The sequence below is a fragment of the Erigeron canadensis genome, chromosome 6 (genome assembly GCF_010389155.1).
Source record: "Erigeron canadensis isolate Cc75 chromosome 6, C_canadensis_v1, whole genome shotgun sequence".
In the NCBI taxonomy this organism is placed as follows: domain Eukaryota; kingdom Viridiplantae; phylum Streptophyta; class Magnoliopsida; order Asterales; family Asteraceae; genus Erigeron; species Erigeron canadensis.
In genome coordinates this window covers 5,234,431-5,378,609 of record NC_057766.1, presented here as the reverse complement: position 1 = coordinate 5,378,609, position 144,179 = coordinate 5,234,431, and the positions used below count along the sequence as shown (strand labels likewise).

The window sequence follows — 144,179 nt, the reverse complement described above, 5'->3', positions numbered from 1 at the left end:
CACAAAACCCTAAATTTTCAGATTCAAGAAGAAGGAAGAAGAAATTGGTGCTTGTGTGTGTGTTTTTGTGTTTTAGAGAGAAAAAGAGAGAGTGAGTGTGTGTGTTTTGTGTGTGAAGAAATAAGAGAAATGAGAGGTGGGGAGGGGGTTTGGGGGGGGGGGGGTTGTTCCATCCAAAGCAATCTCGCAGCTAGTTCCAGTTTCACCCGACAATTGATTCGTTTAGTTAAAACTATTAACTCGAGTATTGTTCAAATATTTCATCGACACAATATTACATGTTTTTAAATTACGCTCCTAATGACTATTCACATGCCTACCTTTTCATTACAAGAGTTTATTTACTTAAATTTGACTAATTTCTATTTTATCAGTTTGCTAGCGTTGACCAGTCAAAATGGCGGGTGTTACACGCATAGCTATCAAGGAACAAAAGCTCCAAATATTTGGTCATACATCTCAATGCATGAATGTTTTAGCTTAATTTTTATCCATTCATCCAATCGTTGAGTTCCTCATGAGTTGGTGGTGATTTAGACCATACATGGTGATGTTCAAATATTGTGCAGGATAGAATCAACACAAATGGCCGGTTAGACTATTGAGTCCATGACTATCTTGAGTTAAGGATAAGTTGAATGACTCACCACCAAGATTTATAAGTCAAATATAGGCGGGAAAATAAAAGATAATAAGGCATGAAGACGTGTGACCTTGTACCAAAATGATACTTTGGTGTTTCCCTTTCATACCCGTTTTGGAAAACAAACAAGATGGAGAAAAAGACACTTATAGATCTCCCTTACACACCAATAGATGGTTGACAACCTTTCATGTGCATCTATTGGGTTGTCATGTGATGCCTTCTCTCACCCTAGATAAGACATCACTTGACCTAGCTGCACTGTTGGTATTTTTCACATTTACACTTTGTGTGTGCATCATTGTTAAAATTGTTAGGTTTTTAGCGTGTCAAAAACTTAACAGTATTTTCTCTGTTCTTTTTTATTTAAATTCACCATGTACACTGTTTAATCAATAATATATATGATTAAACTTATTTACTTTTATGTTATTTATTCTTAAGTAATTTACATTAGTTGTTAATTACATATCCTTACAAACTTGGGACTTTCATAGACCATACATGGTGATGTTCAAATATTTTAGTATAGTAGCTTGAATTATAGTTAAGCAATTATTCATCTAGAAAAAAAGCTAGATTTTTACATGGTATAAACTAAGAATGCATATGATAATCTATAATGAGTGGTGTTCAAATTATTGAATTATCTTTAAGATTTATGCCAAACATTTTATTAAATTATGTATAATTATAATTTTTTTTCATCATGAATCTTAACGGATTCCCAATTATCTGTGGAAAAACCCACTACCTGTTAGTATCCGGGTTTAGGAAGGGTATTTTTAATCGGGTATGGATTTAACATTCCATCCGACATCCATGACAACTATCTTAATTCTCATATGTATTAACCAAAAGAAAAGGATTAATTTGTTGTTAGAAAAAGAAGTAGGTTTGAGCCCTGCAGAGGGGCAATGTTTTATCTCAATTAAATGTCGTGTCTTCTAACGATTTAGCTGGGGGTTTCTCCTCCTACTAGCTATTGATGGTGAGGGGGTTCTCTAGCGCAGAGCCAGTTATGACAACGTATGTTAAATCCTGCAAGCAAATGATCTAGACCTTTAAAAAAACCAAACCAAAAGAAAAAAAACGTTTATTTAAGTTATTAGTCAAACGTAAGATATAAGTGGGCTTATATATCCTTATATAATATAAAAGTTAGGTTTTGAAACAGCTCTAAATCTTAAATAATCTCTCTTCATAGTTATTGGTACAAATCTAATAGCATAGTTTACAATTGTATTTAGCATGAGTATTTAGTTGTTGATTAGTTATGTGGGTTATTAGTAGGTTTATGTACCTTAATATGTTTGTTAATAGTAAATAGTGAATGAATATCAAAAGAGATTATTGGCCCATTGGATCGGTTTCCATCACCATGAATGCAAGAAAAAAGAACCGACTAACTTTGTGGCAAATGAAAAGTCTTATAGTTATAAAGATGGAGAGAGGCCTGGTTTCCAGCCCATTCTTTGCCATACACCTCTCTACCACCACTCCATTAGTCCACGTGCACCACTTCTGTTGGAATAGTGAATACATGGTCGGTTGGTTTTACAATAAGAACAAAGAAGAAGAGAAAAGATTGTTAAGTTTTTCGACACACCAAAAACTTAACAATGACAACCCTAGTTGATGTTGACACCTCGAATGTTGTCAACCATCTATTGGTGGAAAACTTAGATCTGCAGAGTTCTCTGTTTCTCTTTTGTTTGTTTCCATATCGGGTATGAAAGAGAAACACTAAGGTACCATTGTTGGTACAAGGTCACATGTCTTCATCCTTCTTGATCAACACGTGTCCTTGGGACCAACCTTCTTATCTTTATATTTCCGCCCATTTTTGACTTACAAAAACTGGACGGTGAGTCATTGAACTTATCCTTTAGACATGAAGATAATTGATGCTTTGCTGAATGCTTGCTGGTACAGAAGCTCGCTGAGAGCTCGCTGAAGAAGTCACTCGCTGAGTCTCTCAGCGAATACATGACTCAACAGCTTGAATGATAACTGGAGTGTTTTCTGGTTTGGTTGTGTGGGAATTGTTAATTATAGTTTCTTTTTATATATAGTTCTCTGAATTGATTGGGTTTTGTGTGGTTGGTTTGTAAGCAAATGATGTTTTGAAATGAAATATTGTTGATGATCGACGACCACACGAGTAAAGTTAAAATGCAGAATTCATCATATCTATATATAATATATATATATATATATATAGGGGCTTAATTTAAGAACCCTTAATTTTGTAGGAACTTTAAGAACCATTTTGAGCCACTAGATTTAATTAATCAAAGGTTTAAAATCATTAATGGCAAACATGTAATTAATCAGAAAGTTTTAATCAGATTAAATGGTTTGAAACGGGGTGAGGGCATGAATGACAATTCCCAAATAATTTTTTATAATAATAAAGATACAATATCAATTAATATCTACTAAATAATTATGTGATCCCCTAAAATTAGCTTCTATTGTTTTCAAAATAAATCATGCCGCCCTAAAACTCGTGAACACCCAAACTAATGAGCCTTCAAAACCCAATAATAAACATAAAATACATTTCACCCAACAATATTTTAGCATTCGAGAACACAAGTCAGATTCCATGATTGGGAGTGCACTTATGAACATGCATTCAGGTATGAATTTATCAATAATGTTTTCATCGTATCAGTTGTTTAAAAGACATATCTGAACAGAGGATTGGGTTTTATCATAACATTAGGTTTAAGAAAAAACAATCGCAATAAAATGGCGAGATCTTCCAGCCGCTCCAATGACGCGGGAACAATGATTGCTTTAAATCCGGAATCTTGCAAAGATTTGGTTCGAGTCAAGGTGGTATAACCAGGTAACAGATTATTATTTTTTTGTGTTATAACAAGGAATGTACGTTAGTTGTTCATAGATGACTATGGTGTTCACAAGTGAGACATCGAAATTAGTTACTTTGTTTACATGTGATTCACGTATAAATATGAACTTTCATGTTGTTACATATGTAGATGAGAATGTGGATTTCGTAGTAGCTGATTCTGAGGATGAAAGTGAATATTTGGTTCCAGGTATAGACTTATTGATCCATTTGTTTTGTGTTTCCGGCGTTTAGACGTATATTTTTCAGTATCATAGGTGAACGCAGAGTTCTACTAATAACAGGCACATATGAACACCGTGGGAAATTTGTTTTAGTATGAGAGCTTTGTTTGTATGTGAATATATTATTCAGACGTGAGAACTTTGTTTACATTGTTCATATGCGAGTATATTGTTTGAAAGTTGTGAATGTGGGATTAGCTTGTGCATAGGTGATCAGGTTGTATGTTTGGGCGTCTGTTGTTCATATGTGAGTACCTTTAAGGTATTATTAAAACCCTGTGTTCATCTGATCATGTAATGCTTTGATCATATGTGAACATCTTGTTCGCATATGAGCAACATTAGAATATGTGATTATGTCGTACATATGTCATTGGCATAATATATCAGGGTTTTTTTGCGTTTGTATAGTCGTTCTAAGTGAACGAGCAGAACTGAAAATTTAACATGTAATGATACAAGTAACATGTGTGCAGGCATACGAGGGGGCCAAAGTAACGTAAGGAAGAGAAAGCTTGTCAAGCGTGTTAAGGTTGCTGACAAAACGGGTCGTAAAAAGGTGAAAGACAAGGCTGAAAAGAAAAACATGCAAGAAAGAATAACATTACCTGATATTCGAATCCGGACATCTCCAAAACCATTGTATACTACAATTGATAAACTAAGCAGTAGTCAGAGGAAGTGTCTAATACAAATGGGGTTTGGAAGTTTGCTTGATTTCAAGATACAAGGTTTGACATCGAGGATAGTGTATTATGTTGTGAACACTTATGATGACAAAAAGCATGAGTTGAATATTGGTGTAGACACAATAAAGGTGACCCCAGAGTTAATACATGATATGTTAGGAGTGCCAATAGGAGGAAGTCAACTTGGAATTGTAGATGGAGAAGAAGGAGACGACAACCGAGTATTAGAATGGAAGAAACAGTATGAAAACCTAGAGATTAGCCCTCCAGAAATGGCAGATAAGCTTGTCCGTTCGCAAGAAGCAGATTGGAATTTTAAGATAAAATTTTTAATACTGTTTGTGAACACAATGGCAGGATGCAAAAAAAGGGGCAAGTGTGATCTAAGCATTCTAGACTATGTCCATGGTGATTTTGCTATTGAGAAAATAGATTGGTGTTACTATGTGTGGGCTGCAATGAAAGATTGTAAATGCCACTGGTCACAGGGGGTTAGTGGGCAATACTATGCTGGGCCGTGTACATTGCTAACGGTAAGTTAAAAATGCAAATAAAAGTTTATGACTACTGTTATTTACAATGTCTTAATTACCTTTATATTCATGTCGCTTGTAGTTGATTTACGTAGACGCCACCAAGGCAGGTTCATTCCATGTTAAGCGAAGAAGGTCGGCCATCCTAGGATGGAACACCGAGACTCTGAAATATAGAGAGGAGTCTGAAGTAGAAGCAGGAGGGTTCCAGAAAGTAGAGATGCTTGAACCATATGTAGCTATGGCAGATGATCCAGATAACATTGGACTCAATGTGGATGAAGATATAGAAACCAGTAGACTATTTACTTTCAAACCTGAAGGCGTAAAGGTAATTAGCTTGTTTAAGTGAACATAATTTGATGTGCATGTGTGAACACTACTACCTATAATCTTTTAACACATATAAATTTGAAAGATTTAACGCTGACATTGGATTATAATATTGACTATATAGGGATATATATTCAAAATAAGTAACATGTATAATATGTTAAGGTGCATCAAAGATCATTTGGAAGCGAATATAAAGGAGGCCACATAAATGTTTCCTGATAATATGGATTTAAAAGAGTGGGAGAAAAAGTGTGTAGTGAATCAACACACAAAAATCATGGATGAACAACTGTTTAAAACTCCAATATCCCAATGTGATAAAGATTGGGATAACAAAACAGAGAAACATAAATCTTTGACATTGACAATGCACACACCTGGCAGCATGCTGATTCAAGGAATGCCATTTATGAAGATGGCACGAGTGAACGGATGGAGGATGAAACATGGACTCAGTTCTGGGAGGACCCAAAGGTGATTGAGGAATGTGACCGAACTCTTAGCAGATTGGGGCTTAATCCAACGGGTACTGGTATTATGATAAATGAAGGTAGTGTTCGTCCAAAATCAAATGTCAATGTACTTGGTGATGAAGGCTTTAACCAAAAAGGGAAAGATCTTCTGATTGGGCAAGGTTCCGGGAAAATGAATGATGGTCTCATACAAGATATACCTAGTTTTAGCCTTGGATTGACCCAAGACTTTGATAACGCAGATGCACACAGAAAGCCGGTGGCATCTGAAATGTTAGTGGATGAACAAAATATTGAATTGAGTGTAATGACGGATGCAAAACCTGTTAGTGCTTGGAAAGCAAATGTTGCGGACACATTTGCTGCGAATTTGGAATATGAAAAACGCGTCTCTAAAATTTCTGGGTCCTCAAAATCTCCCTTTACTCAACAGGCAGTTGAGGTTGATCAACAATTGAAAGCTGAAGAGGCAAAAGTCATACGACACTTAGAATCTGGGCACGGGCTGCAAAAGTAAGTTTTAAATATGTGTTTTTTAGGATATATTGTTTACAAGAATGATGAACATATGTGAACATGACGTATCTTTGTTTTAGTCTTTGATAAACCTTAATAGTATCTTGAAAAAAAAAACAAGTTTAACCAACTATAATGTGTTACATGATGAATGGTTGACAGTGACATCGTGTTCGCAACCACAAAAGGGCATGTAGCATCAAGGTTTGCAATTGTGAGTTTAATACAAGATTTTTGTGTACTTGACCAAGTTGTCGATTGTTGGGCTGCACTATTGAATGCTGAAGAGGTAAAAAGGAGCAAAGACTCGCCACACAGGCTTTTTTGCCACACTAAAATGATGGTAAGTAACTATGTTTATTCTGACAATATTAATTAAATTCGCCTATAAGTTGAACCCAATTCTGTATATATGATGATGCAGACGAGTAACATGCTAGATAAAAAAATGGGCGATAACGTGCGTTTGAGGTTTTTCACCTCAAATCTCGGTGGAATATTGGATGCAAACACAGTGCATATGACATTATCAGATTATGATATGGTACATTGTTCACCAACGATAATCAGAATCCTAACATTAGTTATTCGCATATGAATTTGTGACGTATTTTGGCTGAGTAAACGTGCAAGTGTTTTTCCCTATCATACAGGGATTCCATAGCTACTTGGTAGTGTTTGACTTCAAAGGACGAAAATTTGCTATCCTTGATAATCATAAACATGACAACCGAAGTATCTTAGAGAAATACAAGGGTGTACCAGAGAAATTGGTAATATAACTTATCCGAATTTCTAATTAGTTAATTTATTAATACTAAACTAAGATGTTTTAGAACAACATGGTAATATAACATTATATGAATTTTTAAATGTAGCATAAGTTGTTCATACATTACCGGAAGATGGTTGGGCATGCAAAATTGGATCAGATAATAAATGCTACTCCAGAAAGGTTGGTGCTCAAGTGGCAGACAACAAAAAATGATGTGGACTCCGTCGTATTCGTGATGAGGCATATGGAGACATATATGGGGGAGGTGGCAGGAAAACGGAACTGTGGACTAGCAACGGAATCTAAGATCCAGAAGGTACAGTTGGGAAAGCTAAGGAAAAAGTATGCAGTCAAAATGATGTTGTCAGAGCATAACGTGCACAATAATGCAGTGCGGATGGAAGCCGAAGAACATGAGAAAAACAACCCAAAACTACCCAGCAAGAAGAATAAATGAATAACATGTGATATTCAACTTTTTGCCTTTGTTTACGCCAATATTATGGCTTATTATTGTGTGAAATAATGGCACACTTTCAGTTTGACTCTTAAGACTTTGCTATGATTTAACTTTTCAGTGTGAATGGCATTGTGTTTTATATATGTTGGTATTCACTTGTTGAGTGTTTGTTCATATGTGTGCTGGTCTAAAATTGGAATCATACGAACCAATTAGTAAGTTCTAATTTTAGTTGTTCCAATACTAGTTGGTTTTCATATCTGATCATGTATGAAACATCTTGATTTCTGCAAACCCGTTCTTTTTTTTTTTACCTGACAGTTATACGAGTGGTCACTCATGACCAATATTATTAAAAGCCGGTCTTTGTGATAATGTAATGGTTTTTATATGTCTGTGAATGCGTTATGCAATCAGGTGCTTTACACATAACTCAATATACTAAAAAGACTAAAGAGACTAAAAACAGACAAATATACTATAAAGATTTACCAAGGAAATGATATCAAACCACGATATTGTTTCAAATGATTACTAGAAAAGAAACATATAAAGGAATGCATTTATGAATAACGTGTCCAAAAATTTATTATCATGCGCGATCAATAATCAATCTGCTCTTTGGGGAGGTTGCTCCTGTAATGCTTCTTTTCTTGCTTGTGTTGCAGATTGATTGGCTGCTTTATCGACTGCCAACTTGGCTCTTTTGGACGCACTTTCGGCTTCTAACTTTGCAAGTCTGTCAGGGAAATTGCGCGAGTCATGTTTATCTTGCACTTCATGACACCATTTGCACTCACGCATTTGACGTTTGCGTTTTTTCACATGTTTCTCACCCGGATTAACCAATCTTTTACCAGTGTGAGTTCCTGATCCCTTGTTTTTAGCGGGCGTCGGCGGTAAAATTGTAAGCTCTTCTGGTTCTGTTACCCCGAGCAACTCCTGATAGACTACCTCTTTGTCTTCTTTCCCACTAATGTTAGGAAGATCTGCCAAAGTATCTTCAGTTAACTTATTCAGTTTGGAAACAAAATCAGATAACTTCTCAGGGTTGTTGCGTAGCTTACTGAAACACAACTCCAGGTTTTCAAAGGCTTCAGTCGCAATCTTGTCTGCCTCATCGTTCCTTCTACCATATCTGTGCTTGTCATGTAACAAATGACGAGGGAGCACATCTCTTCTCCAACGTTTGCTTATATATTCTTTTGGTATTTCTTGCACATTTTTATTCTTGAATACACAAAAAATGTGACGACATAAATATCCATGTCGTCCAAACTGGTTGCAACTGCACTTGATGCTTCCAGATTCTACATTTCGCACAACCTAACAAAAAAGAAAGAATATAGGACATATAATATATTCAATGCAATTCGAGTATCATACGCATGTTAATTAAGTGTGGTCTTAAAATAAGCATTAGAGACATAAAAGTGAATCAAACCGTAAACTGGAGATGGTCTTGACATGGCTTATCTGAATGCTTTATAAGGTAAACCTCATTCCCGCCATCCTTAGTGACTGACGTTTGTGAACAAGACCATGATCCTTTATAAATCTCCCTCTGAACCTTCAAAAACATTGTTCTTGTATAGATTTTGCTTGCATGGGTCTCAATTGCATGAGGAGTAATCAACGTCGGACATGTTGTGCTCGTATGATCATTGAGAACTCGTTGGGCATGTCTCTGCTTCTCCATTGCAGTCTCAAAACAAAGCATAAACTGGACAAGAGTGTGTAGTTTGTGTGAAAAAACCCGGAAGAAAGAATTTGAGCTCTCAGACCGGGATGTTGTCTTCATAACACAGCACATGGGCATATGTAGAAAATATGTCGGGATCCATTGTTTCCTTATCTTAAACATTTTGGTTAACCAACGGTTATCTTGTAAATGAAATTCTTCCATCAATGATACCCATCTTTCCTCAAATTCTTCAGGTCTTAAAAAAACATTCCAAACTAACTTATGCAAACGGATTCTGAAATCTGTGTTATCAAGTATATCTCCACAAACCTATAAAAAGAAGCATGTGCGAGTGAATGTTATGAGTTCATGGATAACATAGACAATAAAGGATGTATGAAAGTATATTAGGAAGCAAAAAACTCTCAAATTTGTTTATCTGTGAACATGTGATGATATCATAATTATAAAATAGATGGTAACTACATTGTACCTTTAGTGGTAACTTTTTCATAATGTGCCACATACATAGTCGATGTTGTGAGTTTGGCATCTCAGTTTTGACAACCTTTTTCATGGATGGGTCTTCTTCTGTTAAAACTAAACTTGGTTGCTTGTTGTGTGCCTTTAAGAAGACCTTTAGCAACCACGAATAAGATGGGATATCTTCATTTAACAATAGACCAGCCCCAATTGTGACACATCTATTATGATTGTCGACACTTGTGAATGGGACAAATACCATGTTGTACCTGCATAATGATAATATATAAACATCATCAAATTAAACAGAATATAATATAAGATTAAAAAATGCCCAAATTTGTTACTTGTTTGTGCTATATGTGGCATCAAGCGCAAGCACGTCACCAAACACCTTGTAGTTGCATTTCGCTGTCTCATCAGCCCAGAAAAGGCAAATTAACTCATTGTTTTCGGTTTTGTAATCAAAAGAGAACTCTGGTAGACATTTAGCCCTGTTTCTAAACTTGTCAACCAACATTTGTGCGTCCTGTTACCAATATACAGGTTTTTGTTCTTTTTGAAGTTCTGGTAATCCACAACTGTTCCACGGACCTTATCATACCCACCTTTCATCGCTGCACGCAGCTTATAAGCTTTGGTTGCACCAATGTTGTTTGTAGATACTGTTTGAATAAAAAGTTGATCCTGAAATGTCAACTGACGTCTTGAACGAGACAAATGCTTGTTGTACTCATCAATAAGAGGATGGTTATGCTTTTCCTCAAAGCCATATAGACGGAAGCAATATGATCCTTTAACCTTGGATAACTTAATTCGAGCTTTGCAGTCTGTTACTTTGTAATTTGAATTTCGACGAAGTCGGGAAGGTCCAGAACCATCATCAACTAACGTGTCAGCTTCATAATTCGTCTTAGGCTTACCTTTTTTATGGCATAAAAAATACTTGTGGGACATATCCTGGCCTTTTCTATACTTTGATGATGATTTGCGAACATAGAAACCTGCTTTCTCGGCATATCTTTCATACATCGCAAAAGCTTCTTCAATAGAACCCCACAAAGAACCTTCCACGGGTTTAAACTCTTCGGCTACGAATCAGGTATCCACCAAGAAGTCCCATTTGGTGACTCGTGATAATTCACTAATTCACTTTCACCGAGAGAATTGGACGCCCCCCCTATAATAATAAGTGATATAATGTGGGTAAATATGCTAACTAGGATATACATATAACATATATGAGAATTCGATAGTTGATTACAGTGTTGTTCATATATGAGAATATCATACAAGTTTATTTACATGTGAACGAGATTTAACAATCTACATAATTTAAGGTTGTTGCAAGTTCAGATGAAAATTGGATACATCTCCTACAATAATAAGTGATATATTGTGTAAAAATATGCTAACCATAATATACACAAAACTAGTTCCGATTAAAAAAACAAATTATCAAAACAAAATTAAAAATCCAATGATAAGATAAAGCCCATAAATTAATGCACCTAAATATTATAGGAAAAAGATGAAAAGTTAAAAACCTGGATAATCTTCAAATGGTACAACATCCATGTTTCCATCATTAACAATAGATTCATACACAACATCAACGTTGATATCATCATGTTGTTGGGTTTCTCCATCACTACCATTTACCATGATTACATCACAATCTCAATTATTTAATTGACTTTTCCCATTAGTGCCGTTCATCGTGTTTGGAGAATAGAATATAATTTTTTGTGTTTTTAGTTGTGAGCCCATGAGATTGGATAAATATATAGGAAGAACGTGCCTGAGGGAAATTTGGAGCTGTTTTTGTTTTTAATGACTTATATAAAGACGCTTAATTATCTATGTACAAAATTGCCCCTTTAAAAACTCAGTTAAAAAAAGGGTTCTTAGAGTTCCTACAAAATTAGAGGTTCTCATTTTAAGGTCTCTCTCTCTATATATATATATATATATATAATATTCATACAGATTCAAGCGAAGGTCATCTTTAAGCTCTTAACCTTATTGCCTTGGTTACAGTTTCTTGGGGACATTTTTGTGATCCGATAACAAGTCATATGTCATGCTAAAGAGTTTGACTAGTTTTTTTGGGTCACTGTTATAAATCCAGATGGAAGGTTATAAGGATTGTGTGAGTTTCGTTATTTGCTTTTAGCTGTACGACGGCAGTTGGTATTTCGTTTTTCTTTTCTTTCCATATTGCTGCTTTGCTGCTGGTGATTTTGCAAATCAGGGCAGATATATTTGTTATGTTACCCACTAATATACCTAAGTAGCTAGGTCCGGTACCTGTCCGAATGGCGTTGCTCCCAACTTCCCTTTCTTTTCTGTCAGTAAATCATCTGTCCATCCTGGTGCCGAGACGCCCATCCACCCATCCATCCTCTGACCTCGTTTTAGCTATCGATGTTTTTTCTTTTGAACAGTAATTTACATGATAGCATGACTATGTTTGATTCCTGGGTTCCTCATGAGTAGTAGTTGGTGACCTAGACCACATATGGTGCTGTTCAAATCTTAGATTATATCATCTAAACTTTCCATCGTGAACGAAAAAAGTTACCATTTTCACCCATATTCACTTTGCCTCCATACAAAAAAGACTTGGAAGATTAATTTTCAGGTAAAGACTTGAAATGGATTGTGTATTAGTCAACCTAATAGTCCGATACAGGATCACAATATCCATGGAAGATGGCAAATTGCTTTCCTTTCCTGCTCTTAACTTCTTAAATTCTTTTGTATGTGGATTTTTCACCCAAGGTAAGATCTAGTGAAGATTACATAAGGATTTGAGGAGGTTTTTATTAGATTAGTTTTTGCCTGATGTAAAGCACAAGATTAGAATCAGAATTTGTTAGTAGTTTTATTGAAATTAATGCAAGTGTACATTTTTGGACATCTTGAACATGCATCGGTCTATCGGAAAGAACACAAGGACATATTCCATGATGTTTTGCTGCACTTCTTTGATGATCAACCTGATCTTGACGACTTCACAAAGTTTTTGTCAGCTTCTTTAGGGCGAGATCTTATAACCGAAATGGAACTCACCTATGACACCAATCAAACAAGCTCAAATCTGCAAGCAAGGTTGAAGACTTTGGTGTTCAATCAGGCGTGGTTTTTGAAGTTAAGCGTATGTGGAGTTTATTTTATCGGTGAAGTTAAAGGCATTTTTACAATTTATTACCCATGTTAAATGATGCTTTTATGATTTTTATCAATATAAAATCTTGAGTTATTAACTTGGGTGACTTTTGTTTCTTGGAATAGTTAAGCTCGACTATAAGATATGAGACATAGAGGTTGTGTTTGGTTTCGGTGTAATTAAATATAGATATTTTTATTTAATCATGTCCATGTGGTCGTTGTTTAGCTAGTAATAACAAATTATGTTATTTTCCATCTATTAGGGTGGATGGAGTGGGTAGGGGAGGGGACCGGTATCGAATTGAACACCAATCCGTCGTATCGGTACCGGGAGGGTGAGGATGAAAGTTAGGGATGAAAGTTGCAAGTTAGGGATGAAAGTTGCAACTGTAATTTTTTGGACCAAAACTGTAATTTTTTGAAACTGTAATTTTTTGGACCAAAACTGTAATTTTATTTTGAATTTTGGACCAAAACTGTAATTTTTTGAAAGTTAGGGATGAAAGTTGCAAGTAACCGTCTACAACAGGGATGATTTCTGTAATTAACTCTGGGTATTATTAAGCCAATCTACGAGATTACCCATCACGTGTGAATCACGTGACTTGGTTTTAAACGGACGTTTATGGCTAGGACTAAAACTGTTGACGGAGCAAAGTTTTTTGGACTAAAACTGTAATTTTTGAAAGTTAGGGATGAAACCTGCAAGTTGGGTACCACGACAGGGACGATTTCTGTAATTAACTCTAATTTTAAAAAGACGTCTCCTATTAATCTATGTTAATAAAAAAAATCCTATATCTCAAATTTTATTTATATATAACATAAATTATATCAAACTATTTGTAATAATATATATATATATTTTGTATTTATCCTGACTTAATTGTGGTATCATATGCCTACTTTTAATCTATGATTTAGTGAGTTATATTTTTATGTTGACATCTTTGTATGTGTAGATATTGTTGGTTACGTGACGATTGTTGGTGCCCCATCGAAGAAATCCACGGGTAACAAGACCGTGGAGTTCAACCTGACTAATGAACGGTGTGTCCAGATTTGTGCACTATTTGATTTCTACCCACCATGTATGTTTCTGATGATATTGTGTACTTTATTTTATTCCTCAAGGGATATCAGCTGAGAGTTACACTTTGGGGTGATTTGGGCGATGAAATGGTTCAAAGGAAGAGCAAACATCCTGGTCCTTATACCATCCTTTTGACTGGCATGATTGCCAATGAATATTCAGGTAGTTAAGAAATATGGATGAGTTGGCTTATAGATAAGTATCTGGTTTTTGACAAGTAGTTGAAAAAAGTGAATGCAATAAAGACATTCAAAGCTGCAATAAGGTGTACATACTTATTATCTTACTATGCACTTGGAAAAACAACATAGAACATTTGAAACTGTACGTTGGTTCCTAAGGTTGAGTAGGGAAAAGAAATATGGATGGGTTGGCTTATAGATAAGTATTTGGTTTTTGCACCAGTAGTTGAAAAAAGTGAATGAATATGTCGAGTCTTGGATTCGCTGATAAGACTTTCTAGCTGACGTATGTCGTTAGCGAGTCCAGTGACTCTCTTCAGCGGGTTGTATGCTGCCCAAAATGTTTGTCATGGCGGGAAGAACTCAAACCAGATGAAGACAAAAGTCACATGGTGGTTCTTCCAGCTATAATTTGCCTTGTATGGCAAAGGTACAGTTGGGACCAATTCAAGGGTTCTCTCTTTCATACCCGATTTGGTACAAGGGCTCTTGCATGGAAGTACAAGGAGCCAATGGGACGACGACAACCACCATCTATCACCATCAAAGGAAGGCTGTGTTGCCCTAATTCCTCCCCTATATAAAGCAACACAGTCGTAACACATAAAGTGTGTTTGTCACCTCAAAAGTGTGTGTCACTTGTAATTGTATGAGTTTGTAGTGTGTCTAGACTTAGCAATTACTTTGTTCATTTGTATTCTTGTAAGTCAAGTTTGTAATATCGACCATGTATTCATCGTCTAATCAATGATACATATGATTATACTTGCATAGATTTATTACATTTGAACTTGTCATTGTTCTTGTTGATTACCTTTTTATTTACTTTCTTATCTAGCTTAATTATAACATAAGTTGTGCATTCGTGGACTGTCAAGTGGTATCAGAGCCACCGTTCCTAAATCATTGGAACAAGATCTGTTTGCCTTCTTGTGTTTACATTAATTTATGTTCTTTTCTTTTCTTGAAAACTTCTTTCCTTTAAAACAAGAACATGACTTCCGTACCCAGCCTTGTGAACACATGTGACTTTGGTTATGTGTCTGCTCCTCCTAAATTCGAGCCCAAGGATTTTGGGTCTTGGAAGGAGAGAATGCTTCTTCACATCGCTGGTGTGGAACCTTACTTAATGACTATATTAACTGAGGGTCCATATATACCCACTTATGTCCAAAGGACTCCAGGTGCTACACCTGATGCTCCTGAAATTGTGACTGACCTGGTAAAGCCAGAAGTCCAATGGACTGATGAGGAGCGTAAGCTTGTCAATCTTGACTCAAGGCTTAAAAACATGATCATCACCACCCTCCCTACTGAGGTGATGAAGCTCGTCATCAAATATCCCTCTTCTAAGGAAGTATGGGATAAACTGGTCAACACCTATGAAGGATCTGCTGACCTCATAAAGACCAAGAAAATAGACCTAAAGCGGGCCTATGAAAACTTCTTCTCTCCTCCTGATGAAAGTCTCGAGAGCACCTATACCCGTTTCAAAGGGTTGCTCAATGACATGACTAATGTTGGCATTACTCATGATAATTTTGAAGTATGTCACAAATTCATCGATTCTCTTCCTATTAAATGGCAGAACTTGAGACAAATCCTTCGTACCACCAAACAGATCCAAAATTTCGATCTTGAGGAACTGTTTGGCACTCTTCAGTTTGAAGAGAAGGCTTTAGCTCAAAACATTCGAGCATCTGCTGAAGCTCGAAGACATGCTGGTACTTCTAACTCCTCCAGCACGTCTACCTATCCTATTTCTGACCCTCTTGCTCTTATCTCTGCTGAGCCCATCAATCTCTATGATGGTGCCAGCACCTCAAATCTCCCTAATCCTATTCAAACTCTTGTTGACGAGCTTGATGCTGATGAAAAACAAGAGATGTTTAGTGACTTCATGGAATTTGCTCTTCTTGCTGGAAAGAAATATTCCAAAAAATGGAACAACCGTAAGTCGGTTGCTCCTTACAAGCCTCCTATTGATAAATCACAGGAAGAATGCTAGAGGTGTGGCAGAAAAGGCCATTACCAAAAGGAGTGCAGGGTCTCTATTCCTACCCCTGCTGCTCCTAAAGCTAACCCTTCTAAGGTTGCTGATGAATACAGGAACAAGTACTATCAGCTAAAGGCTAAGATGGCTGAAGCTGAGGAGGCCAGAGCACCAGCCAAAGGGTTGGTCGCTGAAGAACATGATTGGGCTGACTCCGATGAGTCAGATGATGAAGATTATGTGGACACTATGTGCCTGATGGCACTCGCTGATGGTGAGGCGCTGACAAAAGATCAAGTCTCCTCAAGTCAGTGGGTAAATGTCACTATCAAAAAGGTACATTCTCTTCTCTCCTCTTCAGAAGATGTTAAGACCAAAATTATTGAGTCTTTATCTTGTGATCTTCAGTATGTAGAAACTTTACGTGCTGAACCTTAATCTAAACTTAAATCTGCTGGTAATGAGTTAAGTGATAAAAATGAAAAACTCTTGAAATTAGAAAATGTTCATGTAGAACTTCAATCTCATGAGTTAATGACTCAAAAACTTCAACTTGAAAATGAAAAACTCAAGGCTGAAGTTTCTAATCTGAAGAAGATTGTGACCTCTTGGTCAAAAGCTTCCAGGTTTCATCATCAATGCCTAAGTGAACAAGTCCCTGCTCAGGTTTAAGCAGTGATTGGTGGCAACTTTGACGTTGCTGCTTCACTTGCTGACCTGTTTCATGATGATGTTAAACCTGAAATTTCTATTCCTCCTTCCTCTTCTATCTCTCATGAAGAGATGAAAAAGTGGTACTTTGTCAAAGGACAAAGTGATTACCACTCTGAAATGGATGCTGGTGCTACCCCTTCTTCTTCCACCAGTGAATCCTCTACCTCTACTGAGGTAAAAGGTGCTAATTCTTCCAACAGCACAAATGTGTTTACTTCTCAGCATCTACCCAACAAATCTGCTGAATCGTTTAAAAGAAGCACGGTTGTTGTGTCCTATGACTACAACACTCCCTTGAGAGTGAATTCAGTCAGTCAGCAACCCTTATGTGCTCCATCAACTTCTTCATCTCAACACGAACCTGCTCATGTTAGTCATAAGGATGACCAGCATGACCGTCTAATGAAAAGACGTGTCAGGTTCGCTGATGATAGACTTTAGCAAGTGCTTCCCTCAAGGGATTTACCTGCGGATGGACTATCTAATCATCAGATCCCTCCTCAAAACTTGTCTGTGTCAGCTAGGTCTACTCCTAGATGCAACACTCCTCAGAGAGGAAGGTTCCCTTCTCAAAATAGGTCTACTACTCAGCGAGGACACTTGCCACATCAGCAAGTGAGACCTGTTACACCTCAAAAGAGGACACTTGCCACATCAGCAAGTGAGACCCACAACCCCACAGAGAGGACAAATGCCAAATTAGCATGCTCAATCCTCTATGTCAAACAGGGAGTATCTGCCTCATAGGCAAATGAGGTCAAAACTCCCAATCATCAATCTAGGCCAATCACTCCTAGAAGAGTGCTTCAATCTCAGCAGGGTCCCTCCTCTTCTTCCTACCCTGCTGGAAGACAAGCATGGACAACCATTCAAGGATCACAAAATCCTTATGATCACAATGGTCAATCCATTCTTGGTCATGTTCCTCAGATGACTCCTCCTAGACTTAATCAAAGGAACAAATCAAAGTCTAAGCAAAAAGGCAAGGCATCTTCCTCCTCTAATCCTCAAATCAATGAGCTTACTCAGCGAGTCAATGATCTATCATCTCAGCGGAGAGACTTTCTCATTCTGAACCAAAAAGGCACTTTTTCTGATAAAAAAATGCTATCTATGTAGCAGCAGAGGACATGTTGCCTCTGAATGTGAAAGTGTAAGCTCAAGGAATGCTCCAAAGGTTGTTATACAACCAAATTTGTCTATGTCTGCTGGAGCATCTTCCTCGTCAACTAGGGTCAGTGAAAATCCTTCTTCTGAAACTAGATCCAGTGAACCCTCTTCTGTCACTGAACAAAATGTGGCTGAGTATATCTATTCCCAGCACATTGAAATTCCTCATTCCCAAAGGGTCATTTACAATGCATGGGGACATCCAGCTATGCTGATTGAATACAGTGCTCCTGACGTAGTCAGCAGCTATGTATATCTTCAAAGCAATGAGACTAACATCATGCTTTTTGAAGAAAATGATCCCACCTTTGTACATGTCAATGTGGGTAACTTTCCCACTCTTGAGGATGCTCTCTCAACAGAGCCAACAGCTTCCTCTGATGAACCTATCCTTAACCCTGCTGACAGGCCATTAATGAGTTCCAAAGTGAACTTTCCTAAATCCTTCTATTATATCCATGCAGGGCTCGCTAAGAAAAGGAGTGTGGTATTTGGACAGCGGCTGTTCAAAACACATGACTGACTCTAAGTCCCTGCTGGATAACTATACATAGGCACCTGGTCCTACTGTAGTGTTTGGTGATAACTCCACTGGACAAACTGAAGGGTATGGTCTTCTTTCTAATGGTCTTATAAAATTCTCCAAAGTTTCTTATGTAAATGGATTAAAACATAATCTCATAAGCATTAGTCAACTTTGTGATGCTGACTACAAAGTGATTCTTGATAAGCATCAAGGCACTGTTGTAAATATTAACAAGGAAGTTGTCTTGGTAGCACCAAGAAAAAGAGATGTATATCTTGCAGACTTCACTCCTATCAAAACAGATAGTGAGACTTGTTTCTTTGCAAAGTCAGCATCTGAATTAAATTGGTTATGGCACAAGTGTATGTCGCATGTGAATTTCAAAACCATTAACTCACTGGCAAAAAAGAACCTTGTTCGTGGCCTTCCTCCTCTCTCTTTTGAAAAAAATAGACTCTGTGGTGCTTGTGAAAAGGGTAAAAGCCATAGAGCTACTTTTAAAACAAAACAAGTCAACTCTGTTAAGGGCTGTTTTCATCTTCTTCACATGGACCTATTTGGTCCAGTTAACGTCCAAAGTCTAAAAGGTAGCAAATACACTTTAGTTATCGTGGATGAATATTCACGATATACTTGGACTATCTTTTTTCATTCCAAGAGTGATGCTGCTGATGAAATGGAAAATCTCAACAGCATAAGGGTTAAAGAACTCAGAAGTGACCATGACACTAAGTTTAGAAACCACACTCTTGAATCTTTTTGTGCAGATCAAGGGATCTCACAAAATTTCTCTTCTACTAGAACCCCTGAGCAAAATGATGTTGCTGAAAGGAGAAACATAACTCTCATTGAGGCAGCACGTACCATGCTCAGCGAGTCCTCTCTGCCCAGCAGGTTTTGGGCAGAAGCTGTCAGCACTGCTTGCCATACTGAAAATCGTTGTCTTATTGTTAAAAGATATGACAAGACAGCATATGAAATTTTAAGAGGCAAGAAACCTCAAATCAAATATTTCCATGTATTTCGTTGTCCTGTCTTCATATTTAATAATAAGGATCATCTTGGAAAATTTGATCCTAAAGCTAATGATGGTTATTTTGTTGGATATTCTGCCGTCAGCAAAACTTTCAGAGTATTTAATACACGTCTTAAAAAAGTGGATGAGTCCATTCATGTCACTTTTGATGAAAACTTATCAGCTCTTAAAGATATCCAATCCTCTTCTACTGAAGTTATATTCAATGAGCTCACTGATCCTCCTATGGAGGATACTGACTCATTTGTTGGTGCCTCTTGCTCGCTACCTCCTGTCAATCAGCAACCTACAAAGGAAAGCTCAGGTGAAGCTGAACTTGAGGAAGTTGTTGCTCATATCTACACGATTGAGCCAATTGAGCCTATTTTGAGGTCAATCCATGCCGCATCAGCCAAACCTAGATCTCTGGCTGATGATGTGCAGATTGATTACTCTGTTGAAGAAGAGTTTCATGATGCTTCAGCTAATGCTGAAGATTTGGAGTCTGCTGATGACCCCAACACAACTGATGACTCTCACCAGTCAGATAGCTCCACTGATCAAAGTCCTATCGAACCAACTCTAACAATTGACCTCTCTTCTTATAATTCTCCTGCTGAACCAATTCCCCAGTCTTCCACTGTCCCTCTACTTGGTTCATCAAGTGTTCCAGCACTTAAATGGACATCTAGTCATCCTGCTCATCAAGTAATTGGTGATCTTCAGCAGGGTATTATGACTCGATCAGCGACCAGAAATTCATGTCTCTATGTTAATTTCTTGTCAATGATCACTCCTAAAAATATTGGAGGGGCTATAGTTGACCCATCTTGGGTTGCTGCCATGCAAGAGGAACTAACTCAATTCCAAAGACAGCATGTCTGGTTTTTGGTCCCTCTACCTCCTGGCAAAGAACCCACAGGAACTAAATGGATTTATAGAAATAAAATGGACGAAGATAGTGTAGTTATTCATAACAAGGCTAGGTTGGTTGCACAAGGTTACCTTCAAGAAGAAGGTGTTGACTACGACGAAACCTTTGCTCCAGTGGCCCGACTAGAAGCTATACGCTTATTCTTGGCACATGCTGCTTATTGAAACTTCACAGTATATCAAATGGATGTAAAGAGTGCCTACCTAAATGGAAAACTCGAAGAAGAAGTTTATGTGGAGCAGCCACCTGGTTTTGAAGATCCAGCCAAGCTACACCATGTGTATCGTCTTTATAAGGCCTTATATGGTCTTAATCAAGCTCCCAGAGCTTGGTATGACACTCTTTCTGAATTCCATCTTTCAAATGAGTTTTAGCGAAGATCCATTGACAACACACTCTTTATATATAGAAAGGGTGTCCATGTCCTATATGTCCAAATCTATGTAGATGACATTATCTTTGGATCCTCCAGCAAGAAACTCTGTAAGAAGTTCAGCTCACTGATGTCCTCTCACTTTGAGATAAGCATGATGGGTGAGCTAACATTCTTCCTTAGTGTACAAATTCATCAACTCTCTGATGGAATTTTTTAAACCAAGAAAAATACATTAGGGACATGCTGGCTAAGTTTGATATGTCAAATATCACTCCTAAACCCACTATAATGTCTCCTCCAAATAATCTCCATGCTGACCCAGATGGAAAGCATGTGAACCCCACTCACTATCGTGGGATGATTGGCTCGCTGATGTATCTCACAGCGAGTCGTCCTGATATCATGTTTGCTACTTGCCTTTGTGCAAGATATCAAGCTTCCCCCAGGGAGTCTCACTTACTCGCTGTCAAGCGAATATTCAAATATCTCAAAGGGACTTCCTCCTTAGGTCTTTGGTATCCCAAAGATTCAAACTTCGACTTAACTGCATACTCTGACTCTGACTATGTTGGTTGCATGTTAGATAGGAAAAGTACCAGTGGTGGATGTCAACTGTTGGGGGGAAGGCTGACTAGTTGGTCTAGTAAGAAACAGCATACAGTTTCCATATCCACTGCTGAAGCAGAGTATGTATCAGCAGCGAGTTGTTGCGCTCAAGTCCTCTAGATGAAAAATCAACTCGCTGACTATGACTTAAGTTTCTCTAAGATCCCCATTATGTGTGAAAATACAAGCGCTATTGCCATTACACATAATCCTGTTCAGCATTCCAACACAAAACACATAGATATTAGGTATCACTTCATTCGTGACCATGTCATGAAGGGGGATGTTGAAATCTACTTCATCCCCACTGATGATCAACTTGCTGACATTTTCACTAAACCTTTAGATGAAAAAAGATTCAAGGATCTGGTCAGCAGGTTGGGAATGCTGAATGGTGACTCTGCTACTTAGCTTACATATCTCTTATAAGTTAACTCTTGACCCTTGTCAAGATTACCTCAGCGAGTTCAAGTGTGTCTTACTCGCTGAACAGAAAAGCAATAAAGAGCAAAAAGTCTCTATCGAGTCCACAAGCAAACGGCTGCTGGTAAAGACTTCTAAAATCCATTGATCCCTGATGCTTTGGGAAAAAGCACAATAAAAGTAATAAGGTGCTGAAAGTCCCTATCTAGTCCAGCAGCAAACGACTGCTGGTAAAGACTTCTAAAATCCGTTGATCCTTGATGCTTTGAGAAAAAGCATAATAAAAGTAATAGGGTGTTGAAAGTCCCTATCTAGTCCAGCAGCAAACGACTGCTGGTAAAGACTTATAAAATCCGTTGATCCCTGATGCTTTGGGAAAAAGCATAATAAAAGTAATAGGGTGCTGAAAGTCCCTATCTAGTCCAGCATCAAACGGCTGCTGGTAAAGACTTCTAAAATCCGTTGATGGCTGATAATTTGCCAAAAATTGTATAAAGTTAGTCAGCGACCTCCTCTTTCTTTCTTTTAGTTGCTGACTAAAAATTTGGTAACCAAATTTCTTTTATAATGACTCTTCAGTGGATACCTTTAGTTATCCTAGTGTATTCCACTACGTATTTTTTTTAGTATTTTATTATATATATCTCAAATGGTTACCTCGATTTTCTCCCAAATGAGCAACTTGTACATTGTACGCACCATATGTACTCAAGTACAGTTGAAATCGTGGTTCAAGTTGTCACATCATACAACTCACATACGTACATTTATACAGTTTTATTTATATAAAATAACATTTTTTTGCCACGTATGAAAGAGAGTACATGTGACGACTCACTTTTTGCAGTCATAGGACCCATATTCATGCCATATATATGCATATCTCTTCCACTTCTCCGTCTTTTATGTTCATTTTTCTCTCAAATCTTCCCAAATTCTCTCATATTTCCCAAATCTTTTCAATCTCTCCAAATTCTCATTCTCGTTCATATCATCCTCTTCATCTTTATTCCTATCTTCATCATTCAAATGGCTTCTTCATCCGAAAATGTTCCTGAACAACAACAACAACAAATCCCTGAAAATAATCTATCCTATCTCACATCTAAAGTGTATGATAATGAAGGCATTTGTCCTTCTAATCAAGTGTCCTTTCAAGCATCCACACTGGTCATCAAAGCCACTAAATATATTGGATCTGCTGAAATCCCTTCTAAAATCAAGGGATATTTTTCCATGCTCGACTTTATAATGGGATGCCCTGTAAGAAAGGCAATTTACAGTGATCCCAAAGAAATGGTTGTCCACCTCCTAAGGGAGTTTTGGTGGACATGTGACTACAATGTTGCTAGTAGCACCATTACAGGTACGGTCATGAAAGGGACACGTACCATATCTATCTTAGTGGATCTATTGAGACAAGTTCTTAGTCTTCCCAACCAAACTGAAGAACGATCATTTGTTGGGTTGGTGGAGACAAGTGTATGAAAGGAATGGCTGCTGACCATTGGGTACGGAACAAATACTTTTCCACCCACACCAGTCCACAGCAACCCTAAAAAGAAATTCTTGCCTGGAGTATGGAGGATGCTGTTCACACATGTCATTCAGTGCCTTGGAGGGAACAGTGGCTCATTTGATCAAGCCACTGCTGCCCAGGTGCAAATTATTTATGCACTGGCAAATGGTCGTTTCATAGACTTCGCCAGCGTCATCTTTGAAAATCTGAAGGGAAAGGTCACCATAAGAAACAGGTCGAGCTCAGTGCCATTTGCCGAATTTCTCTCGCTGATGTTCAGGCATGAGCTCAAGGGAGAATATCTTCCTGAAGGTGCTCACTATATTCTTTTCCCAAGGGTTGCAAGCTCTGTATATAAAATTCCTGCTTGTGACCCTAAGCAATTAGACTCCAAGTACGTTGTGCTCACTTCAGCGATGAAACAGGTACTGTTTACTACGTACCCTGACATATATAAGCAGAACCCTGCTGGAGCTGGTATGCTGATAATCCCCCCAGCAACCTCCAAAGCTCCCAAAAAGACCAAGAAAATCACTTCTTCCACTTCACCTCTTGCTGTTGTCCCAAAACAGCAGCAGTGAGTACCAAAGGGCCAACCCACCAAGGTTAAGAAGTCCTCACTGCCCAAGGACACTAGAAACCCAGCTAGCCCATCAGCAGTCTCAAAAAAGGCTGCTGACGAGAAAAAGGGTAACAGCAAGCAGCCACCTCAATCTTCTGTAGGCGAGGTTGGTGAAGATCAAGGGCCACCCCAACCCATTAGAGTTGAGTCAACCCCACAAATACTTTCCTCTTCTTCTTCTCAACCCTCTGAGTCGCTGTCAGCAGCCAAATCACAGGTAATGCTAGAGACAACACATTCTATGGCCGATGATGCTTCAGTGACACAACACACTGAAGCTGAGGCACCAGGTTCCCCTAACCCTTTAAAATTTTCACTTGAAGGAAGGCAGGTGGATGTTGTTGGTGATGAAAATGTGGTTGTGGGTTCTGGTGCTGTGGAAGTTGCACAATTGGCTGAAAATGTTACAAGTTTTGTTGCTAATGAGGAAAATGTTGAAGGTGCTGATGATGTTGCACACGAACACTTGGTAGAAAGTAGTGGTTTTGATGTTGATGAAGGGGTTATGTTTGATGCTGAGGAAAGTGATTTGGAGCTGGGAGATTTTATGGCTGATGAGTTCTAGCTAGATTCCTCTAACCAAGCTGATGAACTGGAAGCCTGTGATATGGAGGTTGACACTGAAGCAGAGGCTGCTGCTGATGAAAATGCACCAACCATTATTGATGAAACTGTTGAAGTAGCTGCTGCTAATGATGATGCAGTAGCAAATGTTGAAGAAACTGAGGTGCTGACTCTTTCTGCCAGACCTCAGACTCCACTTATGCAGCCAGTGAACACCATGCTATCTCTTGGCATGCCTTCATCTTTCTCAAGTGCTCTTGGCTGCTCATCTGCTGGCAAGCCTGTTACTGAACCACAAGATGCCAAAGAGTTGGGTATCTCCTACTCTACCAACTATTCTGACAGGCTGGCCAGGGTGGAGGACCAACTCAATGATCTCACCATGCTACCACACTCACAATTGAAATTAAAAATCTTGAAGATGACAGACTGGTGACGACATTGCAAAGCTGGTACAAAAAGCAAGAAGAGAACACTGCCAGCATTGAGAAAATAAAAGAAAAGTCAATTTCAATGGCTGCTGATCAGGAGAAGCTGTGCACATACTCAAATACTATAAAAAGAGATCAGCAAGCCATCAGAGGTTTCTCTCGATCATTGTGCAAGATTGGAAATGGTGCACGTTTATCAGCAAGGAAAGCTTCCAGCTGCTGAGGTAAAAAAGGTTGCTGACCTGGTCTCTCCTCTCATCACCAAGGTCGAGAGCAACACCAAGGCTATCAATGCCTTGGAAACTCAATTGGCCAGTCTTCCTCCTCATCATGCATCCTTCAGTGAGGAAGATCGTAAGCGCCAAGAGAAGTTAGAAAAAGAAGTTGGAGAGATCAAACAACTACACTCTCAACTTCTCAAACAGCAGACTGCTCTAGTGGCCACTGTGGAAGTGGTTATTGATAATAAAACTTTCAAGGGGGAGAAGGCAGTAAATGATGAAACGTTGGCCTTGATCACTGAAACAGTCCAAGGAGCATTTAATAACATTCTTGATTCCTCTGCTGAAGCTGTTTTGAATGAGGATGATTCTGCTACAGCCACTGAGAATAAAAATAATGAACTAGCAATAGTGGCTGTCAGTGAGAATGCAAGTGATGTTACCCCTGCTGATGTTGAGGGGGAGACAATAATGAGTGAAGTTGCTGATGTTCCCCCACCTCGTATTGAGGGGGAGACAACTGAAAAGGATGATGATAATGCTGGTGAGGGGGAGCGACAACTGATTGTGGCTGATGCTCTCCGTATTGAAAGGTTTGGTGAAGAGGAAGAGGAGATGAGTCCTCATGCAGTTAGAGCAGCATGGGAAGCTGGGCTGGCTCAAGAAATGGCCAGGGATAGATCCAAGGAAGTACTAAATATTTTCCATCCTCGCTTCCTTGGAAATGCTGAAGTCACTCAAATGACTGAAGCACAAAGAAAGCAACTGACTGATGCTGGCTTTTTCAAGAGACCTTCTTCGTCTCTCTTTGCTCAGAACATCTCCATCACTTCCCCAGCAGGCAATCAACACCAAGTTATTGATGTCCTTTCTCTAACTGCTGAGGGAAAAACACAAGAAGAGGCTCTGGAGGAGCTGGACAGAAGAAAAGCAAACCAGGAAAATGAAAGGAAAAACTTAGAGTTCATTAACCAGTTGGCTCTCTCAGAAAAGGACCAGATGGATGCTGAGCAGAGGATGTTGCTGACCACTGGTGGGCCTGAAGCTCTCTACAGGCAGAAGCAGGCTGATTTAGAGCAGCTACTGAAGGAAAAGAGAGAAAAATTTGAAAGTGAAAAGGCCAAGTGGTTGAAGATCATGAATGATAGGAAGAGACCTCAAAGAATAACTGCTGTGGAGGCTCACAGAGCAGCATTGGGAACAAAAACCAATCTGAAGTTCTTAAGGGAAGGGCATAGTGCTCCAACAAGAATTGAAGATATGAAACTCACCAACTTGGGAGCTTCAGAGTGGTTTGAAGTGTACATACTGATCAAAGATAAAAAGGCTGCCAGCTATGAACACCTTCAGAGGATGTTGAAAGACTACTTTGAAAGAGCACTGAAGTTTGAAACTAAGTTCAAGGCAGACCTACCCATGCTGAGGGCTATCTTTGGCTCCCCAACATCTGTCTCTTCTTCTTCAGCAGGCAAGAGAACACAAAAAAGAAAGCAATCTATGCAGCCATTGCTTGCTGACCTTCCTCCTATCCCAAGCAATACTGGCTTGAACCTTAGGCTTCCTCCCAGGTGTTTCTTTGAAGAAGGGAGAGTACTTGAAAATCCTGCTGCATATTCTTCCAAAATTTCCGAAATGATCAACTCTTCTTCAAGCTGGCGGAGATTGAACAAGCATCTACTGGCTTTCTGATCAGCATCAGAAAAAGATTCGCTAAATTGACAAGTGCTAGATCAGTCATCATCAAGATAGATGAAGAGCTGATGAAGCCAGCGAGAAGAGATGATCCAGTGCTGAGGATTGCCAAGCAGGAGGACGCTTGGGAGATTGAAGCTGCTAATCTTTAGATGTCTTACTTTGTAAAAGCTTTATGCTTCATCTTGTAATATTCTTTGATGATATAAAAGACATTTTTCTTCCATACTTCATTCTTTTCTAAGTCTTATCTACTCAGCAAGTCTCCTCAGCGAATAAGGGAGATTGTTGAGTCTTGGATTCACTGATAAGACTTGCTCACTGACGTGTGTCGTCAGTGAGTCTTCAGCGAGTCCAGTGACTCTCTTCAGCGGGTTGTATGCTGCCCAAAATGTTTGTCATGGCGGGAAGAACTCAAACCAGATGAAGACAAAAGTCACATGGTGGTTCTTCCAACTATAATTTGCCTTGTATGGCAAAGGTACAGTTGGGACCAATTCAAGGGTTCTCTCTTTCATACCCGATTTGGTACAAGGGCTCTTGCATGGAAGTACAAGGACCCAATGGGACGTCGACAACCACCATCTATCACCATCAAAGGAAGGCTATGTTGCCCTAATTCCTCCCCTATATAAAGCAACACAGTCGCAACACATAAAGTGTGTTTGTCACCTCAAAAGTGTGTGTCACTTGTAATTGTATGAGTTTGTAGTGTGTCTAGACTTAGCAATTACTTTGTTCATTTGTATTCTTGTAAGTCAAGTTTGTAATATCGACCATGTATTCATCGTTTAATCAATGATACATATGATTATACTTGCATAGATTTATTACATTTGAACTTGTCATCGTTCTTGTTGATTACCTTCTTATTTACTTTCTTGTTGATTATACTTGCATAGTAGAGAAGGAAAAGAAAGGATAAAAAGATGTAATTTATATTTATAACCTTATAGTAATTAAAACTCATATATAAGTTTGAGGAGTAAATTGGTAATTCTAGATAATAATGAAAACTTTCCATCGATTTCTAGCCATTTTGGGCAGAAAATATTAGAAAAAAAAAACCCTTGTCTTTTCTTCTCATTTGTTTTCTTTTCCTATTTAAAAAAAATTCAAGAATGGAAAAACTTAAACTTTCTCATCCTTTCTTATCTTATCCCACCAAAAATAAACTCAAAGAATGGAGTGTAACTCTTGGCTTATAGATACAAAACACATTATAACCTTATTTGATTGATTGTTTTTTCATTAATAAAATTGTTTTTTTTCCCCTCAATTTTTCAACTCATATTGATTATATTACATATAATAAAAATAATAAGTTATTGATACGAAGACTTATAAATTTGAGCTTACGATTTGAAATCACAAAGCTATTTGCTATCATCCATTATGTTTACAAGTTCTGATTTTGATGGGATTTTAAAATTTTAAGGTAAATCAAAATTTTAACTAAACATATATTATAAAAATCATTAATGTTTATTATAATTTAGCTTGGAGGATCGATTTACTTTATCACAATTTATTTATTACTCACGAATCATGTATATTTCATATTCAAAAATGTTTATGATATCTGCAATATAGCTACCATATCATACGTGTATTAAGACTGGTTATCATTATATTTTGTAAGAAGCATCTAAAAATAATATACTTTAAAACCACCTTTCGATCTTCACTTTTTGGATGGTTATTCTTTCAATTTTGTTTCAATTTAAATATTTTACTAGCTAATCAACTCGGGTTTTTGAAGTAAAATCGGTTCTAACCCGGACATTTTGCATTAATTTATTGAAAAAAATCGGATCAATATTAGAAAAAAAACTTGAAATCTTTAAAATTTTAACAAAAAAATAATAATTAATGTTGATGCCTATTCATTTATCATTGTATGGGTTTTGATTATTTGAAAACTAAATTTTTCGTGAAAACTAGAAAACTGTCAAAACACATTGTGTTCTGAATTTAACACAATGTGTTTTTAATATGTTTTTCGAAAACACATTGTGTTAAGTTCATATCACGGTGTGTTTGAACAATTTTCTGATTTACAACGCTATAAAAACACACCGTGATTTAAAACTTAACACAACGTATTTTAGACTATACAATAAAAACACATTGTGTTTTATAAAAACACAATTAAAACACATTGTGTTAAATTCAGATCACAATGTGTTTTAGCAGTTTTCTAGTTTTCACAGAAAATTTAGTTTTCAAATGAACATTTCACATCATTGTATATATATTTTAAAAATTATTTATATGAGGATAGAAAAAGAGATGAGAGTTTGAGATAACGAAAGAAAGTAAATATTGAGTTTAGAGTAAAAAAAAAAGCAATAAGAAAATAAAAATTAAAAAAATATGATGTTATATCTTTTTAAAAATTGTGCTAACAAAGAATAACGGCTTATGACTTCATTTTTTAAAAAAAAAATAACTTTTGAAAACAATTTTGTTTAATAGGCCCTTTAGGTTTTTCGTACAATATCAATATTTAAACCAAGAGTGATCACGCCTTCAGAAATTCATTCATTGTTTTCCCCAAAATCAGTATGAAGTCGTCGGAATATATCCCTGTAGATATTCAGGAGGAAATTTTGAAAAGGCTTCCTGTAAAGCCGTTACTCCGATTCCGATCAGTCTCAAAACCATGGAAGCGTTTAATTGACAGCCCCGATTTCATCCTTTCTTACGGTGGTGGTCATCATCAGCCCCATCGGGTCTTACATAAGAAAGAGAATAAATATTTCACCTCTTTTGAGGATCATAAAGAATTTGGAAGCAAAGATCCTTGTGTTGTTCCTGATCTCCTTTCGAGGCATGAAGGTAACTTTGTTGGCTGCTCTCGCGGTTTGCTGTGCTTTTACATAGTTTATCGAGGAGATTTGTATAAAGAATTCTCGACCGAATATAATAAAGAGGTGGTTCTTCTATGGAATCCTTCAATCCAACTTAGAGGGTCTCAGGTCGTTATCGATAGGTTCATCTATTGGCTTGCTTTTGATAGGATTGAACGTAGAGATGGTCGAGATCTATTACATTTTCTGATCATGTCTTTTGATTTGACTGCCAAAGAATTTAAAGAGATTATATCTATGCTACGGGAGTCTCTTGTTTTGCTTGCATACCACGGAGAGTTTAAGGGAGACCCATCAGTTTGTTCTTTATGGATGATGACGAAAGAGGAGGGTGGTAATACATCGTTTTCAAAGCTATACAACATCAACATACCAGATACCAAAGTAAAGACATTACTAGGATTTAGGAAGACCGGTGAACTTATACTGGAAACACAACAAATAGACAACAGCGTCACCAAACGTAAAATCTACGATCCCTACTCAGAAGCCATTGTTAATCTGGGAAGATATTATTCCTTCTTTATGTGTTCTTATATGGAATCACTGCTTTTGCTTGATGAGTTAGATGGTTTTGTGTATCCAATCCGTATTAATCACAAATAGCTTATCGCATTAATAGATGTGGGTGGATCAACCAAGGAGGTACAGCCTATCATTAGCTAAGGTGGAACAAATTAGTTTCTTCTTGTATAAGTGATATGTCATTATTCACTTTGAATTTCAGACTTGCTTTATTAGAAGTTCTCATGTTGCAAGTAATAGCTAGAGTGTTTTCTGTTTTGAAACAGTTAATTTAATTTCTTTGTGTTGTTGGTTTACTAGCAAATGAAGAGTGGGAATGAAATATTGCTTATCTTAAGTTTAACAGAATTTGAGATGCATGGCATAGATTGACTCTTATTTTAAATTGGCAGTTTAGTGGATCGAATTTCACGTTTTTGTTGCTAACATGTTACACATATTTTGGCACTTGCACTATTGATATCCAAAGTCATTGACATCTGAATGCATGTATGGTTTACCTTAAACTTTCTTCCAAAGTCATTGACATCTGAATGCATGAATGTAGGTGACTTAATTAGACCATATATAGTGCTAGTTTGAAATCAGGTTGCACCACCATTTGTGGCGAATGTGGTCAGGTTATTAGCCTGAGTGGCCTCACTAAATGAAAAAATTGGTAACACATAGCTATTCAGGAACAAAAGCCCCAAATTTTTGGTCATACATCGAAGTTAACATGGAAGTTAATCAGATGCTTTTGATGGAGATGAGCTTTTATATCATGTGGGATGAGTCCCTTTTTTACGGTGTCCCTATAGCCTTTTTTGACCAGTCTAGTTAGACTGTCAGCGTTTGTTGTCCCTTTTTAACCGAAGAACATTTGTTATTTTGACACTTGCGCTATTGATATTGCCATATTGGAAGTAATTTACATCCGAATGCATGAATGTTTTACCTTAACTTTGGTCCATTGTCGGGTTCCGTATTAGTAGTAGTTGGTAACTTATGCCACATATGGTGTTGTCTTATCATTTTGCAGGATGGAATCAACACAAATGGAATCTAGTTAAAACAATTTTTCAAACACCATTTTTGTTTACAAAAGTGTAAAAAAGAACACCATTTTGTTGGTGAAGTAATTTAAACGGACTTTTATCTGCATTACATCCTTTTAGTTATTTTGAATTAATTTTTCTCAAAATAATTAGTTACATACAATAGTGCAAATTCGTTTGTACATACTGTCATCTATCTATGTTTCTCAGGGAATTTGTATTTGTATAGCAATTAAAGTATAATCTGAACAAAAGTTGCCAAATATGTGAAGCAAAAATATAAATGCCGAATTTTTATTTGAAATCAAGAGTTGTCGACAACTTAGAATTTGTGGTGTAAACCAAAAGAAGTTTGGTGGCGAGTGGTAACACTCCTTACATGTTTAACGAAGAACATATCTATACGGTTGCTTGTCTTGACTGTGGTACATTTTTATGTATTTACATATGTTTGTTTTTTCTTTGATGTTTGTACCAGATTTATGTGTAAAAGAGACAAAGAAGCTTCTTGTTATCCATGTCATATCAGGGGAAAAGTTATCCTATCAAGAAGGATCTGCAGTATGAAACGGACAAGGTAACCCATTTCTATACATTCAATCTTAGGCCTGATGCAACTTATATCATTCTTATTGATGGCAGGGAAAGAGATTCTGGAAGCATGTATACAGATTGGCATATCTTTCCACTACTTAAGATCAAAGACGTGACTGTGAAAAAGGTCAGTTTGTGAACGAATTTGCAAAAAATAATTGTGGCTAAAAGGTTGACTCGGGCAGGTTGGATAATAGGTTAAATATGGATATTTTTTTTTTTTTTGGGTATACTACCAAATGAGATGGGTCGCCTTCGGTCATATTGAAAGACTTTCACTCCGTTTTTTATTATCAAAGCATGAATTTATAAATATCTTGTGATGCTTTTTCATTGGGATATAGATTATTGACTATTCATGATGGTCATATCAATGCAAACAAAGTCATTGTGTTGGACGACATTTTTTGCAACATGTGTGGAGATGTACCGAATTTATGTTACTTGCTATCCCCACTTTATGTTACTTGCCAAATTCAAGGTACATTGAAATGTGTTGTACCTTTCATTAATAGTCTTCTAATTTGTTGACTTTAGTAACTTTTCTAAATATGTATCAGTTTATAAATTTTAAGATCATGGGTGATTTGTAAAATACTATTCTAATTAAGATCAAGTAGTTTAAACACTTAATCAAGTGGTTTAAATCCCTTGATTATAATGTTTAACTTTTTGAATGACTTTTAATAGATATGATTGTTAAAATCATTGGTATTGGTGTTCCTTCTTTTATAGATCACAAAATTAGAAGAGGGAAGAAAATGATTTGTATAAATCGAGCTTTAATCATCGGTTGTTATGAACGTACTTCACTTGCAGGAGGCTCATATAACCAAGGAACTATGTGAATGCGAGGTGGAGGTCAGTTTTGAGGCTTGCGTGGGGGTTTAGTGATAAGAAGAGAATGACGTCTGCTGCGAGTGCTTCTATTGCACAGGTACTGTTAATGTGTTATTGACTTATTGTGCCTGCTGAATGTTTAGCATAAGGTATAAGGCAAATTGAATTGAATAAGAATGTAGTTTGAAATATGTACCCAAATAAGTGGACAGTGTTGCAAATACATACCTTGACAGTCCATTTTATTTAATCAAAAGTATCTGCATTTGCCCTAAAAGGCAATGTATTAATCGATATGAGATAAGAGGGGAATTGGTCTTGCAGGGAATATTTAAAGGATGAAGGAACTGAAGTGAGATTGTTGGTCAGCGAAATGAAGTTGTTTTATTGGATGACATGGATCTTGAGTACGTGAAGCTGCGTGTAAGCTTAATAATATCTGGTTGAAAAAGGATACCATAAGCAGGCGTTTTTTTAGTACTTGAAGCTGCGTATCCTGGTATAGTGTTATAAATTGACTCAACAGAATGAGGAGCACCTTCATAGACATAACAATGAGGAGGTCAGAGTATGTTTTCTGCCTACTTATTCGAGTTTTTTTTTATAAAAAAACAGATGTACTTTTTTATTAACCACAAAACAAGTTACAATTATATCAATTTATATCCATGGTGGACAAACCCACCATTTACAATTCCAATCATAATCTATGCTATATACTACTATCTACCTCTATACAGTCACTAATACTCATTCATATCTAGTACAAATTCACAACTAGACTAAAAGCAAACCAACAGGAACCTGGTGCAGCAGTGCTTGTCACCAAACCACAATACATTTTACTCATAACAGCTAATATAGTTCCCACTTACTCTTTAACTCCTCATAAGCACTGGAATACTTAAATTTCAGCTTAAACAGCCTAATTTTTTATGACTTCCATAATTTGATCCTTAAGTTTCTCCTTTGCAATCTTATTTTGACTTAGTAGTCTGCCATTTCTTTCTTTCTAAATGTCGTAAACACATGCTGACATGCAGCCCCAATGTAATTCGTTGCACAATTTTCCAAACAGATTTGGGATATTTGGAGTTTACAAACCATCTAATTATATCATCCAAACCCATAGGAATATAAACTCCTCATTACACACAACTCTATCTAATTTCCTTAATATACCAACCCTAGGGGTTTTTATGCATTGTGTCCAGGTATAATTCATTCCTGAACTGCCAAGTCTTCCACTTCAATGTCAGTAACACATTCAAAAAACTCACTCGTGTCTGCAGTCATACAAGATGCCCCAGAAGTACTCTCCTCCACTTCAATGTCAGTAACACATTCAAAAAATTCACCTAATATCAGTCAAGGGAATTTATTAACTACACTCTTATGTAAGCCTAACTCAGACCATTAAGCCCTTCTCTCTTTACCCTTATTCTCAGCATAAACCACAGAAACATACATATGCCTTTTACTTGCCACATTTTCTACAAAACATAGTAACGTCTGCCCCATTTTACTCGCACACATTATTCTAACAATATTCGCATCCCATCCCAATACAATTCTACAACCTCTTTTACTGTCACTCATGTTGGACATCCACTTCCAATTTTCTAAAAATACATTTACATATCTGATCAATCTTTTTCTCCTTTAAATGAGTTTCAACCAACGCACATATACTTAGATCCTCATTTTTAATAAGATTCCTAGCCTCCTTTTGTTTAGAGAGCTCATTGAGCCCTCTAATGTTCCATACTGCCATTTTGAGATCCATTATAGATTAATTTTCCCATGTGCTCCTAAATTTCGCACAGTACTCTCATTCATCCCAATTCCATATTCATTTATATTAATAAAAATAGCTATACCACTTTCATCCTCCTCAACTTCATCTTCATTTTATTTGCCTAATTTCATAATCCTCATTCTTATAGATCTCCTTCCACCTTTGTTTAAACTTCCTAAAACCCGTACCAACATCCATCCCGTCACCATTGAACCCGGGTACCTCAAGAATATGCTCAAGAATTCATGAGACTTGCATCCTGAAACAATTTAAATGAAGCTAATTCATAGCATCAACAATGGCCCCGTTTCTCTCCAGACAAGACAACATGGAGGATTGATGAAGCTGTCTGAGTCACAAAATCAGGAAAAAAAACAGGTTCATACCGAAATACAGCAGATGCAAACAAAAGGTTTTTCTAAAAGAGTAATCTTGGAAGCGATTCTCTTGCTAGCTCTGAAGTGTAGTGCTCAACCAGTCAGCAACACATTTTCTAATGTAGGATTCCATATAACAACAGTTTTAGTTGTTTCAGGTCAGATGGGTTGTAAAAGCACAACAAGCCATGAGAAGTAATTGTGATACAAATAAGTTAAACAGAATCGGGAGCAGCTTCTGATCATGTCGGAAACTGTCATCATCATAGACAAAAGAAGTATAGTTGATCATCCATTACCTGTTAATATTGAAAACACAAGTTCACCAATTGCCATTATATGCACCCTTACTAGCTATTATGAGGGTTATGTATCTGGAAATGTAAATAACTTTTACATTTTTCCTATTGTGTGAATGTAACCTTCATTTGGTTCATTGTATGTAACTAACCCGCTAAATTTGAACGATTAATGTAAAATTTTTACGTTAACCAATCAAAAACTTTTACGTGGCATCTCATATAGTGTGTCACGTATACACTTTTACATTAATCGTTCAATTTAGCGAGTTAGTTACATACAATGAACCAAATGAAAGTTACATTCACACAATAAAAAAAGTGTAAAAGTTACTTACACCCCCAGATTTTAAACCCCTATTATTACTATCAGTTATTTATAAGTTATATATATAGCCCCAAATCGACCCAACAATAAGTAATGGTTTCATTTTGCTTTCAGCGCGCTCAAACAACCATAATATATGGTTAGTTGATTCGGTATCTGATCCAAAAAACTTATGGAATTAAAATTTTTGTTGCAGGCGGGGAAAAGATGCTCCTACTTGAACATAATACCCAGTTACCTCAAAAGTGTAGTGTTTCGTTACAAAGCCATTGGGTTGTGATAGAGTAGTCCTCCAAATCGAATGTTGTGACAAATGTCAGAGTCCTTTTTTTAGGGATAATGACATATGAATGTAACCACCTATGACAAAATGGTTATGTAATGTAGTAACCTACTCAGGTGGCTATGTAATTTATGCACCTATGTTTTTTTGGCTATATTATGTAAAATATGTATGGACCTTACATAGTATAGCCAAAAAAGTTACATAGGTCTTTACATTGATTGACCCAAATAAAAAAGTCCTTACATAGTATAGCCAAAAAAATATAGGTGCATACATTACATAGTCATCTGAGTAAATTACTACATTACATAACCATTTTGTCATAGGTGGTTACATTCGTATGTCATTATCCGTTTTTTTTATAGTAATTTTGAATCACTTGCTTAGTTTTGTTTTGCGTCTATTTTCACAATCAAAAGAGATCTGGTGTTATTTCAAAATTCCATCTTTTAGTTTATAGGTCCTTTATGTTTGTGTCTTTCACTTGCTAGCACAGTGGTTGAACACCCCGGATGTTGTAACAAGGGTCACATGTTCGAATCTCATATCGAGCATTCTTACTAGCCAATAGGAGGCGTTTAGAACGCCGAACTTCATTTAGGTGTCGTGTGTAGAAATAACATACGTGTGCAAAAAAACTTTTTCAACAAAAAGTTAAAAGCGACCTTTGAAACACCGGGGTTGAGGTCGTACACATATGCCACGTAAGCAAAGTTCGTATGTGGAGAAGTCCGACATTTCCAAGGTCGGGCTCCTAATTTTACAAATTTTTTTCTCCAAAGCACTAAAACACCATATGGACTCAAAGAAGTCCCATTCATCAAAAAAAAAAATTCCTCTTTCCTATTATGATAAGTTATGTACTATTAGTTATATCACTGTGATAAGATCATGTTGTAACTAAGCGTTTTCCATAGCCAATATGTCGATAGTTTGAGGGGTTGGGAATTGTAATGGGCATCCTTGTGATTATCCAATGAAATTTTATCAAATTGAGCTTGTAATGTGAGGAGAGTTGTTTTACATCTCAAGAGTAGCCAAGTATAAAAAAGGGTTAGGGTACTGTAAAACAAATATTAAAGTAAAAGAAATATGATAATATTTTGACCCTTAAATAATGGTTAAATTAATGCACGAAGATTCACGAAGCAATTGGTGCATAATGATTTTCATGATGCACGGTGATCTTCGTAGAGAGAAACATATTATTTTATTTGCTTTACTCTAATACTTATTTTATTTTACCTAAAATCAGTATAAAGATGTGGACATAAAGATTGTAATTTGTTCAACTGAAATCAAAGAAAATTGCATTTATACTTTTCTAATAATCATGTCCGGTATCGAGTGATTTCACCCGGCGAATTATCATCCGGATTAATTAGCTCGTTTACTTTAATATAACTTATATTTAAATGAAATTAACTATGAAATTTTAAACATGTCCTATGAAAAACAAACAGATTAGTATTTCATAATATATAATATACATAAAGTAACGTTTTCACTAAAATAAAAAAACTTGTAGTTAGAAAAAATGTAAAACTCTATGTTTATAAGGCCTTGAGTTTGAACTCAAGGATGTCAAACCTTAGGGTTTTTCTCTCCAAATACTTATAACGATATGTTGAGGTACGTTTTTTTTAATGTCGTGTTCTGACTTGAATGTTCTGGAAAATAAAATCTAACAACTTATATTACTATTTTTCTATCTGTTAAACCACATCAATAGTAACGAAATGATGTAAAAATAACGTTATGGAACAAAATCTAAACCGAAATCTTATATTTGATGGGCTTATATATCAAATCTTATATTTAAGGCCTTAGGGCCCTTTAGGTTTATGGAACAAAAATCTCAATATTTAAACAAGAGAAACCAGGTCCTCACTCTAAAACGAAAAACCCTACGCATTCATTCGTAATTTCGTATATTCCCCAAAATAAAATCAAAATCAAAATAATGTCGTCCGAATATATCCCATTAGAAGTTGAGGCGGAAATCTTGAAGAGGCTTCCTGTACAGTCGTTACTCCGATTCCGATCAGTCTCAAAACCATGGAAGCGTGTGATTGACAGCCCAGATTTCGTTGTTTCTTATGGCGTTCGTCATCCCCGGCCCAGTGGTTTTATTGTAAGTCACGAAGATGCTTTTATTGTTAATGAATATAGACATTACCGGTTTTTTGTTGATGATGGTCCTAGTTTTGTTCCTGATTATTTTGTTCCCCCTGTTCCTTATAATGACCTCCTTTTATTGCGCGACGGTCATCCTTGTCTAGTCGGTAGCTCTCACGGTTTGTTGTGCTTCAAGACAATTTATCACGAACGTATGTATGATGATTATCACAAACGTAGGTATGATGATTCTTCGTCGGAATTATCACTAGAGATGGTTGTTCTTTGGAATCCTTCCATTAGGAAATCCGTTCGTATTCCAGTGCCATTTATGTATGATTCCCCGAATACAAGTTATAATGTTGTTAATGCTTTTGGTTTTGGGGTTTGTCCTGTCACTAATGATCCAACTATTCTCAAGATAAAGTGGATGGATAAGCCCGGGATTAGCCCTTGGAGAGTTCGAGTTTTTACTTTGAGCACCGGGACTTGGAACATTCTATCTACCAATCTGCCCCGCGATTCAATTCAACTTAGAGGATCTCAGGTCGTTATCGATAGGTTCATCTATTGGCTTGCTTTTGATAGGATTGAACGTAGAGATGGTCGAGATCTATTACATTTTCTGATCATGTCTTTTGATTTGACTGCCAAAGAATTTAAAGAGATTAATCTCACAGGTAGTTTAACCCACTGGCGTTGTGGCATTGAGAGTATATCTAAGCTACGGGAGTCTCTTGTTTTGCTTGGATATCATAGAGAGTTTAAGCGACACCCATCAGTTTGTTGTCTGTGGATGATGACAAAGGAACAAGGTGGTAATAGCTCGTTTACAAAGCTATACAACATCAATGTGCCACATGCCAAAGTAAAGACAGTGCTAGGATTTAGGAAAACGGGTGAACTTATACTAGTAACAAAACAAGAAAGTTTCCGTGGTTCCAAGCTTGAAATATACGATCCCAACTCAGAAGCCAATGTTAATCTTGATATGCATGGAGAAGATTATTCCTTCTTTATGTGTTCTTATACGGAATCACTCTTTTTGCTTGATCAGGTAGATGATTTTATATATTCGATCACTAACTAATCAATGGCATTACAAAATGTGGGAGGATCAATCAAGTGATGTACTACACCAAGGAGAGACCAGCTTGCTAAGGTTGATTCAAATACTTTCTTTCTTGTATATGTGATGTCATTATTGACTTCATATTTAAGACTTGCTCAAAAGTTTTCGTTTTGCAAATGCTTGAATTATTAACACTCCATGTCTTGTTGTTGGTTGATCCAAAACGATTCCGTGTGCTTCAAATTTGATGTGACTTCCCAAATGACAACGGGAGTTTTTATCAGTTTGTATGTATGGGAATAGTTGATTTTAAATTTTGTGTGTGTAGTTTTCTGATTTTACTGGGTTTTGTGTGGTTGATGTAAATGAGGTTTTGGAATGAACTGTGTTAATGATTGAAGTTAAAATTGAATTAATTCATGTGGGTAACAGGAAATATTGGGTAAAGGGATGGTATTTAAAAATTAAAAATAAACATTGCAATGGGTTGTTACTAAAATCTCGATATATATATAATTCTGTATCTGAAAGCGCATGTGACATACCTCTTTGCTTGCCACGTCATCTTTTTCCTACGTGACATTCATACGTTGTTAGTATCTCAAAGGTTGACACATAAGAAGACACCTAATCACCTATGCATGTTATTGCTATGTTTGGAAATAACTTTTCAAGAACTTTTGGGGAGCTTTAGCTTTTAATTTTGAATAAAAAGCTCCTATTGTGTTATAAGCTTTGTTTGGATGCAACTAGCTTTAGCTTTTATTTGAATGAAAAAGCTCCAAAATGAAACGCTTCTTGAAGTAGGATTTCAGGAGCTTTAACTTTTCAATAAAGCTTTTAGTTTTACGTTTGGGATCACATCATCTTTAATTATTTCTAAATATTTAGTATCTGTATTAAATATTAATTAAAACCTTATTATCTAAGTATTTCAATTTTGGAAAAAACATTAGACCATGAATTAACTACACGTACCTATTCTATATTACTATATATATTGACAACGATTCATCACCTTTGAAAAAAACGACACATATCAATGTTTATAATCAAATAACTAACTTATTATCTGATCTGGTGGACATTGTAACGGAAAAACCTCGATCAATGTAGACATACTCAAAAACCATTTGGGTTATGGCCTAGTGGCCACCTCCTCCCCCCCCCCCCCCCCCCCCCCAACCCAAAACAAAAAGCGACTTGATGGGAACACCACCCAGGTTCAAATCCGTGAAAAAATATATTTAACCAATCAAGGTTTCTGGGGTCTCACCGGCAGACAGCGTTTGAAGGTCGCTAGCTTGATAGGAAAAGTTCCTCTACATGACTAAGGGGTTCATAGGCATTTACCTTTTTAATTAGCTTAACTAGGTTTTTGGATTTGTAATCATTCACCTTAACTTCTACGACTATTCTTAAGCGATATAATTTACGATAATATAGTATGAAATAAGATATAAACGTACAACGCACGAGGTGTAATCTAGTATATAATATTACATGATAAAAGCCCATGTCCATTCCATCAATAAAGTCTAGGACGTTCATAGAACTTAGATTTCAAAAATATACATTTGAGATTCTGACAAAAACCTCATCAGAGATACCATAATTCATTTAAGGTAAGCCTCTTCTTCGGGCCTAATGCAAGAAAATATATAACAATTTTCATATTTGATTACACAACTTTTTATGTCCCACATATTCATATTTGAGCTCATCAATCCAAGTAATACATAGTCGCTCACTCGCTCACATTGAAATAGCAAAGCGAGATTGCGAAACCAGACTCCTTTTTTAAGTAACTTTGAATACCAAATAACCAGCTAACAATATCCACTACAAGAAATTTGGCTTTTAGCTGCGACAAAAGTCGTCGCCATATGTACACTTTGTCGTCGCCAAATCTTACCGCGACGACTTTAGTGACGACAAATTTTCGTTGCCAATTCCTCGTGACCTAAATTTTTTGGCGACGATTTTTATGACGACTGAAAGTGGGCCCCACGGACAACAAAAGAAAATGGAAACGAAATTTAAAAAACTTTCGGCGACGACATTTGTGACGACATTGTCGTCACCATATATTTTTAATTATTTAATTATTTAATATTTGCCAAAAAAAAATATTTTTTTTTAAATTAGAAAAAGTATTGTCGACGACAATGTCGTCGCTAATGTTGCAGCCAAAACTAATTTTTTGCCCAGAATTCTGCTGCGTTTCCGTTTTCCACCCAGTTTTTCCGGGTAATTTCCTGTAAACAGAACCTGTTTTGACCTGTTTTTAGCAACTAAAACAACACCAATATCAACAACAAAACAATCAAAATTGTCGCAACTAACACCAATATCTACAAACTCGACACTTGACTAATAGCATCCAAATACCATCCAACTACAAATACCATCCAAAGATCAAAGTTATCAACTAAATTTACCATCAAAAGACAAGCTTACCAACTACAAATACCGAACCTACCATCAAAAGATCAAAGTTTACCAATTAGGTTACCAATTCTACAACTACGAGAGCTTAAAGTTAAAGTTACCAACTAGGGGGAGTTTAAAGTTACCAACTACGTACGGCAGTTCAAAATATTACAAGTTGATAATTTGTTAGACTACACAAACCATCATCAATCACTACTACTTTCCTCCTCATCCTCCTCGCCATCATCATCCTCGCCATCATCATACCCGCCATCATCATCCTCGACATCTTCTTCCATATTTTGATCTGGAATATTAATAGGCGGGGGGTGATCTCAAGCTTACTCCATATAGGGTCGGTATACTCAACAAGAATCCTATGCACATCATCAGCTGTGTAAGTAGCTTGAGATGAAGATGCAGCTCCATCATAAAAGGCGTACTTAGGTAGCTTCTGTCCTATGCCTCGGGTCCAGCCACGACGATCCCCCAAGACCGATTCTATGATTTCATAATCATCTAGTGTATTATTAGGGTCATTCTTCTTTGTCATCATCTTAGCCTGCATGGTTACAACACAAAAATGTCACAAAACATAAAATGTCAGAACGAATTGAATTGAAAATCTAGCAATAGAACTGTTATAAATGAACACACACATTGCTTTTATAAACTGGACAGTAAACAAGAGTACTGTAACACCCCGAACTAGGGCCTAGAATATTACGGAAATTAAATAGCACATGATGGAATTATCGTAGGCAACTAAATGAAAATAAATGAATTCGGTGAATTCAATAAGTCTAAGACAAGTACAAACACAAAATGCATAAGGAGCAAGTAGCCATCACAAGTTTACAAAACAATCTAAAAGATGGCGATCGATCCTAAGCATAATGCAAAAGAAGGATATGTGAATCCTTGATCCATGTAAGTCTAAGCCTGGGTCCAACAATCTATCAAATCATACATCTTGCCTTAGGTTCACCTGATTACCTGAAAAGTGTACTGAACAAGTCAACACGAGGTTGGTGAGTTTGTAGAAATGGTTCACAAGGAACTAGTCACAATGTCTAATCACAATAAGACCATATGGCATAAAATAGTTACGTGTAATAAATGAATACAAGTGATGTAAATGTCCAAGTCACGTATCGTATGTATGCATGTGCCATGATGAATATCAATGTAAGCCAACCATGTCACGTAAAGGGTTTGCATGTGTGTAATTCGCATAGATAAGTGAGCTTGCGTGTAAAGCGCGTAAATCAGTATACATTACGTGCAAAGCGCATATATAAGTATATGTAGTGTGTAAAGCGCATAAATAGGTATACATTGCGTGTAAAGCGCATAAATAAGTATTGTAAAGCGCATAAATAAGTATACTTTGCGTGTAAAGCGCATAAATAAGTATACTTTGCGTGTAAAGCGCATAAATAAGTATACGTCGCGTGTAAAGCGCATAAATAAGTATACGTTGCGTGTAAAGCGCATAAATAATATACGTTGCGTGTAAAGCGCATAAATAAGTATACTTTGTGTGTAAAGCGTATAAATAAGTACGTTGCGTGTAAAGTGCGTAAATCATGAGTAACAATAGGTATATGTCCATTCCAACACAATCCAATATCCATCCATTCCACTACACAACACGTACCTATACTTCGGAGGATTTTACTTTCATCAAGTTCTAGATGCTTGTATACAGGGTCACCCGCAGTCTTCCCACCACATCTAAAACCCTTTGAGAAGCATAACCGACTTCCATGTAGGCACAACTATCCTAACTAATCATGATATCACAAACATGCGCAAAACCAACCAAGTAATGGATAAACCGTCAAGTAAGTCAATCAGACAATCAAACAACTAACAAGTAGTTGTACACTTTCCAGCCCGAATCTCAAGCGAGTGGGGAGCTACGGAACTCACCTTAGCCTTAGATGTCGTTAGAATGAGCTTAAATGGGTAAGTGAGGAGCACAACGATCACAAACCTATTACATCAACATCTTATCATCACATTATATCTTAAAGTATGCCTAGTACATTTGGTTAAAGATATAAAGGTTTTGGTTGAACACGAGTTGAGGTTTGACACTAAACTTTGACGGAGGAATCAAAGCGTTACACGCGCCTTATTATGGATCATTAAGATGTAAGAATGAATTTGGGTTAAGCAACTAAGGATTTGACACTTTAGAACACAAAATATACATAATTAGCAAATATGTGGCACGTAGGAAATGCATGTGGCACGTATTTAACTTTTTCAGATTTTTGGGCAAATATGTGGCACATGCATACATGCATGTGGCGCATATTTGACTCTGTTCGGGCTTTACACAAAAACTGTGGCACATGCATTACTACATGTGGCACATATTTAGCATTTCAGATTTTTGACAAATATGTGGCACATGCATGTGGCGCATATTTGACTCTATTCGGGCTTTACACAAAAACTGTGGCACATGCATACATGCATGTGGCACACCTGGGCATGTTCTTGCTTAAAACGGGTTTTCACATCAAAATCGACCCGAACTCGTTTTTTTTACCATTTTGGAACCATTTTGAAGCTACAAAACATGTTTCCAACATAATTTAGACAAAACCCATCATCAAAACTCTTTCCATTCCACAAATCCAAGACAATACAACCTAAAACCCTAAACTTGACCTAAAATGTGTTTTTGAGCTCAAATTCGGCCAAGGGTCATTCAATCTCGACCAAGACATGTTTATTTACTTATAATGATGCTTGAGAGTGAGAATTAGCTTACAAAAAATCCTTCAAGTGAATAACTCCGAAAATAAGCTATAAAAGACAAGTTCTTGCACTTGAAACCCTAAATTTTTGATATGATGAAGGTGAAATGATGATGATGATTAATCTTTCATGTAATTATTGTGAAACTCATTAAATGTTGATGATTTGCTAGAGAGAGGAGGAGAAAAGGTTCTTGGAGTAAATTAGAGAGAGAAAAGGAAGAGTTTGTGATTGGGTGGTGAATGGTTGGGTGGGATTGGATAAGGTTAGGGTTGGGTATGGGTCATGGGTCATGAGTTGTGGTTAATCCACGGGTTGACCCATACAATTATCTAGCTAAATTATGTATATGTCATATCCCGAGTCATATAATAATTTGGTATATCGACCTGTTTAACATGTCATCTAGCCAATTAATCACAAAATGAGCCCAATAATATCATTGAATACGAAAGTTAGTCAAATTGCACATAAAGTCAAATGAGTCAAAATAACGGATGTTACAAGTACAAGATGGTAGCAGCAATTTTAGTATTTATGTTTCATAACGTGGACAGTAACCAGCAAAAACATAAACAAGAGCCCAACACATTGACCAAGAGTTCAACAAAAACATTACAACAGCAGACTAGCACCAGAAACATTAACCTAAATTCAGACGAGAAACATTCAAGCAAAAACATTACATTCTAAATATTGTCATAACCTAGCAACAGAAAAAGCATACTAGCAGTGGTACCAACATTAACATTCCATTTGAACATAAAAATCAGAATAGTAGTGGCAGTAACACAGCAGCAAGCAGAAGCAATATTTTAGATCGATGCAAAATTGGGTATAATAATAACTGGTTGAGTGGTAAGAAAGTAGGTAAGTATAAATAAATAACACTCCCTAGATTAACCGATTAAAATTAAAAATAAAAACCAGTTATCGGTTAACCGATTAGGAATCCGTTATCGATTAACCAATTAGGAATCGGTTAAGTAAAAAATATAACTAACATAGTAAAAGCAATTACTTACATGTAGCTCAGCAGCCTCTGCCTCAGTGAACTCGCCCTTTACAGATCTTCTTTCTTTCCACAAATCGTGGCCATATGTCCCCCGCAAAAAAATAACCCTACCAACCATATTAATTTAATTTTTTAATTATATAAATATATTACTTATACTAATATGTAATGTATGATATTAATTAATTGTATTATCAATATTTATCAAAAAAATTAATTATTTTATATTAATAGTTATCAAGAAAAAGAAGATTTATTAACATATAATTATATGTTAATTGTCATATTAGAGAGAAAAGATTTAATAAATTTTCAAATTTAAAATTTGCTCTAATTTATGTTAGTTGTATATTTACATGTTAATTGTATATTTACATGTAGTTTTATTTTTTATTGAATAGTTAGATTTATGTCCGGGCGTTGTCCTAAAAAACGTAACATTAATTGAACAAAAAACATCTACAATTAATTTACAAATGAAGATTTAATATAAGTTCGATCACAACCTATCATGAAACAGGATACATGTAGTTCCTTGAGAAGTCAAGTCTGCCGTGAGGGTTTTTTTAGAGAGAATAGAATGATAAATAAAATTTAGGTCGTATAATAATTTATAAAAGAGTTTTAAGGATAAATAAATTATGATAATTAAAGAGGGCGTCCAAAATAATTAAAAAATAAAAATAAAAACAACAGAGGATTAATGAGGTGAGAGTTTTAGACTCAAGGAGGAATTAGGGGTGTCAAGTGTACCATCAACCCCTCTTTTAGTTATATTATAGATATATAAAGATTAATTAGATAACTATAAACTATTAGTTTAGTTGTCTTTTAATATATATATATATATAAAGATTAATTATATCAATAATTTTGTAGGGCTTTTGGTATTGACTTTGGTTTAACATTAGTAAATCGTGTTAACTTTAGTTATTCGTCTAGCCCTAACATTCGTCTAGTTCATATTTGAGCCCAATATGTACACCAATTGTGGAAATAGTTTGAACGGGTTGTATTATGTCTGTCTTTCATTCAAATGGGCCTATTGGGCTTCAAATAACGTTTGTTGTCATATTTGTATATATAACTTGTTTATTAGGGACAATGTATATGTGTTTTTTTTCAACTAGGTGTATTAGGCTTCTAACATCGTTTGTTGTTTCCTTTATATATATGTTTAGGTCATGCGTTTTCGTCTTTCACTCGAATCTCCTTAGTATAATTAGTGATGACACTAAGACATTAAGCATGACATCTCTGTTAACTTTAATCATTTGGCTGGCCTTCTTTAAGTCGAATAACCTCCTTTTGGACGACCGACATCGTTTGTTATCTCATTCGGCCTATTGGACCCAATATATCTTTCGTTGATTCATATGGGCCCAATAAATGTATTATCATTAGAAGAATCAATTGAATTCAATAACATTGCTAAATTCGTCACCAAATATTTGGCGGGAAAATTTAGCTTCGGCGGTAGGTAAATAAAATTGAAAAATAAATATATATCAGTTGGCCGCGATTTTAGTGACGACATTTTCGTCACGAAATGTTTGGCGGGAAAATTTAGCTTTCGAGGGAACTAAAAAATCCAAAAAATTAAGAAAAAACATTTGGTGACGACATTAGCGACGATTTTATCATCGCCAAATGTTTGGCGGGAAAATTTGGCTTTAGAGGGAAAATAAAAAATTAAAAAAAAAATTAAAAACTTTTGGCCGTGACATTAGTGACGACTTTGTCGTTGCCAAATATAACCTTTGGCCGCGACATTAGCGACGAAAATGTCGTCGCCATATATTTTTCAAAAAGAAAAAATTTTCCGGCTTAAATTTAATTCAAAAAGAAATGGGAAATACATTTGGCGACAACTTTAACGACGACATTGTCGTCGCCAAATCTTTTTTTTGACTTTTGACTGTTTTTTTGTCGTTTAGTGGACTTTTGGCGACGAAAATTTTGTCGCGGCCAAAAGTCTTGTCGCCAAAAGTCAAAATTCTTGTAGTGATCATTATCATTGCTTTGTCATACTGAAATCTGATCCATTGATCTAGCAAATATTAACAACAAACAGAATACACTTAATTGATTTGAAAAAATGTAATAAATGAAATTGTTATGGGAAGATGAGATTAAAGGTGAAAATATTAATGATAAAAGAAACTTTCAAAAACATAAAATATTACTACTGTAGAAAAAAATCAATCATAGAAAACTAAGGGTGTTTTATGTGATTGTCTAACTTTTGTCTATATATAATGCATAAAAGGATGCTTAAAAATGTCCACAAACTAATTATCCTGTCTCTATTTCTATAACGTAAAGTTCAAGAAAGCCTATTATATTTTTGACAAAATAGAATCAGCATGAATCCTCCAAAAAGAAAGAAATTTAATGCAGAATGATTGCAGAAGCTTAGGAAAAGAAAAGAAAAAAAAAACAATATGTAGATATGAAGTTTTCAAAACTATATCGAAAAGTAGACCATCACACAGTTGGTGCCAAAAATTGGACAAGAGACATATGCAGTTAACCAAAGTTGAAAACTACTAAAAACTGACCAAATTTTACCCGAAGTGATACTGTCCCCTACTCACCCGACCTCCCCATCTTGAAACCTTTTGCAGCAGATGAAAACTCTCATGCATTTTCAGTTGTCAAAATTTCCGCCCAACCTTTTCAATGCTGATTCAAATGAAAGTCTAGTCCTGGTTGAAGGCTTGTATAAGAGAGTATCCATTAAATAGCTTTTAAAAACTGGTTTCACGTGACTTCTCAATCGTTTCAATATCACATGACTTCTCAATCGTTCGATTTCACGTGCCACCTCAAATATAGCACTCAGATATGCAATTTTTCTTTAAATAACCACTGAAGCAACTTGGTTTACTACATATCGATTCATGACTTTGCATGGTCATAAGCATACTTAAATTTAATAATGTTGCACAACTTTAAACTATCAATTTTTTATTAGGAGGGTTGATAAATAACCTTTCCTTTAAACCAAAAGTCAAGGGTTCTAGTCCTACAACTCTTAAATGTAAAACTCTTGATATACATACAAAAACAAGTCATTGTTTGGTAACCATCAAAGACAAAAGTAAATGTATCAACAGAAAGCACTCAAAGTTACTTAAGAATTAAGAAAACATACATGTCAAGTAATGGATGAAGTAGTATAGTAGTTAAAAAGGAAGGATACACGAAGGACTAAGGAGCCTATTTGTCATTGTGTTCTTATGGCCATTAATCTCATTCATCATCCATGGTAGTAAGCAACATGTAAAACAGAGTAAAGGCTAATAATAAGCAAATTGATTATGTACAATCGGATACTATGTAAAAATAACATATTTTTTGAACCGATAATGATATAGTTAATTTTTAGCATTTTATCAAACACCTTGTATGTGTCAAACAAAACTCGATACACCTTATAAGAAACATACTAATATGTTATTACTTCATTTTCTCACTCATTTTGATTGTGCAACTTTCCTTACAATGCTTCGATTTAATGTATTTAACGAACAAAACACAATCATAACCGCAACCATACATAGAAATAAAGCCATGTTGAAATTGTACCTTAGAGATTTTATTGATAAGTGAAAACCCATTTTTTCTATTGAAATAGTGCCAGCTAATCAAACATCGAAATAAAACTTGAAATATAAAACGCACCTGAATTACTTTAGATTATGCTTCAGTTTATCTTCAATTTTTAAGCTTTTGATTTTTCTAATGCAACTAGTTTTTTACATGATTATAATAAGTAGAGATTATATCAATGATTTTTATTGAATAAAGTTGAAGTATTTCAATGAATTAAAACTGGTATTCCGTATACAAAGGTAGAAGAAGAAAGAAAAAAAAATTATTGAAAAAAAATTATCAGGATAAATTTGTTTCTGAAGAGAAACTTGTATTGAAAAAGGGCATTGCTGTAAAACTTTTAAAGGGATATTAGTTTTGGGATCCTCCTTCATATCTATACCTATATATAAAAATAATAGCCCTCTTTATTTATGGAAATGTTGAAATTACTCTATGCAATATGACTATAATACCCTTACTCTTTTCCTACCCATCTTCTTTATTTTATTCACTAATTTAATTATCTCCACTAATATACCTGAGATACCCTTAATGAAATAAATTACACCACCAGTCCCTCAAGTCTTAAAATAACTACACTAACCTAATAGCCTACACTATTTGTCGTCACTATCATCCACTCACTGTCACCCGTCACCACCATATTGTCGTCACCGCCGCCACATTTGCGCGGGCATCATGGTAGTCATGATAAAAGAAGATACGAAAGTAGGGTAGATTTAGAATGTAAGATACGTGGGCTTCTTTTTAATGTTTATCGGCCCTTTAGGTTTTACCTTTATTTACTGGCATATATAAAAACGAAGAGGAATTGGGGAAATCGTAATCGTAAAACTCGGTCCTCACCCTGAAAAACGCTACACATTCGACATTCATTCATATTCCCTGCTATAAACTTAAAATTCCAAAATCAAAATAAATAATAATGTCGTCGGAATATATCCCTGTAGAAATCCAGACGGAAATCTTGAAAAGGCTGCCTGTAAAGCCGTTAGCCCGATTCCGATCGGTCTCAAAACCATGGAAGCGTCTGATCGACAGCCGAGATTTCATTGTTTCTTACGGTGCTCGTCACCCGCAGCCCCATCGTTTCTTACATAGAAATAAAGAAGAGAATAAATATTTCACCTCTTTTGAGGATCATAGTTTTGTCGAAAAAGAATTTGGAAGCGAAGATCCTTGTGTTGTCCCTGATCTCCTTTCAAGGTACGAAGGTAACTTTGTTGGTAGCTCTCACGGTTTGTTGTGCTTATACATAATCTATCACGAACATATGTCTGATTCCTGGTCGAAGTTATCACGCGAGATGGTTGTTGTTTGGAATCCTTCAATAAAGAAATCCGTTGGCATTCCGGTCCCTTATATCTATCATGATTCCCGGAGTAAAGCTGGGATTCGTAATGCTTTTGGTTTTGGGGTTTGTCCTGTCACTTTTGATCCTATTATTCTCAAGAATAAATGGATGTCTTGGGGTGACTATGGCCCTTGGAGAGTTCGAGTTTTTACTTTGAGCACCGGGGCTTGGAGTGTTATATCTACCAATCTGCCTCGCGGATCAATTGAACTTAGAGGGCCTCAGGTTGTTATCGATGGGTTTATTTATTGGCTTGCTAAAGATAGGCTTGCTGCGGAAAATGGTGGATCTGAATCAATCATGTCATTTGATTTGACTGCCAAGGAATTTAAGGAGGTTAATCTCACAGGTTTTTTATCAAACCGGACTTGTAGTATTGAGACTATATCTAAGCTACGGGAGTCTCTTGTTTTGCTTGAATACCATAGAGAGGAAGACGTATCAGTTTGTTCTTTGTGGATGATGATGAAGGAGCGGGGTGGGGGTGTTGGTAGATTGTTTTCAAAGCTATACAACATCAACGTGCCAGATACCAAAATTAATAAATTAGTAGGATTTAAAAAGACCGGTGAAGTTATACTAGTAACACAAAAAAGTCCATACGGAAACGGCAATCTTGAGATTTTCGATCCCAACTCAGAAGCCATTGATAAACTTGGGATTTACGCTAGAGTATATTCCTTCATTATGTGTTCTTATATGGAATCACTGCTTTTGCTTGATCAGTTAGATGGTTTTATATATTCGATCGGTAACTAATCACAAAAAGATGATGGTGTTAAAGGATCAACCAAGTGATGTACTACACAAGGAGGGGCGCTTGCCATTAGTTAAGGTAGAATAATCTGCTTTTGTATTCTATAAATGATGTCATTTTGCTTCAAATTTCAGACTTTCTTAAAAGTTTTAGTTTTGCAAACGCTTGAATTATTAACACTCCATGTCTTAGTTTTGGATGATTCCATATACTACAAATTTGAGGTGACATCTCGAATGACAGCTTGAGTGTTTTTCCTTTTGTGTAAGGGAATAGTTAAATTTAGTTTTGGAATGTTAATGATGGAGCAATTGAGTGTGAAGTTAAAATGTATAGTATAAAGTCATCATGCTCAGCCGATTGCTGTCTTTTGTTATATTCATACTGTGAAGTCAAGATGAATGACGGAGATTGACTCATATTTCTGAATTGAGATAAATGTTTCTTATATCAAATGATAACGAATCTCACATATTTGTTGTTGATATATTACAAATATATAGATTCGCATAGCAGTTTTTAGTAGCCTCGAGACCACTCAGTATAATGTCTTGATTCGATAGTTATCTGTTCAAACCTTAATTTAAGACGTATCGGGTTCAGTCTAGCTCTGCTCCCCATATGTGATAAAATTGTTTTAGCTATTACACGCAATTTTGACCGAAGACCCCATATTCGGGTATAATTTTTCAAACTGTGTTGCCAAGAAAATATAATCAAAAAAGTTAAAATTAAAACTTTAGAACTTAAACAAAATTATGTTTAAACTGGCCAAAATCTTCTTTGGCATTGATAAGAATGCTAGTAGTCTAGATAGCTGTAGCCAGCTAAATAGTGGAAGGGAGTTCCTGAAAACAGGGGATGCCTGTTTCGTGGTACCAAGTTATTGCTGCAAAAAGATTGTGACAATTCCTTCACCTTCAACAAACTCCTGTAATTACATTGTCACTACACTGGAAGATACTTTTTGCAACATGTGTATGCCTTTCCTGTTACATATTTCATTGATTTTACTACTGTGTTTTATAGCTTATACAAGATCGGTGGTGCAAGAACTCCAGGTCTATAAGAAAGACGGTTATTTTGATTTGAATGCTGGTATATATATATATATATGTTTAGTTAGAGTTTGAATTTACCTTATAATTTTTGAACCACATCAAAATCGAAATTTGTAAGCATAGTTGATGATGTCAAATAGCCTTATGATTTTGAATCATAAACTCATGTAATTTTGAAGTCTTCATGTTAATAACTTATTATAATTAATATAAGTAATGAGAGTTGAAGAATTGAGAAAAGAGACCATTTATTAATGAGAAAAAAAAATCAATCAAATAAGGTGATAATATTTTTTGTATTAATAAGTCAAGTGTTAGAGTTTAGTTCTAAGTTTAATAAATAAATTGAATTTATATACAACTAAAAAAGCTAATTTAAAAAAATAAATAAATTAAAAGGACATATGTCGATCAATAATTACGCCACATGTCGTTTCAAGAACATGTCAATCTTGTTTTAGTTTATCGATAGATATGAATTTTTGGATGGATATATGATGGGTTAAATACTTAAATCCAAATAATCCAAAGCCCGTAAAAACTCCATCTCAATAACACCTACCCAAACCCACCCACCCGAATCTCCGAAAAACTTCTTTTGCGTAAAAATTGGTCGACAAACAATTGGTTGCTGAGTTCCCTTGGCAGCTAACTTTTCCGCACAAAACAATTTTTTAGATTAATTGCGGTTGACAAACGTAATAATCAGATAATCATTTCAAAATGTGTTCCTAAACACTCTTAGTAGAATTGGTTCAATATTTAAATGTGTGTTTTTAGGTTTATCTGTTAAGAAAACACAGTTTTAGAATAGCATGTTCATGGATGCTTTTTCAAAACGCAGTTTTAAAAACGCATAAACTATTTTGAAAACGTAAAAAATATATTTTGTAATGGAATACCAAACACCCCCATAGATTTATATAAACATAGTTGTTACCGTTTACATCCACTTGCTTTAATATGAGATATAAAGAACGAATTGAATCTTTGGTCCTTGTGGTATCACACCAATTGCAACTTTGATACAAACATGTGAAAAGTGGTGAAACCTATCCCTTTGGTATCACACCCGTTGCATTTTTGGTCCAACAGTAACGTTCTGTTTAATTTAAGCCGTTAATGCTCCAATGTGCATTTCACGTGCGGGGTAATTGAGTCATTTACCCCCCCCCCCCCCCCCCCACATATATATATATACGAAATCCAACCCCCAATTCCACTCCAATCGGATTTCTTCTTTACCACGAAGAACAACTTGAAAGATACAAGATCGTCAGGAATGGTGGTACGAAGTTTCAGGTTGCTGGTGCATGGCAAAATCAACATGTAGTGAATATGACTGACAGGAGATGTACATGTAGAAAATGGGAATTATATGGCATGCCATGTAAGCATGTTGTATCTTTGTTATTTTGTAATTTGGGGGGTTTTAGATAATTAGTGTAAAGCAGCAATCCGATTGGAGTGGAATTGGGGGCTTGATTTTGTGAATTTTTCTTATTTTTTTAGGGTTTAATCTTTGTTTTAACCCCTAGTACTTGATTGGACCTTATAGGCGATCCAGGGGATGATGTCAATAGGATTAGGAATAGGTTGTTGAAAAGAATGGGAAAGAAACAACCAAGTGGGGCTGTTGTGATTAGTAAACTGGGTTTCATTTGGCTCAAACCTCTAGCTTAACTGTTGTACCAGGATTTGCATTATGCAATTCTAGTATATAGTCTTTCAACCTAAAATGTTGCCTTGTGTAATCTCCTCTGAGCTTTCCTTTTTCACTTATGTTAGCTCTATATGCTTTCTGTTGAGACAAACCTAAAGCAAAATTTCTTTGTAGTGCACCTTATAGAGCTGTAGATGGTATTTTAGGATTTCATGTCTACCTACATTCTCCCCCATGAACTCTACATCTTCATCTAGTGCAAGCCTTAATCTAGTGCAAGTATGTAGTTATGTAATATCCAGTCTTTTGAAACTTTAAACTACTTATGTATTATGTCTGATGCTACAATCTGTTACATTTGGTTTTTGGGTATGTTATTTGGTACTTTAGTCTTTTAGGCATGTAATTTGCTACTTTGGTCATTTGGGTATGTAATGTGCTACATTGATCTTTTGGTTATGTAATCTGCTACTTATGCCTATTCTGGGTTGTTTATATTCTGCATAGATATGACCACACATACTGTATTTTACTAAAGTTATGAATATATTTGTCAAAAACACAAAATGTCAGTGGATCGTTGACACATTGGTAGATCAAACTGTCCTATGAATGTGCACTTGGAACCCTATTCAAGATAAAAATCCCCAATTCAATTTTTGTTCATAGTTAAAACCTAATTGAAAATGAACTGAAATCAAACCTGGTTGGGACAAGCATAAAGTCACTTCCTGGGTTTTTGGGTGTCCATAATATTATGATTATTGCTTGCTTGCCACACCTACAAAACATCATTCTTAAATTTGTTGAAGTGGTGGGTTCGTATGAGAGAGAAAGGGAGAGGAAAAAGGAAAAAATATTATGTAATTTATACATATACTAGCGAAATATGAATCTTATCTTTTTATAAAGGATCACTAGGGAGGTTATTAAACCAAAGGAAAGAAACGTGATGTTTTGGGTAAACCACATGGACGATTTATGTCCATAAGTCTTTAAATAATAATGCGTATCTTTATATCTTATATGATATGAATTTTTGGATGGATATATGATGGGTTAAATCCAAATAATCCAAAGCCCCGTAAAAACTCCATCTCAATAACACCTACCCAAACCCACCCACCCGAATCTCTGAAAAACTTCTTTTGCGTAAAAATCAATCGATAAACCTAGAAACACCGGCGACAGGATTCATTCATTCAAGAAACAAATCTTAAAGATAATGTCGACATCGAATCCAAATCAACCCTCTCCATATTTTCCGGTTCCATTCCACCTTCAACAACAACCGACAATTCCGGTTGCGGCGGCTGTCCCCAACCTTCCATATCCTCCGGCTGTTCCACCACCCGATTACACCGTCCTTCCTAATCCTCAATTCCATTTCCACCAGGTAATTCACCTTTTTCATAAAATATAATCACTTTTAATAAGACAGATGCTTAATTAATTTTTAATGAAAAACTGTTTTATTAATATTATTATTAATCTTAGGTGTGGGATAACCTTGTATTTACCTATCATTTATCATATATGAAAAACTATTATGTACACAAAAAAAATTATCATTTATCATATATGAAAAAAAATATTAAAAATTGTCTTTTAGGGTTCCACATCTAAGATAACCTTATATTTACTTTTGCCTATATATATATGTGTGTGTGTGTGTGTGTGTGTGGGTGTCTGTGTGTGTGTGAATGTGTTTGTTTGTATATATAGGCGCAACAGCTTTTTCAAAAGGATGCCCAAACGATAACACCCGAAGCTCTCAAGAGTGTCAAAGCAGCTCTTGCAAGCAGTGAAATCCAGCAAAAAGCGGAAACTAAGAAGAAATCCGTTCCTCGCAAAGCTGCCGGTCAAGCTTGGGAGGATCCCACTCTGGCCGAGTGGCCTGAAAGTATGTTCATTTATCCATTTTAATGGTTTTATTATTACTTTACTTATTAATGTTAATTAGGAATAGAATATAAGTTGCCCGCTAAATGTATATCACGGTTACTTCAAAAGCTGGTCGAATTGTTAGATGTGTGCTCTCCTGTTCTTATATTTGTTGCTATTTTCGCCTTTATGAAAGAACACGTAGCTTTCTAACTTTCTTTCTTTGATCATATATAGTATGAAAATGGGTGTTCTTTTTGTTCATTAAGACTACGGGTGTATGATCATTGAATGTCCATGTTATTAGTGTGGCTTTTAGTATTTTTTTAATGCCAGATGCCAAACTTACAACGCCTAACCTTGTATGTTAAATTAGTGGTGCCATTGGGGTGATATCCCAGTGGTTAGGGAGTTTTCTACTTTGTGATTTCTTCCTAGGAGGTCAAGGGTTCAAATCTTGCCACATGAAAATGTGGTGAGGGGGCCTTAGCAACGCTATACCCATCTACACATGAGAGAGCAAACCCTTTAGGGCGTCTGCAGGATTCGAACCTGGCGTGGGCGCACCAAAGTTGGGGGTGTTAGTCATTTATCCACTTTGCCTTTAAAAAAAAGGTTAAATTAGTAGTATCTGAAATTACTAACTGATTAAGGTGTTAATACACATAGTATTATCCGTGCAAAGGGACACTTGTTAGTAAGCGAAAGGGATATATATATTATGTATCGGACCCATTGATTTTTGTCATATGTGGTTGGTTTAGTAATGTTGTTTCTTTGATGGGTCGTATTTTTTGCAGATGATTTTCGTATATTTTGTGGCGATCTTGGGAACGAGGTGAATGATGATGTTCTTTCAAAAGCATTTTCAAGATTTCCTTCCTTTAACATGGCCAGGGTAAGTCTCTTTAATCTAATGGTACTTAATTCCTGTCTGGTGTACATGAGCCATTTGCATGTCCTCTCCAGATGTTTGTTTGAAGTCACGGAGCTCTGCCTTATCTCCTTTATGTGAGGTAGGGTTGTCTACCAGTCATCACATTTGACTATGTATTGTTAATTGAATAGAGGGTGGTTTGATCTTGGTTTACCTTGTTCTTGTATTTGATTGCATTATTTTGCACTATAAGTATCCAAGAATTTTGACCCTCAAGTATTCTTCTTAGTTCTTACTTAAACAAACAGAATATCATGTATTCTTCTTCATTGGATATGCATATTAGGTTGCCTGGGGAGATTAATTGGGAGTGCTTAGTAAAAGGTGGTGGTGTTAGAAAAACTTTGCTCCTATCTGAAGAGGTAAAGGTATTATGATGTCAAATAAAACTGTCAAGATATATGTAGCTTTTATGAAGATCCGATGTCTAGCTGGTTATAGTTAGTGATGTCTTAAATCTAAATACTTGGTAGTTTTAAGAGTGTTATAAAAAAAGTCACTTCTTCCAGTTATAACAATCACATACAAGAGTCCATGGTTGTAAGGCCGAGTACCTGGGATTAGCTCGTGATTCGACCTTCAAACGGATTGATTCAGGTTGACTCAGACTACAAAACCCGGTCAATGGGTAAAACTCGTGGTCAAACTTTAAAAAAAAAAATTAATACATTTTTTTACTCTATTTAAATAAACTTAAAGTTAGATTATTGCTTCAACTTTGACATTCTGATTTATTACTAAGTCATTGTTTGTGTTGGTCGCTAATTTTTATGTTAATATGTTAATCTATCAAATAACTTGTGTTTATGTTTCTAAGTAAAATCAAGTTTGAGCTTTGAATTATTTTGTTAATGTTTCTAAACAATGATGTTTTAAGTTTGATGTGTTTAGTGTATATATAATTTTTCTTATTACATATATTTTCGGTATTTATTATTTTTATATATAAAAATCCCTATCCTGTATCCGCTGAGTCCGAGTCTGAGTGACCATAATTTATTCGTTTTATACTCTAAAACCCCCCATCAACTTAATGTCTGCTCTTTATTTTCCATCTATCAATTTAGGAGTCATAAGGAGTCAGCTAACAGGTCATTTGATTCTTGGCACATTTATAAACTTGTAAGTTTTAACAGCTTGACTGAAAAATACGTTTCAGTTTCTTGCTAGAGTAGATATATGTACACACATGCATACTTCTTAGGAAGCAAGAAATGAGTATTTTATGAAGTTTGACATAACAAGAATAGTGTTATTCCCTCGTACCTCTAAAAAAAACTTACGAAGAATACTTGTCTGTGTTTTGCTTATGGATGGTGTTTTGTCTTTTGTTGACCTGACAATTGTGAAGGTATTTAAAACATGTTCGAAAAACCAATCTACAAATCTTGATATACAGAGGAGTCTACAGTCATCTCAATGGCCTGTTTATTGTGTGACGGTGTCAGGTTGTGAGAGATAAGCGGACTGGGAAGACCAAGGGATATGGGTTCGTAAGTTTTGCCAACCCCACCGATCTAGCTAGTGCTCTGAAAGAGATGAATGGTTGGTGTCTTCTTTCATCACTTTTAATTGCAATAATTTTGCTCCAATAAATATTACAATGTAATTGGTTCATTGATGTTGATTATAGGCAAGTATGTTGGAAATCGTCCAATAAAACTGCGTAAGAGCAAGTGGCAGGAGAGAACAGATTTCGAGGCCTTAGACAAGCAAAAGGTACAATGTTTTCACAGCAACTTTCCTTTATTTATCTGTGGTGGTTGTAATGCTATTTGTTTTTCTCACAGCAACGCGGTCAGAAGAAATCAAAGCTCCCCAAGAAGAGTGTCCTTCACAAGTGAGAAAAGCTAAGACGATTTGCATCTTCATGAAAACTTCCTTTGTTTCTATCCAGCCGTACCATCTTAATCATGTAAAAGTGTAAACATTTACTGGCATTTATGACTTATGGGAAATTGTTCACAAATTGGCTCTGAATCTGGAGAATAGTGCAAGTGGCTTTAATTGTGGGAAAATTGTTGTCTTTCTCAAAAGTCAAGTATAGAATTTGACATGGACCATGGATTTAGATGTGATCTTATTGATTAATAGCAAGAAACTGGTGATAAATTTTGGATGGTTATTTGTATAGACATAATGCAGTTGAACACGTGGACAAAATCAATAAATGAAGTTTAAAACCATAGCCTAACGAACACTGGCTATGTTTTATTTGTCTCATACCAATTGAACTTTAGGTTGTAGTTTAGGTTAATTATGATCATCCATATCAATAGCACATCAAAATATCAAATATGGGTAAAAAGTCAGTTTTATTACCCAATTTGTTGAATTATAAACAAACAATATTATTTATTACTGTTAGCGATAATTAAAAGAGTGTGATCATATCAATAGCGCATTAGAAAATGGGTAAAAACAATCAGTTTTACTATTTAATTTGTTCAGCACACAACAAACAATTTATTCATTACTGTCAGCGACAGTTAAGAGCATGATATAAGGAGTTGGAGTTTTTGCTAAAAATACAGTCCCGATCACATACCAAAAACTCATTAAACTAAAATGAAAAAAAAATGATTATTCAGAAAGGGTAACGTCAAAAGCAGATCACACTAATAAACCAGAATCTTAGTTATGAATGAGGTGGCAAGTACTTACATGATAAAACACTTAATTGTCACTCTAAAGAACAAGGTAGTCTAGTGGTCCATTTGTTTATCACAAAAGATAACATCTTGAGGTTGCAAGAGTAGGGTTAAACAACAGTTACAGAAATATTCCGGGTAACTTGAAAAAAAAAAAAAAACAACTCCATTTACTCACAGATCATCTTTAGAATTACTCGACAATAAGTGGTCCATTTAACAAGAACCGAAGAGTTGCAAATTGCAATCGTAGCCGAAAAATAAACAAGAAACCAAACAGTCACAACTCTTCTTCATATTGCTTTTCTCAATATATTTTAATTACCAAACCAACAATACACCCAACTATGGAGTAATTAATCTATTATTCCTGCAACTTACTCATTTGGAAAGTTGTCAAAGCTCAATATATCTAATGCCACTCGTAAACCTTCTCACCTGTAGTAGACTTGACTATACAAAAGAACAGGAGAAAAAAGGCCAGCTAATAATGTTGTGTGTGAGTGTGACCAAGTGCTACATGTTCATCACAAATTTCTCGAAGAGTTCATGTTTCTGTAAGGGCATATTGGGTGCCATTGATGGTGACAAAAATATGATTGGATAAAAGTTCCATCAGTATGAGCTATCATCAAATTATGCGTAGAAAACCACGAACGTCAACAAGGAATTGGTTTAGATTCTTCCTGAATTTTCTCATGTTGGAGCGATCAGCAGATGGAGAGAGATCATCTGAGGTTGTCAGTGAGTGCAGCGCATTCGTCATCCTTGTTTTCAATACTGAATTAGGTTGCCTTTCAACCAATTCATTCCCTAATCTCTGTACAAATCAGAGCCAAGAAGTTAGAACCATTCCACTTTGTCCAAGACTCACTCTTTAATGAATAAAAAATTATAAGAAACTGTGTCGTGGTATCTGATAAAGCCATAAAGGGAGGGTGGACCGAGCAAATTGGATAACAAGTCAGGGTATGTTTTGATAATTGATACAGGTTGAAACAGGTAGGTCTGTTTTTGGGTGGACCAGGAGCATTTCATATTTAGTTTTTTTAATGCAACTACTCAGTGTGTTAGTGTTTTAATATCGTTGCAAAACAATCAAAACTGGATTAATCTACTTTTATCAGATAATTATCTTGATTTATATACTTGAGTACTTGGCCTATTTGAGAGGACAGTTAATCCAAATCGACATATTGATAATAAGTAACACCAACTATAGACTAATATGTAACACCTTTGGCCAAAATAACCCATCGGATCCATACAAAGTGTGTTCAAAAAAGCATTGACAAGAATTATCTAGAATTCCAGCCTATGACCATTGATCCTAAAGAGTGATAAAAACTGGTCACCCTCTTCCAAACACCCAAAAGTAGATAGAAACAAACAAAAAAATATATAAAAAAAAAATGCAACAGAATCAACAAGAGGTTCTGTAGTTCAAAGTTAGAATGCTAGAAACAATATATACCTGGTAGAGGTCATGGTCACAAAGGATTAACGGAAAAAGAGCATCAGCGGCAGCCCCTACAAGATCCATGCTGCAACTCACACAAATAAAGTTTCATCATATGATAATGAGATAGAAAAATGGACCTTGTTTACACAGATGTCGCTAAAAACAAGGCCATATACTTGATACTGCTAGCTAGAGGTGGATAATTGGCTGGGTTGGACAACTCCAATAAGGGTTCAGGTCTCTTTCTTGGTGCGGGTCAAAATGGGTTGGACAGTTCAACTTAACTAGAAATTCTAAAGTCCAAAAATAATAAACAAATATACATTGGCATCTTATTTGATCAATATGATAAAATTTCAAATAATATATTAAATTAGAACCATGTATTTGTATCAAAATGTTATATATCATTTCAAATAATACAATAGATTGGAACCAGAGAGTGTGACTAATATTACCCTCTGTACTTCACTACTCCAAAATATGCTTACACTGAGTATTTAATAGAACAGAGATTGGAACCACATGGTTTCTTCTTACCTGTAGTCCTCAAAGAGGATTAGTTGCAGAAGTGATCGCAAAAATCTACTAAGAATGCCATCCTGAAAATTTCCATCAGCGTCCATATAACTGGTCGCATGTTGACCTAAACCATCCCTACCAGCACCTCTTTCCTTGTAATGGTGGAATGCAAGAGCTCTCAAAGATCTCAAGCACATGCCAACTATTTCTACATCCTATCATATATCATCCAAAAACATATCATTGTTAGCACGGGTAGAAACGGTTTCCCGAAACACCTTTTTCCTCAAAAAATTGTAATTTTTTTCTTAAGGTATTCTGCGTCTCACATATGATTACAAAATCTATATTATATCTAAAATAATATATGTTTTAGATAAAAAATAAATAAATTTTAAGGTGTTATGCATTACTTTTGACCAGACCAATAGAAAAGGTTTTCCTTTACAGCTCTTTTATTAAGTTAACCTGTTCGAACTAATACATAGCTAAAATCGACCCTTCATAAGTAAAATATGTCAAGATCTTAACACCCCAGACAACACAAATATAAATCTAACTATCAGTATCTTCCTTTTGTTCATTAGCAGCGCATATAACAATTAGTATAAATGAGCAGCTTTGGACAGTTACCATCAGTTCAAATGGAGTATTATTTACCTGGTTATGGAGACCGAAATCAAGAGTTCCTGAAATTTGACTGAAGGCTTCATGGTTTAGTTTAGGAATCATTTCTGGATAAACTTCCAGCATATGTGACAGCAGAGCAAAGTGCTACTCCCGTAAAAGATAATAAGAAAAATATTAATTAGAATCGGAAAGGAGAATGTATATCTATTTATGGGATAACTAACTTGAAAGCTTACATCATAACAAAGCTTAGGATACTTGAGCATTTCTATTGTTATCAGAGGGCTAACAATGTGAACACCAACATATATAACCTGCACAAAAGACCAAACATAGGGATTTAGTTATATAGTGCAACAATACCATGATGATAAGAGAATCCATCTGTTATATCATGGGTGTTTTGGTAATTCAAGGTCATTAAGAAACCTAAAGTAGTAAGCAAACCTGTGCACAAGTACAATAGGCATCAACATACTGCCTTCATGCATATAATAAACAATGTGAATGTCGTATTATACCTGAGAAATGCTTGTCTGCTGGTCCTCACTTGTAGCTAATGAAACATCAACCTGGATATTTCAACATCATTGACTGTTCATTAAGATTTTATACATAAGAATCCAAGATATCTCAGATAATTACCATATCTTTTGTGCATAGTTTTTGAAGCAACTGCAGCAGAGCACGTAAGTCCCTGTATTTTTCAGCATTTGCTTCACTTTGTAAACTGCTTGAAGCGCTTACAGATATCTGAAAGATGAAGTTGTCACGAAGTTAGACAAAACGACAAATGATGTAAAAAATGTGTGGGAAACCTTTATGGTCTTCTATCAAAAACTATTTTCAAAACCAACACTCACAACTTGTTGCTAAAAGGATTTCAGAAACTATGTAATGCAATGATGAAGAAACTGAACCATTTACTTGGTGGGTTGATTCAGGTTAAGTTTTACCTCTAGCAAGTAAACGTAGAAAACTAACAAAATTAGCTTAAATGCAAATAAGACGAATAGTATGAAATTCATTTAAAGTATTTCTAAGCATAATTCTATAAATCATTATTTTAAGAAGATAAACTATTATTGAAATAAAATTGTGCTTCCAAAATATTAGAAGAATTGGAGGAAGTGTTTTGAGTAAAACCCTTCCCATTTCGACCATTAAAAGCTACCTATTTTAAACCTTAATCAAACCCAGCCGGCCCAGCCAAACTTGCCACCTCTAGATGCTATATTCTATGCTAACAAGACTACGCTATGAGACACATAAATTTGATACCTTGCCAATGTTTTGGGAAGAGTAAAGCTGAAGCAGATGCATACAAAATTCAATAACCATGGCAGTCTCATGAGGCTCCAGATAGATGATTTGACCCTCCACCCAGTCAACGACAACCTTAAGTAACAGATACACAACTGTAGACTAAACATATTCTAGAATCAGTATATAATATATATATATATATATATATATATAGGGAGACATTCTAATGAGAAGTAAATTAAAATAAGAATAAATGAGAACAGATTTGGGCCATCTATTGCATAATCCAACGGTTAATAAATTTAATAGATTTTTTCATTTAAAAATCTATTCAAAAGGGCAAACTTGGAAATAAAAATTACGGTTTCTAACTTTCTATACGGTCGTCATTATCCTGTCCAACTAATGAAAATCACTTTTTTCCATTTAATTCCTCATGACACATAAACATGGAAACATTACTACATTCGTTTTATAGTTTTTTGACCGAAGCATGTATTAGTAAAATTGGATGCATTTTTTACTTTTTTGTTCATCCACATCTCAAAGTTGCTAACTGAAATCAAATATATATTTTACTTTTGTTTGCATATCATGAGATTTACAAAGCGTCGGTCTGCTTTTATTTTCTTGATTTCTTCCCCTTTTTAATATCACATTACGTATCTTATTTTTTTATGCATCTTGGAGTTGTTTTAATATTGCATCTTAGAGTTGTGTTAAATTGTGCATCCTGAAAGTTGGGTTAATTGTGCATCCTGTTGTGTTAATTTAAACATTTTATAGTTATTTTGTGCATCCTGGATCTATAAAATCAAATTATTTCATCCGCATGCTTATATTGTATCTTAAAAAAAATAAATTCATCCATTTTTCATTAATTGGATGCACTATATATACATATCTATTGGATGCACTATATAAAATGAAATTATTTCATCCGTATGCTCATATTCTATTATAAATCATACATGTACATCAATTGGATGCACTATATATACATATCTATTGGATGCGTTTTGTTTGGATGAACTTTTTTCCAGGATGCATAAACATTTGGTTTGTACATCCATATATTTTTTTATAATAAACTTTGAATTAAATAAAATAAAAAGTTACAAATAATAGTATGCTATGTTTGGTCAAAGATTCAACATTCTGGATATGGATTCAAAAATTGTAAATGTTGAATTCTTATCCATATTGAACGTGCAATTCATTAAAAGCAGTTACGAATAAATTTTAAAAAACTAAAAACTTCCATGACATAGTTAAAATTACTATTTTATCCCCTGTTCTTACTGTTCTTATTTTAAAGTTATTCTCAGCGGAAAGTTACCCTATATATATATATATGGGTTGGATTCATATGGATCCTTTAAAAATGATGGAAACCAAGGGACTAATCTCAGCCCTTGGATCAACCATCATCAAAATCCCATCAAACATGATTGGTTACTCCGGTGAATTACTCCGGCGACTGTGCAATCATATTTGATTGGTCTAGCCAATCAAGCTTGATTGGTTACTTCGGCGGATTACTTTGGCGACATTGTCCAATCATATTTGATTGGTCAAGCCAATCAAGCTTGATTGGTTACTCCGGCGAATTACTCCAGCGACATTGTCCAATCATATTTGATTGGTCAAGCCAATCAAGCTTGATTGGTTACTCCGGCGGCGATCCAAGAGATGGTGGATTCTGATTTTCCGGTGACACTGATTTTTCCGACGAGCTCAAAAACAGTGTTTATTGGATAGGGTTTGTGCGGAATATGTTTCTGAGTGTTTTGGTACAAGTTTCATGCATTAATTCGAAGAAGCAACAGAGCTATAATGTTTTTAATTTTTCCGGTGAGTTTTTCAAGTTTTCCGGCGAGTATAGATCGGATTAATTTCTGGTCAGGGTTTGTTCGCGGTGTGATTGTGAGTGTTTTGGTAGAAGTGTGATATTCTAATTCGAAGGAACGAAGGATATATCGGCATCTGAAGTTTTCCGGCGAAGTTTGTTGCTTTTTCCAACGGTTGTATTGCCGGAGAAAAACGAGGAGTTGGTCGCTGTCGCCGGTCAGAGGTAAAGGTGGAGATGGCGGTGGTTCAAGATCCCGTCGCCGGAAAAGCGGGGAGAGAGAGAGAGAGGCAGATTGTGAGTGTGTGTGTGTGTATGTGTGTGTGTTGGGGGGAAGGAGACGACAGGGAAGGGGAGGGATATCAAGGGTTGGGATTTATTTTTGAGGGGATAATCCAATGGCCAAGATTTGTCCCCTAGTTTCCAAAGAAAATTTAAGACTCAAATGAACAAAGTTCATATATATATATATAGATATATAGATATATCATACTAGGGAAGAGAGAGCTATAAGCAATGAATAGTTAGTCATTGATAAATTTGACAAAGCAATCCTTTATTTGGAGGGTAAAGAGGATTACAGCGGTAAATGTTATATATAAGATGAAAAATAATTACATATAATAGCGGGATACCCATTATGAAGCATTATCTTAAACACGCCTTAAAAATGTGATATTGATAATCTATGACTAATAAATTTAGACAATGGTCATAAGCATCTCTTTTATCTTACATCCCAACCCCTTAGAAGTCACTTCCATCCGTTGAAAGTTCAAAACACGACTCATGCAGTATATTGATGAAGCTAACCTTCCCAAACAAAAATAACATTAATCATACAGGAAAACGATCCCTGCTGTTGGCTGCACAAAACCTTGGTGCAGCGAGGTGCAAATGAAGGGAATAAAGGAATAAGTTGTTTTGAAGTATATAAATATGTAAATTGATGGGGTAAAAATGTATAACTTTTGAAAAAACTTACACTTTGCAGTGCCAAAGATAGGTGCTGTCAACAGCACGTATGATTTGGCCTAATCACATAATCAAATATATAATTAAAGGGATAAAAAAAAAAACAGATAAACTCAATCATAAGGTGGTGATCAGATGTAACCTCGTGTCATAATGATGATTTAAAAATAAAAAAACTTCTAGTACTGGTTAATGTCAAGAACAATAGATAATACCTCATCTTTGTAAACCTCAAGAAATTTAAGAATTGGCTGCATCACTGAAAATCCCATCTCATATATTGCCTTTTGAGTCCGTGGCTCTGAAGCACAGGAAGCACCTCGAAGCCGCTCCAATAAGCAAGTAACCTACAGAAAATCCATAAATTAGCAAACGAAATTCTACAGGAAGCTTTTTTAACCTTAATTAAATGACTACATATTTAGGGCATGTTTGGTTGAGAGGGTTGGAGTTAGAGAAATGGAAATGATTTGTTTTCATGTGTTTGATTAGACTTAAGAATTGAATAGAAGGAGAATTTGATTTATTGAGAAATGGTTTTGTATGTAACAACATTTCCCCTCTTTTAGTGAAGAAATGCATTTCTCCATCTTTTCAACACAACCTAAAAAAACACTGGTGATATAATTTCTCCTAAAATTTGGTATAGAAACATGGACATTTAACCCAAATTCACGTGCATCTCACATTTCAGACAAAATTAAAAAAGGACTCCAAACTTTACCCCTTTTTCTTTTCCAGTTGAACAGGGCTCCAAACCCTAGCCCCCTTTTCTCTTTCAATTAAATCTCCTACTCTAATTTGCAGGTAAAATATCATCACCTTAAATATCGTATTAAGTTTGTTTTGTGTCTATAATTGGATCTCAATTGATTTTTAGTTATCAACAATTTGAAAAGAAAATTAAATGAGTGTCTGCGTGAGAGCTGCTCAAACATCAATAATTGTTATAAACTAGTAATTAATGACGTATATATCGTCGTTACATATTCCTTATCATCAGCCAAATATTGAAAATTTTGTGTAATATATTTTTGTTGCTTATGGCTCTTAGTATTAGTAATGGTCCTCATTTTGTTTTAATGGTAATTTTATATTTACATTTCTCTAATTTTTTACCAAACACAAGAAATGAAATCTGTTGATTTCTCAGATCAAATTCTCTGTTATTACCAAACAAAGGAATTTACTGACTTTCTCAGTCAATTTCATTTCTCCATTTCATTTCTCTATCCATTTCATTTCTCTAAATTTCTCTCTACCAAACGTGCCCTTAATACTTACCACGAGAAGTACATCTGGCTGCTGACAGATACTCTTGATATCATTCTTGCCAGATATGTCATTTAGATGACCAGTCATATGACTGGTAAGATCCCTTATGTATCTGAAAAATTCAAGATCTTCAGATTATTTGGGTGAGGATCAAAGGAAATTATGTCAGGAAAAAATATATCCAAAATATCTTACTGATTTCTTTCCACTGGGTCTTTTATGCCAGCAGCTGAAAGAACCAGAGTCTGAGCAAGAGAACGCTGCACTTATGTAGGTGAACGACACAGATAATTAAGCAAGTATTAGTACCACTCATTAGGCTCAGAATACACATAAATAGAGGTGGCAAATTCAACCCATTTATTTATGAATGAGGCGATCTGGGTTATTTATGTGCACAATGGACTAAAGTGTCAAACAGGTAATATGAAAAGCCTATAAAAAAAGGGGTCAAATGAGTCTAATGGGTCGAAGTCTCCGAAAATGCAGTTTCAGTGCATAAAACATCTTGAATCATTCTATTTGATAGATAAACTATGATTAATATAATAGAAATTTTCTAAGCATAATTAGAGTACTCACTATTTAAAAAAAATTAAAAAATTTACGAAAACATGTTTTTTGGGTCAAGCCAAACCGTTCCTTGTTGCAGGTTGCACATCTTAGCCCGTTACCCAACCTAATATCAAATGTGCACCATCAATGAAACAAATGGTTGAGATAATATGGAAACGGTACTTGGTGGCTAGCATTTAATGAGAACAGCTCTCTATTGTTGGCAAAGCAATGCGCTAGCTCACGCCACGAGTCCTGCAGCAGAATAAAGTATCCATCTTCATTAACTAATTAACAAGCTAATATGACGTTCTGATTTATTGGTTTAAAATATATAATGTCAAACAAATAGCCAATGAGAAGCCAATATTAAAACTCAACAAGTTCCTTGCTTTTCTTTTGTTCTTATCACAATAATATCCACTCAAGGATAACAATAGCTGATAAAAAAAAAACCAAGTGTTTACGAGCTACAGTTAAAATAGCATGTAACCAAGATGCAGCATCACCGAACACTTCGTCGTCGGCAATGAATGGTGGTGGTGGTGTCTCATTTCGCATTGTGACTCTTTGTACTTATATGATTAGAGTTATTAATGGTAATGTAAAATGAATAATAGGGCTAAAAGTATTAGTTAATTTAATATTTGAATGAAATAAATTGTTTAGATTTAAAGTTATAAAGGGATTAAAAAAAATTAAGTAGTTGAGATTACAAGTTTTGGGGTGTTAGGAAGATGAGCGGTTGTGATGGAGTAAGAAATGAAAATAATATTAATTTAAAAGAAGTTTGGAGGCTAGCACGTTAAATGTATATTGAAGAAGTATAATAGATATATTTACACTACAGATATAGATATTCTTAGACAAGCTACCGCTATAGCAATGAGATTCTTAAAATGCAGAGGGCAAAATTACAGAATTGGTAATTTAACACAAATCTCCAATAAAAAATGACAAAGTGGAAATTTAATTAAAGAAAAGACACTCACCAAGGTGACAAGGTGTGCACATATATTTTTCCTACGAACAACTCCACCAAGCAATTGGTAACATGTAAGGGCCTGTCACACACAGATTACAAACCGGCCTTATCTGTCAACATCAGATTGAAAATCACTGTAGTTCTCAACAAAGTTTATATATGAAACTTAAAAGTATTCCCAAGATTCTTATGCACGTATACCCACATATGTATGTAGGTTCACGCTTATGTCTATATATCTAGACACATAATTCTATGTGATACATATATGCACTACCTACTAAGATATGTAGATGTAGATGTGCATATATTACATCTATGCGTATACATACATGAAGTGTATCTATGAATATGTAGGTTTGTGTAGCCTGTATAATATGTGTATACATATAGATATTTATATGTGTATGCATATGTGCATATAGAAATGTATGTGTACACATGCATGAATGCAAATATATAATGGATGTGTATTTGTAAAGATATGCATTGGTACCTGCAAATCCTTTTCTCCTGGATATGAAATGAGTGTTGTCAATGCTATGCGAACAATAATGTCAAGCAAGGTCTTTCCATGAGTATATTCTGCGGAGAAACTAAGCAAGGCTTTTCTGGAGTGCTGCATCTGAAGCAGCATACCCTCATTTACGAAGTTCCTATTACTTTGCATTTCTCCAGTTGTCATCAAGTATGTACCCGACCATCGAGAAAGAAACCATATAATTGCCTATACCAGCAAAAAGAAAAATGATATTAATGAACAGATAGAAGCATAAAACGAAGTATTTTCATTAGCAACTTTAGCATATCAAATAACACCTCCATAAGCCGAGGGCTGAAGAAAGCTGCTCGCATACGAGGATCTAAACTCTGCTCTGCAAACTTTATTACAGACCTACAAAAAAACAGATTTCTAATCATATTGATATCATGGTTCCCAAATAACACATACAAAAGAAAAGAGATAGCATTTTTTAGTTTTTTACTTAAACAAAGAAACTAATATAACATAGATCTATGAACACAATATATCGATCTAAAACACAGGCGGAAAAAGAGAAACTAACCCAGAAAGTACAACTACTGGATGCTTGTCTGTTTCCACGTACTCTGGAAAACGTGTTTCTATAGCCATTGGTATCTAAAAGCAGGAAATACATACCATAAAAAATTTCATAATAAAATGCTCTACGGATAAATAAATAAAAGCTAGTGAAAGACCTATTACCAAGGGTGTTTCTCCTTCTCCTTCATCTGCTATTACATGGCCAATTATCAACAAAAGCGAATAAAGTTCTTCCAGTGTTGTAGTTGGATCACTTATCCCATTTCCCTGAAAAGTGCATATATCATCGCATAAAAGACAACACATCAATGTGGCAACAAACGAATTCAAATCCTAAACATCTACATTAGATCTATTCTATTTTAGTAGATAAGTCTATCATGTACTCAATTTGTTTATGCTTTGTGTTATGATACTGACCTACTATATACCAATCATTCTTTCCGAAATGCAACAGAATTTACATAGTATGCTTGTAACAGCAGACAACAAGACCAACACCATTATCTGCCCAACATCTGTTTTTTTAACTAATATGTGAGTGCAGTTAACAATATATCTTAATTTAAATTCTAGAATAATGGAATCTGTTGAACTTGTATCAGAAAAAAATGAAAATGGTACATGACTGTTCTATTCCATGTTTATTTGTTTTTTTGAAAGGCATTACGGTTGATGCAGTGATTGCAGTCTATTAAGCTATTACGCCTGGTATGTATACATGCAATACGAGACCAGTTATAGGGATGTAATTACTAATGATTGCACACGGTGGGACAATCGCAAATGTATATTTCCAAACTTACAGAGAAATTGTGATGCTACAAAGGTGACCAGAAGTGACAATCCCAGACCCCAGAGCTTTCGTATCATACTTTTATTTATAAATAGTTAAATAACAGTATATCGAACTAATAGATGCATGTACTATTTGTTATCAGATTCTGTGTAGCTTTTGTACCTGGTGAAGCCTTGCAAAGCGCTCAGAGAAAAGTCCAGTCAGAAAAGGGATTGTTACGTTAATAGCAGCTCGCGCAATAAGAGCATAAGAACTCAATCTCTCGTCCATAGCTACATACAAAACACTAGCGTAAGAAAGTGCCTTATACAAAGACAATAGAGGCACTGAAAAGGTCAACTCAAGGTTAGGATGGCAATAATGGCAGGTGAGGCAGAGTGGATAACATTCAACTTGAGCATTTTATAGTCCGGTCAGGTTGTGCCGACCTGTGGACACATTTTCAACCCTTTTCTTTTCTAATTTCCTAAAAAGATATATAAATAAGGTGCTGAATGTGATTAGAAAAAAACGCATAACAATTTTGAAGGTTTTATGTATATAAATACATTTTAGATGACTTACAACCAGTTAGACCCGATTCCCCTTTTAAGATAAAGTTTTACATTAAACCATATGACTCATCAGTGATAAAACATAAACCAAATCTATTGATTAACCTAGGGTCAAAAGTTGCCACCTCAAATCAAGATATAGGACAAGTAGAAGTAGATTACCGGATACTGAGGCTTGAAAGTAATCTTCTCTCTCTTCACTGGCTGATGCAGCTGTATGATTTGCAATATATCAACTTCGATGAATAATTGGAATAAACATAAAGTAAACATACTGGAGAATCCAAGCTTACCCTTTAGTTCTGATTCAACAATCAGGGCAAAAAGATTGGCAGAAGCATTTATTCCTTCAAGTGGAAGCAATGAATTCACGCCAGAACTGTTTGTTTCCTATAAAACATAGGTAGAAAATTAAAGCAAAGCAGCCATACCTATTATAAAGCGACCATGCAAGTCGTGCACAACTTGTTGTAGTGAGCTTTATACAATAAAACTCTATAATTTTAAATGATTAATTAATACCGTTAGGAGGGTTGTCCACGTATCTAGTAATATATCACGTGCAACCCAGCTCCATGGCTCTTCTTCCAAATCTTTGGTCATAAGATCTTTGATAACTTCACACATTAAGGCAGATAACAGACTGAGTGTGCCAAAAGGCCTGAACATCAAACAGGTTCAAAAAAAATTAATATTTGTAGACTTTAATAAAAATTTATTGATCCATTATAGTGCTACTGGTGTAAAGTGTAACTACAATTAGGTAACACATTTTACCAACCTTATGTGTTTCAAGAGGTCATCAAAACTAACTGGGTTGGTAACAGCAGAAATGGATAACAGTCCGCGGCAGCCATCAAGCAGCTCACTGAACCAAAAAAGATTTATGTAGCAAAACATTGAACAGAATATCAGTGACAGTATAACTTCCATTGATATACAAGGGTGGCACTTTCAACCCACTTACCTATGCATAGATTCGAGTTATAATCTAACAAAATATATATATATTGAAATATTATAGGTTTTGTAATCGTTTTTGGTACACCAGGTATTTATAAGCAAGATTTAACGCTTTTATGAGAAAAAAGTAATCCAGGGACCAAACCCAAGCTGCCCGTTTGATCCATATCAAAAGATTATCCCTTTTTCCTAGTAGCCAACCTGCCCTACTCACCCAGTTTGCGACCTCTATCATACCTCTCACTTCTTCCGTTGTTAATTGCATTTGCTATAACATCAGGAGGATGAACCCACTGTACGATTCCAGATATCATTTGCAGAAGATGCTTCCCTTGTGAAACACCAGCATCTATAATTGAAGGAAGAAAAACTTAAATGAAACCATTTAAAGAAAACCCCTAAACAAGATAAGTCCAGAAAAATAATAGAAGCCAACATGAGCAACTTCTTCCACGTAATTAAAAGAAGGGATGATTACCAGATGGAAATACAGTTCCAGTGAGTGAGCAAAACTGTATTATGAGTTTTCGAGCAGAAACTGCAAGAGGACAATCAATCCAATAGCCCTTACATGAAAATTTATCTCTCAGTGCACCATACAACCTCAAAAGCCATCCTATGTGACCACTTGTGATCAAAACATCACGCCATAACGCGCCAGGCTTCAAAAAACAAAACAAACTGGTCAGATCCTTAATCAATTCGTCAAAACTAAATAAAACAGGAAAACCAGATGACTTCATCAAAACCAAGAAAGCAAAAGACTAGTCAGAACCTTAATCAATTAGTCAACAATTGTGATGATATAAGGGACATGGTAGTAACTGACAAAAGAAAATAAGAAACACAGACTGAACTCAACTTTCACACGAAGGATAGTAAGTACTCCTATTTTCAAGAAGTTAATTAAATTAAATGCCATATATACTTCAAATGAATTTCATTATCATCGCTGAATTTTCAAGATTGGCATACAAACCATTGAATTGAATGTTAAAGATAACTTAAAGTGATTGAAACGAGGTTGCATAAGCCTGCGCATTACGTTGAAAAAAACTACTATACATATTTCACTCTTATGTGTTTCTTCGTGTCAAGTTATAAAAGTAGGTTAGTTTGATCATATACAATCACAATAATTGTAAAAGAAAATCAAGAAGATTTATATTTTAACATTGACAACTAAAGACTTTCAAAATTAAATAGTTGATGTGCAAATATTGGTGTTTTATTTCACTAAAGATGGAGGAATAAATTGTTTGTGCATGTTTCATTTTAATTTAGAGGGGCTGTTTATAGAAATAAATAGTATGATCGAAGGATTGTTATCTAAAAATAACCAAGTCAGGTCAAAGACATAATACTTAAGAAATATAGAGGTAATCATATGTTGTTTTATAAAACTAATATAAATAAAGTATCACACAAATTAGAAGAGACTAAAATAATGAGCTTTTGCTATTTCTTATAAATGAAAAAGTAAATTACCCTTTTTCACCATCCATTCCAACAAAACCTCCAAAATTAATATGTAAGGATGATAGTCCCATCCTTTCGATAATAAAACAGCTTTAGCTATAGACTTTCAGTAAGAATAGTTCAAAACTGTATTAACTACACACACTCACAAAAACATATACATAATTATGTATACATATATAGCAGCAGGTCCAATGAGCACCACAAAACACATAAGAACAAAGCAACAAATCTGAGCCTTTGGATAAAAAATGAAGGGCCCGGATAACGTCTAATCACATTGAATTAGAAGATAATTACATGATTGAAATGTTTTGTTTTATTTTCAAGTTTTTGGTGTTTCTCAAATGAAACTGAGTTTACCTTGTAGGACAAAAAAGGAACAGTTTCAATCATATCATTGAATTGTGAAAAAAGATTAAAACACATTTACATAGACACGGATAATATAAAACCAACATTTATATGAATTATGAAAACAGAATTGTAAGGTGCACCTATACGCAGCTAACATTTTCTAACATGCACACATCATTTTCAAAACTTAACTCATGTAAAAGGTAAAAGGATGATGTTCTCCTTGTTCAGGTAGTTGAGGAAGGCAAATCTTTGACTAACATGACTAGCATGTATGCGGCCAAACTGGGGTATTGATACGAACCCATCCCATAATAGGCTCGCATCATCCCATAAGCTAGGTGTAAAACTCACTTCCAAAAGCTAGCTCAAAGGAAGAGGGGACACCTAGGCTTATAAACCACCAACTAATCCCATACTTGGCCGATGTGGGATCGTAACAGGTATCCCTGTGGCAGTTTCCCTACCCTTTCCCTGGCCACCCCCAAGATGTTACCTAATTGAAAACCTATGTTGGTGCATTTTCGGGTGACAACATCATTATAGAAGTTTGTCTTGAGTCTATTAAATATGTACTTGTAATAAACGTTAAGTTTTCGCGTATAATAAAGTCAACCTCGAATTGGTCAACACGTTGACTTGGTCGAGCTCGACCTGGTCAAGCTCGAATTGGTCAACACGTTGACTTGGTCGAGCTCGACCTAGACAAGCTCGAGTTGGGCTCGGTCCATGAAATTCAAGGTCCGTCAAGTCCATTAAGTTTTAGTATAAATAGAGATTAAACCTTATGTTTAAGGTGAATCTACTAGTCACTTGTATTTTTGTATTTGTGTTTTCGAACTTGGTATTTTACTTGTAATTGCATTTACTAAAGTAATATACGGTTCAAGTTTATATTCATTTTCATATTCGTGTTCTTATTGTTGATTGCTAGCGTATAAGAATTTTCGCACTTATACATTAGATACTTAATCTCGTGTGATCCGGTGGCAAAGGGACTTTCAATTGGTATTAGAGCCAACGGAGATATTCTTTTGGTTCGGGATTAAGGTTTCAGCAACGATTAAGGTGTTTTCTTTCGGTTTTTCGGTTCAGACAAGCTTCAGCCGCTCCACTCGAGCTCGACCTATCAAGTTGTCGAGCTCGACCTAGTCTGAAGCTCGACCTAGTCAAGCTCGACCTAGTTTGGAGCTCGGTCTCTTCCAAAGCTCGACTTAGTCTGGAGCTCGACCTCTTCTGGAGCTCGACCTCTTCCGAAGCTCGACCTCTTCCGAAGCTCGACCTCTTCCGAAGCTCGACCTAGTCTGGAGCTCGACCTATTCTAGAGCTCGACCACTCGAGCTCGACCACTCGAGCTCGACCTTCCCTAGCTCGACCAAAATGTGCTGATTTTGTTTTGGCCATAACTTTCAAACCGTAACTCCGTTTTTGACGATTCAAGTAGCCACGAATTCGTAAATGAGTCTACTTTCCAATGGTTATGGAAACATCACTTGAACTCGACCAGATAGGGTCGACCTCGACCACACAAGCTCAACCTCGACCAAAAGTGAACCTCAACCTCGACCACAACCCAAGCTCGACCTCGACCAAGCTCGAGCTCAACCTCCCTAAGATCTGGAGCTCGACCTCGACCACATCTGGAGCTCGACCTATCCCAGCTCGACCTATTCGGGCTCGAGTAACTAAGTTCCGATATTTCTTGTTCGACTATATAATCAGATTTTGAGCTCGAAGTGAGTCTTTTTAGAATTGGCAATCATGATTATGTTTAGGTTCTAAACTTGTCTGAGTATTGAACTTGTAAACTCTTTTGAGTTTTGGTTTGATATCTGTTAATCGAGTTTTGGACTTGTAAACTTGATCAACTTTGGATTCTAATTTATCACTTTTCGAATTGTCAAGAACTTGTAATTTTGATTTAGTCTTGGCCTAAGCTTGTTGGAATATTGAACTTGTAAACTCTTTGAGTTTTGGTTCGATTTCTGTAATAAAGCATTAGACTTGAAAACTTGATCAACTTTAGGTTCCAAATTTAGACAACTCGAATCAATAACGGCTAGAGTTCTATCCTTTATAGAAGATTCTGAGAAATCTTAGAGGGAATTTAAGACCAGGCCAAAAAAGTTGTTCTGACAAGGAGCTACTGGGTTATCTCTTGATTGTATATGTGAACAATTGTGTCACCATGTTGTTATGGCAATGAGCTATTGTATTATCTCTAGATTGCATATGTGAACAACTATGGGATTAAGATGAGAATGGGAGAATTGTTGTAACAAAAAACAAACATATAGGTTGTTTTAAGAATTTTGAAGAAAAAAAGGGGGGATAAAAATTTAAAGCTTCCATGTTTTCTATGCAAAATTCTTGGATGTTCGTAGCAATGAAGATCATGGTGTTTCGACAGGGTTTAGTCATGGTATCTTTTTGGTTTTGAATCTGTGTGACATATGTCCGACCTAGTTTTTGGATCAAAGGTGCCTGATTAAAGATTAGGTGATTCAGATGAAGAGATGAAGATTGAAGATTGAAGACCGTGATTGAAAATTCGAGTAAACTGTTCATGATCTTTGCTTAACATGTGTTTGGGATTTTGTCGAAAAGCTTTTGTGATAAAGTTAATCATTTGTAGCCGAGTAATTAAAAATCAAACCTTTATTTAATGCCAATGATGTAGAGATGATTAATCCGGTGACTAGTGAAGAGGTTGCAGATTAAGTGGTTCTCTACGTATTTTGGAGATGCTTACCTTGAGGGGGAGATTTGATATAAAAGACTTCAGGTGATTGGTGGATTCATGAAGATACAAGACAAAGTCAGACACTATTGATTGAAGACATGGATCTTGTGAGTACTGCATAACTAAAATTCAAGTTACAGAATTTCTTATCGTTGTGAGAGCTGATTAAATTCGATGCTGATTGTTGGAGATTCAACTTCTTTATCATATGTCGGTTAAGCTTGAAGATCAAAATAAATTGAGCGATGTTATTTTGCATAATGTCTGGAGTGATGATATCCGAATTGCATGAGGAGGCAATGATGTCTGTATTACTTTGAAGTGATGATGTTTGGCATGATAATATTGCTTGGAGCTTAATTTGGTATTGTTCAGGGGGAGAATTACAATCTGAGTATTGGATTTATTAAATGTCATAAGGATACAGAGATTTTGCAGTTTGAAGATCAGTGTGCAGCGCATAAAGATCAAGTCTTACCAAAAGAAAACATGATATTATTAGTTAACGAAAATTTGTTGATTGCAGATTTTTTAACTAATGATTGTCATAATTGATAGAAATAGTCAAGGAGTGCTTGACTGAGCATTTCTGTTACTATCTCCATGTATTACAAGTGAAGACCGATGAAAACTTCTAAATGCTGATGTCAAAGGGGAGTCTGTTGGTGCATTTCCAGGTGACAACATCATTATAGAAGTTTGTCTTGAGTCTATTGAATATGTACTTGTAATAAACGTTAAGGTTTCGCGTATAATAAAGTCAACCTCGAATTGGTCAACACGTTGACTTGGTCGAGCTCGACCTGGCCAAGCTAGAATTGGTCAACACGTTGACTTGGTCGAGCTCGACCTAGTCAAGCTCGAGTTGGGCTCGGTCCATGAAATTCGAGGTCCGTCTAAGTCCATTAAGTTTTAGTATAAATAGAGATTAAACCTTATGCTTAAGGTAAATCTACTAGTCACTTGTATTTTCGTATTTGTGTTTTCGAACTTGGTATTTTACTTGTAATTACATTTACTGAATTAATATACGGTTCAAGTTTATATTCATTTTCATATTCGTGTTCTTATTGTTGATTGCTAGCGTATAAGAATTTCCGCACTTATACATTAGATACTTAATCTCGTGTGATCCGGTGGCAAAGGGACTTTCAATTGGTATCAGAGCCAACAGAGATATTCTTTTGGTTCGGGATTAAGGTTTCAGCAACGATTAAGGTGTTTTCTTTCGGTTTTTCGGTTCAGACAAGCTTCAGCCGCTCCACTCGAGCTCGACCTATCAAGCTCGACCTATCAAGCTGTCGAGCTCGACCTAGTCAACGTACCGATATCAATGATATTTACCGACATCCCACCGCTATCATCAACGTACCGGTCCAAATATCGGTGGGATAGCGGTTTTCCAGGGGTTTTTTTGGGTCGAAACTTAAACACAACATCATATACACCAATATTTGCAAGTAATAACACTAATCTATCAAAGATTGACACTTTTAAGCTTCACTTTTGATATTTCAATCAAGGATGAATTATTATTATTATATATATACACATATTGATAATGTTAAAATTACCACTAACACCGTGATAACCGATACTAAAATATCAGTCCTTCACCGATATTTAATTTTAGGCCGGTATAACTACATAAAATGCAGGCACTTCTTCCAATAAATATATGTACACCAAAGTGTTAATATGTGAAAGTTCAAACTTTTTCTGTGGATGATAAAACTCCAATAACAATATAGGAATTTAACAGAAGAATAAAGTATTTGAGCAATTAAATCTTAATAAAATGTTGGATGTAGAGATCAAAATACTTATGCAATCAAGTCTTAATCAACTGTTCGACCAATCTATAAATGCGTCGGTTTGGGTCAACTTAAAACTCACCAGGTCAAATTAGTCACATAAGAACCGCCAAAAGGAAAACAGAGTGAACTGGTAAAACAAGTTGAAAGCTCTCAAATATTGTTAAAAAATTAATGTTATTTAAATCATACTCAAACCATTAACTTAATCATAGATAATATCTACATTTGAAGGAAAACTTTTTCAGTCAGACCAAACCAGCTTGCTTTTGTCCCAACCCATTAAGACACGCCCCACCCATCTTAATACCTCTGGTTGGAAGTAAAAGAATCATTACCTGGACAAGCGAATAAGCTGAGTTACTGTCTTCTTTAGCAACATATGAAAAAACATCTAAGCTGTTTTTCACAGCCCTGCCAATGTTACTGAAGTCCCAGTTAAGAACTTGAAGCATGAAACGAAGAGCCGTTGCACAAACTTTCGCTTCTAAGACAGCTGTATCAGAATTGGTAATTTGATTTGTGACACTTTGTGCTGCCTCCACAGCCCAACAGTAAAAATTCTGTGATATTAAGAACAAAAAAATCAGAAAGTGAGAAGCAAAGAGCAGAACTTTCTAGGCCCCAATCCTGTACCACCTCCCAACTTCTTTCCATTTAAAGTTTCATCTGTTTTACGAAATTCTAAAAAATAATAGAAGCGGAAAACGTCAAAACCCGGGCATCCCCCACTTCACAGTTAGCTCAGTTATATCTAAGAATGACTCGTTATATAACGAGTAGAGGTGGCAACCGCAAGCCTTTTGCTAATGAACAGGTAGATTTGGATTTTGTTTACATACCAACTAAATCAAGATATGTAGTTAAAGGGGAAAAGATCAAATGGATATCCTCATTAATTATAATATTTACGTAATCATTATTAACACACTAGTTATTCATTTATTAACACACCAGTTATTCAAAACTGAAGAACAAATAGTGCAGATCAACCCAACCTTGCCCGTTCCAACAGATACAAAGGTTGCCAGAGCTGCACATCTTGCCACCTCTAATAATGAGTACTGGAAGGAATGGCTAAATAGAACAAAGAAAGACCTTCAGATATTCATGCTCAAGAGACTTTCGACATTGCTCATGGAACTCCCTGGGAAGGCTCAGAGCAGTAGAAGTAGATGGAGAAAATTCGGACACCTATACAATTATTTTGTATCTCAACTTATTCGTTTCAAGTTTCAACAAATTTAAAACCATGAAACAAATGAGGTTTTTGGTAACATCATGCAATACATACCAATGACTCGAGAAAATTAATCCCAGTGAACTGCACATCTAGTCCATGGATACCAATTATAGCCAGTTTTATCTGAAGAAGGTATGCAAAAATCAAGCAACAAGAAACACGTGATTATGATCACTATGGAAAACAGAATTCTCAACATCGAATAATCATATTCTTAAAATCATATAATGTAGGAAAGGTGTGCCTGATATGAAAACTTCATGACATTATTGAAAATAATGCATTGTAAAGATTGATAAGGTTATTAAACAAATATGGATGTACTTCAAAAATTACCTCTGTGAAAAATCCATCTCTTTCTGCAGCAGTAAATTCTAGCCTACACTCAGGCCAGAAAAGAGTTTAGCATATCTTACGCGATGCATAATGAAATAAAATATGTGAAATAAAAACAAGAAATAAGTCAACCAACATTTTGAAATATACCTCCTACTCAAGATTATAGATATTCTAGAATTGTTTAAAGAACTTACCAGCCCCTTTTCATCAATTGAGCCGCAACAGATGAAATTTTTGAAAGAACGTATCCCTCAGGTGAAGTTGCATGCTTCATTACGTAGGACAAGCAAAAACTGCAGAAGGTAAGAATATTAATTACTTCAGTAGTATATAAATTACAGAGTTCATAAATTTACTTGAACAATACGGCCTACATATAATAGGCTTTGTCATAAAACTTTCAAATCTTAATGGGTGAAATGAAGTATAAAATCCAACATATCTTCACCAGAAGGTACATAAGTTAAAACTCTTAAAACTCTTGGCAGACTTGAGGAGATCAAAATGTTAGCCTTGAGGCTCTGCAAGTAGCATGAGGTTGTTAAATGTTCAACAGAAGACTCTCGTTGTTTAATTAAAATACATCTAGTATTTTCTAAATATTCATAGTCAATTAAGTCAAACTAGTAGAGTTCGTTAAACGATTGCTATCGTATTTCAAGCCATCGAAATCATTCTTATATTCATTGAATGTCCAAGGGATCTTCACCCATCATTTTATTTTTATATAACAGCAGAAAATCTTTTCAAATTCTCAAATCTAAAGAAACACACACACAATCCAAGAAAGTAAACTTTGACAACTAATATCATGTCACACTGAAATTGAATACTGACGGAGACTGCAAAGTAGTAAAAGTACCCAATCAAGCTTTTTTTCTCATCAGCTGAAAGAAATGACCATTCTCGTATTGCTGCAGCTCGAATTGCGGTGGCTGCCTGAAATCTTGCATTTGGCATTTGAGAATTTTCTGGAAACAGTGAAGAAACTAATGATATGAAGGAAAAAAATACTCGGAAAAGATGGCTCTTCTTTGATAATTTAACCAATAGTGATTGCAAGCTCTCTTAATTGTTTTGATCTCACTGACATTTATAATGTAGGTAGCCAATTAGAATCTAAAACTTTCTGACAACATATACCTTTTGACATCTTTTTGAATCTGAAATTTATCCAGCAATTCCCTTAAACAAACTGCACCAGGCACTAAAAGAAGTTTCTTTTACTGGGAAGGTTGAATTCCGTTGTTGGTGGACAATATATGATATTGTTTGTTTATAGTATAACTTTTAAAGTTTTCTTTTGGTTAACAAAAAGAGTATCATTTTTAGTAATAGACTGAGTAGTCATATAAAGCTTCGCTTTCACTCACCTTTTTTGTGCAATGACATCAGTATGTCTAAAACATTAAGGGTGTGTTGAGTTTATGATTGGGTTTAGTAATGGGTATAGGTTTAAAAGAATATATAACATATGGTTATCAAAAGTTTTATTTAGTTTAAAATTTAATAATTGAAATTAGTTGTCAGTATTATAGAATGAAAAACAAAATAATAAATTGAAAAGTGAGAGAATACAGAAATATGCAAAATGATTCCTTTTTGTCAGACTGTTTTCAAAGACGCCCCACCTTGCTCAGATTTGAAAAAGTTTGTTACATAAGGTAACACTAAATTATAACTTTCACTTACCAATAATAAACTGACATGCCTGGTATGGTCGAGGGGATTGGCATAGGGATAAAATAGTTGCTTCAGCAGCCGCAGGATTTACATTAATCTGTATAATATAGACGATTGAAAACGAGAGAATATTTTCAGTATAAGCATGCTTCCACCTAGTGGAGACTCCAAATAAATAACATTCACACAAAGTATGTACAATCTTACTACAAAAATGAGATAAACGTGGATCAAGAAGCACGTCTATCTAGTAGGAATCCTACTGTAGAATATACAGCGGTCACCTGGGTTTAAAGTTTATAATCAATCAAGTAAAAAGGGATGGTTCATTGATCCACTTTGTGAACTTATGCATTATATACTAGAAGTACTTAAGAAGACAGCTATACACTTGCCAAGCATAGCATGGCAGCTTATATAGTGATCTACATCATTAGTGCACCTATAAGGTCCTGAAAATTATTGTTCCAAACATGCAAATTTTTGGATCTACCACCGGCTACATAGAATCCATAGAAAGAGTAGAGAACAAAACTCAAGTAAACCCATATATATATTGTTACATCATTTTGCATTTATCATGAATGATATGGTAATGGGAGGTAATTAACACACAGAAAGAGAGTGATGCACATAAAATGCATATCATCAAATCGTTGTAAGTTATGTATATGCATCACTCTTTTTCATCTGCCCATATCATCTACGTATCAATACTTCTGTACTATTACATAAAGCATTACCCACCGACAAGTTTATTAAACGGCAAATACTACAATCTACAACTACCTAATAATTACACAAATAGTTTTAGTTGATAAGTCACCCCAATACCACTAGACCTACGACCCTTTAACTTACCCACCCCCATTTAAGATTAAAGGGATCCATTAACAATGCGCCACACAACCCTCTCCTACACAATAAGGATGCGACCCATCTCCCTCTCCAAGGGCACATGGTGTAGTCCGTGCACACCGAAAAAGTTGCCACATCAACAACACAATGAACCACTTTTTATCCAATGTAAACCATACTGATATTTACTAGCTGATATATATATATATAAGATAGAGATCCAGAGAGAAGGTTCTTAAGGTGAGAAGGGAGAGAAGGTTCGTTTTTTATTTTTTTTTAGCTTTTTTTTCACTTTTTTCATTCTTTTTTTAATTAAATCAATCCATAAAAAAGTTTTACAAAATAAAAAATTTCTAACCCGAGTTAGTGAGTTATACATGTAAGGGTACGGTACGGGCTTCACCCTTAAGGATATTAATAAGGGGTAGCTGGTGGGAGCGATAGGTCATAGGGGGTGATCGGTGATGGGGTGATCTACCTAACGGGCTATTATGGCTCCGCCATAAGCTGAGAGGCTTCGCCTATAGCTTACGGGCTATGCCCTTTGGAAAAAAATATTTTTAAAATTTTTTATATGGAATAAGTTAATTAAAGAGAGAATGAAAAAGGTGAAAAAAGAAAAAAAGTTCAAAAAAACAAGTTAAAAAAAAAAAATCAAAAACGAACCTTTTCACCCTTCTCTCCTTAAGGTACCTTCTCATTTGATCTCTATCCTATATATTATATTAGTAAACAATACATTGATACTACGGAATACTTGTAGTAACACTCAACAAAAATGCGGAATACTTGTAGTAAAAGTAAAAAAAGCAAAAGAAAAAAACCTGAATAGAGCTACAAGCCATCTCGATGGCTTGCATAGTTGCTTGAAGCTGCTGAACCAATTCACTGTTTCCATTCATCTCTATCTATCTCTCTATGCAAAGTTAAACATCAAACAATCAATCACACATGATAATATATATATATATAATATACATACAGAAACACACATAATATGATACAAATGAAATTAATTTTGCGGGATTGAATATATATTCCGTTACCGGAAATGCAGTTCAATAATTGAGTAGAATATATAAATAAATGTAAAATAATAGGGTAAAGAATAAATTTCGTACAAGTAAATTAAAAAAAAAATAAAATAACATACCGATTGCTATGAAGATGATGATGATGATGATTGAGAGTGAGAAATAAGTTAAAAATAATTTGAGGAAGAAGAAAGAAAGGGGTTAAGAAGACAGCGATGATGGGGTTTTTCCAATTTATTTACACTCACAAAAAGAAAAAAACAAAGGGGTAATTTGAGTTAATCTCAATGTTTTTATTTTGAGTTAATTACAATATTGGTATCTGTAGTTTGTACATATTATCAGTATTGATCCATTTTCTAGTTCACTGGCAATGAAAGTTCCTATTTTGAGAATTTTTAGCAATATTGGTCCAACATTTCCAAGATTCTAACTCCACACAAACTTCAACCCGATGGATATTGAACTCTCAAGCGTCCATGGCATTATTGATATGATTTCACGAATATAATAAACTCGGGTGTACGAAATCAGGTTTAATTTCTTCATATTGGAAAAAAAAAACATCATCTTAATTAGAACGTCGTTGTATACGTAATACGTCTAATTAAAAGTGTTTTTTTAAAATATATATGTGCATGGTCACTTTTTTTTCTAGATGTCTAATGTATGTTTTTATGATTCTTTTAGTAATATCAAGCCCAAAATATCATCAAACTTTATATTTATACATAGTTAGAATTGTATATAATTATTGTTGTCGCTGCACTAATTCAAAAGCAAAAGAGGACCACTCAATCAATTATTGTTCCAATCATCACCCTTGAAATTCAACCTTTTAATTAGCACATTATTTCATTGTTAGTTACACTTAAAAATACATTTGTGTTTAAACTCATAAATTGTACTAATTGGTTCGAGTGACTTTCCATGTTATCTCCTCCTACATTACAAGACTTTATCACATATATTGTTAGCAAATATAAGTTATGTGCTCTAATTCATTTTACAAGTTGAAACTTATAGAAGTAATTTTGAGTAACAATGTGAGAAAATTATGATACTTCAAATTTTAAATGTCAAATTCCGTACAAATTTTCCTCCAATAAATTACACCAATCTACATGAACCTCACCTATATAAACCCACATCCCCGTTTTCTATTTTATTAATCAACTCGTAAGATTCACCATTTACCAATACTCAATAGATAAATGGCTTCACACAAGCAATCAAACGATACACTCTCAACCAACAACACCATTGGGGGAAAAAAAAGCGAGAAGATAACTCGAGGAATTGGAAGTGGGATGAGGTCATAGTAATAGACGATTCAGAAGATAACTCGGCCATGATGGTATTAACGACTTAGTCCTTGATGTCGATGACGAATTTCCTATCTTGGATGATTTTGTGGTATTGGATGATATCATTCATCCTGTCGAAGACGGTGATAACCAATTAAGTACTATAAACACAAAATTACTCCACATTTTGATTCAATGTATGTTACAAAAAATATTAATATACGCTATATAGGTGAATTTTGAAGCTGACAATGAATTTCCAATCATCGATGATTTTGCTGTATTGGATGAAATTCATCTCAATGAAGATCACCTTGATGATCCTAAGTTGGTAATTCTTTGATTTTAATATTTACTCCTCATTTTGGTCTTACACATTTTAATACCCGTGTATGTAGGACATTTTTATGTGGATGATGAAATTCGAATGAGGATCAAACCAAGCAACTTTGATCAAGTGAGAGTCAAAACTAAAAACCGGATGAATCTGAGTTTTTGTGGAAGATGATGAAGATGAAGAATATATGTTTAGATATCATTTACTTCATTTTCTTTATTTAGCTTTTGGGTTTAGTTATGCTACTATCTATGTTTTCGGTATTAGTTTTCTATGTAAGTGTTTTTTTGGTTCAAATTCCATGTAAAGGTGACTTCTTGTCATCTTTTTAAGGATTTAATAAACAATTGTCTTCTATTAATGTTATGTTGTGTCATATTTAATCATTTTATATATTAACCATGTCATGTCAAAATAATTGTGAAAGGTGATATCATTAAACCTTGACCTTTATACCAAATTTTTCGATGTAGAACTTAATTAGTCATTGGCAGTTAAAAGTTAAAATATTTAATAATTTACGTATTAATAAAATAACCAAGATACTTATTTTATTTTCTTAACATTGGGTTATTAAAGTAAGTATATGATGTTCACTATATATATATAATATATAAAATGAGAATTTATGGTATATACATCACATTGAATCATGATCTTATGTATCACTTTATATTTTTTCTATTTACATTGATACACCTTATCTTTCAGAAGATGTTGTTTACGATGAGCGTAGGCATTTGGATAACCAAATTGTGATGTTTATAGAACAGAATGTACAAAATTACACTTTGAAGAGGATATAGAGGATCTTGAATGGTAACAACAAATCGTTGTCTGATTTTCCATCCCTCCCACAGATTGATCATAGATTGATGGATATTGGCAGGAATTGGTTAATTGTTGGTGAAAGAACACTCAATGTGACCGAAGAATGGGATCAGTTTACTAATTTATATGCTGGTTTAAACCACCAGCAAAGAGAAGTATACGAAAACATCATGCAAGCAGTAAATGCAAAAAATGGAGGTCTTGTTGATTTGTTGGTTTACCTTCCGTACTTGATTTGTTGGTAGCTTATGGGTTACGGGAACTTACTCAAACTTTCTTAGGGGTTATGGCATGACGTAAACTAGGTAGGCCTTATTGTTTAGGGTACTTGTGTTGACTTGATGCTTGTGAAATAGGTTGTGATCGTTGTGCTCCCCGCTTACCCGCTTAGTCACCTACTACAAACGCTTAAGGCAAAGGTGATTTTCGTAGCCCCTACGTTTACGTTATTTGGGGTGGAAAGTGTACTGGTTTGTTAAATGCTTGTCAGTTGATACGATTGATTTTGATGTTGAACGAGATAATGATTACTTACTTGTTTTGCTTGTTCACGTGATTGCATGTGTTATGATTACGCATTGTTCATCATGTAAGTCGTGCCGGTTTATTACGCATTATTTATTATGTAAGTCGTGCCGGGAACGTATTTTACGCATTGTTTATCATGTAAGTCGTGTCGGTTTACTACGCATTATTCATTATGTAAGTCGTGTCAGGAAACGTATTTTATGCATTGTTCATCATGTAAGTCGTGCCGGTTACCACTATAGTTAAACGTTGACTTGTGTTGATTTGTGTGGACATGATTAGGTATCCTAATCCTCATGTAACATTAACGGTTGTCATCCCGACACATTTGATCTCTTTATCTAAACCTACGAACTCACCAACTTTATGTTGACACGTTTTAGTACACTTTTTAGGTGAACAGGTTAACCAAAGACGTATTGGATGATGATTGATTTACTTGCATGCTAGGATTGGACTTGGGCCTTATCGTGGATCCGTGATTCATAGTTCTCGCTCATGGGTTATGCTTAGGATCATTTACCATCTTTTGAACTATTATTTTGTAAACGTTTGATGGATGTGCTCCTTATGCATTTTTGTATGATCCGGTATTTGAAATTGACTGATTGTATGGATTTCCAATTCTTTTAAATGCATTTAGACTTGTCTCTACTTAATTTCCATGTTGTGCTGTGCTTAGTATGTAACCCTCATGATTCCGCCTTGTTGAGGTGTTACAATAATGGAGAAAAAAGTGTGCTAATAATCTAACCAAAAATGTTGTATATAAAGAGGTGTACTATAATTTGCCTATAGGTATAGTTTAGTGTTCCTGATGCATGACATATTTGTGTATTTAGAAGCGTCATGCCATTTTTTGTTATTTAACTGTCTATTTGTAAATTTATTAAATGTCATTATAATAATCTTATAAATGTTGTCTTACCAAAGGTAGTTTTGATTCAATATCTATAAAATATATAATGTTTATCTAAACTCTTCATTCTCTTCTTGCAGCCCAGGTTGAACAACAATGAGCTCCTTTTATCAATACATTAGTGATTTGCGTACTACTTTGTCTGATAAGTGGACAATCAATGTTCATGTATCACGATTATGGACTACATACAATCCCATCACCTGCCGCAATCTTTCTCTTGACATGATATTAGTCGACGAGCGTGTAAGTAATTCATATATATGATTTATGTATTGTGTAGTGGTTATAAGTTCTCTCATTAAGGACCGCGGTATCAACAAAACTTTATTTATTTACGATATATATCTAACACATATGGCTGAATAATCATCATAGCGATCTTCAATTCATGCAAAAGTCCTGTGAACCTTACGCATAAGTTCAAGAATGTTATGAAGGACTTAAAGTATAGGCCTCTATATCGTGAGGTATTTGATGAGTTCTTATTTGCAACCCGTATACAAGTCTCCCCCATACGTCCACATCGGTTTTGTCATTATGTCTTTGAATTCATGGCATTCGAAAAAATCCGTACTCATCTTAAGAATGATACGTATCTCACATGTGAACATATTTATATTTAAAATTTATACAGAACTTTTATAAATTTTAGACTCATATGTTGACATATCTAATGCAGAAGTCATAGGAGTCCTTTTAAAGTAGGCCCCTATCTAATATGGTGTTGGAGGCCATGAAGGACCATATTCTCAACTTCGTAAAATTGTTATCTCCGATATAAGGTATGTTATCGTTGCTAAAAACTTAATTAATCTCTACACGTTGTTCCAAATACAAAGGTCATATAAAAAAACTAAACACCCACAGTGATACGACGCTTAATATTTCGTTGTTGGGAAAAGTGGCTTTAAGTTATGAAGATGATGTAATCCGTTCAAAAATGTATACAAATATCGTGGTTGTATTTTTTAGCTGCAGAGTTCGAAAACTTGATGGTTAGTTTTTGTATATAAATGAATCGTTTTAATAATTTGAATTCAAACCGACCCTTTAACAAGAAATTATTTTTAACTACTCAGGTACACTAGAATTGAGCACCACAATATCAACAAAACTTTATTTGAATCCTCCAGTTATGCAGGCCACCAAATATAGGGGCAGGTTATAAGCGGCATCAATTCTTTATTATATAAGCACATATTAATTCTAACCATTGTTACTCTCACTAATATTCGTATAATTCTCTTTTTATAGACCAATTCAACATGTTATCTTTACATCTCTCGAAACTGAAAAAGATGACTTAATGGGGACAAGTATTCCCGATTTTACAACCGTTTAGCTACTGGGAAGACTGAGGTAATTGCTGTTATGCAAAAACATATATAAAGTGTTATTTTTACAACATATCATGCACACACTTATGTTATTTCTTTGGACCTTTCTTACCAGCAAACAAACTTTATTATTCATGCATTGGTCATTGGATTCGACTTATATAACCACTGGAAATTCACACAATGCACTGTATGTTATAAGAAAGTAGAATTCAAAGGAGTACATTATTACTGCGAAATATGTCAACAGAATCTTATGAACCCGCGTCAAACGTAAGTTGCAAATACTATAATGATTTTTTCTTTAGTCTACTTCGTATTAGTGATGTCATTTCAATTTAGATACAAGTTGGTGATAGAAGTAAGGGACAAGACAGAGCGAATGGATTGTGTTCTTTTTAATACCGCTGCGCTGCAAATCTTTTAGAATGGACTGTGGAATAGTTGCTTATTATGACTAAGGAAGAGGTTAGTTTATCGTGGTCTTTTACTTTATATTTACAACATGTAATATACACAAACGTTAACTGAAACGTTATAATTCTAATACCTTTTTCATGTTAATAACATATGAGAACAAAAATATATTAGTTAGATTATACATTATTACAAAATCAATATATATCATCTACTGTTAATACACTTATCTATATGGAGTCCTTTAAGTGGTCAGTTAATGTTACAAGACAAGTCCAACAATAGTTAATGAGAGTTTCACTATATATGATATAAATTGTTGTAAATATATCATTTTCTAACTTACATGGTGTTGGTGATCATCCCCAATGGATAGAGGAATTATTCATTGGTAAATTGGTTGGAGTAACAGTCGTCTTAGGAATCAAAGTTGATAGTTATAGTTTGGCACCTAATTTCCCACATAGATATACAGTCACTAAATACTATGGTGATCATCCCGATTAAATAACTACAATGGTGTGACCGCAAATGTAGGCCAAACAATGGTGCCAACGATTGATAACCTTGACTCCCATGATAACCATTGTGTTTTGGACGCCTTTGAGTTGCCACCAACTATAACCGAAGATGAGGAAAAAATGATGGATGAACTTCAATGGGGAAGAGGGTATTTATCAACAACCTCTGCAACTACAACAACAACTACACATGAAGATGTGAAGGATCAAGATGTAAAGGTTGAAGATGTCAAAGATGAAGAAAGGGCTAATGACGTTCAAATGGAAGGCGTGACAAATGAAGATACTTTACTATTTGTCACATAAACCCATATTTCATAAGTATCTGCATATTTGGTTTGAACATCTCATTTTAAGTTTTGTCTTATATTTGGATCCTAATTTTTTATGACTTCATGGATTATTTGCATGCTTATATATCATTTTACTTTTTGTTTCTTTTAATATTATGATTAATTTATGTTGATTTGATTTATATGGTATTATTTTTAAGTTGTCTAATGTGAAGTACAAGTTAAAAAAAATATAAATAACCCGAGTTACGCACGGATATTCTACTAGTTGGAATATATTATAAGTAAAATTTAAAACCTAGCAAAAATAATGAAATACCTAGCAAGCCAGCTAGCTAATTGCTATAAAGAATTAAAAATTGAGATAACATTAAGAACATCTCACATGTGAAATATATTAGCAAAAGGATTGTCAAAATATTAAATTGGAATCACTTTCATTTTTTTTAAGAAAACAACATATCATTATAAAAGTGCATGAATCTAATGACTTACGCAAGAAACAAAGGGAAAAAAAAGTAATGTAAAAGATGATTTATATCTTATCTTAACAAAAGAAGTTTGAAAATACAAGTTCATTCATTTGCTAGAAATGCATTATCGATGTATGCATAGCTACTTTTCAAAACAAACAATGAAGAAGCAACCATCATATATTGTCAGAAAAAAAAAAAAAATTTTGAAAACTTTTGATAATATTAAACTTGTTGATATTAAAATTTGTAGCTAAAAGTTGAAGCTTTTAACTTGGTAGCCGTTGATAGGGAAAAAGAAACATATAAATAAATGGGGTCAAAACAACTTGTTAAAATAATACGAGTATTTCGAGTTGTTCTTCCTTGTGTAGGAATGAAAAGAAATATGTTAATGTTAATAAAACAAAGAGAAAATTACATGTTTGGTCCTTTAAGTTGACAAGATTTTTAGTTATTGCTCTCAAGTGAATTAATTACAGAAAAAAATCCTAAAGTTCCTCAAATTTTTCACTTTTCACTCTTTGTTAAATGAGCGGAAAATTCATCATTTCAGCATGGTCCCTTCTTCTTTTTCTTCCACACTCAAACACAAGCTCAGATTCGTCAGGTTTTGCAGAAAACGAAATGTCAACTGAAATCACGGCTACCGAAAATTTGAAAATCACGACTAGAAAAATTAAAATCTAGATTTATCTATTGTTTCTTCGAATTAGAACACGAAACATGTTGCAGTCGACTCAGAAATCAATTGCGCATGAACCCTAGCCAAAATAATTCCGATCTAGACTTCGCCAGAAAAACTTGACTCGCTGGAAAAACTTCTATAAATCGAAAACAAGGACAAAATAAAGCAATTGCACTTCAAATCCAACTAAATCTAGCCAAAACCGATCCTGATTTAAGCAATTTTGAATCCAAAAACCCTTGTTTCCAATCTAGATGTGTGTGTGTTTCCGATTGTGTGTGTGTGTGTGTGTGCTCGGTGTGTGTTTTTCAGTTGACATTTCGTTTTCTGGGCGCCGTGATTTTCAAAATTTGGGTTTGTGCTTGAGTTTGGAAGAAGAAGAATAAGAGATCATGGCGAAATGACGAATCTGCCCCTCACTTAATAGAGCTAATAGACGACTGTTAGTCGCCGAGTGAAAAGTGGAAAATTTGACCAACTTTAGGGTTTTTTCCATAGTTAATTCACTTAAGGGGCAATAATCGAAAATCCTGCCAACTCGAGGGACCAAAATGAAACTAAGGAAAGGGGTCTAAATTTTAATGCATTATAAAAATAAAAGCCACATGAGAGTTACAATAGATATAGATATACATTATACAAGTGGGCTTTTATTCATCATTTTCGTGTTTGGTATGGTAGAATGGAAAGAAAGAGAATGAAAAACACTTCTCTTATTTACCGGAGAATGTAATTGAGAATGGAGAAGTAGAAATGCGGATGAGTAGAAATAGAAAAAAAATGCAATTTGTTTGATCTATATGGGTTAATATTAATTGATAATTAAAATTTTATTTTTTTATATTCGCTCTTTATTTATAACAAATAACAAAATCTATTTTCATTTCAAATATTCAGTTTTTTCCTATTATTTTCTTTATGTGTTACATTTCTATTCTCACTAAACACTCCATAATTGCATTACGTAAAACAAATAAATTCTCAATTTTAACACTATGTTCTTGAATTGTTAAAATAAAAAAAAATTGAAATGATAGAATAAAAAAAGAAACGTCTTTCCAAATCCTTTCAAATATGGGAAGAAAACTTTTAAAACAAAAATAACTAAAAAATCCTTTCAAATCATATAATTACATTTCCTTTTCATTAAAAAAAAAAAAAAAAAAAACTCTAAGAAGTGAACTTACATACAAATCATTTTGGATTTTTTTTTCTCTTACCTAAAAAAAACTTAATAACATAGTGTAAACAAGCGACGACCCTGGTTTGGGTATTTGGGTCTCCAGTCCTCACTCTCAAAAACCCCTTCAACATTCATCCATTCATCCCTATTCCCCCCAAAAAATCAAAATAACCAAAATCAAGATGTCAGAGTATGTACCTATAGAGATTCAGGCGGAAATCTTGAAAAGGCTTCCTTCAAAGCCGTTGATCCAATTCCGATCAGTCTCACAATCATGGAAGCGTTTGATCGACAGCCCCAATTTCATGGTTTCATACGCGGTTCGTCATCCTCAGCCCGACCGTTTCATTTTAAGGTATGCTCTTCCTGATTATGATCATATTGTTGAGGACCAATATTTGTTTTTTGTAGATAATGATGATGAAAATGATCATAATGGTTTTGTCCAACAAGATATTGTTCCCACCATTCCTGACCTTGTTAAGAGAATTGGATCCTATTCAACTGTAGTCGGCAGCTCTCAGGGGTTGGTGTGCTTTGTCGGTGATTACGAATATCCCTATAATTACGATTCCTCTGAATTTGATGGAGCAAAAATGGTGGTTGTTTGGAATCCATCGATTGGGAAATGTGTTGGTATTCAAGTCCCAGAGATGTATTATTCCCCGAATGAAAACTATCGGATTGATGATGTTATTGGTTTTGGGGTTTGTCCTGTCACTCTTGATCCTACTATTCTCAAGATTGAATGCATTGATTATAGGAAGCAACTAAATGGCGGTATGCATGGCACTGGTGTCCCTTGGAAAGTTCGAGTTTTTACTTTGACCACTGGGACTTGGAGTATTCTATCTACCAATCTGCCCCGCGAATCGATAGGTTTATGTAATGGTCTATCTAGAGGGTGGTCTCAGGTTGTTATCGATAGGTTTATTTATTGGCTTGCTTATGATTATATGGGATATGCTGAAGATGGTCGATTTCAGAAACATTTTCTGATCATGTCATTTGATTTGACTGCCAAAGAATTTAAGGAGATTAATTTCCCAGATAGTCTAATAAACCAGCCTTGTAGAATTGAGACTATATCCAAGCTACGAGAGTGTCTTGTTTTGCTTGAATTCCATAGAGACTTGAAGACAGACCTATCAGTTTGGTGTGTGTGGATGATGAAGGAGCAAGGGGTTAGTGAATCGTTTACAAAGCTATACACCTTCAACCTACCAGATACCACAGTAAATACATTACTAGGATGTAGGAAGACGGGTGCGCTTATACTGGAGACGTGGCATGATCACAGAAACTATGCCGAACTTCAAATTTACGAACCCAACTCAGAAGCCGTTGAACTTGAGATTGATGGAATCGATCAATTCTTCTCTCTGTGTTCTTATAAGGACTCTCTGCTTTTGGTTGATCAATTAGATGGTTTTATATATTCGATCAGTCACTAATCACAAAGATATGATCGCGCATGGATTTCCAAAGTGTTGTACTACATTACTGAGGGCCGCTTGTCATTGTTAAGGTAGAATAATTTACTTTCATATTGTGTAAGTAACTTAATAATTCGCTTCAAATTTTAGACTTGGTTAGAAGTTTTTGTTTTGCAAATGTTTGAATTATTAACACTTCATGTCTAGTGTTGGATGATCCAAAATGATTCCATATGCTTCAAATTTGATGTGACATCCAAATGGCAACTCGAAATTTTTTCATTTTGTGTGCAGGAACAGTTAATTTAAACTTTGCATATAGTTTTCTGATCAGGTTTTGTGTGGTTGGTTTACAAGCAAACGAAGTGTTGCATCAAAATACATCATTATAAATGGATAAGAAGCAGTAAACGAGGAGAGCCAAAACTGATATCGGATTAAACGTGAGTACAGCCAAAATTGATTACTGGTTCTTTTTATCTTTCTTAGTGCCCAAGATAAATCTAGACTAGTTTTCTACAGATATTTACTCTTTCTGCTAGTAACGATAAATGCTTTATGATTAAGGATAAAAAATTAGTGACATAATTACGCTTCAGGATTCATGATGGTAAAAATCTGCAATAATATGATAGGAAGTGGGACATAAAAATAAGGGAAAACACTTTTGAATCTTATTTAGGTGTAACGGGTAAGTTCGGATAATTTAGCTAAAAAGGAACAAGTCAAATGGCACGAATGTCATACAAATGAAACAATTAACAGATTTAAACCCAGCAAATATATTTGAGCAAATTAGTTTTACACATGTTTGATGGCTTAGAACTATTACTCAAGTGTTGTGAAACTAGCAGTAATGATTATATTGACTCTCTGAACCTACAAGTAGGCCCAAAATGTCCTGTACAAAAAAATAAAATTTAGAAGATTAAACTTGATAGTTAATAAGTATGAGACTGATAAACCATTGTAGAAACTAGAGGTTGGGGTTTAAAATGTGTTTTTATTTTAAAGCATAAAGATATTAAAAGTACTTGACGTAACTTACACTTTTTAAAAAATATAAGTTTTTGTTATTATGCAAGTAAAAGAAATGATAAAGTGCATGGGACTACAGAAAGGGGTATAAATTCTAATGCATTATGAAAATTAAAAGCCACATCAAAGTTACAATAGACAATTTACAATAGACATTTGAAAGGTAGATACTTAACACTAGACGGTTTTTTTGGTTGAATAGTCCTTAAAGACATTCATATAAATTTGCAATTTTGCATACTAGTTTTAGGAACTATATTAGCCCATTAAAGATCTCCATTTCTCCTATGTGAAGTTTCCACTCTAACCCTTTTCTTGGAACGGGCTTTAACCGACTCTTGTTTTTCATCAAAATATGAAACGAACGTCTGAATGCATCCGGATGGCTCTGAAGGTTTGGGTTTATATTTCTTGTACTCGTATATAATCTGCACCAAGTATAAGAAAAGAGCTAGGAAACAAACTAGCCCGCATATGAAGAACAAGCCTTCAAAGCTCTTTAACTGGAGCTGGTCCACTGTTAATTTTGCATCTTGAGAACTGCACGCACTTCGTGTAAGCCACTTGTCGTGGATCCTTTGCAACTCTCCGTTTTCGGACATTTTCAGTATGGCGTTCGATATATCTACGGCAAGAAGAGAGTCCTTCTGAAATGCCTGTAACAAATCAAGAATCCAAATAAGTTATTTCTTTCTTATATGACTATAAAGACTAGACTTGAATTTTACTACCTCTACAGCATATATCTCTAGTAACCCCCTTAAATATTTGTCTTTGAAATATCTTATTTGCCTTTGGATTTTTTTCTTTTTTTTTTTCTTTACGTAACTATCCAACATCCCTAATAAAGCAGACTGCCTTCCCCATTATTGCCGCTGCATTGCGCGGGTACCATGCTCGTACTGATAAAAAGCTTAATAATAGATATATAGATACAAGAATCATAACTAGAATGTAAACAATTAGATTAAAGGTTTAAACATGGGTTTCAACAATACAAGAATCAATACCCAAAAGTGGTATGAACTAGAATAGTTAAAATAAAATACAAAAAATAGATATATATGAATATAAGAGAGGTGTGTGTAGTTGAAGAGAGGAGGAGCAGAGATTTTAATGGCTACTTTTTTGGTGCTGTGTGTTGTATATTTTAAGAGAAGATGAATTGTGTGTATATATAAGAAAGAAATAATCTCAACGGTAATATCCAACAACAGCCTTGGTCCCTCATCTTCACAAAAGTGTACCATTTAGCCCTTCAACTTGATAGCAGATAACATGTATACTATCAACAGAACACCAAAGCTAAGATTGAGAGAGATAGATACATATCTCAACATATATGATATACCATTCGGTAGTCTTATGAAGATCACTACATCAGCTGGTAGCTATAAGCAGTTATGACTTGATACTGATCAAAATCAAAATCAAATGTCATAAAGCATTGTAGCAAAGTATACTTGAGGATTTGTAGAAGTATGGCAATGGCCGCTCTTTTTAAAAATAAAGTGAAATAAAAAAATAGTTGTGGATGTCAAGAACTTCATATCAATTTGACGCTTAAAAAAGATTTACTGTGATTCTATAAGTCATGCATAGTATAGAGAGAAATGAGATTTTTACTTACAAATCCCCATCCGTTTTTGGTAAATTCTTGTCCAACTATGCTAAATTCACAGCGGGTCGAAAGGAAGAGTTCAATGTATGGACGTTCGTCTACAACAGCAGCAACACCGCCATTGCCAGGACCATCTAATAAGGCTTTTTCATAGTCTTCTGGCAAGTTAAGGGGAACAAGTCTAGTTTCTGAAATCTTAAGCTCTTTGACAAGATAGTCACGAACAAATGAATTTTGTTGGTACCCAATGGGTACTTTGCTTGATATTAAACTATCTATCCCTTCAATAGGCGAATAAAGTTTCTCTACGGTTAAGATTGAGGTGAGACTTGCAGTATAACTGTTGCTGATTATCAGAACCATGAATAGCCATATAATTAATACGATTTGACCAAGAGTGCTCCTCATTTCTTGTTCTGCACAATATATCAAGGTGAAGTTACAAGGTTTTTAACATGCTTTTTTTTAATCAAATAGCTAGATCTGTAAACTATGGTGACTTACTGTGGGAGAAAAATAAGGTTGAAAAGATAAATCTGCTCGCCAAAAAACAGAACACCATGTGTTAGAAAAGTAATTATGCACATTACGCATCATATACATCAAAGCCAGTTATAGTGCCCAGTGACTTACGATAGGGTTGTTGTGATTTGTTGCTTAGGAGGGCCACGGAATTGATCATTTTTACGATGTTCCAGCATCCAAATAACTGATCCCACAACTAGAAAAAAGATCCCGGTAGTACACCACAGTGTACCAGTGAACGGTCTGAGAAAAGCCCAATGTCCAGAGTTTAGTTTCCTCACCGGTGCCACCACAACTAGTCCTGATTCGATAAATGGCTGAGTAAAATCTGCCATTCGTGTCCGATTTGTGATGATAGCAATCTCCCCTATTGCAGCATCATAGACCTATAGTTATTAATGAAAGGACTCAGAACAATATAATAACTTTTTTCTGTTGAAGAATTAAGAACTTTAAGGAACACTCACACCATCATTTACTGCGCTTATGAGATTGGTGTAACTTGGGTCGTCATGACCATCTCCATATGAATAGAACTTATATGGGACCGCATATGGCAGGAGGTTTATTGCTGAATGAAACACATCAATGCAGTATCCTACGTATGTATCATTTTTCTTAACTTCTTTCACAAACTCTACAAAACTTACCCGATGTGGAACTCCAATTTTCAAATGATCTCCATTCGGTGAAAAAACCCTTCCAAGAGGCGTTTCAAAGGTTTCACCAGGCCAAATTACATTATGTAACGTCTGAGATGATCTGGATCGGTTTGTGTCAACATTTTTTGGAGGAGATGTTGATAGACCCGAAGAGTTTGACCAATACCCAACTCTCCTCAACCCTGTACCAATCACGTTAATAACTTCAAATGCCGGAAAAGCAAGGTTTTTATCAGATGTGAACTGAATTGGTCCTGTTGTTCCATTCATTTTGACTTTTAAGATATTTTCAAGCAACACTTTCCCTCCATTAAATATTCTCAGAGAATCAAGATTGAAGGATCTGCCTTTTGAGTCTTTCATTTTGAAATACTTTGAGAAGGAAATGTTTGCACCTTGATTAAAGAATTTGTCAAGAGCATGCGCAAGTAGCCAAATAGTGTCGTATGCATACTGAGAATACATACTCAGACCCAACGTCGTCAAGTTTTCCCACTTGGTTTCAAACTTTGTACTAATAAATGAATCTTTTCTGTATGACCTCAAAGTAATAACTCCTTGCATAGCAGATATTGATCTCTTAGGAAGTGGCGAGCTTATGTCCATGACCGTTGATAGCCAATCCGTTGTGATCCACACGTATCCACTATCCATCATACCAATATATTGAGCAACTTCAAGTATCTCTAACCCCATATTAGCATAAGTATGAACAACAAAAATTCTGGATTCCATAAAAGCCACTTGAAGCAAAACGTCCTTTATGTCTTCATGTGTTGCTTTGGGTTTAATAGGCGCCCTGTGGGAGATTTTGCATCTTTTAGCAGATAATTGATCGGCTAATGAAGTTATTCCATTTCTTCCATGATCATCGTCTATGTAAACAGCTGCCACTTGTCTCCATCCATAGTACTCAACTAGGTCTGCAATTGCAGCCATTTGGAAAAGATCACTGTGAGTTGTTAGGACAAAGAACTCATTCTGACGAGAGAATAATGTGGGGTCCGTGGCTGTGAATGATAATAGTGGTACTTGCAGCTCGTTCGCGACATTAGATATCATATGAGCCAACACCGAAGATTGTGGACCTATTATTGCCACAGATTCACTCTCCATTAACTGTATAGCTGCGGCAACAAAATGAAGAATAAATGGTTAGTGACGGATCCAGGAATGTAAATCAAGTGTATCGAATTATAATCATTGACTTCAAATACTTCAAAATGTTTATTTATAATTTACTTAGGTCCAAACCTTTGGATAACATGTGTCCAAAGATAATATTCCATATGTTTGACAAAAAAATTTCCAATCTAACATAAGTCCATGAACCTAAGTTCATCAATAAAGAACTGTCCTTGTAAACAGGCCGGTTACAACACAATGTACAACTGTTTAAAGCCAAAAATTGTTAGAATGTGATGTGAGTTTATCACTACCCAATCATAATTTAATTTCTATCAACACATGACAAAATATGATGATAAACGAAGGTCATATGTGAGTCAACCCAAATCGAAACAATAAACATATTAAAGACATATATACCATCTATAACACTGAGAAAGCTACCAAAATCTGAGTTATGAATGGTTAGCTTCAGTTTGGTTCCATTAAGAATAGTTGGATCAGTATTCACACTTTCTACTGCAGCCTCTAAAGCAATTTTTGCAACTTTCCCTATAATCGAATCCAAAGTCAAAATGGACCCGATATTTACAACATCCGGTTTTGAAGTAGCAACAGCGATCAGTTTCCCATCTTCCTCACTTTTGGCTTGAGCTGGAATCTGTAACACCGGCCATGCACAACAATATGATCAGCAAAATATATTTGAGGCCGGTTGCCTATATAGTACTAATATACAGTAAAGAAAAATAATACTAATATGAATATCTTACACGTGCTGATATATATATATATATATACACACACGTACATACTAGACTAGATGAGTGCTCTCAAGATGCGGCAATGAAAATACAGGTCTCAAAACAAACACTTGTGTAAAAAAATGATAAAATATTTCCCGCGTAAAGTATGGAACATGTTTAAAATTGTTACAGGAATAGAGATATTTAAAATTGTTAACAATATTTAGGGGCATATAATAGGGTTTTTTTTGAGCGGAAATGTTTACTTATTTACTGTTAAAGTACCTTCAATGATCTCCTAGAAGCACCTATGCCAGGGATCGAACCCTAAACTGTCACCCAAGAGACAAAAGCCTGTACTATATATGTATATGTATATATATATATATATATATATATATACCTGCTCCTGAGGGAAACCTTGGTTGAAGAAGACAACCATCATTAGCAACTTCCAAACAATATTCATGGCCATTTAATTATTTCCAAGATTCTTACTCCACACAAACTTCAACTAATTATCTATGATTATTAATATGTTTTCACGAATATAATAAACCCGGGTGTACGAAATCAGGCTTATATTCTTCACAGTAATTGGGTAACATGATCTTTAATCAAAGTATATATGCATGGTCACCTTTTTCTTTTCAAATATCTAATGTATTCTTTTAGTAATATTAAGTCCTAACATGTTATTAATTTTATTATTTGTACATAATTCAATTTGGAAGATGTTTTTTTAAGGTTAAAAAAAAATACCTAGAAAAAAAAAATACCTAGCTAGCTAGCTAACTAATTGCTAGAATTAATTTAAAATTGAGATAAGAACATCTCACGTATGAAATATATATATATATATTATATATATATATATATATATAATGAAACGATTGTCAATAGCAAATGGGAATCACTTGAAAAAAAATTTTAAAAAACAACACATCATTCTAAAAGTGCATGAATTTACTAATAACTTAGGCAAGAAACAAAGAAAAGAAAAGCAATGCAAAAGATGATTTATATCTTATCTCAACAAAAGGAGTTTCAAAATCCAAGTCATTTGATAAGGAAATGCAGTATCTGACATGTGAATAGCTACTTTCTGAAATACACAAATAAAAAAGTAACCATAATATATTGTCGGCAAAAATAAAAAATTGATAAAATCAAACTTGTTGGAAATTAGAATTGGTATAGTAGCTGAAAGTTGGAGCTAATATTTAATTAAACTAAAGTTAAAATTTGCATTATTTATTCTTTATTTTTTTTTGTTTGACACATTTGTCAAATAACGTAGTTGAAAATAGAGCTTAAAATTATAAAATGACGTTAAAGAAATGTAACATTTGCCTAATTTGACTTATTTGACTTGTAAGTTGACGTGTATAAGTGTGGCTATATGCAATGTAAGTTTCATGATTTATGGAATTCCATTTACTTTACTCGTGGACTTAAGCATGTTAAGGACTAGCCAATTTAGTTAGTTGATATAATTGAAGCTTCATTTGATGGTTTAATAACGTATAATACGCTAGACGAGACTTGTTGGTCGTGTGAATTTACTTGTGACGTAAGACGATTTATTAATTTTCTAGAAAACATAATCGGGTGGACCCATTGACCCATTTGGACTGACCCATTGACTTTCGCTATTTATTTATGTAACATTTGCCATTTTTACCCCTGACCCTATCCCTAACTCTTCCACCAAAATTGTAACACCCGTCATTTTGACCGGTCAACTCTAGTGAACTCGTAAAACGAAAATTTGACAAATTGAAGTAAACGAAGTTTTGTAATGAAAAACTAGGCATGTGAATAGTCATTAAAAGCGTAATTTAAAAGTATGTGACATTATGTCAACAAAATACTTGAACAATACTCAAGTTAAAAGTTTTAACTAAACGAATAAATTGTCGGGAAAAATTGGAACTAGTCGCGAGAGTGTTAGTGGGGAACAAAATCTTCCCTCCCTCCTTTCTTCCCCTCATTTCTCACACCCTCTTCTCTCTCTACTCACTCTTTCTCTCTTCCTTCTCTCTATTATCCAAGAACACCCTTATCATCATTTCTTCCTCTTTTCTCCTTTAATTTTCAGATTGCTTCATCATCATAATAAGCAAATTAACTAGTAACTTGTACAATAACAAAAATATATCTTCAAAGATTCAAGATTTCCAATTTCATTTAGGGAGTTTTTCATCTTCAAAGTCTCTAATCCGAATTTGATTGTCCAAGGAACTTTGGTAAGTGTTTTTCATCTTCAAACTACTTGTTTATGTAGATACAAGTCTTGGATTACTAGCTATTTACAAGTTTTAGTCAAAATTAGTGTTCTTGAGCATTTAGGTCAAAACTAGGGTTTCAAAGAGGGATTTGTGATTTTGGAAGTGGGTTTGTGTTACGAATTGATGTTTATGCTTATTTATACTTGTAATTAGTTTTGTCAAAAGATTGAGCTTCGATCTGACTACTAAGTTAGTCGATTTTGTGTCAAAATTCGTCAGGTCAAGCACGGCCTCTCAGACAGACGCACCTTGCTTGTGGCCGTGCTACATGCCCAGTTTTCTCATACTGCAGACGCTCGTACGGCCGACCGTGCAAGCGGCCGCACTATTTCTGTTCTCTTCTCAACTTTTTCGTTCGGGTATCGGTCGGCTTTTGATGATCTAAAACTTGTTTATTAGCCTTATATTAACATTCTAAGGTCAACAAAACTGATTAAACATAATTCTAAACACTTTGATTTTCACGTCAAATTTTAGTTAAGTCATTGAACCGTGTCTAACCAAAACTCTTCATTTGTCATTTAAACGTTCTCAAATGACTTATAAAACATCTTGAGGGGAAATTGTGGTATAGTATAACTAGTATTGACCATGGCTTGTATTGTGACATATATTGTTAGGTTGTGGACTTTGACGATCGTTGGACATTCATAGCATGATCTTAACATGTTATTGCTTGGCAAAGGTGAGTTTCGTAACCCCCTACTCAATTGAGATTCGGGGCTGAAAAATGTACAAACTTGTTTGATCGTTGACTAACCGATTGATTGTTCTATGGACGTACTGACTTATCACTTGGTTGATTTTGCTTTCGTTATGAATACATGTTGTGGTCGTTAACTAGATACATTATGATATGATTCGAGACGTTATGTTGTAGTGCTTGTTAATGGACGTTATATGTGATGTAGGACGTTATGTTGTGATACGTGTTAATGGACGTGTATATGTGATGAAAGTCGTTATTGTATACTGTTGGACGTTATACTATATACATTTATATATTATATATGTATGGACGTGGATGTGGACGGTGGATTGACGAATCCACACCTGGTATGATCATTGCCACATTATAATAATATTTTGTTAAAAAGTTTATTCTATATATATATATGGACGTGGACGGTGGATTGACGAATCCACACCCGGCATGATCATAACCGTGGATTACGGGTTGTTTAACCCGCATATGGACGATTATTGGACGATATTATATATGTGGACGATTATTGGACGATAATATATGTACGGACGATTATTGAACGTGGACGTTGACTTGTATTAACTTGTGATAACGTGAAACCTTTTAGGGTTTCCTTGGACGTGATTAGGTATTCTAATCCTCGTATATCGTTAACGGTTGTTATCCTGACACACTTGTTTCCTATTACTTGCCCCTACGAACTCACCAACTTTATGTTGACGCGTGTTAGTACACTTTTCAGGTGAACAAGTTAGCTCATAGACGTATTGGATGGTTGATTGCTTGATCATGCTAGACTTGGACTTTGACTTCTTGGATCCGTGATTCATTTCCCGAATTAGGGGTTATGCTTATGTGTGATCCGAATACTTGCATTATTGAATGGTTTGTATGGATTACTTGATCATTTTTATGCATTTAGACTTACTCTATATAATTTCCATATCGTGTTGTGCTTTTCTTGTGATACCCCATGATTCCGCCTTGGTGGAGTGTTACAAGAAATTTTTTTTTTTTTCCTGAAAAAAGAGATAAACAACCTTTTTACGAGAACTAATGAAATTTAACATACTATAATATAGACTACTTACCTTACTTTTTAGGAGCTTATTTTTCATATAGACTCTAAGTCAATGGTCTACTATTATTTAACTTTCAAAAATAAGTTCGGGACAAAATAGGTTATATTTAAACAAGGATTGTTCAGAAGAAACCTTAATTTTTGGTGAAACCCAAGGACCAAATCTTGGCCTTTGATTTATCTTTATCAATGGATGAGATTAATCCTCTTTCTCCCCTATTATCTCCTTCTTCTTTTTTCCGGCCACCGTCTTCTTCTTCTTTTCTGGCGATACAGCCGCCGGTCACCACATGCTTCTTCTTGTCCGGTGATACAGTCGCCGCCACTACCTCCTCTTCCTTTTTCTCCAGCGAGACAACCACGACGCCGGCGCCGGCATAAAGGGCAAAGCCCGTACCGTATCAAACCGCCACCATCTCTTGGATCGCCGCCTATCAAATCCATACGATTCCCATATGCGTCCCTTGACGGTCAGCTTAGAACGGATAAGGGCCACTGGCCCGTACCGTATCCAAAAACGATGCCGGAATAATTCGCTGGAGTTTTTCGACGGCGGTGATGATTACCAATCAAATTTGATTGGATACTGGTTCGTCGAAGTAGATCGCTGGAGTTATTAGACGGCGGTGCTGACCGGAATGATTCTCCGGAAATTCGTCGGAGATGAAGGGATCGCCGGAGATGACAACGGAAAACGACCGGAGATGAAGATTTCCCTTTAATCTTGAATATTCATTAAATTTGATCCAAGGGTTGAGATTGAGCCCTTAGGTTTTACCAATTTTAGTGGTTTCACATGAATATATTGCAAAAGACTATCCTACAAGCGTAAGCCCTGAAGGCAATTGTTGTCAATATATTAAGCAACATCGTACAGTATTCAGATATTGAAGAAAATAAGCAAAAATTTATTTTAGACCATTTGTGAATTGAAAATATCACACCAATTTAATATAATTCAGGTATCTCTCAAACAATTTATACAAAATAAAAAATAAAAAATTTATTTATAAAAAAGTGCACAACTAATAAAGTAATAATAATACGCATTATATAAATGTTATACGCTTGTTTACTAGAATATTAATCAACTAGGTGAAACCCGTGCGTTACAACGGTCTATTTTATTTTTTACACAATTCTTCGCAAATGACATGCTGTAATCCTTATAATACTTCATATATGTTGTTAACGGTTAATCTAGTTTTACTATTCCCTTTAGTGCAATTTCTAAAAATACCATTAATAGAGAGGTCTCTCAAATCAAGTTGTATACTTGACAAAGTTTTGATGTCTTGACATTCACGAGGTGAGTTGATCTAAGGTGAATTGCTCTATTTAATCAATCAGCACTCATTTTGGTGCGCTAACTTGGAGGTGGTATATGGGTTTGAGGGTGGTTAAAATTGGGCCTTATTATAAAACGGTTTAATAAATTTTACGCACAAAGAATGCATTATTGAGGGACTTTTAACGTGTTTGACTCCTTTATTCGATCCATTCAACCCAAATTAATCAAGCCATTCGTCAATGGATACGTCAGATCTTTCGTCTCGAGCTTAAAATGTTCACTATATGAGAAATTGAGAATGAGTTGTTTTGCAGGCTCGACAACTCGAACATCTTTTTGTATGAACTTGACTCTCTTGCACCGGGCAGAGGTTGAGAACTTGAGGGCATAGTTGACTCACTCATCGAATACGGATATGGAGGCCAAACCCATTCTTGGAGACACCATCTACTTTGAAGGCTGCTAAAACAAATGATCCTTGTTGAAGGATGGCATGTTTTGTGAACTGGTCTTTTTTTTGTTTTTTTTTTTGTCACCTCTAACACCCTCAAATTTTGATATTGCAGTTCACTACGGGTGGGTTGTAATTGTTAATTTACAGTATGTAACTTAACCAACTGTTGTATGTTTCATAATCTTTGTTGTATCCTACCATGCATAAGCAAAAAGGGCAGTCGGTCGTGAGTTAAAGCTGTGCTTTTGATATACTCTTAAACTACAGACTTGCCGGATGTAAAGTTACCATTGACAACACTTTCCGTAACATGTATTATGATCATAACCGGAGATAGCTTATTTGCTTACGAGTTTCTCTTATGTAAACCAATGCATGTATAACATAAAACGAATATGCTATTACCCAAGCCGTGCGACACGAGCTTTACCCCCTAGTTATTACAAAAGATTTCAAGGATATTTGTTGCACAAAAAAAGTATACCAAAACAACATGAATATGATCTTTACATTTATCCATGCTAATGGAATGATAATCGCTCCTTGAAGTTTTTCTATGGATTATCCACCTCAAAATCATATTAAAGAAAGTCTTCTGTTTAGATTGGAACCCGACATGCTCCATAAGTGACCCTCGTTCTTTCTTCAATGGCAAACTATCGTTTATGAGAAACTGGATTAGACCAATCACGTAATACATTCAAAGATGCTATTTTTCTCGGTATCTGGGTCAACTTAACCAACCAACATTGACATTAGAAACCTGTCATAATGATAACACTGCACAAAAACTCAAGTATTTTAAGTTCAATTTTAATAACCAATAACCTAAAAGCTAAAGTTAAATCAAGTTAAAAAAGAAAAACGTAGATGAGTTTCACTATAAAATTGTACATAATGTAGCTGGTTATAAGAATTTAGATATTCTTGCAGCTTCGATCAATAGGTTGCAAGGATTTAGTAGCTGCTAAAATTACCATACATAGAGGTCTCCCAAATCCAGATTTATACTAGACCGATTGATAGAGGTCTCTCAAATCCAGCTACTAAATCACTGTACGATATATGCAGCTACTAAACCATTGTGTCATATATGTAGATAGTACATAATGTAGCTACTAAATCTGTTTTCTTTATTTGTTGTCAAATACTAAAACCTCATAAATGACTTTAGTGCAATTTCTAAACCATTGTGCAACTTTTAATAAACCACTTAAGACATAAGAGCTTATTTTCGCCCACAAAAGAGTACACGTGTAAGACAAAGTAAAAGATGAGCAGGGTGGTGATTTCAATGCCTTTAGATATGAGATAAATGTGTCAATTTGGGATAGATTCAACTTTAGTCCAGAACAGAGCTCAAGTGTCTTAACTAACATTGTCAATGAGGACCTACTATGGCTACATTAATGGTCGACCATAATTTTCTATAATCTACATTTAATAAGATATCATTCCTTTCCATTGTATGATGTGATACTGCCTAAGCTCATAGTCAATGAACTACTTTCTACTATAGTTCCACCGTATGAAAAGTATGGTGAGTATCTAAAGTCTCGTGTAGTTGTGTTACAGGGAAATTGAACCAACTATAGTTCAAGAATATTGCTAGCGGATACTAATTAACGCCTACCATGACTGTAAAGCAATAACGGTACAAAATATTATTATCTTGAAGAAGCCAATTTTGTCAAGTAACTTACAAAGCTATCAGAATTTTCCCGAACCATGAGCTGCAAAGAATCCACCTTATCCCATAATCATCTGCAAGTGAAAAGTATATTAATTCACTATACTCATCATTTGAAATATCATAAAGTAGGAGTTTGCAAAAATGCCATGTTACTTACAAGTTACAACCAGCTTGATTTGGGTTAACTTCTTATTTCTAGTGAATAATTTAGGTAAAACCAAAAAAGATTTAAAAGAAAAATGAGGATTTTAAAAGCCATTCAAAGTGTTTTCACTTATGAAATTAAAAAAACCTTCTAAGTCACTTCAAACCAAAAATCACATATAATTAATGGAAGGTAAATCATATTTGATATTCTAACATCTTTATTTAAGGATCATGATAAAGAAAAAAGAATCCTTAAATAAAAGACTAAATTGCCAAAAAAGCACACCACTATCTTTATTTTACGTTGGTTTGACGTAACTCACCAATATCTTTGTTCGAAACTGATCTGAATTCAGCTATGATACATATTAAATTGGCAACACACAGAAACACAGTAATATCATAAGCCAAGTAAATTCAGAACACATGTTTCAAGATTAACGACAGTTTCACCCAAATATAAGAAACAAAAGACAAAGTTGACATGCGAAAGCAACTTTTACAGCAAAAAAAAAATGTAGGTTTATTGAGGGCATAGGCCCAATAGTGTTTGGGTATGTCTGTTTTGAAGGAATGGTTTGGAAACATGATTGATACCCATTAAATCATGAATCGTCCATACCCACCTATAGGTCTGTCTGGTTTCTTAATCTATACTCATTAAACCAGTTATCAAACTTTTCTCCTGTTAACATCACACTCTAACTAAATACATGTAAGAAAAAAGAGAGCAGCTATATGCATTGCTATACGGCAATCCAATGAATAACGCATAAGTTTTCCCGAAAATTTATTATGTGTATCCTACTTAAAACCTTCCACCATATATATCCATAAAAAGTGATAATATTTTGGATTATAAGGAGGTGGGTCAAAACCTGATCTAATTGATTTTTTTATCACGACCAAACTAAACAAAATTAAGCATGAAATTATAACTATGAAATTAACCAAAATCCATTATAAATATGAGTTAACCACAAAAAAAAGGCTATAACAAAAGAAATTATAACACATTTATATGAAAAGAACCTAATTTTATCTATCTTGACATGTAGTGTACAACAGGAAACACCAACAAAGAGTAGATTAAAAAGAGAACAACGATTCGATTGTAAACGAACTATAACTATGAATTAACCAAAATCCATTCATAAAAACACAAGAAGCAATAGCTGAATTTTTTTTTATTAAAATAAAACATACCTGTCTTGGAATCACTGCAGTGATGACTGATGAGGCTAGGGTTCGTTCTTAAAAATTGGGATAAAAGCCATCTAATATAAAACCCCCAAATTTGAGGTTATCTTTTCCTATTCAAAAACGCTGAGGCTCATGGAATAAAAACTACAAAAATAAAACAAACATAGTTAATCCAATACAAGCCTGGAAAATATAACGAAAATATATCGGTAAGATATAAACTAGGAAGAGATTTGGGGAGCAAATAAGAAAGATTTTCGGGGATGAAAAAATTCGAAAAACTCAAAATAAGGAAGGCAGAAGGCAGGTAAAGGGATCTTCTGGATGTTTTTTTTTAAAAAAGCCGTGTGAATGAATGTTATTATTAGTAAGTTTGAGAATCATTAACAAAACCACCTTGGTTGAACTGGTAAACATGCTGAGCTATCAAACATAAGGTCTCGGGTTCGAAACCCAAAAACCCCTTTTTTATAAAAATAAAGGGTGTATTTACGTCATATGTGGACCCTACACAATGCTGATGTGGCTGCTAACGTGGCATACGAATCGCTCTGGTAACGCCACATCAGAAAAAGCTTACATGGCGGGCTCAGAGAGCGTCACCCGAGCGCTTTCTGATAGCCTTATATATATATAGATCACCACCGTACAAGACCATAATTCTTGAGCGGCGGTTGACGAAGCCAGTTGCCGACATACACCTCTTAGGTTATGTGTATATTGGCAATTTCATTTATATTACTTAGCTTTGTTTTTAAGAACTTTGCTTATGATAATTTCCAAATGTGTTTTGCCCCATGGAAATGCGTCTGTATGTTTCATCTATTCTATATAGTGTTATTTTCCAGTATAGATAACTATTGCATTGACATATATAGTTTTTGTGATCTTATCTATAATATAACTAAAAGAGGGGAGATAAAACTAAAAGAGGGGGTTGGGGGTACACTTGGCATCCTTAATCTCCCTCCTAAAGCCTAATCCTCTCTCCTTATTAGTCATCTAATTTTTTAATATCAATCTAAATTAATTTACACTTTTTGGTTTTCTATCAACAATTTACACTTTAACCCCAATCTAAAATAATTAATTTACACGTTTTGGTTTCACAATACCAATTTACACTTTAACCCCAATTTAAAAATAATTAACTTACACTTTTTGATTTTTCATCACCAATTTACACTTTAACCCAATTTAAAAATAATTAATTATACTTTTTGATTTTCCATCACAAATTTACACTTAAAAATAATTAATTTACACTGTTAGTTTTCCATCATCAATTTACAATTTCACCCAATTTTAAAAATAAATAATTTACACTTTTCGGTTTTATTGGTAATCTATAATATAACTCACGTACGACAAAAAAAAGAAGCTACGATCAACTATAAAAAGGGTTTTCTTTTTATATACTTTGCACATAATTAATCATTATTATTATTTTTTAGCATTGAATTCTTATGTTATTGTTATTATTATTTCTTTTAATTTAGTTTGTTGTCTATTATAGGTTCGTTATGGCTTATTCTTTTACAACAAAAAATATGAGCACATTAGTTCATCTATAAGATCTTAAACCAACACATGTTAACAATCATTTACGACTCCGTGTTGTGCATGTATGGACTGTTTCGGAGTGAAACAACCCGAAGAAAATCAAAACGTTCGAGATGGTATCTGTTGATAAATTGGTATGTATTTTTCAAATTATATAGTTTACACTTTTAGAATATAAGAAGCTGTAAATTTTTTATTTAACTAAATTTGAAAAAAAATAGGTAAACTGGAATCAATATTTATATTGAGTTAATTTTCATATGTTTCTTCTTTAGCTTTCGTATTGATTAAGTTGTGATATATGACTTAACTAATCTAAATATTATATATTAAATTTTGTATTTGTAACCTATATTAACTCTTAGGATTTACAATTATATCTTTCTATAACCTTTTAGATATAAAGTCTAAATTTACTATGAGTAGGTTTCTGATTACTTTAATATATTGACTTTGATTATTTTGATTCTGTTTTGAAAGTAGCTCATTAATGGTGTATACTTAAGATTTACGATTATGTCTTTCTATAAGCTTTTAGATAAAAAGTTGAATTTTGCTATGGTAAGATTCTGATAATTTAGTATATGGACTATGATTATTTTGAATCTGTTTTGAATTCCAATTTTTTAACTTTGATTAATATATTTTGAGACTACCCGTCCATTGGACGGGCCTGAACACTAGTTAAACATATATTAAGTGTATGCTGTATAAAAGAAGTGTTTATGGCTCAACTCAAAAGCCGAATCTAATATATGACCAGTTACCCAACCCACCCGTTTTCCCATATACACAGACCCTATCAACGAAAGCTTTATGCATTACCCAAATTCAGAATTTACTGTAGCACCAAATGACTAATCGACAACCAGTTGTAAATATATATTCTGCTTCTGATAAACTTCCTTTCCTCATTAAACTCTGAAGGATACATACATTAAACATTTCACCAACAAAGGCACAACAATACATAAGTTGACTTTTTTGCCTGTGGGTTACAATTATGTGTTTACATACAGTTACATAAGTTGACTTAACTTTTCAAATTGTGCATGGATGATGGGGTGTTGAAACAGATTACTACTGTTGGAAAGCCTATAAAGATCTAAGTTGGGTTCATTATCCATAGGGGATTTGATTCAGCCACCGTGTTACGGGCTGCAAATTGAATCTACTACTTAAAATGGTAGGGCTGCTAGTCAGTATAACATGTTACATGTCACTATGTATTTCTTCTGAGTATGGTTGTTTTGTGAGGAATAAAGTAAAAAATTAGATGATTGGTGGTTATACTCTGTTGCAGAACAAATTAAGAGTTCTTTACTTGAATATTATGTGGTGTGATTATTGTGTTGAAGAATAGTCGGTGGCTCAGAAAACAAAGAATTACCTTTAATGGTTGTGGTTGCTGGTCAGTGCTTCCGATGTATTTTGATCAAAGAGTAGCTTACTGATCTGCTGCTCATATTTGCTATCGAGGTTTATATAGCTCACAAAGTATAGTGGAAATTTCTGTAACCAAAATGCTTTGGTTCAAAGCTGTAAACTACATCAAGTAATTTTAATATGCAAAGAAGCTTAAATTAACTGTTCAAATCAGAAAACTATATGCAAAGAAGCTTAAATTAACAGTTCCCGCACACAAAATGAAAACACTCAAGCGTTGTCATTTGGATATCACATCAAATTTGAAGCATATGGAATCCTTTTGGAAATACAACACTAAAACAAGGAGTGTTGATACTTAAAGCATTTGCAAAACAAAAACTTCTAACCAAGCCAAATTTTAAACCGAATAATGAAGTCACTTACACAATATGAGACATGAAAGTGAATTATTCTACCTTAACTAATGACAAGTGGCCCTCAGTCCCTCACTGATGTTGTACATCACTTAGGAAATCCATCCGCATCTTTTAATGCGATCATCTATTTGTGATTAGTGACTTATCGGATATATATAACCATCTAACTGATCAACCAAAAGCAGAGAAGAGTCCTTATAAGAACACATAGAGAAGGTATTATCAACTCCATGAATCTCAAGATTCTCAATGGCTTCTGAGTTGGGTTCGTAAAGTTGAACTTCGGCATTGTTTTCGTAGTCTTGCCGTGTCTCCAGTATAAGAGCACCCGTCTTCCTACATCCTAGTAATGTATTTACTGTGGTATCTGGTAGGTTGATGGTGTATAGCTTTGTAAACGATTCACTAATCCCTTGCTTCTTCATCATCCATAGACAACAAACTTCTAGGTCTGTCTCATAGTCTCTATGGAATTCAAGCAAAACAAGACACTCCCGTAGCTTAGATATAGTCTCAATTTCACGAAGCCCGTTTGTTGGACTATCTGGGAGATTAATCTCTTTAAATTCTTTGGCAATTAAATCAAAAGATATGATCAGAAAATGTGATTGAGATTCCGCATCAAGAAGCATATAATCATAAGCAAGCCAAAAGATAAACCTATCGATAACGATCTGAGACCTTCCAGATAAACCTGTAGATAAACCTATCGATTCGCGAGGCAGATTGGTAGATAGAACACTCCAAGTCCCAGTACTCAAAGTAAAAACTCGAACTATCCAAGGGGCACTAATGTCAGGCATCTCATTCATTTTCCGGTTAATAAATTTAATCTTGATAATAGTAGGATCCAAAGTGACAGGACAAACCCCAAAACCAATAACATCATCAATCTCATAGTCATCATATGGGGATTCATACATCTCTGGGACTGGAATACCTACGGATTTCCGTATAGAAGGATTCCAGAGAACAACCATTTTTGTTCCATCAAATTCAGATAAATCATCAAAACCAGAGGAGTCATCATCAGGGTATTCGTAACCACCGACAAAGCACACCAAACCATGAGAACTACCGACTACACTAGAACTGGATTCAATTCTCTTAATGAGGTCAGGAATGGTAGGAACAATATCTTGTTGGACAAAACCATTATGATCATTATCATTTTCATCATCATTATCTACAAAAAACACATATTGGTCCTCAACAATATGATCATAATCAGGAAGTGCATACCTTAAAATGAAACGATCGGGCTGAGGGTGACGAACAGCGTATGAGACCATGAAATCGGGGCTGTCAATTAAACGCTTCCATAGTTTTGAGACGGATCGGAATTGGATTAACGGTTTTAAAGGAAGCCTCTTCAGGATTTCCTCTTGAATTTCTATCGGTACATACTCTGACGTCTTGATTTTGATCATTTTTATTTTTATTTTGATATTTTGGGGGATTATGAATGGATGATGTTCAAATATGTAGTAGCTAGGGTTTTTGAGAGTCAGGACTGAGGACCCAAATACCCAACCCACGGTCGTCGCTTGTTAAATTATAGGTGAGATACTGAGATTTTATTTGTCTTATGCAATTAGGGTCTAAAATAATCAATAATAGCCCACTTTTATAGTGTTGTAATTTTACTTTAAAATATAGGAATATTTACTGAAATGGTACCCGGACTATTCATCATATTACTGATTTCATACCTATAACTTTAAAATTACTTTCATCATACCCCAACTTATCAATTTTCCACTCGGACGATACCTGACTTGACGGGCGTCTGTTTGGCCGTTAAATTGGGGTATGACTACCGTAAATTTTAAAGTTTTAGGTATGAAACCAGTAATATGATGGATAGTCCAGATATCATTTATGTAATTAACCATTATTATTATTATTATTATTATTATTATTATTATTATTATTATTATTATTGTTGTTGTTGTTGTTGTTGTTGTTGTTTTTTAATTACACAAAGTACATTGGTATATTTTTGTAAATGTTTATATTTATTTTATAAAAAAAAACTTTATTTTTATAAAAAAAATTATTGTAAATATTTATTTATTTTAATTAAAAACTATTAATATATCAAATACTATTATTTATATAAAAAAAATTAATAAAATAATATTTTATTTTATAAAGATCATTTTTAGTACAAAGTTTTTATTTTTATAAAAAAAAAATTTCAATTTTTTTTAAAGGAGTAAACCGGAAAAAATATCATAATTTCTTTTATTGCATTAATACCCGTACAACTACTATGTAAGGTTTGAATAAGCTCAAAACAGATTTAATCAACTCCATGTGATGGTATCCATTCAAGACTTAAAGTACATTTATCAATGCTTTACATGAAATTAATGTACTGCTTTCGATTTACTTTTTTTTAATATATAATAAATAAATAAATATGAAATAAATAAAATCATCATGGATCTATAATTTGATAAATTAATAGTTTTTAATAAAAAATAAATATTTACAATAGCTTTTTTATAAAAATAAAGTATTCTTTTATAAGATAAAAGTAAATATTTACAAAAAAATATCAATGTACTTTTTAAAATTATTTATTTCTAAATAATACTTTGTGTAATTAAAAAAAAAAAACAACAACAACCATGATAATAATAACAACAATAATAATAATAGTAGTAATAATAATAATAATAATAATAATAATAATAGTAAAAACATCACTTCCATTAGAAATTAATAGGATTTACAAGAAATTATGGTAATAATAATGATAATAATAATAATAATAATAATAATAATAATAATAATAATAATAATAATAATAATAATAATAATAATAATAACACATGGACTATCCACTATGTTACTGGTTTCATACCTAAAACTTTAAAATTTACGGTAGTCATACCCCAACTTAACGGTCAAACTGACGCCCGTCAGGTCAGGTATCATCTGTGTGGAGAATTGATAAGTTGGGGTATGATGAGAGTAATTTTAAAGTTATAGGTATGAAATCAGTAATATGGTGGATAGTCCAGATACCATTTCAGTAAATAACCCTAAAATATATATATATAAAAAAGAAGAAGGTATGTATAGTGCTGTATTTTTATTTTTTTTTTGTCAAATATTAATTTTATTGCATAAATCTCTATTTCTCTATATATATAAATTATGTTAGTTTTTTTAAAAAGATGACACGTGTACATACATGTTATATCCTGTTTGGCATTTAAATTTAAATTAATGTATACCCAATAATTAATTAAAACAATATTGAAGCTAAATTATCAAAAAGTTGCTTTTCCATGTTTCGAACCTGCATTTGTGGAAACTGCAAGCTGCTCGAATGCCAGTATACCATTTGTTTAAGATGTTTTACTTTGTATACACACAGAATTAAATATAGCTATTATATTTTTCATATTTAAAAATGACAAGTTAATTTGTGACATTAATATCCACGAATAATTCATATGTGTTAAAAACTTATCAATCACAATTTAATATATCAATTTATCGATGCTAATGAAATATATTTGAGGCCTGACATTAATACACAGGGCTTATGACTTTTTTAGTATTTGATATTAATTTATTATAATTTAAATTTTAGTTTACTATTTTTAGTAATTAAAAATTCATCTATATGTTAAAACTTTGAGTTTATATTGATATATTTCTAAAAATATGTCTACGTAGTTGTTTACCGTGAGTCCGTGACATGTTTAGCGATAAATGAATATTACAAAATCATAACATGTCTATTAAAGTTATAGATTGTGACATACTTAGTGATATATAAATATTAAAAAATCATAATATGTTACTATCATTTTATACATTTATTGTTACACATGGTACATTTTTATTTTACACTACGAGAAATGATATTTTATTTTTAAATGAAACATACCATAAATATCTCAATTAAAATATAACAATGTTATTGTGCTTCCTAGAAAAATTATATTTTTACATGTCATGTTTCTTATATGTGTCATGATAAATTTTAAATTATTTAAATTTAAAAAAATAATAGTACAATTACTCTTAATATATTTACATTAAATTTATTTATTTTTAATTAATTAATTTTATTTAAATGATAAAATGTATTATGAATATATATTCCTTTATTGGATATAACTTAGCTACTATTATTTATTTATTGTATTGAAATTATTGGTTAAAAATTGTAAATTTGTGATAAAAAATAAAAAAGTGTAAAGTTAATGTAAAAATCGAAAACAAAAGTCAACTTTAAAACTTGGGAGCTATAATTGATCAATAAGTTATTTAGAGCAACTACTTTTTAGTTTAATAAAAAAAATACCTTTAAGACTTTAAATATATTAATTTATGAATCATGTCTAAAAATATTATTTATCAATCCTAATTCTATTTACCTATATTAATAAGAAGTTGATGTTTTGGGATGATGAAAGATAAAGACTCGGGTGGATGAAGTGTTAGAACATTGAATGAATTAAATGAGTGTATGTTTTTTGCGGATTTCGACATTGGTAGTTGTTATAATATATATGTAGACCATATGCCGAAATTTTAATTTTCGTCCCTCACGTTAAGATAAATTTACTCAAAACTATAATATAATTGTCTGCAATAATCTTTATATTGGGTTTGTCAAAATTATCTTTGTATGAAATTATATATATTCTAACAAAAAAATAGAATTGTTTATCATGGGTCTCTTTCCAAGCTATTATTTTATCATATTATTTTATTTATTTGTAATATATATATATTTTTCTTTTCTCAACTATTTTTTATTTTCAATAAGATGTCACCGGATTATACATTTTACCTATATTCTCACTCCATTAGCATCAGGTGTAGGTGTCTCCTTAACAAGTTTCACTTAAAAATGTAACAACTTTGTCCGGAATCATCACCGGTTATATGTTTATGTTACAAAAATTTCACTAAGAATTATAACTGTTCTTTAAGGATAGTTGGTTTTTATATTTATTTATTTATCAAAAAAATTTGTCACCTTGTGCAACGTACGAGCCAAAAACCTAGTTACTAACAAGAAGCTAAAAGGCTACAAGGAGAAATAATAAGAATATCACAAAAAGAAGCCTACAGTCCAAGGTAAATTTGCTCTGTTGTGTTTATTCAATGAGCGGTGGTTTGATATGAGATATTCATAAGAAGTTGGTTGTTTTGACTTCCTTGAAGGCGAAACAGAGTGATTGGGTTTTGCTAGAAAAAGTACATATGTTTATGATTTTCCAGATAGTCTAGCAAGATAGGATGATTAAGTTGATAAGGGATCTTATTTTGCTGTAGATCACATGTGCATTGTGGAGTTCAAAGAGTTCCTGCAACTGGGATGGTTTCGTGAGTGAAAATTTACACCATTGTAAGACAAATGTCCAAAGCATGTCTGTAGAACTACATTCCAAGAAGAAATGTCGGGATGATTTATTGAGTGTGTTGCACAAGGACAGGTGCTCGTTGAAAATAATTTTCCATATATATGATAAAAATTTTTTCAATCTAACCTAGGTCCATGGACCTAGGTGTCATCAATATAGAACTGCACTTGTAAAGAGGCCAGTTACATCACAATGTATAACTGATTAAAGCCATAAATATTTAAATGTGCTGTGAATTTATCACTAATTTAATTGCTATCAACACATGACAATATATGTTGATAAACAAAGGGCATCTATTACTCGACCCAAATTAAAACAATAAACAAATTTAAGACATATATACCATTCACACTTTCTACTGCAGCCTCTAAAGCGATTTTTGCAACTTTCCTATTATCGAATCCAAAGTCAAATTAAATGGACCCGATATTTACGACATCCTGTTTTGAAGTAACAACAGCTTCCAGTTTCCCATCTTCCTCACTTTTGGCTTGAGCCTGTAACACCGGCCATATATGCACAACAACATAACCAGCAAAAGCTAATTGAGGTTGCATATATAGTAATAGTATGAGTATCAAAGAAAAATAATAATAATATGAATATCTTACTCATGTTGCTATATATATATATATATACACATACTAGATGAGTGATCACACAATGCGACACCGGCAATACGCATCGTGCGAAGTGCCGTGACGACGTTAATTTAAATACACTTGTCTTAAAACAAGAAAGCATAGTTCCCGCGTAAAGTATAGAATATGTTTAAAATTGTTATAGGTTTATCAAATAAAGATATTTAAACTTGTTAGCATTATATTAGGGATTTTTTTTAATAGAATTGTTTACTTCTCTACTTTTAAAGTACCTTCAATGATCTTCTAGAAACACCTATGCCAGGGATCGAACCTTAAAAAAGCCTCTACCAAATGAGCTAATCTCATATTGATAAAAGCCTCTACTATATATGTATATGTACAAAGACCTGCTCTTGAGGGAAACATTGGTTGAAAAAGACAACTATCACTAGCAACATCCAAACAATATTCATGGCCATTTATATATTTCCAAGATTCTAACTTCTACTGATTATCTATGATATTGATATGATTTCACGAATATAATGAACTCGGGTGTACAAAATCAGGCTTATATTCTTCATATTGGGAAAAAAAACATGACCTTAATTAAAACGTCAATTGTAAGTCGCCGTTGTATGTAGTATGACTAATTAAAAGTGTTCCTCTTTTGTAAAAGTATACATGCTTGGTCACTTATTTCTTTCTAAATATCTAATGTATGCTTTTATGATTCTTTTAGTAATAGTTCAATTCTATGTCATCAATTTTATAATTTATACATAAGTTCAATTTGGAATATGTTTTTTTTAGGTAAAAATAAAAATACCTATCAAAAAATAATTAAAATACTTAGCTAGCGATTATTAGCTAGAAAGAATTAAAAAATTAAGATTAGATATATAATAAAAAGATCTCTTGTATAAATAAAGCAAGGTTGTGATGACATCAATATTTTTAAGAAGATCTTACTTGACATCATAGACATTTTTTACTAATTATTTATTTTTTTATCTAGTTACTTTATGACATCATTGTTAAATTTGGAGTTTAGTCCTTTCATCAGAAAATTTTTTTATAGAACTATAAGACTAATGTAAAATAACATATGTAAACTAATTATAGAATATCTTATTTGTTAGGAGCTTATTTATCATATACACTCTAAACAGATAGTCTACAAATTATTTAAAATTGTAAACTTTTAAAAATAAGTTCAGGACAAAATAAGTTATTTTAAACTCCTTGCAAAAGACGTATCATACAAGCGTAAGCCCTGAAACTCCTTGCAAAAGACGTATCATACAAGCGTAAGCCCTGAAGGCAATTGTTGTCAATCTACCAAGCAACATCATTTTAGACCATTTGTGGATTGAAAATATCACACTAATTTAATATTATTCAGTTATCTCTCAAACAATTTATACAAAATAAACAATTTATTTATAAAAAAGTACACAACTTTCAGAGTAATAATAATACACAACATATACCCTTGTCTATCAGAATATTAATCAATCACCACCGTCTACGACCATAGTTCTAGATCGAGCGGTAGTTGACGAAGCCAGCCGTCAACATACACCCCTTAGCTTATGTGTGTCTCCAGTATAAGCTCGCCGGTCATCCTACAAGCTAGTAATGTTTGAACTGTGGTATGTGGTAGGTTGATGTTGTGTAGCTTTGTAAACGATTTATTAACACCTTGCTCATTCATCATCCATAGACAACAAACTTCTAGGTTTGTCTCACAGTCTCTATGGAATTCAAGCAAAACAAGAGACTCCCTTAGCTTAGATATAGTCTCGATATTACAAACCTGGTTTGTTAAACTATCTGGGAGATTTATTTCTTTAAATTCTTTGGTGGTCAAATCAAATGACATGATCAGAAAAGGTGATTGAGATCGACAATCTTCATAATCAAGAATATAATCATAAGCAACCCAATAAATAAACCTGTCAATAACAACCTGAGACGCTTTATATTCACCTATATATAAACCTATCGATTCACGAAGCAGATTGGTAGATAGAATACTCCAAGTCCCAGTGCTCAAAGTAAAAACTCTTACTTTCCAAGGGACGCTAATGCCACGCAAATCACCTTTTAGATGCTGCCCGATGCATTGAATCCTAAGAATAGTAGGATCAAAAGTGACAGGACAAACCCCAAAACCAAAAACATTAACAATCTCCTCATGGAGTCCATCCGGGCAAATCATACATCTCTGGCACTTGGATACCAATGGATTTCCGTATAGATGGATTCCAAAGAACAACCATTATTGCTCCATAAAATTCAGTCGACTCACCATCACGATATTCGTAGTCACCGACAAAGCACACCAAACCATGAGAGTTACCGACTACACTAGAACTGGATCGAATTCTCTTAAGGAGGTCAGGAATGGTAGGAACAATATCTTCTTGTTGGACAAAACCATTATGATTATGATCATCACCATCATCATCATCATCATCATCATCATTACCATCATCATCATCATCATCATTACCAACATTATCATTATCATTATCATCATCATCATCATCATCAACAAAAAACAGATATGGGTCCTCAATAAGATCATCACCATCATTATCATTATCTTTATCAACATCATTATCATTATCATTATCATTATCAACATCATGACCATTATAAGGAAGTCCATACCTTAAAATGAAACGGTCGGGCTGAGGATGACGAACAGCGTATGAGACCATGAAATCGGGGCTGTCGATCAAACGCTTCCATGGTTTTGAGACCGATCGGAATTGGATTAACGGCTTTAAAGGAAGCCTCTTCAAGATTTCCTCCTGAATCTCTATCGGTACATACTCTGACATTTGGATAATTAAGATACAGGCTAGGGTTTTTGAGATATTTTATAGTTTTATACAATCAGACCAGAAACCTAAAATGATCGATAAAAGCCCTCTTCATTTGTATAGTGCTATTCTTTTTGTGTGTGTGTGAATTTTTGGGTTGATTATTTTTTCTTTGATATACTACTTGTGTGAAAAGTTGTTTGGAAAATTCTATAAATGTAAAAGAGTAAAGTAGGGAAAACATAGCTAGGGGTATCATAGTAATCGATTCAATTTCCGTACATAAATCAAAACCTCCGTGTAAAAATCAGCTACAACAACAACAAGGTACCCCCGACATAAGCCGGGCTATGGGAGGTATGATGTAAAAATACCTATATATATTTTTATATGACTTTTTTATTTATTTAAAACTTACAACAATAATGTACCTACGCATAACGTTGGTAGTTTTATTTAAACCAGATCATCTTTCTGTTTCATAAGATATTTGTATTGGTTTCAAAACCAAAGTTACCTAATAAACACATAATCATTAGATTAATTATATCTATCTATTATCCATGGTCCCGACCTCGTTAAATTCATTATTTGACCCTCATTGACTGCAACCTTTAAAATTACCCTACAAGACACATAATGTAATAGCAGACCACCTTTAAGCATTATAACGCCTTTATAATAGCCTTTAAAACTTTTGTTTACAACATTGCTTAAAGACGATAATGAGTCGTTTTTTCTCTTTTTAGGATCAGAAACCGTTCATCATTATGAATCATGTCTAGAATTTTAGTTGCAAAAGATGTAGCGAGAGTTTTAAACTTAAGAAGTATGTGAGAATTTTTTTTCCCTTTCACATCAAATTTATAAATGTATCGATGTAATAAGTGTGTTCTTATTTTAAATGTGTTCTTATATATATATATATAGGGTAACACTCCGGTGAGAATACTTTTAAAATAAGAATGGTGAGAACACTTAAAAACATCATTTTGATGCATTAAAAGTCCATAATACTAACATAGTGCTTAACTAATTATCATTATCTAAGTGTTTAATAACACATTGATCCGTCAAAATCGAAAAAATCACATTTTTGTTTTGTGCATCCATCTTGGATACATATTCATCAAAATGATGCATCCAACAAAAAACGTGATTTTTTCGATTTTGATGGATCAATGTGTTGTTAAACACTTAAATAATAATTAGTTATGCACTATGTCAGTTTTATGGACTTTTAATGCATCAAAATGTAGTTTTTAAGTGTTCACATTTGGTTCTCATTTGATAGCCACTCTATATAGGGTAACACTCAGGTGAGAACACTTTTAAAATAAGAATGGTGAAAACACTTAAAAACATCATTTTAATGCATTAAAAGTCCATAAAACTAACATAAAAGCTACTGCTTTCGTCTCTCTAGGCTTCGCTATCGCTCATGACTTGTATATGGATCATTGAGTGGTCGGCATTCTAGAAGCTTGGCCATATATTTTGTCAAACATAGACCTTGCATTAACCATTTGCAAAAAAAGTAATTGATGCAAGGTTGAAGCATTCTTGGCACAGTGGAATAGAGCTGGCATATGGTGCCCGACACGATAAGATACGAACACGATAGGGTTAAAGACGAACACGACACCATAGTTAATCGTGTCAATATTTCCAAACACGAACACGACACGATTTTTAACATGTTACACCATAAGGGACATGTTAAGAGACCTCTTAAGGAACTTTTCAAAAGGTACACGATAAGGGTCCTGATAACGTATCTTATTGTGCTTTAACATGTCTTGACGTGTCATTAACATGTCTTAAAATGTCCATATATACTACTTGTCTTATCATGTTTTAACATGTCTGGACCTGTTAAGACACGAAACGTGTTAAGGCCAAACACGAAACACGAAAAAACCAGGTCGTGTCGTAACGTGCTATCAGGTCGTGTCAAAAATTGCTAGCTCTATAGTGGAACGATAACCAAGCATTCAGGGGAAGATTACCAGAAAAGTAAAATAATCGACGCTAAAATTATTATTTACTATCCAAGGACTAGGAATATGTTCAAAGTCTGGAACACAAAGAAGATAAAAACCGGGCAAGTAACACAAGTGGTGATCAGCAATCAGCATTGAAAAGGAGTAATTACAGCAGCAGCAGCAGCAGAACTTAGATTCTGAGAGGAGGGAGATGTTGGACCTCTACAATCTCAGATTGTAATAGGTCAAAACACAATTTGTAAATGGGTCAAATGGTTACAACAACTCGTAAGGAATCTTTGCAACTTCCACAAACCACTTGGTTCTGTACATAACAGGCTTCCCCTTTAGCCATCATGGCTCCGTCATAGACTGAGAGGCTTTTCCTATAGCTTACGAGCTACGCTCTATGAAAAAAAAATTTAAATTTTTTTGTATGGAATTAGATAATCAAAGAGGATAAAAAAAAACAAAAAAACAAATGAAAAAAAAATCAAAAACGAACCTTCTCTCTTTCAGGTACCTTTTCATTTGATCTATATCCCATTGACATATATAGTCCGAATGACTAATCGACAACCAGTTGTGAATATATATTCTGCTTCTGATAAACTTCCTTTCCTCATTAACTTCTGAAGGATACATACATTAAACATTTCACCAACAAAGGCACAACAATACTTAAGTTGACATTTTTGCCTGTGGGTTGTAATTATGTGTTTACATATAGTTACATAAGTTGACTTTACTTTTCAAATTGTGCATGGATGGTGGGGTGTTGAAACAGATTACTACTGTTGGAAAGCCTATAAAGATCTAAGTTGGGTTCATTATCCATAGGGGATTCGATTCAGCCACTGTGTTACGGGCTGCAAATTGAATCTACTACTTTAAATGGTAGGGCTGCTAGTCTTAGTATAACATGTCACTATGTAATTCTTCGAGTATGGTTGTTTTGTGAGGAGTAAAGTAAAAAATTAGATGATTTGACTATTAAGTGGTGATTTGACTATTGTGTGGTGATTATTCTGTTGAAAAATAGTCGGTGGCTCAGAGAACAAGAATTACCTTTAATGGTTGTGGTTGCTGGTTAGTGCTTCCGATGTATTTTGATCAAAGAGTAGCTTACTGGTCTGCTGCTCATATTTGCTATCGAGGTTTATATAGCTCACAAGTATAGTGGAAATTTCTGTAACCATAATGCTTTGGCTCAAAACTGTAAGCTACATCAAGTAATTTTAATATGCAAAGAAGCTTAAATTAACTGTTCAAATCAGAAAACTATATGCAAAGAAGCTTAAATTAGATGTTCAAATCAGAAAACTATATGCAAAGAAGCTTAAATTAACTGTTCCCACACACAAAATGAAAAACACTCAGAGTTGTCATTTAGATGTCACATAAAATTTTAAGCATATGGAGTGTTGATAATTCAAGCATTTGCAAAACAAAAAATTCTAACCAAGTCTAAAACTTGAAGAGAATAATGAAGTCACTTACACAAAATGTAAGTAATTATTCTGCCTTAACTAATGACAAGCAGCCCTCACTGATGTAGTACATCACTGGGGAAATCCATCCGCATATTTTAATGAGATCATCTATTAGTGATTAGTGACTTATCGGATATATATATAACCATCTAATTGATCAACCAAAAGCAGAGAGTCCTTATAAGAACACATAGAGAAGGTATGTTCGACTCCATCAATCTCAAGATTATCAATGGTTTCTGAGTTGGGTTCATAAATTACAACATCAGCATACCCTGTCTCCAGTATAAGCTCGCCGGTCTTCCTACATCCTAGTAATGTATTTACTGTGGTATCTGGTAGGTTGAAGGTGTATAGCTTTGTAAACGATTCACTAAACCCTTGCTCCTTCATCATCCATAGACAACAAACTTCTAGGTTTGTCCCATAGTCTCTATGGAATTCAAGCAAAACAAGACACTCCCGTAGCTTAGATATAGTCTCAATACTACAAAGCCCGTTTGTTAGACTATCTGGGAGATTAATCTCTTTAAATTCTTTGGCAATTAAATCAAAAGATATGATCAGAAAATGTGATTAAGATTCAGCATCAAGAAGCATATCCAAAGCAACCCAATAAATGATCCTATCGATAACGACCTGAGACCACCCTCTAGATAGACCATTACATAAACCTATCGATTCGCGGGGAAGATTGGTAGATAGAATACTCCAAGTCCCAGTGCTCAAAGTAAAAACTTGAACTTTCCAAGGGACACCAGTGCCACGCATACCGCCATTTAGTTGCTTCCTATAATTAATGCATTCAATCTTGAGAATAGTGGGATCAAGAGTGACAGGACAAACCCCAAAACCAATAACATCATCAATCCGATAGTTTTCATTCGGGGAATAATACATCTCTGGGACTTGAATACCAACAGATTTCCCAATCGATGGATTCCAAACAACAACCATTTTTTCTCCATCAAATTCAGAGGAATCGTTATCAGGGTATTCGTAATCACCGACAAAGCACACCAAACCATGAGAACTACCAAATACACTAGAACTGGATTCAATTCTCTTAATGAGGTCAGGAATGGTAGGAACAATATCTTGTTGGACAAAACCATTATGATTATGATCATTATCATTTTCATCATCATTATCTACAAAAAACAAATATTGGTCCTCAACAATATGATCATAATCAGGAAGAGCATACCTTAAAATGAAACGGTCGGGCTGAGGATGACGAACAGCGTATGAAACCATGAAATTGGGGCTGTCGATCAAACGCTTCCATGATTTTGAGACTGATCGGAATTGGATCAACGGCTTTGAAGGAAGCCTTTTCAAGATTTCGCCTGAATCTCTATCGGTACATACTCTGACATCTTGATTTTGGTTATTTTGATTTTTTGGGGGGAATAGGGATGAATGGATGAATGTTGGAAAATGTAGTAGCTAGGGGTTTTTGAGAGTGAGGACTGGAGACCCAAATACCCAACCCACGGTCGTCACTTGTTAGAGCATAGGGTATGCATTCTGGATGGTTCAGCATCAAAACCGATGAAACGATGAAAATTGACGTGGCGCTGAGATGGCAGTCTGGATAGTTCTGTATCCTGTATCCATACCTGATGCTCTTAAATTATAGGTGAGATTTTATTTGTCTGATGCAAATTAGGGTCTAAAATGATCAATAAAAACCTACTTGTATATTCTTGTATCTTTTTTTCTTTGCTTTTCTTAAACAAATAATGTATATTGCTGTAATTTTTTTTCAAACTGCCAATTTTATTGGATACAAGGAGAAGTAATGAGAATATTAGAAACAGAACCTACATTTACAAGGTAAAATTGCTCCATTGTGTCCATTTGATGAGCGGTGATTTTATACGATTGGATTTCCATAAGAAGCTTGTTGCTTTGACTTTCTTGAAGGGCAAAATGGAGTGATGGGGTTGTATTATTCGTTTATCATTTTTCAAATGGTCTAGCAGCAGGATAGGATGATTAGGTTGATGAGGGATCTTATTTTGCTGTCTATCACAGTTGCTTTGTAGAGTTTAAACTTCAGAGAGTTCCTGCAGGTGGGATGGTTTTGTGAGTGGGAGCTTACACCATTGGAAGACAACTGTCCAAAGCATGTCTGCAAAACTACATTCCGAGAAGAGCTATCAGGATGATTCAGTGAGTGTGTTGCACAGGCAAGTGCTGATGACTTAGGGAATGTTACGTTGAAGAGGTCCGATGTTGGTAATTTGTTCATTGCCACATATCATCCCATAATATTGACTTTCAATGGGGCAAGTTTATTCCATGGGAAAGGCCGGCGAGGTGGATAGTAATTGGGCTTTCATTGACTTCACAAAGAAACAACTAGAGGGACCAGCCTTCCATGTCCAAGTGTCGTTAATATCCGATAGAGCAAGAACATGAATCCAGGAGAGTAGTTCTTGAAACAGGTGTAATTTGGTTGGAGTGGTCGGGGGTCTCGACTAGTTCCATTCCCATCGGGAGAATCTACCATAGCAGCTCGACAATCTTTGATCATACATCCTTTGTTTTTTTCTAATCTGAAATTGGATTTGATAACTAATGCCCCTAGTACCCTAGTTAAGAAGCATTTAATGAAGTCCAACCATCCTAAAATATGTAAATATGTATTAACTATTCATTTAAAAATATAAAATTGTTAGGTTGAATTTATACACATTAAATATAAATTTAGATAGGTGCACTAGCAAATCCCGAACTTATTAATGTAGCTACATAATAAGTGTACCAGTCATTACATTTGTTTTTTTTATTTTATTTTTTATTTTTATGGTAGAGAGGATGTTAAGTGTTGTGATACGCATCATTATAACCAAGTGGTTGCGAGTCGCACGATGTGCGACATCGGTATGTGCAAGCATAAGCATGGTTGTGTGATGTCGTAGATATTTTTAAAGGCGATAACATAACCATACTGTGGAATATATGTGTGTATATACACTAAAGGTTGCCAAAAACAACTATAAAATAATAACAACCTATAAAACATTTTATATACGTTTTTGTGGTTGAGAAATTTATTTTTTGTAAGAAAGAAATAAAATAAAAAGAAAATAAATAATTAATCTTTTCAAATTCCAAACCATTTATTGCATACAAAAGTAATTAGATATCTACATCGAATTACTTTTTTAAAAAAAAATATCTACATCGAATTAGTATTTTAAATGGATTTGTATATTGGGTGGTCCTACTAAAAAATTGTGAGAATATCAAAAATAAAATAAAATAAAATAAAATAAAATAAATTAAAAGTTAAAAAAATGAAAGAAACTGATCAATCCCTAGATCTAGGAGTTCACTTAAAAGCCAAACGTGTGGGTAAAAGCCAAAAATGTTGGGGGGAAAAACAATCTTTTAATTGATATTTTTGTTTTAAATTTGATAAATTGCTTATGGAAAATAATTAGTAAGTAAATAGTTTATTAATCCTTCTAATTATAAAATGATGACAAATGATAAACTCAAGGGATAAAATAGAGAAGAGAATGAGTGGAATCCAGATGTCACAATCTTATGATTTTTAAGGGATTTTTAAGCTGGTTTTTAAGAGAATATATCATTTCTGAGTATTGATACATATTCAATTAATTCAAATATGAGGGTTGTTGGGATTTTATTAAAATTATTGCTTTAATATTTGTATATTATGCTTTAAAACTTGCATATCATTATTCACGTCACTTTGTATTAAGAAAGGATGTAATTCTTATCTTATGATATATCATTTTTATCAACATATCTATGGCGCTAATCTATGCTATTAGCCTTGTTCCTATATAGTATATTTTGTCAAGAATAGATAACTATTGGAGTAACATATATTTGTGATCCCATTACACATATTTTCTGAATAATATAGAAGAAGTGTTTATGGCTCAACCCAAAATCCGTATATAATATGGCAATTTATCCAACCCACCCATTTTCCCACATACACATGACCTTATGAAGAAAAGCTATATGCATACCCAAATTCAGAATCTAACGTAGCACCGAATAACTGCCTACCTATTACAGATGAGATCTTCAGCTAAGTCTACATAAAAAGATGTAAATATTCTTATGCTTCTGCTAACTTCCTTTCCTCCTTAAACTTTGAAAGATACATATATTGTTATAGCAAGAAACATGTCACCAACTGAGGCACAAAAATAATTAAGTTGACTTTCTTGCCGTGGGGTGCAACTATTTCTAAGAATTAAGTATACTTGGTTGACTTTGTTGGCCGTGAGTTGCAAGTACTTCTAATAAGTATATATATGTGGTTCATAAACACAAGTTATATAATTCAACAAAATACATCATCACATTTCACATACACTTGTGTAGGTACAAGTTGAAGTTTATAAACATTACTTAAATTCGATTCTCACGAAAATGGGTTGTCAATTACAAGTTGAAAATAGAGAAAATTGCAGTCATCAATTTTACATAGTTAAGTTTCGCCCTTCTCTTGAAGAAATCAAAAAAGAAGAGGCCAAGAAAAAATATCAATTTTTGAGTACTATTGTTCGATGTCGTATCAATAAAGAAATTGAACAGCTAAAGGTTCGTATAACTTGTGTACATGTTTCTCATTAGATTAAATGATGCAAATATAGTTTTGAAAACTCACATACGACTTATGTGTGTCTAAATTGGTAAACAGGAAGATGAAGGGGAGATAATCTGGAAATTAAAACCGATTTATAACCGTGAATCATTGATAAAACGGAAAAGTGAGTCTATCAGGAGAAGCGAAAGTTATATAGCTGGAGACAAACCCCCCAAAAGTTCAGTGCCTACAAGAGTCGTAAATTTGACAGATAAAATTGATGCTGCAAAACCTATAAGACCAGATCAAAAACGTTGTCAAAGAAGGTTGATAAACAAAGGGCGGATGGACATGGAATATTTGCAACAAGTTGAGGAAGAACTTCTTTCTACAAAAAAGATTGGTGGAATGACATCCTGTGGTACACAAGAGCTTAACGATCTGGTATGTATGTATATATGGTTTTTCAAAATGTGTTATGTGTGTGTGTGTGTATATATAGCTGGCATGTGTGCGTCTTGATCACTTTAGGTAATTAATCATATTTCTTTCCTTCTCCATATACTCATCAATTGAAAGATCAAAAGTATGGCTCAAAGGATCCAACATGGAAGCAAGAATAGGAAAGAAGAAATGAAAATCCATGACAAACTAAGAGAGTTAAAGATAACTAGGGAAATTTTCACTGCACAAGAACCCAAAACGTCTTATTATGGTAGACGCAGTGAGTATTGGGACAAAAGACAAGAAGAAAGCCAGCGTCGCTATAAGCAATCCTTAAAGTCTATAGTAAAGGTAATTCTTTTCCATCTTCGAATTTAAATCATTTTTGGTGCGTACTAATTGTTGGATGTTATTAACAAAATCTTCATTTTTAGAATGACTTATATGACCTTGAGATAATGAAGAAGAGTCAAATGGCGTACAAAACAAAGGTCATGAGACTTGAAGCAAAATTGCAACATGTGAAAAAAGACATTATTTCATTACAGAAGGAGCTTGAAGATGTTCATTCCCAGATGAAAATAATGTATAATCTTATTCAAATGGCTCCTAAGTCGCAGGTATATGTAATTTCATTTGATGAAATGTTAAACTGCACGCACAAGGAGCTAACATACATCAGTATACTGTTTCTCGTTTCACACTAACCATGCATGTACTGGTTGATTCAGGAAACATGTTATGATGAGTATCAAACGCTATTGATGAATGTGAAAGATGTTGCCCAAACAAGAGACGTGGCAACAGTAAAACAACTATGCGATATACAGGTTTGTTCAGAAATAACTACAATGCATTATATGTATATATAGGCATGTCTAGGAGCTTGCATTCACCCTTTGCAAAAACTTAATTGATACAAGGTTGAAGAGTTCATGGCACAGTGGAACAATAACCAAGTATTCAGGGATGATTACAAGAGAAGAAAAGTAATCAACACTTAAATGACTATTTGCAGTCCAAGGACTTAAAAGATGTTCAAAGTCTGGAACACATAGAGTAAGGAAACCGAAGTGGTGATGAGCATCGAACAGGAGTGATCATACCAGAAGAGATACTTGGACAAACGGTTACAACTCATAAGGAATATGTGACTGTCAAACAATTGCCGCTACAAAAAAAGTGTCAAACAATTGAATATAAGAACTCATCTATCTATCTATTAAAAGTATTGTTATTTATTTCTCATTTTTCATTCGAAATGAAAAAAAAAAAACAGAGAGAGAAAACTGTAATGATATTGTGATTCAAATGGTGAATCATAGTTGTTACTGTAATTAAACAATTGGTTGCAGAATCTAATTGAATCCAGTAAGCTAGGGCAAGTATTGCAGGGTATCGATCAACCAAATCAACATACCTCTAAATGGCACTGAACACTCATCATGTGTTGAATTGCTTTCAAGCTAGGGCGTTATAAATAAGCAGAGATAAAGATAAAGAAACTTGCCTCTTGAACCTCTCAAGGATTGACAAGTGTTTTTTAAATGTAACGATGTTCTTTCATGATGATGGTACATGAGTACATGTTCTATACAAGTAATTATGAGATACAACACCTTTTAGACACTCATTTTTATGACATGTCCATCTCATCTTGTAAAAGGATCTCGTAAACATCAGTTCTCACATTGAGCTCTTTGTCACGCATAACTTCCAATAGATCGGACAACTCTTTTGCAGTTAGCACCGAACTTAATTTAGTGAAACCATCAAGCCATAACTTTTTTGACCTAGAAAACATAATGTCAACAGAATTAGGGTTTGTGTATCTCAAATGGATTAAAAAACAATATAGCTAAGAAGGATCCGGTCAAATGGGTCAAACTGCTTAGAAGTCATCCGAAGTGTACTTTAATTCATAAAACTTCCAGCCTTGTTTATTCAAAACTATAAATTGATATAGTAATAATATTGTTTACATAATCATATAAAAGATATTAGTAATTCTTCCTTTATATTGACGTAAATGGTTCTAGCTCAACTCTATCCATACAAAAGATAGACATCTTTCAACGCAAACCCTTTACGCAACACGCCCATCTTTCCACCTCTAAGTGGTAGTGACAAATACATGTCCAAATTTAACAAACTGATAATTTGTTTGAAAATTAAAATAAGATCAGTTCATTGGGAAACTATGGTTGGGTCATAAATGATAAGGATCTTACCATGGACATGTGTGGATAGCACGAAAGTAAATTCGTCTGGCTGCAGGCAGGTCACATGTTACATGGATCTCATAATCAATGTACAAACGCCATAAAAGTACAGAAAATCTCAATTTGTTGTCCATCAATGCCCTTTCAAAGATCCTATGTACTCTGTGATGCGAACTTCCTCTACTTGTCTCATATGACAATGCAAATAGACAAAGTATCACGGAAGGCTTCCTAAAAGTGGTGAAAAATAAGATCTAGAATTAAAACCAGAGTTAGCTAAGAGAGAGGGCCGGGTGGATTAGGTAACAGTAAACAGAGAATTTATGGTATTGGTCGGGTCAACTCCCAAAACTCTTTTGTCCAAAACAATTACCTTTAGGTATCACCCCAGTTCCCTTTTTGTCCAAACTTTTTCTAATAATATAATTAATTATAATAATATTTAATAATCAGTCTCAAATATAATCACAAAAACCACATTTCATTAATAATATTTATATGTTTGAATAAAATGATTTGAAAGGTTTTCTGGGTTAAAAATACATTTGGGGCGACTTTCAGCCCATTTGATCCATTTCCTTTTTACCTATAATTTTTATGTTACCCACTTGATCCATTAAAAATAAAACATAACCCAAATCGATCCATTCATGGGTAAAATTGTTGAAACTGCTACCTCTAGAAAATATAGTGCAGAACAATAGTAACGCGAAGCCAAAGATATACACAAGAATCCGAGAATATATCATTAATATAGAGGCAGCCTATATTAACTTACTTGTGTAAGTAGTCGTCAATGATCCATCGCAGTTTACTAGGTGAAGTATGAAGATGTGCAATTCGAATAATTGAATTATAGAGTTTCGGACTGAATGGATATATCTGCAACCCTTGAACAACAAATTTCCAAATAGTTGCTAACTCTGATTGAGAACTGTGTTTACAAAGCAGCCGCACATAAAAGTTGAATAGTAATTCAAGCTGATGATTTTGGCTTCGTCTTTCTGCATTTACAGAAATTTTGTTAGAGATGACTATACAAAATTATCCAAATACCTTTGCAACATAATTACCTCCTCCTCTAAATATGACCAAATATAGATGAAAAATACAGGATACTGGTTTTTTAACCTTTCAGCTTATCATAAATACTTAAGACTTGTCTACTACTTAAAAGTAAAGACTACAACACATGCCACAGACTAAAAATAGTTTTCACAAACATTAGGTAGTATGCTAAACACACATGAAAAGTTGAAAACATAATTCATATACAGCAAAGTTGCACAGCAATGATCTCTTTAGTTATGGCACGCACAGTTAACAATGAAACCACAATGACGCACTGCATTTTTAACTTCCTGTTTACCATAGGCGGAACAGACAACTGTAGAACAACTATACTGGTTGAGCAGATAAGAAGCTATAAAAACTGCTGATTATATAGGCACATATATCGCAAAGTGCATTGATGGTATGATGCAATCAGTTAATTCAACACGTAAAGGCTGGTATTATGTAAGTAATTATATGAATTTGAGTAATTAAAAAAGACAATCAGGTACAGTAAAACTTGCAGGTTTGTAGGAGATAGTGTTTGGACGTGTCCTTTGATGTTTGAATGTTTTGAGACTTTAACTACTTAATATATAAACTGCCCAAACAAGATATTCTTGTAAAAAAATAAGATAAAACATGGGGGTTGAAAAAAGAAGTGTCTAAAAATGGGGGAAAAGGCACTAATGAGGTGTATTATTTTTTTTATCATTTGATAATAAGTTCTTTTATAACTAAAAGTAGAAAAGACTTGTCAAAACAATAAGTAAGAACCTACTATAGCGACTAAAAATCACAATAATAAGATAGTCGGTATCAAAATGCAAACCCAAATTCCCCTAAAAAATGGTACAATCACCTGGAAGCACAGTGGAAAGAGCCTGATTCAGAACTTCTACAGCTGCTTCCATTCCAGTAGTCAACTCTTCAAATAAAGCAGCAGAACAGATGGAAGCAACGGAATTATCATCTATGGTCCCACGTATCCATGTTGCCTGTATCATCCGTATTTGTTCCCTAAAACCTTGTCGAGCCCTCAATAATTGCAAATTTGATGGTTGACTTTTAAAAGGACTATATTTTAACCCACATCCCAGGCAGCAAAGAATGTGCAACGCGCGTGGTAATGATTCTGAACTCTTAGAAGATTTATCAGTAAGCTCAGCTTCTGCATACCATAGATATAAAAGTGACGCATTTGATTTAACATCCTGCATAATAGAGAAGCAACATTTTCATATTCTTCTAAAGTTCTATTAGGATGCATGCACAATGTCTTATTCATAGTAAGTTAGTAATTTGTATAATAAAACAACTAACCCACGGAAAACCTTCAATAGAAAACAATGCCATGTCAAATGCCTTTCTAGCATATTCTATGTTTCCAAATGCAGCCTCCCGTCTCGCATAAACACCACATAGATGTACATCCTGTACCAACAAACTTGAGTGTTCAGTAAACTTGAATGAGAATTTTGAGTATGGCATTACTAGCAATTTGCAAGAAAATGTATAGTGAATACATCATATATGTGATATGCCCTCAGATATCTTGCTTGTGAATAAAAATAATTGACATTGGAAACTCAACCCAGATTAGAATTTTTTTTCTTCCAAAACCGATTACAAATGCTCGATATAAAATCTTTGAAGTGCTCAACAAATGAATTATTTAAGGTTTCACCAATAAAATAATTTTATGTTTTTTACCAAGCATATCATAATAGCATGAACAAATAACTAAAATAGAAAATAGTTACTGAAAAAGGAACGTCGTCGTACGAAATGCGGTAATATGAGCCAATAAGTGATATTAAGTTAAGAACCAAATAAAGTTCTCAGCAATAATCAGAGAACCAACGCTGTTATTCGAGAGACAGGGATCTAGAATAGTCAAGGACTCAATTTCATGACTCCCAAAGTTCTAACTGTACGACTCTTTATAGCAGATTTCCATATTTCTAATACTAGTTCTTCGTTATTACATGGTCTCCAAGAACTTGCAAGCAATGATTAATAATTCTAACAAATGCGCATGATCGTAAAAGTTTTACTAAGCCAAGTAATCGGCAAGTAGTCGCTACTCGGAGACTAGCCAAGGCAAATAAGCCCAACTCGGACTCCAAACTCAGTCAACATGTCAAACTCAGGTCAAACTCCATCAGACTTGGTCATCTGGTCAACTCAGGTTAAACTCAGGTCAACAATCAGTAAACTTTCTCTCTTTTTTAAAATAAAATATTAGTTAAACCCTAATAGATGATGAGGTTGAATATGAGTCCGATGAAATACGAATCATCGAGCAATTCGGACAAAATAATAATGAAGCACGAATCTATTAACTAAAAGTTATATTTTTAAACTTTGAAGCATAATGTCTATGTTCTTAAACAATTATGCATGAAGTATTATGTTTATGTTTCTGAACAATAATGTTTAAGTTTGAAGTTTCTAGTCTATTTTTAATTTTCTATTAAATGTAATTTCAAAATATTATTATTATTATTATTATTTTAATATATAACAATCCTGAGCCAATAACAACCCAGATCAACGACAACTCTTAACTCGGATGCTGACCAAGCCGAGTCAGAGTTCCCCAACCATGCAAATGTTTTCCCTAAAATAGAATATCTATCCCTAATTAATAATAAGTGGTAATGATAAGTGATCTTATCAGAATATTGTGGTATGCCAAGTTCTTTTCCAGCAAAACTCTTTTAACAAAAGATTTATAAGAGTATATATGCCACATAAAATATATTAAAAGAGCAAATTTGCAATTGATCTTATCAAAGGATATAATTTGCCAACAGACAAAGTCATAAGTGAATATTTGCAATTCAAAACATAGCATTAAGGTTACTTTGTTACCAATTTTTTAAAGAATTTTATCTACCAAGAATTAACTACAGTATTTAAAAACTATCATTGTATACTTCCAGATATCGCATAAGGATATCCATCAACATAATATACATTCTAAAATATGTGGCACTGGCACTTGTAAACTCACATATAAGTTGATGACCTAACAGAATGTTAAACATAAAAGTAAGAGACATGTGCACTTGTGCAGTCATGTTTTGTTTTGGACAAAAATTTAGTACCATAATTGACAACTGAATCGTATAACCTTTAGTATGAGATTCAAGGCTAATCGAAAGAACATGCTAAACCTAATCATTTAACTTTAAACTGATTTGGTTTTGAAATAATTAAATAACACAACGTATAAAACACAATTATCGAGAACGGAACTGGCTACAAAACCTAAGGCTACTTATATATATGATTAACTTTCATTAAACACAAATCTCACGTGTATTGTCTTATAGTATCTCAAAATTTCATTATGAGTCAAACAATTGACAATATTCAGTTCCTAAACATCACCGAAACGGAAAAGGCACAATTAAAATATATAATGTCAACAGACAATAGTTATCATGTAAAAAGTACAATAAAATATATTTCAAAAGATTAGTGACAAATTTGGGCCTAAAGAAAAGTCAGTCACAAATTTGATTTTTTCGTACAATTTAAATGGCAAGTTACGCCTTTAAACTAGCAAATAAGATGTGATCTGTTTACTTGAGCCAGAAAAAATTTTATGTTATGCAATTCTAGGATAACTGTCTTGGTAAGTAAATTGATTAAAATTTCCGCCTCTACTTGAAATGAATATATATATATATATATGTCTAACAATTCTTCCATACCGAAAATAAATATAGCGTACCTGACGGTTACTTTTTATAAGGTTCTTCGCCAATGGCCGACATGGAGTAACCGCAACACTACAAGAATTCATCCTAGTTTTTGATAGCTCTTCAGCAACAAGTGCAACTTCTTTTAAAATGTGGTCAGATGAAAATGCATTTAAACATTGTAACGTAACATTTCGAACAAACTTCATCATCTCGCTTCTCATATTGATGTTATCAAAACTGCCCAGAACATGTTCTAAACTGTAACCATTAAGACAGCCATCTGCCTTTTTCAATATCTCCTCAACCTTTCTCAGGTCATCTTGCATAGAATGTGGCAACCACTCCATCATTAGAGTTCCCTCTGCCCAACTTGAACTATTAGTTGACGACCTACAAAAAGTGAACAGTAAGTTTCTCTAACTAGCAACAAGATGACCAGACTAAGCATAATATACTGGTGGAAAAAGGACAGGTGAGTTAACATGGGTTTGGATCAAAATTGGTAACTTTTGTAGACGCCTGGTCAGGTTGAGCAGAAATACCCTAAAAATTATTTATTTAAGATGACTAGCCTCGTAAAAAGAGCTACATTACTTCAATATTAATTTAACATTTATACAAAACAATTTAAACGTTAAGCATTAACGAAACATTTTCGGAGCCTTACAATAAGTTTCCCATCCAACCCGTTTAATGTTTTCATCTTTCCATAAACTATTTCACTTTACCACTTTGACCCATTGAGATAAAGGAAAACACGAATTGATCCATTCTTAAGTAAATATATTAAAACTGCCATACATAATGATTATCACTTTAACTTAGCATTCTCTGTACAAAACGGAAGTCATTATCGTATTAATGTATACTAAAAGATAAGTGAACACAAAGCCGGCAACAGAATTAGCAGAATTTTATTAGCAGAATAAGTGTGATTAAAATATAGTCGAATGAAGAATGGTTTAAGAGACTAACCACTGGGGAGTTATTCCGCCAAAGAAATCAATGAACTCGTACACCAGTGACAAACGCACTTCGTCTGTAGTTATTGAGAACAAATACTCACTGATATCCTCAAACAATACAGCTCTCAGAAGCTGTTCGCCACCCTCTTCATCAGTAAGCCCATCTGAAAGTGATGTCCCTGTTTTTTCTAGTCATAATTTAGTAATTACTATAGCGATAATAATAAAGAACTTTTAACATTGATCTGTACGCAATATTTAAACAGCTGCATTGCATAAATTTAGCAAAGTCAAAAATCAAATTACGAGTAGTAAATTAGAAGCTAAGTAGTCAAGGACATAAATTTCGGTGTTTCGGTCACAGACTGGTATACGAAATATCATTTTTTTCGGTGGTATTTCGGTAATTCTAATATTATATATATATATATATTTATATATATACATAAATAAGAGTAAAAGATAAAACCTGGAAGTGCTGAAACATAATTCACCGAAATTTCGGAAATTTCGGTCAAATTTCGGAAATTTCGTTGGTATTTCAGTCAAAACCACCGAAAATTTCGGAAACAATATCAAAACCGAAATTCGATACCGAAATTATGTCCCACCACCGAAAACTGGTATACCACCGAAATACCACCGAAATTTCACCGAAATTGATAACATAGATTAGAAGTCCTCTAAAGTCAAGGTCAGTTCACAAAGTCTGGTTTTAATGCATGCAGCTTCCTCAATCATTTTATTATAAGATTGAAGCCATCTTTGTACAATAAAACTATTTCCATAATTATAATTATAATCATAATCAAAGCATCAATTGTATAGAGCACATTGAGTGAACAATAGTGTTTAGGGGTCAACCCAGCCCATTCAACATTAACTCATTTAAATGCATTGTATAACCAGCTCAAATCACACATTTTGCCATCTCTATCAAAAAACTATCATTAAGAAATTAAGTAGAAAAAAAAGGTACCAAATTTTGTACGAAGAGGCATCCATTGGTTAGAGTCTCTTAATAACTCTTCCTTTGACCATCTGACCCAAGTTGAAACGTCTTGGACCTCACCATTAGCTTCAGTTTCACCATTTATACCAAGTAACTTCATTAGAGCCTCAGTGTCATCTTTCTCTTCCATATCCACATCATCGTCATCATTGCCAACCTCCATGCCCACATCAGCAACTTCTAAATTATCTTCATTGTGAGCATTGCTTTCACCTTTAGGTTCATGCCACCCTGTCCAACCCCCTTCATCAACTATAGAAGAAGACTCAGACTCCTTCATCATTGCCATTTGCTTTTGTTCTTCCTCTTTTTGCAACCAATTTGACCAACCAAGAGCCCCATCCTCCCCGATTCTTGCACCAATACTATTCCAAAAATACTCAAATAGTCTCTGTTTACTCTGCTCAGAAAGAAGTAAAGACGGACAGAACAAAGTGTATTCTAATACAGCTTGAAATAACGCTGTAGCTAATTCTTGATAGCCCGATTGCCACTCAAACCGGCATAAGCTGACAAATATACTAACAAGTCCAAGTTCTTGTTGAACAAGAAGAGGGTCTGGTGAGGATCTATCATTTTGACGAGCCTGCATTGATATAAATTAATAAATGAGAACCCGCATATCAAGGCTTAGAAGCTTCAAGAAATCACAAGTTTGCATCACCAAATACTCCCAAATGAAAGAAAATAGCAGTTTATAGTTTGGTTTTAATAGGTGTTAGGCACTCCTAGAAGATAAGGACCCAAAAGCCAAGGAGCTATGTATTAGGCTCTAGGCAAACACCTGAAGTACACAAGATCTCAGTTCTTCTACAAAGTTATTTCTAAAGTTAATCACTGTTGAATAACATTATTTACCAATTACATGCTTGAAAGTTGAAAAGTGCTAACAGACAAGTTGTGGATGACAATATATATACTTCACTTGTATAGTTATATACCAAGAGTATTCAAGAAGCTTTAGGAGTGATAAGAAATGCCAGGTCATTTTCACCAAACGTGCTTAAGAAGAGCCAGATAAAGAACTCCACTATAAAAAAGCCAAAAGAACTGCACTAATCTCCTATAGAAATCATGAGGCATACCAAACCAGCGAGGCACACCTAGTTAAAAGATGCCTCTGAGGCATGCCTTTGAGCTGCTTTCCATCGCCTAGAATAGCTTGGCAGAAATAGCCTTGAAGCACCTAGGTATGCTTTGTTAAACCAAGATTTACAAACTAATTGGGGGGAAATGATTAATTTATATCGCAGAAAGTCTAAATCGCAAATGAAGAACATGAAAGAATAGTCTTTTAAATTCGTACGAAATTAGTTTCGATACTCAGACCATGTCCTGTCTCATAAGCTTTCAGCATTAGAAAAGCACTGCGATACAGAAGCATATTTAATTCTATTTGAGAAGGATAATGTACTATTCAAAAAGATCAAATCCACTACGTACTCAGACCAACATTTGTGACAGTATTCGAGTATTTGAGGCATATATAGGAAAATCCATGTGAAATGGAAATCCATAAGCATATAGAAACTAGTTTCAGGAATATCATCCACGATTTAAGTTTCAGGAACAAGCAAGAAACTTGTTACTAATAACTTAAAGAAAAACTTAGAGCATAAATATATATATATATATATTTGTGCACCTGCCTATGCTGCTTGTTGCATGCTGCTGACAAAGCCTGTATCCCATTGGCAAACATCTTCCTCACTTCAGAAACCTTGAATCTAGAAAAATCGCCTTGAACAAGCCTTAGAAACTCCCTCCAGAGCTTATAACTCCCTGAATGGTATGTAAGTAACTTCTCCCATCTGGCAATCAAAACGTCATTATTATCTCTTCTTTGGTATGCATTCATAAGTGCAAGAAGTAGTTCTTCATTATCAGGATTGAGTTCAGATGCCTTCTCCAATATGCTGATCTTCTTCTCCAATGTTTGTAAACGGGCACCTCTTTGTCGCTGCTTACTTTCAACTTTATCTTGAAAATTCGCAAATTCTAACCAAAAGTTCTCATTATATGGATGCTCCCGAGTCATCTTATTAAACTCTTTTGTCTTTCGCAACACTTCATCTTCCCATGATTCCTCGACAACTGAAAGATCTTTAGGCTGGCCTTCAACAGGGGTTGTCTCATCTGAAAGTGGTATGAAATCAGTACCTATTTCTTGTTGAGAACCTTTAGGACCAACAACTCTAAGTCGCTTAAAGTTCTTATGGTGCTCCAATGCAGCATGCTTAGCAGACCAGTAACGACCTTCTGATCTAAGTTTATTGTCTAACGAATTTACATCGTTATCACCACCAAGGTCCCAACTCCTCATATTCGAAGAATGGAATGCATTGTAGTTAAGCCCAGAAGACTTGCTTCCATTAAATATTTTATATCTGGCCACGTCCATTCTGCGTTGTAGTAAAAATATATATTCAAAATCAGATCCTACTACCAAGTACCAATCTCATTCTTAAACAATCTTCAAATGCAGCTGATGTTGCAACAAGAGTTGGCATGCGTATAATATAATAAGTCTTCTCATTTCATCATTAAATAAAAAAAAAAGAGATAGTTTGACTTATAAACAGTTTGATTCTTTAATCATCATAAACAAATCCCGCAAACTGAAAAGTGAAAACCATGTATATTAGATTTGTAACAATATCAACATTACCCGCTAAATGATAGTTCTCACCACATTGTGAAAGTGCATTTTAAGTTCTTTTGTTCACGACTTCCATAAGCAAGAACAACTACCTCTCTATCCCCGTATCTTTGTTTTTTGTCAACTATTTATCTAATTATATACGAGTATCTTATTATACAAAATCAGAAAATAATGTTCTAACATATATCAAGTACTTATGGAACAATATGGATTTCCTCATTTCCATTTAAATTTATAAAAGCCATCATTTATGCAAAAACATAGATTAACGACAACGATAAGCCGTCACACTCCCCACCTGTCGCATGTAATTTTGAGCTTATAACTCGACTAAATCGGTATGCCTTAACTAAAAATGTCATCAAACTTGCCAATCATTTCCAATTTATCTAAACTAAAGTGTGGGCATCCTACTTTAATAAGATATATCAATAGCAGTAAAACTCAAGAAAAAAAAAAGAAAAAAATTTAACCTGTAAAGAGAACCGAAAGCCAAATTATCGCGATCGCCACGAGAATCGAAGTAATACTCCTTATCCCTAATTGAATCATTACTAGCAGCCCAAGACTGAATATTCTGTTTCCTAGAATTAGGCCCATATTCAACATCCTTTTTTTCTTTCTTATTTTTCTTCTTTTTCTTATCTTTCTTTCTCCGTTTTCGTTTCTCGTCGAGTTCCTGATCCGACTCAGACGATTCCACCAACTCGTATCGAGTCTGCCGGTTTTGTCTTTCTTGTTCCACTAATTCAACTTCTTTTTCGTCTTCTTGTTCTTCTTCGGGTTCGGGTTGATGGGATTGAAGAGGGGGTGGCGTGATGGTGGAGATATCGACGGTGAAGCTGGTGTTGGAGAGCCAATTGGGTGGTGGTGCGGTGGTTGGATTGGAGAGTTGGAGAGGTGGGTGTGGGTTTATTGGGTCGGTGGGATTTTGGTTAAAAATGGGGAATAATGATGGTGGTCGGAGAAGTGAGTCTCCCGGTGGTGATTCGTCGGCCATTATTGGGTGTGTGTTTTTTGGGAGGGTTTCTATTTGTATAATTTGAATGTTTTTATCACATTCATCCAATCAACCCTGTTGAGGAACAAATGGAAATAAAAGTTTTTGTTAAGACCGACTTTAATCAAGTTATTTGTAAAATCTGGACCCATTTTCAGTTGGGTTCAGGTTAAGTTTTGGTTTAACAGGTTGACACGTAAACCCAAAAAAAAAAAAATTAAATAGGTCAATCTACAAACTTATTTGACATGTGAACCCATATTTTATTAAACCTTAAATCATCCCGTCAACTTATAAAGCCATTTGACATGTTTACTTGAAATCAACTCATCAGACATCACCTCATTTGATCCGTCAACCCGATTTTTTCAAAGTTCATGTGTTGGGTTTGGATTAACAACTTGACAAATTGGCAAGTTCAGGTTAAGATTTCCAACTTGATTTTGATATCCGGCAGTGTTCGAGTTAAGTGTTTTCAACCCGCTACCCTAAACATGTCAACCCGAACCCATTCACATCTTTAGCTTTTATTCTATCTTCTTTAGAATTTAATTCAGAAAATAAAGTGAATGATTTGAACGGATTCAATATACTGTAAACCATCCATGTAATGTGATGCTCGTATGTCGTGAAATAGTCTTTTATTAATATGATGGTGGTGGTGGTAACGACAAAAATGGTTGGATCGGATTCAAAAATTCATACAAAATTTATTATTTGTTTTAATATATGCATATTTCATATGGATATATAGTATAGATATTGTTTTACTGAATATAGGCAAATATTAATTATAAAGATAATTTTTTACATTTTTATATGTTCATTAAGACATTTTTAGTACCTTACTAGTTATTGACCCCGCGCGTTGCCGCGAGTACGTTTTTTATACAATAAAGTTTTGACAAATTTATGTAAAATATTCAAAACCAAACTTTAAAAATGAAAACTAATCATCTAGTAATAACATTACAAATTTTATAAAGGAATAATAAGTCATATAAAAACGCAAACAATAATTTTATTAATGCTTTATATGTTTCATAAATGTAAGACGTAAGTATGATAAAAATTATTATATATTAAAAACGTTATATATATGTATAAAAACGGAAGAAAATAATCAAAAACCAAAAATTTAAAAGTAAAACCATAACTGTGTTCAAATTGTATGATGAAAACCCTCGAGCCCAAAAGTTTAGTGTCAATAAAAATGAAAATGAAAATTTTGATGTAGGATACAAGTTAAAAGATGAAAAATCTATTAAAAAAACAATTAAATATGTAGCAATATAATAAAAAAAATGTAAAAGAATATAAAGATGTATAAAAACATAAACAATAACTATATTAACGTTTTAAATGTAACATGGACGTAAAACGTAACGATGATAAAAGTTATTGTATAATAAAAATGCTATATGTATAAAAAGACAAATGAAAATAATCAAAGACTAAATGTTTAAAAGTAAAAATGTAACTGTGTGAAAGTTGTTTGATGAAAACATGAGAACCTAAAAGTTTAGTGTCACGAAAATAAAAGCGAAAACTTTGATGTGGGTAAAAGTTAAAAAATAAAAATTTTAGGGGGTCAAAACAAAATTTGATTAAAGTTTAAAGGATTAAAACAAAATTTTGTTAAAATTAGTATGTGCTTTACAAGCTTATACATTCCACGAATAAAATACATATATATTTACATAGGTTTTTAGTATATATATAATAGAGATTGTGTCTTCCTCTTAAAGGGACTTGCAATTTGTGCAAATACCTTTTTCTATGGTCATAATTTATCTCATCCTATATTGTAATAATAATTATAAGTTAAGTAATTAATGAAGTTAAAAAATATAAATTATTTATAAAAAATAAAATTGTATAAATTAGTGAGACTTTTTCTATAAATATAAATATAAGTATTAATATATTAATGTATTTAGATAATGATTATTAGGTATTTTAATTTATAATTAGATTAATAATGACATTATTCAGTTTAGATAGTTGAAAAATTGTGAAGTGGTTAGATCAATCGTTTTTTAATATATATATATATATACTATATTTTAAAATCGTTTCTAATACTGGATACGGGGCTTATGACATGAATTACAAATATAAGTTGAGTCATGCATGTCAATGTAAACATTTTATTAAATAGTAAAATAACTTAAATGTGTATCACATAGTATTTCGTGTTTTATCCTATAACTGATTAGGACTTCACATAACAATGAACCATTTTCCAGTGTTACCTTATGTTACATTTATATGCTAATTAATTTTTAATTTTTTAT

General features: G+C 34.4%; 10 protein-coding genes and 1 long non-coding RNA gene across 20 annotated transcripts; 5 read left to right on the top strand and 6 right to left on the bottom strand.

Annotated features, from left to right (window-relative positions):
* Positions 1-8,139: 8,139 nt before the first annotated feature.
* Positions 8,140-9,229, bottom strand: LOC122604190 (protein FAR1-RELATED SEQUENCE 5-like). Its single transcript, XM_043777088.1, has 2 exons — positions 8,975-9,229; positions 8,140-8,856 (listed from the first exon to the last, which is right to left on the bottom strand). Exons 1-2 carry the CDS (start codon positions 9,227-9,229, stop codon positions 8,140-8,142), a joined length of 972 nt encoding a protein of 323 aa, XP_043633023.1.
* Positions 9,230-37,872: 28,643 nt separating this feature from the next.
* LOC122604189 (putative F-box protein At3g10240) lies at positions 37,873-39,481 on the top strand. The gene is made up of 2 exons (XM_043777087.1): positions 37,873-39,084; positions 39,428-39,481. Exons 1-2 carry the CDS (start codon positions 37,873-37,875, stop codon positions 39,479-39,481), a joined length of 1,266 nt encoding a protein of 421 aa, XP_043633022.1.
* A 10,387-nt stretch (positions 39,482-49,868) lies between these two features.
* LOC122604188 (putative F-box protein At3g16210) lies at positions 49,869-51,056 on the top strand. Its single transcript, XM_043777086.1, has one exon. The coding sequence runs from the start codon at positions 49,869-49,871 to the stop codon at positions 51,054-51,056; it is 1,188 nt and encodes a 395-aa protein (XP_043633021.1).
* A 3,811-nt stretch (positions 51,057-54,867) lies between these two features.
* Positions 54,868-58,579, top strand: LOC122603298 (RNA-binding protein 42). The gene is made up of 6 exons (XM_043775967.1): positions 54,868-55,174; positions 55,504-55,681; positions 56,463-56,560; positions 58,048-58,144; positions 58,233-58,318; positions 58,390-58,579. Exons 1-6 carry the CDS (start codon positions 55,004-55,006, stop codon positions 58,441-58,443), a joined length of 684 nt encoding a protein of 227 aa, XP_043631902.1. The 5' UTR covers positions 54,868-55,003; the 3' UTR covers positions 58,444-58,579.
* An 825-nt stretch (positions 58,580-59,404) lies between these two features.
* LOC122603984 (exportin-4) lies at positions 59,405-83,934 on the bottom strand. 4 transcript variants are annotated; one of them, XM_043776857.1, is made up of 33 exons: positions 83,821-83,934; positions 83,492-83,583; positions 81,819-81,906; positions 80,989-81,097; positions 80,321-80,419; positions 80,124-80,166; positions 79,839-79,910; positions 79,643-79,738; positions 78,883-79,107; positions 72,630-72,813; positions 72,389-72,500; positions 71,970-72,056; positions 71,711-71,849; positions 71,482-71,578; positions 71,351-71,401; positions 70,797-70,906; positions 69,998-70,102; positions 69,837-69,910; positions 69,589-69,664; positions 69,266-69,496; positions 68,777-68,848; positions 67,968-68,039; positions 67,425-67,489; positions 67,239-67,341; positions 66,170-66,301; positions 63,146-63,289; positions 62,510-62,617; positions 62,386-62,436; positions 62,101-62,178; positions 61,895-62,008; positions 61,253-61,449; positions 60,725-60,794; positions 59,405-60,070 (listed from the first exon to the last, which is right to left on the bottom strand). In XM_043776857.1, the coding sequence occupies exons 2-33, from the start codon at positions 83,567-83,569 to the stop codon at positions 59,882-59,884; spliced, it is 3,471 nt and encodes a 1,156-aa protein (XP_043632792.1). In that variant the 5' UTR covers positions 83,570-83,583; positions 83,821-83,934; the 3' UTR covers positions 59,405-59,881. The 4 variants fall into 4 exon arrangements, with proteins under 4 accessions (XP_043632792.1, XP_043632793.1, XP_043632794.1 ...); XM_043776858.1 differs by lacking the exons at positions 59,405-60,070; positions 60,725-60,794; positions 61,253-61,449; ... (3 more) ...; positions 62,510-62,617; positions 63,146-63,289 and adding an exon at positions 65,595-65,792; XM_043776859.1 differs by lacking the exons at positions 59,405-60,070; positions 60,725-60,794; positions 61,253-61,449; ... (3 more) ...; positions 62,510-62,617; positions 63,146-63,289 and adding an exon at positions 65,595-65,787.
* Positions 83,935-92,603: 8,669 nt separating this feature from the next.
* Positions 92,604-95,794, top strand: LOC122602702. Of its 2 annotated transcripts, none has more exons than XM_043775292.1 (3): positions 92,604-94,066; positions 94,297-94,417; positions 95,407-95,794. In XM_043775292.1, the coding sequence occupies exon 1, from the start codon at positions 92,721-92,723 to the stop codon at positions 93,990-93,992; it is 1,272 nt and encodes a 423-aa protein (XP_043631227.1). In that variant the 5' UTR covers positions 92,604-92,720; the 3' UTR covers positions 93,993-94,066; positions 94,297-94,417; positions 95,407-95,794. The 2 variants fall into 2 exon arrangements, with proteins under 2 accessions (XP_043631227.1, XP_043631228.1); XM_043775293.1 differs by having other exon boundaries at positions 94,269-94,417.
* On the bottom strand, positions 95,096-99,582 carry LOC122602700 (glutamate receptor 3.6-like). Its single transcript, XM_043775286.1, has 6 exons — positions 99,369-99,582; positions 97,626-98,947; positions 97,267-97,544; positions 97,138-97,169; positions 96,643-97,049; positions 95,096-95,668 (listed from the first exon to the last, which is right to left on the bottom strand). The coding sequence occupies exons 2-6, from the start codon at positions 98,934-98,936 to the stop codon at positions 95,279-95,281; spliced, it is 2,418 nt and encodes an 805-aa protein (XP_043631221.1). The 5' UTR covers positions 98,937-98,947; positions 99,369-99,582; the 3' UTR covers positions 95,096-95,278.
* A 6,288-nt stretch (positions 99,583-105,870) lies between these two features.
* LOC122602701 (F-box/kelch-repeat protein At3g23880-like) lies at positions 105,871-113,479 on the bottom strand. Of its 5 annotated transcripts, none has more exons than XR_006324370.1 (5): positions 113,171-113,472; positions 111,514-111,669; positions 108,564-108,704; positions 107,221-107,281; positions 105,871-106,297 (listed from the first exon to the last, which is right to left on the bottom strand). XR_006324370.1 is itself a non-coding variant. In XM_043775287.1 (5 exons), exon 1 carries the CDS (start codon positions 113,356-113,358, stop codon positions 112,063-112,065), a length of 1,296 nt encoding a protein of 431 aa, XP_043631222.1. In that variant the 5' UTR covers positions 113,359-113,479; the 3' UTR covers positions 105,871-106,297; positions 107,221-107,281; positions 108,564-108,704; positions 111,514-111,669; positions 111,968-112,062. The 5 variants fall into 5 exon arrangements, 4 of the variants coding, with proteins under 4 accessions (XP_043631222.1, XP_043631226.1, XP_043631225.1 ...); XM_043775287.1 differs by having other exon boundaries at positions 111,968-113,479; XM_043775291.1 differs by having other exon boundaries at positions 105,871-106,251; positions 111,968-113,479.
* Positions 113,480-122,765: 9,286 nt separating this feature from the next.
* On the bottom strand, positions 122,766-125,778 carry LOC122605554. Of its 2 annotated transcripts, none has more exons than XR_006324636.1 (3): positions 123,802-125,778; positions 123,239-123,365; positions 122,766-123,140 (listed from the first exon to the last, which is right to left on the bottom strand). It is a non-coding gene; the product is annotated as an uncharacterized LOC122605554 (long non-coding RNA). The 2 variants fall into 2 exon arrangements; XR_006324637.1 differs by having other exon boundaries at positions 123,257-123,365.
* A 2,801-nt stretch (positions 125,779-128,579) lies between these two features.
* LOC122603598 (proton pump-interactor BIP131-like) lies at positions 128,580-130,680 on the top strand. Its single transcript, XM_043776347.1, has 6 exons — positions 128,580-128,822; positions 128,923-129,252; positions 129,388-129,603; positions 129,687-129,872; positions 129,984-130,082; positions 130,176-130,680. The coding sequence occupies exons 1-6, from the start codon at positions 128,652-128,654 to the stop codon at positions 130,254-130,256; spliced, it is 1,083 nt and encodes a 360-aa protein (XP_043632282.1). The 5' UTR covers positions 128,580-128,651; the 3' UTR covers positions 130,257-130,680.
* A 69-nt stretch (positions 130,681-130,749) lies between these two features.
* Positions 130,750-141,957, bottom strand: LOC122603599 (nuclear exosome regulator NRDE2). Its single transcript, XM_043776348.1, has 10 exons — positions 141,356-141,957; positions 139,866-140,622; positions 138,188-138,806; positions 137,219-137,387; positions 136,273-136,633; positions 133,851-133,961; positions 133,390-133,741; positions 132,253-132,478; positions 131,484-131,705; positions 130,750-131,045 (listed from the first exon to the last, which is right to left on the bottom strand). Exons 1-10 carry the CDS (start codon positions 141,880-141,882, stop codon positions 130,889-130,891), a joined length of 3,501 nt encoding a protein of 1,166 aa, XP_043632283.1. The 5' UTR covers positions 141,883-141,957; the 3' UTR covers positions 130,750-130,888.
* Positions 141,958-144,179: the final 2,222 nt, after the last annotated feature.

Coding starts and splice junctions, on each gene's coding strand:
- LOC122604189 (XM_043777087.1), top strand. CDS start 37,873: ATGTCGTCCGAATATATCCCATTAGAAGTTGAGGCGGAAATCTTGAAG. Junction 39,085..39,427: donor CACTCTTTTTGCTTGATCAG/GTAGATGATTTT, acceptor TTGTGTGTGTAG/TTTTCTGATTTTACTGGGTT.
- LOC122604188 (XM_043777086.1), top strand. CDS start 49,869: ATGTCGTCGGAATATATCCCTGTAGAAATCCAGACGGAAATCTTGAAA.
- LOC122604190 (XM_043777088.1), bottom strand. CDS start 9,229: ATGGAGAAGCAGAGACATGCCCAACGAGTTCTCAATGATCATACGAGC. Junction 8,857..8,974: donor AAGACCATCTCCAGTTTACG/GTTTGATTCACT, acceptor CTTTTTTGTTAG/GTTGTGCGAAATGTAGAATC.
- LOC122603298 (XM_043775967.1), top strand. CDS start 55,004: ATGTCGACATCGAATCCAAATCAACCCTCTCCATATTTTCCGGTTCCA. Junction 55,682..56,462: donor TCTGGCCGAGTGGCCTGAAA/GTATGTTCATTT, acceptor TATTTTTTGCAG/ATGATTTTCGTATATTTTGT. Junction 56,561..58,047: donor CTTCCTTTAACATGGCCAGG/GTAAGTCTCTTT, acceptor TGACGGTGTCAG/GTTGTGAGAGATAAGCGGAC.
- LOC122603598 (XM_043776347.1), top strand. CDS start 128,652: ATGGGTTGTCAATTACAAGTTGAAAATAGAGAAAATTGCAGTCATCAA. Junction 129,253..129,387: donor CACAAGAGCTTAACGATCTG/GTATGTATGTAT, acceptor ATCAATTGAAAG/ATCAAAAGTATGGCTCAAAG. Junction 129,873..129,983: donor AAATGGCTCCTAAGTCGCAG/GTATATGTAATT, acceptor TGGTTGATTCAG/GAAACATGTTATGATGAGTA.
- LOC122603599 (XM_043776348.1), bottom strand. CDS start 141,882: ATGGCCGACGAATCACCACCGGGAGACTCACTTCTCCGACCACCATCA. Junction 140,623..141,355: donor GCTTTCGGTTCTCTTTACAG/GTTAAATTTTTT, acceptor ACTACAACGCAG/AATGGACGTGGCCAGATATA. Junction 133,962..136,272: donor TTATAAAAAGTAACCGTCAG/GTACGCTATATT, acceptor TTGTTGGTACAG/GATGTACATCTATGTGGTGT.
- LOC122602700 (XM_043775286.1), bottom strand. CDS start 98,936: ATGGAGAGTGAATCTGTGGCAATAATAGGTCCACAATCTTCGGTGTTG. Junction 97,170..97,266: donor CAAATCACAACAACCCTATC/GTAAGTCACTGG, acceptor TTTGGCGAGCAG/ATTTATCTTTTCAACCTTAT. Junction 95,669..96,642: donor CCAAAAACGGATGGGGATTT/GTAAGTAAAAAT, acceptor GATTTGTTACAG/GCATTTCAGAAGGACTCTCT.
- LOC122602701 (XM_043775287.1), bottom strand. CDS start 113,358: ATGATCAAAATCAAGACGTCAGAGTATGTACCGATAGAAATTCAAGAG.
- LOC122603984 (XM_043776857.1), bottom strand. CDS start 83,569: ATGAATGGAAACAGTGAATTGGTTCAGCAGCTTCAAGCAACTATGCAA. Junction 72,501..72,629: donor TGGAACTGTATTTCCATCTG/GTAATCATCCCT, acceptor CTTCAATTATAG/ATGCTGGTGTTTCACAAGGG. Junction 62,618..63,145: donor CTTCCCAAAACATTGGCAAG/GTATCAAATTTA, acceptor TTCATCTTTCAG/ATATCTGTAAGCGCTTCAAG.
- LOC122602702 (XM_043775292.1), top strand. CDS start 92,721: ATGTCAGAGTATGTACCTATAGAGATTCAGGCGGAAATCTTGAAAAGG.